The sequence below is a fragment of the Mercenaria mercenaria genome, chromosome 19, assembly GCF_021730395.1.
Source record: "Mercenaria mercenaria strain notata chromosome 19, MADL_Memer_1, whole genome shotgun sequence".
Classification (NCBI taxonomy): Eukaryota; Metazoa; Mollusca; class Bivalvia; order Venerida; family Veneridae; genus Mercenaria; species Mercenaria mercenaria.
In genome coordinates this window covers 40,847,818-40,963,246 of record NC_069379.1, presented here as the reverse complement: position 1 = coordinate 40,963,246, position 115,429 = coordinate 40,847,818, and the positions used below count along the sequence as shown (strand labels likewise).

Here is a 115,429-nt window from a genome sequence, read left to right as displayed (position 1 = left end):
ATTAAGAAACTGTTAAACTGAAAAAGGTATTTTATATCATGTTTCACATACGTGTACACTTATTTGTTTTCTGTTGAACTATTCTTTAATGTGACTCATTCACACCCTTTTAGACGTTTTCTTCTCTCAAAACTGTAGGTGCTGTGAAAGTGGCCATTGGTACAAAAGTTATTTACATACGATTTATTTGGCAAGATACCTTAATTAATTACCAAATATATTGTACGGAAAGGGGTAAACTGTTACAACGTTACTGATAAAAAGTTATGGAGGAAATAAACAGTTTTCTTGCTTTTTGACCAAATACATTTATTCACTTTATTTTCCAGTGTCATACATACATTCTATATGAACATTGGTGGAAATAAATATGTTGAAAAATATCACCACATTTATTTGCGGGTAGATTCAACGAAAAAAACATAACTAAGAATATTTGCATATCCAGTTGAAGACCTTTATCCCAAATGATGACTTCAAAGTTATCAAATGATCCACGCAAAGTATCTTACTGTACAATGGGTGTTTATACTTCCGTTGTACTGGCTATTTTCAATATTAAATGAATGGGTTGATGGTAACATAAAACGTATTTCTAATTGTTGAAAATATTTGTCTGGGATTGTACAGGAAATAATACTAACCTGTGCTCTAATCATTATGTTCCAGCAAAGTGAAGTATTTCATGTACTAGCTCCTCGTCAACCTTTTACCTTTTACCATTAAGTTAAGTCTGACCTAATTTTAATTTTCGTGCAATAACATCAGTTCAAATAAGGCCAAAACTTCAGAGATGGCGACAGTAACGAAACGCTGGGAATATACAGCGATGGCATAATTAATCCTGAGAAAATTAATATTAAAATTTGAATAAAACTCGTGCTTCATCCTCGCGATAAAATTTCTTTGCATCTTAACTCCAAAGAGCTATAAAAATAAATCGTGTATTTTATACTTCTTTACTTTAAACAATGATTTTATTCAACGGCAAATCACTATTTGAGGTATGCCATTTAAGAAATAATCTAAAGCAAAACCGTGTTTTAATACTATTTTGACACGGTGGGTGGTTACAATAATTTCAGGAGGGCGCAGCCCGAGTGAAATTATTTCGTACGACGTATAACCGCCCGAGTGTATAAATAGTGTTAAAACATGGTTTTGTCATAAACTATTCCGATTCTAATATATTCTATTGTAAAATGTTGACAAAATATGATAGAACTGTATTAGCGCATGCAGGTATAAATGGTATATGCTCATTTGTTTATACACGCCAGGACCGGAAATGGTAATACGTCTTTCGGAATAGTTGTATTGTTGCTCAAATGATGGCGAATTATTCTGCACAAACAGGTAAATAGTCTTCCCTATATATTCTATATAAAACTGACATTTTTTAAAGAGCTACCAAACATAGCTAGACCAATTTCAGAGAACAAATTCTTACCTCATTTTTTTTTGTTGGGTTTAACGTCGCACCGACACAATTATAGGTCATATGGCGACTTTACCTCATTTTAAAGAGTTATGATAAAACTGATATAAAATGAAGAGAAAAGTAGGGTCATGTATCTTCTAAAAGAGATTTCTCTGGTCACATTTGCTTACTGTAAAATCACATAACCAACTAAGTCAGTTTAATACAGTTATGCTAGATTCTATGTGACATTTCGTTTTAAACACGTTTTAGGTAAAATATTTTTTATTTTTTTAAAGCTTTTTTTCTCGATGCGTAGGCTACATGGCGCTAAAAGTACGTCGACGTGACGTCACCATTGTATCGTTGCTTCAATGTTGTTATATTTTCTGGTCATTTTGGGATCATGGAGTGTATCCGTTTTTACTATGATAAAATTCCGCTAGGAGTGTGAGGGGTGTTGCACATTTCACTACCTCTCGTGGACAGACACAATTAAACCAAGTATGCTATTATGTTGCTTGGTTGCGTTCTGTGCTTCCAAAGGATCTTTCCTCAGAACAAAGAAGTATAAAATACTTTTATTTTATAGGGACGAAAATCGGGATCGATCCCTTTACGGTAACATGCGATAGATCTATATACCAAATGAGAAACACTATCGAATAAAAAAAAATGTGGTCTTCCAGCACGTGCACAGAGCGTCTGACTTCGGATTTTTGGGAAGAATACGGTTCTCATAACTTGCGTCCACATAACATGTTCGAATCGCAAGGTCTTGCACATCAGTACAAGTATGGGCAGATTGTTTTTTATTCCAAAATCTAAATTGATACAAACGCATATTTCTGGGCAAGTATTCCTGATTGAGGCATTGCCTTATTCATATTAGCTCCGATTTTATTTCAATATCGCCAACTATTTTGTTTCACGCATGTATTCAGTACGGTATCACTAGCATTTGGACGGACTTTATCGAAGTTTCCGGTTCCGGTTTTGCGGGAAACGAAAATGTCAATAAATATTTTACATTTTTGTATTTTGCCCCTGTAATGAAATGAAATTGAACAGATACCATTACAAAGCAGCATCGATATGTTTTTTATTTGTTACTGTCGTTATATATGCCCTGCATAACTTATTCAACTGGGAGAGCGACCATGAAAACATAGAAAGATTGATTCCGCTTTTGAAAGCAGATTTGAAACGTACGACAGAGCATCCCGTGGTTGTTGCTTTCCAGGTATCTCGGTATTTTAGGTCTTTTGACTGCATTCTCCTCCATAAAAAGACATACAGTAATAATATGAATTAAGGTACCAGGGTTTTATCGTTGATTACGTCTCTCACCACACAGTGGTGTGAGAGACGTATTGATTTGGCAGTGGCTACGATTACAGTACAGTAATCCTAGCCTCCGGTTCTAGGATTACGGAAGTTCTGTATTCCTAGACAACCCTATGAGAATAGGCAAGGATTATGGAAGTATATAAGAGGTATCAAATATATGTTAGGACATGCATAAATGACATTGTTTACTTACTTACTTCACTTACCGTATTTTCCCATATTAACGCCCCCGGGGGCGCTACATTTTCCAAAGAGGGGGCGTTTATTTGAGGTAAAAAAATAAAAAATGAAAATTTTTACAAAACTTAAAAACATCGTTCAAACTAGCTGTAAAGTGTTTCTGTGTTGTTTAATCCCCCCAAAACATAATTATTTGGCATCCAATTTCATGCAGTGTGTCTTTTATGCATTTAAATACGGTACCTTGTGTATTCCGTGTCTGGCTTTTTGACACGCTAGCGACACTACACATTACGTCATGACCCAAACAGCTGTGTACTCCGATAACATTTTCCTTAGTACAAGCGGGTAGCTAATAGCGCAATACACAATGTCAATGGTTTGACACGCTGCGGTGCCTGCTTTTAAATTAAAAGTTCTTAAAACTGCCGAAGAAAAGGGTATATCGTAAACACATTGCTGCAAGTTAGTTTAAAGTCAGCAGGAAGCGTGTGCGTGAGTGGTGTAAAAACAAATCAAAAATGTATTTACCGTTTACAGGGTTTTCCCTCGGGATTTTTATTTGGGAGTCCATGGACTCCCATGGCTGCTAATTTAAGGGTCCCTAATAATTTTTGGGGGTCCACAAATTATTGATCTTGAAAATGGACATTATTACTAAAAAAAATGTATCCTAAAACCGAATGAACTTGTATCTTTTTAATTTAGATAGCAGCTGATTCAGTATTTCGGAATGGTATCTTTCAAAATGGCATGAGCTTCTCAATTCAGACCGAGAACAAAAGGTTTTTTGTTATGATCAAATAGCCAGTAATTACCGGCAATTAAGTGTCAACTCGTGTCAATTATGTTGTTCACAGTTTGATCTTAGTTAAAGATAATACTCGATCCTTAATTAGTATCATAATTTTTGTGATTTATTAATATTTTTTCATCAAAATACTTTAAATTTATATGAAATTAATTTTGTCTAATAGAAAAATTAACCATTCGATCTTTTACGGAACGTAACGGCAATCTTAGATTTAAGCGGTGTCAGTTAGCGCGGAGAGTAGTTTCCCTTTACCAAAATGGCGAACATCGGTAACAAAACTTGTTTTGAAGTTGGAAAATCGTCTATACCTGTGTATAATGAGCACCCACGATTCGGGGATGGTCCCGGTGGTAAAAAACTGTGCATTTTACATGGGTATCTGCGCAAAGGAAGCTTCAGTGCAAAGGAGTTTCGTGACCGATTTTGCGGGTCCAGTGGACGCAGAGGCACTACAAAATGCGAGTCCAAAGCAGTCAAAGCGCATCAGGGACGCAGAAAACCTGCGTCCGGGAAAACCCTGCCGTTTAATTTTCTGTTACGTACCATACTTAGTACAAATGTTTTGGACTTACGGTACATGGGCTGTTTAAAAGTGTTTTTTTCCCATTCTTGTTGACATTTTTTCCCTCCAAAATGGATGGGAGGGGGGGCGTTAATTAGAGGGGGGCCTTAATTCGGGAAAATACGGTAATTTCACTATTATTTCGCGCTATCGATCGGTCGTTTTGGGTTAGTATAATCTTAATGGCGGTGAGGGAAATATTATAGAATTATCTATGTTTCGTATATACCTGTAATTTTTTCATCAAGTCAACACAAATGGTCTTTAATAACATACAATATGCACTAACAAACTTTGCAGCGATTTTTTTCCTTCTTTAATAGGGTCCGTAAAACGGACCCTTTCCCAATTGAAAATAATGACCATTTTTCCCAATTTCAGACCAAATTATTCCCAAAAATGACCTACAAACATTATGAAACGGCTGCTGTCCCGACATCGTGAAATTCGCCGATTATAGAAAATATGTTCTGAATTTTAATCGAGTGTTCGCTATACTCGATTAAAATTCAGAACATGTTCTCTGTAATCACAAGCGCGAATTTAATCAATCGCACCATGCATTGTTTCCGGTAACCGGTTTCCACGATCTTTTTCTGTAGAACCAGGCCATAATTAAAAATTTGTTTGTTTGCAGTGCTCCGACCGACCCATCAAATTCGTCCCGACCCAAAAAATTTTTTAGGCAGTTCAGGGCGGCAATTTTTTTTTATAGATGTTTTGATAGTTTCTGATGCAAAATGCATTTTCAGCAGACGTTTTCCTTTTCGTATTTTGATATACAGCAGATCATTCAACGTTTAGTATACGCGACCATATTGCCGTCTTCGCACGTGTTTCGGAAGTCACAAGTTCCGATCCGAGTGAGAAAGTCACTCAGACATCTTTACTTAGTCTTTCTCACATGATTTTACGGTGACCGATGTATATTTGATAAACAATTTTCCAATAAACAAATGTTTCGTCCGTATATGACCTGTTTGTGTCTGTTCGCCGTCAATCCCTACTCATTCTTTTAATAAACAATGTAGTCTGACACAATGCCACGGACCTGACCAATGAGTCAGTCAACTAGGGCTGTCATCGATAGAAACGATATCGATGTATCAACGATATTTTTTGGTCGATCGATTATCGATTCCCATTTTTAAAAATCGATATTTTACACAGAGAAAAGAAACTATCCAGATAAACACTCAGACCCTCTAAAACAACTTTTCTGCCTGCAAAAATGCGCCCTAAGTAACGGAAGTTGTCAATAAAGGTCATGTCTAAACTTGTCCCGTAGCAGTCTTTTCCAACTAGTCGGCACTGCCTATATGGGGAAATACATAAATACAATTAAAACACACGAAAAGCATGCAATTAAACTAAAAATAACATTAACAAGAAGGTATATAGCATGTACATGAACAAATAGGTTGTTACACTAACTTAATAATTGATATATCGATGTATCGTCGATATCTGTCTTCGGATATATCAGTATCGTCGATATGACAAAGACCCAATCAATGACAGCCCTACAGTCAACATGACCACGGTCTAAAAAATTATTCTGATTTTCTGTTGATTAGTTTCAACATTTAAAAGTTTATAAATTAAACAGACATCTGAATTTTTGATCATGCACCAGAATAATCCGCAACTTGAATTATAACTATTCACATTTTTATGTATTAATTGAGACCTTGTTCGAACACGTAATAAAGCCACATACCTCGATTTTTTATTGTAAATCCTAATTTTCCTTTCCTTGCAAACATGATTTAATTTTTAAATCCAAGTTTTATCCGACACATTAGGTGACAAAATTGCATAAACATCTTGAAAAATACACTGGCACTTGTCGGCAAAGTTCAAAGGAAAGATGGGAATCGGCATTTGGCCTTTGATGTAAGATGAAAGGAAGCAGTTTGACAGCTGAATGTTGTGATGGGTGTGATGTAATTTGACCTAATTCTACAAGTACAATTTGTGTATTACCTATAAAAGGACTGAGATGATTTATGGATTTGCAATTTAAGTGCTGCGAACTTCGTTTCTTGTTCCTTACTTAAAGGAACTAAATCATAATTTGACATACTTCAGCTTGTGTTTAAAAGTTGAGCCTTTCAATTCTAAAGCCTTAATTTTCACTAAAATGGAGACTAACAATTAAGCACGAGAAGCTCCACAGCTGGTCACAATCACCCTCTTCTACACAGACCTGTATTCAAAGGGTTGGGGTTAAGGGGTTGGGAGGCCTATATGCTGCTCCCCTGCCCCAAGTTGCCCGAGAAGTTACCTTTATTTAACAAAGTTGAACATGTATCAGAACCCACCATTTCAAACTTGTATTTAAAAAATATTCTGGAATTCGATCTTCTATACCTACAGCCATATTTTGGACTGGAATGTGGATAATCATATGCAACAACACTTCCTGTGTCCAGATAAATAATATCAGTGCACGCAAAATTTAGACAAAAATGTAACAGTTGCCATCATTTCATTCCTAACAAAGATGAAACACAGGCCATCATTTCATTCCTATCAAAAGATGTAACAGATGCCACTATTATTTTCATTCCTACCAAAAGATGTAAACAGAGGGCACCATTTCATTTCTATCATCAAAAAAGGTAAAAAAGGCCACTATTTCATTAATAGAGGTAGCATAGGCCGCCCTTTCATTACTGTCAAAAGAAGTCATAGAGGCCACTATTTCATTCCTGTCAAAAACTGTAACTGAGGCCGCTATTTCTTCCTGTCAAGAGATGTAACAGAGGCCACAATTTCATTAATATTTTTAACATTTCCAGGGGGATGGCAGCAAACATTCTTCTTTGCCTACCTTCCACACCCCCATCTCACCAAAAACAGGTTGGACAGCTTAGGCCTACAGTGAGGTCATTATAAACCTTCTGTCTCTTTCTGTATCCAGATTGATGACATTTGAGTACTCAAAACTTAGACCAAAATGCAACAAAGACCATTATTTCATACACTAAGGGTCTGACAGCATCTGCATGAAGTCAGAACAACTGTCCTGTAAAAGGTTTTAAGGAATGAGGGTTCGGAGTGTCCAGATCGTTCGTTGCATTCTTGGTCTATATCCAAAGTACTGTCATTCAGTTTCAGTTTTGATTAATTATTATAAAATGAAAGATCTGGTTTAATAAATGTCTACATGCAAGTTTGTGCTCTGTGGAATTCCTTGTAGAATTTGTCTGCCATGTATGTTCTTACTCTCTGAAATTCATGAATATGTTTCAATGTCTGCTGAGAAAATTTGTGTACATTGACTTTACAAAAAAATCCCTACCTACCTACCCACTCCTGAAAATCTGGGTAGGAGCACTGCAAACAAACAGTTTTTAGCTCACCTGTCACAAAGTGACAAGGTGAGCTTTTGTGATCGCGCGGCGTCCGTCGTCCGTCCGTCCGTGCGTCCGTGCGTAAACTTTTGCTTGTGACCACTCTAGAGGTCACAATTTTCATGGGATCTTTATGAAAGTTGGTCAGAATGTTCACCTTGATGATATCTAGGTCAAGTTCGAAACTGGGTCACGTGCCTTCAAAAACTAGGTCAGTAGGTCTAAAAATAGAAAAACCTTGTGACCTCTCTATAGGCCATATATTTCACAAGATCTTCATGAAAATTGGTCAGAATGTTCACCTTGATGATATCTAGGTCAAGTTCGAAACTGGGTCATGTGCCAGCAAAAACTAGGTCAGTAGGTCTAAAAATAGAAAAACCTTGTGACCTCTCTAGAGGCCATATATTACACAAGATCTTCATGAAAATTGGTCAGAACGTTCAACTTGATGATATCTAGGTCAGGTTCGAAAGTGGGTCACGTGCCGTCAAAAACTAGGTCAGTAGGTCTAAAAATAGAAAAACCTTGTGACCTCTCTAGAGGCCATACTTTTCAATGGATCTTCATAAAAATTGGTCAGAATGTTCACCTTGATGATATCTAGGTCAAGTTCGATACTGGGTCATGTGCCTTCAAAAACTAGGTCAGTAGGTCAAAATAAAGAAAAACCTTGTGACCTCTCTAGAGGCCATATTTTTCATGGGATCTGTATGAAAGTTGGTCTGAATGTTCATCTTGATGATATCTAGGTCAAGTTCGAAACTGGGTCAACTGCGGTCAAAAACTAGGTCAGTAGGTCAAATAATAGAAAAACCTTGTGACCTCTCTAGAGGCCATATTTTTCATGGGATCTGTATGAAAGTTGGTTTGAATGTTCATCTTGATGATATCTAGGTCAAGTTCGAAACTGGGTCAACTGCGGTCTAAAACTAGGTCAGTAGGTCTAAAAATAGAAAAACCTTGTGACCTCTCTAGGTGCCGTACTTTTCAATGGATCTTCATGAAAATTGATCAGAATGTTCAGCTTGATGATATCTAGGTCAGGTTTGAAACTGGGTCACATGCTGTCAAAAACTAGGTCAGTAGATCAAATAATAGAAAAACCGTGTGACCTCTCTAGAGGCCATATTTTTGATTGGATCTGTATGAAAGTTGGTCAGAATGTTCATCTTGATGATATCTAGGTCAAGTTCGAAACTGGGTCAACTGCAGTCAAAAACTAGGTCAGTAGGTCTAAAAATAGAAAAACCTTGTGACCTCTCTAGAGGCCATATTTTTCAATGAATCTTCATGAAAATTGGTCAGAATGTTCATCTTGATGATATCTAGGTCAAGTTCGAAACTGGGTCACGTGTAATCATAAACTAGGTCAGTAGGTCAAATAATAAAAAAACCTTGTGACCTCTCTAGAGGCCATATTTCTCATGGGATCTGTATGAAAGTTGGTCTTAATATTCATCTTGATGATATCTAGGTCAAGTTCGAAACTGGGTCAACTGCAGTCAAAAACTAGGTCAGTAGGTCTAAAAATAGAAAAACCTTTTGACCACTTTAGAGGCCATATTTTTCAATGGATCTTCATGAAAATTTGTCTGAATGTTCACCTTGATGATATCTACATAAAATTTGAAACTGGGTCACGTATGGTCAAAACTAGGTCAGTAGGTATAAAAATAGAAAAACCTTGTGACCTCTCTAGAGGCCATACTCTTCATGAGATCTTCATGAAAATTGGTGAGAATGTTCACCTTGATAATATCTATGTCAAGTTCAAAACTGGGTCATGTGCCTTCAAAAACTAGGTCATTAGGTCAAATAAAAGAAAAACCTTGTGACCTCTCTAGAAGCCATATTTTTCAATGGATCTTCATGAAAATTGGGTCATGTGGAGAAGGTGAGCGATTCAGGACCATCATGGTCCTCTTGTTTAATTATGGCCCCAGTGATAAACTGTGCGAACAATGAGTCACAACAGCAAATATTATGTTAAATGGTTGACAAAATCCAAGCTTGCTGGCTGCAAAAGCCTTTTGGAGTTCAGATTCTCACGGGCATCTTCACAGCCTGTTCTGACTGAGGAAACATCCGTTGAATCGTTGACATCGGTGTCGTTTTCATGTTAGAGTCAGGAGAACTCTTGTGTAACTCCAGTTGAATTTGTGCCAGAGTGTGTGCAAATAATAGATAACTTTAAAAGAGCCAAGGACAGGGACATTGCTCTGTAATTTTTATACTGCATTGTCTCGAGAATAAAGCACTGTAATGATTATATTGTAATTTTGTATGTTACACAAAATTCCCAATTAGGATGAAAACGACGCTATTTTTCCCAAATCGTCCGGACACAGACGCTTTCCCAAAATGGCAAAAAAAATCGCTGCTTTGTGCTATTCCCGTATGCGACGACTGGATGTAAACAAAACATTCGTAATGAGCATGCCCAGCTGTCAAGTACCGCCCTTTTTGTTGTTGTTGTTCTAGTTAATCGAACGAATGTGTAATGTGCACTGTACATATACATGCATATGTTATAGTAGCTGTACACGAGTTTTACTGGAATATCTATGTTGGCATTGCGGGCGTAACTGTGTGTTAATATCAAGTTGATATTATAAGATTTAAGATTATTCGGCTTTACGGACGTAATTACGTAACTGTTTATATGTACTTGGTTTTTCAATTTAGTGATTTTATAAGGCTTTTGGAAGTATATTTTATTCAGAATGAAGATGTAGTTTTGATAATTCACCTTAGGTAAATAATTTATAAGTCTGATTATTTCCATCTCTTTTAGCACAGCAGCAGGGATCTTGTGAATATCCATGTTTGTCCGTCCACTCAGACTTCTTTATAAAATACCTTTGGTACTAGAAACTTCAAACTTTGCCGAAATACAGACATGGGCTTTTATTTGTGAATACAAAATAGTTTTAGAATTTCAATGCAACCCCTAGATCATAAGCTAACGAGTCAGCAAGGGCCGGGGTCAATATGAGAAGATTTGGTCAAGTAAGTGATAAAGAAAGTATGGCAAAATTACTGTTTTTGGATTTCTATCAATAAAAGTCAAAGGTCATATTTTTAATTACTAACTTTGACAAAATTCAATCAGAAGTATCCCTTTTAACAATCCGCATTATAACACCGTAGCGATATAATGATCTTTTTTCTGATTTTATTGAAATATGGTTGAAGCAGCCCCATAATGGAGAATTCTGCCATTTAAATCTAAATCTTCCACCAAAGGCAAATCTACAAGAAGAAAAAAGAATAGAACTCTACTTAATAAACTCGGATTATTTTCCTGCAGAAGGACACTGTTGTCTAAAACTTAATTCAAATGATAACGAGTCCATTGTAGGGGCACCGATCCGAGTTAACAGTCTGCGAGCGCTTGGTTTGATCAACACAGTTTTTGTATGGGGTGGATTAGATACTGATACATTTGACAATAGAAATGAACTTATCAAATTAGAATTCGTCAGAAACAAGTATCAGTGCACCATAGCCAGCCTGCTGGTAGAGGTGTACTGAGTAAAGACATCCAGAGGGGTGATATTCCGACTGGCAGAACCGGTCACACTATCACACAGTTTGGTGATAATATAGTAGTAATGCATGGCGGAGTATCATTACCCAGCAGACATACGACAGGCCTTGTCAGTCCCTTTACTCAAGTTTGCAATGATGGTTCTTTCTACGAGTTTGATTCATCCACACATTTATGGACAAGAATAAAAAGTATTCCAGATGTAAGACCGAGAGCCTATAACGAATTCTGTGACTTTGCCAGGCACAAAATGTGTGATTATAATAAGAAGATGTGTCGTTCAAAGGGAATGAATCTGTACCATTAGAAAGACTATCAATAAATGAACATTTCATTCTGAAACTGCATAACCTGACTGAAGATAGATACAGTTTAGACAAGATAACAGCTAAACTTCAAGTAGACATATTTATTTCGTACCATAGCATCGTTGCACTTAATAATAAACTGATTGGTGGGTATGCTCAAAAGGAACATGAGATGACTGATTTTCCTTTAACAAGTAAAATATATACTATAGATTTGCAATCTTTAAAACATAGTTAGACACATGGCACTGCACTACAGAAAATAAAAGTTTTGCTTTGTCAAATGACTGCATTTTGGTTGTTGGAGGATCGGCTGAAAATATTTTTGCATACACTACCAAACTACTGCGCCCAAGTTCGTGCGATTTAGATGATGAATGTTGTATTTTTGAATCTCCGGAAATTTCACCTATAGCATGGGTTCAGTGCGAAAGCAAATGCAAGCGTTGGTTACATCAGTACTGTGTGGGTCTCCTGGAAAACGGTGTTCCTAAAGGAAAATATACATGTAGAACATGCAGGGTTTCCACTGGCCTTAAATTTTTTTTCGCCACAAAAAATCGAAGTCGGTGACGCTTTTTTTTTTTTTGGGGGGGGGGGGGGGGGGGGGGGGGTGCATGCACTGTGCATGTTGCAAGAATTTGTCATTTTATAGTTTATTTCATTACTTAATTGTTAGAATATTTTATTTGGGAGAGGGTGTGGAGGGGGGGGGGGGGGTCAGGGGGCTTTCTCCCCTGGTAATTTCTGAAGTACAGACATGAAATAGTGGCCTCTGGTGCATTTTTAGGTCCAAAATTTTGAGGTAATGGAGGGGTTAATACTCTCTTGATAGTGGGGGGGGGGGGGGGTGTCAGGGGGCTTTCCCCCTTGAAAATTATGAAATACAGGTATGGAATGGTGGCCTCTGGTGCGTTTCTGGGTCTAAATTTTGAAAATATCATTCTTATTCCTTTGCCAAAATAGCAGGGTGCATCTTTGATGAGTATAAGCCATTTTTCAGCTAAGTCGTGGGGGGGGGGGGGGGGGGTCTGGAATTATATTTCAAATAAAAGGGCTTTATAAATCAAACAAACAGTATTTTGCATTTGACAAAATTTTATTTTAAATTAAAAATACAATTGCATAGGCAGGTCTTCCCTGAATTACCAAAATTAATTGGAAATTGGGGTCGCGAAAATGTGTGACAAACGAAAAAAAGGGCAATCTAGACTAGCATTAATTATAAAATGAAAATTTATAACTTATTTTTTATGACCAGAGTTAAGTTTTACTATTGATTTCTGCTTGTTTATCACAGTTTTTCATTGGAATTTGCCAAAATCAATCTACGATCAGGATTTAAAAATTATTGGAAATTATCGCGGATGTCCCGTCGTTCACACTTCTTTCGTGATTCCGCTAGTAAAAACATGTATAAATCAGATTTATAAGAAAAACATTGATTTGTGTTTTTCATTTAACACCTGCCATTGTCTTTTTATTCAGTAGATCTATAACAGTAAACCTCCTCACCAAATTACTTCAATCAACGATGACATATGTAAAGGCGGAGCTAAATAATTTTGCCGATAACATACGTCACGCATTGTACATCCAAAGCTGTTATTGGTTTATCACCTATCTAAATTAAAGTCAAAGATCCAGATGCACGTGGCAGCGGTGTGTAATGGATGCCGAATCGCTAATCCCTCGGTTGGTGACACGCTGTGTATTGTGTATAATGAACGGAAACGGCTGCGGGTAATATTGATTTTTAGGCTAGATAGAGAGAACTTTTTGCAAAGAAATACACATTATAAAAAAATACATGTGATTTTCATTTACACTGCCATTGTCTTTTTTTCATAGATTTAACGTAATCTCCCAATTGGCAATCAACTTGGAATTGTAAAGGCGAGTAAATAATCTTGCGAACATGTAGTCAAGGACGTAAAAGGAAAAAATAATGTCAGGAAAACAAGAACTTACAGTAAAATTTTTATTAAATGAAACATCACAAAATAAACCTTGACTTGTGTTGTTTGTTTTGCTGGTGGGTGTTCAGCCCTGAACAAATTAATGTCAACGATTCGACTTAATAATTCCGTGTGGCAATTTGTAATTCGTCTTGAATACATAGACTACACTTAAATAAGTAACGTCTTGGTATTATATTACAGTATTAGAACAATGTTTTCATACAGTTTGCTTTAAAATATTGTGAACTTCAAACAAGAATTAAATTTCAGACTGGTTTTCTGCTAAAAAAAACAAGGCAATCATAACACCCTTATACAGTCCATCTGAATATTATATAAATAATGGTTAACACTATACTTAAGGTCTATTTTTTCAAAACAGAAGACCATGTCTGGAAGTAAATAGCTACGTACAGTTGGTCAACTGTTACTGCTTTAGCTTAAAATAGCAATCAATACAGAAAGTCAAGGTTTAATAAAATCTGTAAAAAGATCCTTTGGAAGCAAAGAATGCAACCAATAATAATAATAACAGCAGACTCGGTTTGCTTGATGGTTAGCTTGAGTCTGTTCATGAGAGGTAATGAAATGTGCAACCGACTAAAGCCGAACTCTATTACACATATGTTGAATGGACTCCATTATCCCAAACGACAAGAAAATATAACAACACTGAATCCAAGTACGGGGAGATTTCTTACAGCTGCCACACGGCACTTAAAGACTGCTGTTGTGATAGTTAATAAAATCTCTAAAAAGATTCTTTTGAAGCAAAGAATACAACCAAGAATAATAATAGCGGACTCGGTTTGATTTAGTCTGTTCATGAGAGGTAATGAAGTTAAAAGTGTCAATTTTACATGTGGGAGTTGTAGGGGCTGGGGTAGGGGCTCAGTTTCAAACTGGAATCTGTCGGACCCCCCAAAAAAATGCAAATATGAGGGTCGCTTCCCGCTGGAATTGGTTATCCCCAATCATCTAAGGTATAAATGTAACCATAATTAATGCCTAAAAGGTGTGAAAAAGCAAGAAAATAATACGTGTAGACAAATAGTTTTTGGAGCTTGGTGAACAAATCCATCCTTGTGTTAATATAAACAATCTTCACCTCTGACCTCTCAGGCGGACTACAGCTGCATTCAAAATTTGACTAAAACATAACAAACATAACACTTAACTTTGTTGTGTAAAATTCATGTAGTGGCAATTTATTTTTGTTGCATGTTTTTGAAGATCGAACTTTATTTCATCAGACTACCTCAACTCTTCTTGAATTATATACATAATGTGGCCAGAGATGGCCTTGAAGTTTCATGTTTCATTGTTAATTTTAGAAGATAACGTTCGAAAATATTAGTTCTGGCCGATTTCGTTCTAAATACCTAAAACTGTTTAATATAACAGTATCAGCACGTCGCTGAATATGTGCAGCTTTTAGCGGTTAGCGGTCAACGTTATGTAAATAAACGACTTTATGTCCAAGACACTGAAAATGTGAGGTGGACACTACCCAAATGGACTCAAAACGTGAAGTATATTCACTGATGAATATGGAAAAAATTGTCTCTATTTTCAAAAAAATTTCTAACTTATATAAAATAAGCATCTTCTGGACAACTCATTGACTGTACCGATACCGTTCTTGCACTTACCTATGATTTATAATGTGTGTAGATAAAATACTTGTCTCAGAATTTAGAACTTTTAGTTCATTTTTGATGATCAATCATTATACTAATGAATTATACCGAGTTGCCAAGATTTGGACACTTCAGTTACCTGATATCGATCTGAAAACTTGAAAGGTAGTGTTACTTTCGATTTGGCATGCGGTGCGCTTGATTGACTTATGTTCTAATGTTTTTGACCGATATCCAATATGGCCGCTTCATTTGCATAATTTATTCATAAGCACAGAAGCAAGCGAGTTTGTTAGTGATATTGTTATAAATCATAAAATTCAAAGTATAGAATTTTTTTTTTTAATCTAACTTTGACACTCATATTTCTATGATATTTCCGCGCGCCGCCATTAAGATTATACTAACCTAAAACAGTGGACAGATAACACAAAATAATAGGCCTAAGGCGGGCATGAACAATCGCTATTTTAGTAAGTTATGCATTTCCTAACATGTATTTGATGCCTCTTAAATGCTTCCGTAATCCTAGCCTATCCTCACAGGGTTGTCTGGGATTACGGAACTTCCGTAATCTTAGAACCGGAGGCTAGGATTACGGTACCGTAATAGTAGCCACTGCCTATTGATTTACTCCAGTCTGTCTGTCTGTCACAAAGCTTGTCCGCACTCTAAGTCAAACATTTCTCATCTGATCTTCACTAAACTTGAACAAAATGAGTGACCATGAGACCTCGTCCAAGTTCGATAACTAGCCAGATCCGCCCAGGCACTTTCGAATTATGGCCCTTGAATTACTGATTGGATCCAGTCATCACAGCCATCGAGAGAAACTAGACATTTTCAAGCTTGTCCGCACTCTTAAGTCGAACATTTCTCATCTGATCTTCACCAAACTTGAACAAAATGTGTTTGACTATGAGAACTCGGCCAAGTTCGATAACTAGCCAAATCCGCCCAGGCACTTTTGAATTATGGCCCTTGAATTACTGATTGGATCCACTCATCACAGCCATCGAGAGAAACTAGACATTTTTCAATGGGGTCCATTCATCAAAGCCATTGGAGAAACTAGACATTTTTCAATGTTGCAGTTGTGGGAGACATGCGCTTTTCTCAAAAGCATCTCTAGTTAATATAGCCTATTACAAAGAATCTATTCACAACTCGAAAGAAAGTGAAAATTTGCAAGAACCTATTCACTTATAACAAATTTACATTGAGTGTCATCATACCTGTTAGAGCGAAAACCATACTTTGGAGAATTAACAAGAAGCCGGTGTAACGGTGACGTCGTTCACTTGACGGCCTTTAGTGTTTTAAGTCTTTAATACACTTCATTACTGTTTAACCTTTAGCCTGCTAAATTTCTATAATGGACTGGTCCATCATTCAGTTTTGGCAAAACCATTTATTAATCGAAGGATGTGCAGGCTGATCTTGGTCTGCACTGGTCGCATAGGCAGAATCAATTGCCGCCAGCAGGCTAAAGGTTAAAATATATTTTCAGTTGCATTACATTTTCAAATTGAAAAAAGAAATAAAAGAAACATGTGGGAACTGTTTACAAATATCTTACCACTGATTTGGAGTGCTCTGTTAGTCATGCAGACAACCAGTCTGCGGACTTCACATAAAACAGAACCGGAAGACATCGAAAAAATTGACTTGTAAAATACATACATACAACAAGGACAAATAACTATATATGCAGCATACCCATTCACACATTGCAGTACGTGAATCACGCACAAAATATCAAATGCACGCATAAAGTCACTTGTTGGTGGTACATTCACGCAGAGATTCGGAACTCCTATATCCAGCTGCCAAATCACTGTTTATTTCATCACGCACTTGACAATTGTTTGGTATGGTCTAAAATGCAGATCCAGTCTAGAAATGATAATTTCGTTTCCATCACCGAATTCTTCACAATAATTGTCAGCTGCATAGAGGGGTTTTGTAAGTGTTTTAGTCAGACATCACACAGGTTGTGTGCAAAAAAAGTATGGATACGAAATGCAAAAAAAGCATTTTAGCTTTCATGAACTCAGCAACAGGTTAGCAGTATGTTTTTTTTATATTTAACTGCAATTTTGATACACAATGCATATCTGTAATAGTTTGGGCATTTATTATTAATCGGCGATTTTTACCTGTCTTCAGTTGACTGTATGTTAATTCGGACAGATCGTGTTCCATTCACGAAATAGGGAATACATGGACCTTGCTGAAAACTTAATTATATTAAGTATAATATAGCGAGGGGTTGTTTGATTCAGAATTTCCTATCTTCACTTTGGAAAAACATTTAAAATTTTCTAAAATGATCTCATCTGTTATATCCCACCCACGAGAGATCTGCATTTATAAAAAAAAAACACACACCAAAAAAAAAACGTGTATATACAAATTTCAGTAGTTAAATAGAATAATTTCAGATCTGCCATGTAGTGTACCCCCAAATTTTGAAGTGTACCCCTATTTTGCTAAAGCAGGAGGTACATGTACCCTTAACTCTAAAAATGAGTGGGCATGCTGATATGGACTCTTACCGTCTCGGGTATTTTCTTCACCTATTATTAACAAATCTCATGGGTAAATTATGTGGCGATTCTGTAAGGGATGTGTCGCTAGTCACAATCTAAAATGTTCAAATGCGAAAAATGCATCCCAAAAAAATGGAAAAAAAATAAAAACATTAATATCATGTGATGCTACGTAACTGATGGTTTTGAGTGGATCTAATATTTGTATTTAGTTATACTTGTTAGTAATGGCTAGTGAAATGTGCTGGGTTGACAACCTTATATTAGCTGATGTTTTCATACTGTTCCATTGTGCCACAGTTTTTTAGCTAGCTGGGACTTTCAACAGGAATACCCTAATTACCTTAGAAATAATTTCATGAACGATGACAAGAGACAAGAAACACGTTCGTTCGCATTTTGTTACTAATTTATACCACATTACAATTATTCTTTAGCCAGCTAAAAAAATTTAATGGACTGATCCATCATTCAATTTGGGTAGTACCACTTATTATTCAAAGGGGTGTTCACTGAAAACTTACTGTCTGAACAGTGAACAATGCGGACCATGATCAACCTGCATGAATGTGCAGGCCGATCTTGGTTTGCACAGATCACATCTGTAGGCAGCATCACTTGCCAGGAGGCTAAAGGTTAAACAGATTCATTATGAATATTCAAATCAAGCCTATTTTTATGCCCCCGAAGGGAGGCATATAGTTTTTGAACCGTCTGTCGGTCTGTCAGTCTGTCCGCAATTTTCGTGTCCGGTCCATACCTTTGTCATCCATGGATGGATTTTCAAATAACTTGGCATGAATGTGTACCACAGTAAGACGACATGTCGCGCGCAAGACCCAGGTCCGTAGCTCAAAGGTCAAGGTCACACTTAGACGTTAAAGGTCATTTTTCATGATAGTGCATTTGTGTCCGGTCCATATCTTTGTCATCCATGGATGGATTTTCAAATAACTTGGCATGAATGTGTACCACAGTAAGACGACGTGTCGCGCGCAAGACCCATGTCCGTAGCTCAAAGGTCAAGGTCACACTTAGACGTTAAAGGTCATTTTTCATGATAGTGCATTCGTGTCCGGTCCATATCTTTGTCATCCATGGATGGATTTTCAGATAACTTGGCTGGAATGTGTACCACAGTAAGACGACGTGTCGCGCGCAAGACCCAGGTCCGTAGGTCAAAGGTCCTAAACTCTAACATCGGCCATAACTATTCATTCAAAGTGCCATCGGGGGCATGTGTCATCCTATGGAGACAGCTCTTGTTATGTCTGTGTTTTTCAGAAGAAAAACAGTGAGCAAGATGTTGGATTGACACTGATCAATTATGGGGAGATTTTTCTGAAACCTGACTATTTATATCCTGACATTGAGGAAATATTCTTCAGGTAAGACAGCTGGTGCAGCAATCTATTTTTGGGGGGAGATTGTTATAAGTATAATATACAGTTGTGTATAATTACAGTTGAAACTCAGTTTCTCCTATTCCAAGGGATCGAGCTAAATTTAAGAGGTAAGCGAAATTCGATTTAGAATATTTCGTGCATTTTTTTGGGACGGGACTTAAAAATATATTCAAGATAGTCGGACTTTGGAGACAGGCGAGTTCAAGATATCAAGTTTTAATTGTTTATGGTAAAGAAAACTGTCTCACTAAATTTCCGTTTGAAGGTTGCTGGCTTTGATTCACTTGCCTCTCACTGGCGTGGGTTTGAGCCTCACTCGTGGCGGTAATTTTTCTTGTGAGGAAGCTATCCAGAAGGTCCGTGGTTCTACCCAGGTGGCTGTCCGCAATGAAATAATGCATGGATGGGCACCTAGGGACTTCCTTCACCATCAAAGCTGGAAAGTTGCCATATGACCTATAATACTGTCGGTGCAACATTAAACACAACAAATCAAAAACATTTATGCATGGTAATTCGCCTCCTTGGAGCAACCAAGTGGGCGGACTGTGTGTGCGTTTTCAGGTTTAGCGTCTTTTTCAACAATTTTTTTTATTCATTTAAATGACGGTGCCTACTGGTAACAGTGAGCACAATGCTCGGCTTTATAGTGCAGCCTCACTGGAATATCAGACAGTAGACACGTGATATGATACCACACCCAGTAATGTTATACTGATACCAGTCCTAGAACTAACATATTAATTCTGAGCGCCAAGCGATGAAGCTACTCTAGTACCATTTTCATGTCTTTAGTAAGACGCCATCAGGGAGCAAACCCACAACCTTCGCACTAGAAGCTGGTGCTCTATAACTAGGCTATTGAGGTGGTGGTGCATGTGATTTTGAAATTTCTTTCCTGATGCAGTGCTTTTTTAATTGTTGTATGAAATACATGTGATTTAATGAAAGTATTGTACCTATTTTCAGGTACCTTGAAAAGAAGGATGTGATATGTGGTAATGATGTAAGGCTTGGCAGTCAGCACGATGGTGGGTGGAATGTATGTATGTCACCACCCTTCAGACTGAAGAAACCTTGCCTAGTGTACTCCTTTGGGTAAAATTTTTGACTTGATTATAGATGAAACAAACACTGTATTTTAAGCTCTGTTTTTTTGTGACAGGATTTTCACTGTCAAGGAAACAGTATTGTTAATGTACAAGCCCTTTTGTTTTAAGGTATTAGGCCCATAATAGAGTACCTTCTTTTTGAAGAGTATTCAATTCCTACCATGAACCTACTTTGACTGCAATTTTCAGGGGTGCGTAGGTTCAAACGCCACTGGGACCAAATTTTTTTTCCTTGTTTTCCATTTTTTAGTTCACCTGTCACAAAGTGACCAGGTGAGCTTTTGTGATCGCGCGGTGTCCGTCGTCCGTTCGTGCGTCCGTCTGTAAACTTTTGCTTGTGACTACTCTAGAGGTCACATTTTTCATGGGATTTTTATGAAAGTTGGTCAGAATGTTCATCTTGATGATATCTAGGTCAAGTTCGAAACTGGGTCACATGCCATCAAAAACTAGGTCAGTAGGTCTAAAAATAGAAAAACCTTGTGACCTCTCTAGAGGCCATATATTTCACAAGATCTTCATGAAAATTGGTCAGAATGTTCAGCTTGATGATATCTAGGTCAAGTTCGAAACTGGGTCACATGCCATCAAAAACTAGGTCAGTAGGTCTAAAAATAGAAAAACCTTGTGACCTCTCTAGAGGCCATATATTTCACAAGATCTTCATGAAAATTGGTCAGAATGTTCAGCTTGATGATATCTAGATCAAGTTCGCAACTGGGTCACGTGCCATCAAAAACTAGGTCAGTAGGTCTAAAAATAGAAAAACCTTGTGACCTCTCTAGAGGCCATATATTTCACAAGATCTTCATGAAAATTGGTCAGAATGTTCACCTTGATGATATCTAGGTCAAGTTCGAAACTAGGTCATGTGCCTTCAAAAACTAGGTCAGTAGGTCAAATAATAGAAAAACCTTGTGACCTCTCTTAAGGCCATATTTTTCATGGGATCTGTATGAAAGTTGGTCTGAATGTTCATCTTGATGATATCTAGGTCAAGTTCGAAACTGGGTCACGTGCGGTCAAAAACTAGGTCAGTAGGTCTAAAAATAGAAAAACCTTGTGACCTCTCTAGAGGCCATATATTTCATGAGATCTTCATGAAAATTGTTCAGAATGTTCACCTTGATGATATCTAGGTCAAGTTCGAAAGTGGGTCACATGCCATCAAAAACTAGGTCAATAGGTCAAATAATAGAAGAACCTTGTGACCTCTCTAGAGGCCATATTTTTCATGGGATCTGTATGAAAGTTGGTCTGAATGTTCATCTTGATGATATCTAGGTCAAGTTCGAAAGTGGGTCACGTGCCATCAAAAACTAGGTCAGTAGGTCAAATAATAGAAAAACCTTGTGACCTCTCTAAAGGCCATATTTTTCATGGGATCTGTATGAAAATTGGTCTGAATGTTCATCTTGATGATATTTAGGTCAAGTTCGAAACAGGGTCATGTGCGGTCAAAAACTAGGTCAGTAGGTCTAAAAATAGAAAAACATTGTGACCTCTATAGAGGCCATACTTGTGTATGGATCTCTATAAAAATTGGTCAGAATGTTCACCTTGATGATATCTAGGTCAAGTTTGAAACTGGGTCACGTGCCTTAAAAAACTAGGTCAGTAGGTCAAATAATAAAAAAACCTTTTGACCTCTCTAGAGGCCATACTTTTCATGGGATCTGTATGAAAGTTGGTCTGAATGTTCATCTTGATGATATCTAGGTCAAGTTCGAAAGTGGGTCACGTGCCATCAAAAACTAGGTCAGTAGGTCTAATAATAGAAAAACCTTGTGACCTCTCTAAAGGCCATATTTTTCATGGGATCTGTATGAAAATTGGTCTGAGTGTTCATCTTGATGATATCTAGGTCAAGTTCGAAACAGGGTCATGTGCGGTCAAAAACTAGGTCAGTAGATCTAAAAATAGAAAAACCTTGTGACCTCTCTAGAGGCCATACTTGTGTATGGATCTCTATAAAAATTGGTCAGAATGTTCACCTTGATGATATCTAGGCCAAGTTTGAATCTGGGTCACGTGCCTTAAAAAACTAGGTCAGTAGGTCAAATAATATAAAAACCTTTTGACCTTTCTAGAGGCCATACTTTTCATGGGATCTGTATGAAAGTTGGTCTGAATGTTCATCTTGATGATATCTAGGTCAGGTTTGAAACTGGGTCAACTGCAATCAAAAACTAGGTCAGTAGGTATAAAATTATTAAAATCTTTTGACCTCTCTAGAGGCCATATTTTTCATGGGATCTGTATGAAAATTGGTCTGAATGTTCATCTTGATGATATCTAGGCGAAGTTCGAAACTGGGTTACGTGCGGTCAAAAACTAGGCCAGTAGGTATAAAAATAGAAAAACCTTGTGACCTCTCTAGAGGCCATATTTTTCATGAGATTTTCATGAAAATTAGTGAGAATGTTCACCTTGATGATATATAGGTAGAGTTCAAAACAGGGTCACGTACCTTCGAAAACTAGGTCAATAGGTCAAATAATAGAAAAACCTTGTGACCTCTCTAGAGACCATATTTTTCAATGGATCTTCATGAAAATTGGTCAGAATTTTTATCTTGATAATATCTAGGTCAAGTTCAAAACTGGGTCACATGAGCTCAAAAACTAGGTCACAAATAATATAAAAAAACGACATCATACTCAAAACTGGGTCATGTGGGAAGAGGTGAGCGATTCAGGACCATCATGGTCCTCTTGTTTCTAGTAAGTTTTCACTTCTTTTAAGACTTGTTAATGATTTTTTGCATAAAAATGGGAAGAATCCATTTGATAAGCGATTTCTTGCTGTTCAAAGTGAATTTACCTCTGCAACAGAAGGGGTAGAGTTAGACATCTTTAAAAATACTGAGTTACATACGGTAAAAGTTCTTTATTTTGCCTTCAATCTTTAGATTACATATTGTGGAAGAAATGTAGGTAGGTTTTACTTCTGCCCGAAGGTTATTTTTGAATGAAGCGAGCATAATTCAAAACAGACTCACAGCATTCGACCTTAATTTTTCAATGTTGGAGTTAGAGTTCTGTCACATTAAACCCGTTTACTTGAGGCACCCAAAAAAGATGATATTGACCGTTTTATTTTAAGTTATGTTTACCAATAGTTTGATGTTTCTTTCATAAAAAATAATGGTAAAATGAATTCTCTGTAAACGTTTTAGATAAAGGTCATCACTTTGAAATTTGTCCCCACTTGAGCTTGAGGAAATACTATTAATTATACAAAATTTATAAAAACGGCACCGGGTAAAAGGTTTTAAAAATTTGCAACACAAGGTAAAGCACGATCAACTGTAAGAATATACAAACCAAATGCCATTTCTTAAACATTACTATTAGGGGCCTAATACATTAAAATCAAAATTCACATTGGATATTACATCAACTGATATAATAACGTTATATTTAATACTATGGACAGCACATGACATACATGTATCTTGACCAGTAGAAATGCTGGAAACTTATGAAAGACAATATAAGTTATAGTGTACTAAAGTCATGCTGGTGGAACACATATACTTCTTCCAATATACAGACTTAAAAAATATTTTGTTCTAATTAAGAAATAATACATGTATATCCCAAACAGTGATTTGTCGTTGAATAAAATCATTGTTTGGGGAATTATATCGTGAAGGCGCAGCCCGAGTGATAAAATAATGTGCATCTAAGCGACAATGATTTAATTCAGGAGCAAATCACTGAGATATATTATTTCATCAAGGGTTGTTATAAACGTCCTTGATAATCCATCAAATATTTGCCTGATTTCTGTTGACTTCTTTTCCAGCGCTCCACTATACCATCTAACGCTTATGACGTAATAATTGTGATGTCAGAAAAAATGAATTGTTGAATAAGAACTCACAGTTTTCAGCCTTCTTTGTTTAATAAGAAAACAATCGAGTTGTGTCAGAGTTTATGTTAAACTTTTCCCATAAAATTTGTTGAGAGCTGTAAACTTGACTATATTTATTTATCCCCCCACCAAAGGTGAAGGGGATATTAGAAATGCTCTCCGTCCGTGCGTCCGTCTGTCCGTCCGTCCGTCCGTCCGTCCGCAACGATCTTTGTCCGGACCATAACTCCAAAAGTACTTGAGGGATTTTCTTCAAACTTCATACACTGATAGAACACATTGGGAGGAAGTGCAGTGTGCAAGAACAATAACTGTACCTTGCCTATTTTTTGAGTTATTCCCCTTTATCTTATTTTCTTAAAAAATTTTGTCCGGAGCATAACTCCAAAAGTACTGGAGGGATTTTCTTCAAACTTCATACACTGATAGAACACATTGGGAGGAAGTGCAGTGTGCAAGAACAATAACTCTACCTTGCCTATTTTTTTAGTTATTCCCCTTTATCATATTTTCTTAAAACATTTTGTCCGGAGCATAACCCCAAAAGTACTGGAGGGATTTTCTTCAAACTTCATACACTGATAGAACACATTGGGAGGAAGTGCAGTGTGCAAGAACAATAACTCTACCTTGCCTATTTTTTGAGTTATTCCCCTTTATCATATTTTCTTAAAAAAATTTGTCCGGAGCATATCTTCTTCATGCATGGAGGGATTTTGATATGTCTTGACACAAATGTTTACCACCACGAGGCGGAGTGTCATACGCAGGAACCAGGTCCCTAGGTCTAAGGTCAAGGTCACACTTAGAGGTCAAAGGATACAAGAATAAAAACCTTGTCCGGAGCATTTCTTCTTCATGCTTTGAGGGATTTTGATATAACCTGGCACAAATGTTCACCACCACGAGACGGAGTGTCATGCGCAAGATCCAGGTCACTAGGCCTAAGGTCAAGGTCACACTTAGAGGCCAAAGGTCAGATACAAGAATGACTTTGTCCGAAGCATTTCTTCTTCATGCATAGAGGGATCTTGATGTAACTTGGCACAATTATACACCATCATGAGACGAAGTGTCATGCGCAGTTCCCTTCTTTAGAATTACTTCCCTTTGTTGTTACTTTAAATAGCTTTTATTGTAACTTTTTCATTACTAGTCGTAGGGAAAAATCGAGACCACTTTTCTGTAGTACAACAAACATGCTAAATCCAATTTTGAGGTGTATTTTGACCAGTCTCTTCCTGATAAAGATTTTTGTGTGGACTTGCAATTTTTTTTTTTTTTTTTTTTTTTTTTTTTTTTTTTTAACTTCCCTTAGTTGTTACTATAAATAACTTATATTGTAACATTTTTATAATTGACCCTAGGGAAAAAACAAGACCACTTTTCTGTGGTACAGCATAGATGTTACTCTCCAGTTTTAGGTGTATTTTATTAATTTTATTATATATAAGGTATCTCTACCTAGTAAGGAGTTTTTTTGTGGACTTTAAAAAACAAAAGACTTACAATGATTACTAAACAACCACAAAATTAACATTCCATTTGCAAATACAGCTGCCCGGTGGGGGGATTAGCCATGTCTGACATGGCTCTTGTTTTTATACTTTTTACACCCATTCCATAGCCAGAATCAAACTCCTATGCAGTGATCTCCATTCCTGCTACGCTCTCATTGATCACTGCCAACACAAATTTTTATCTAAAATTCAGCTAAGTGGACATTTTTATTTATGCATCAACAAAAGCTTGAAAATCTAAATTCGTTATAAAGTTTACCTACATTGTCTGGCTTTTTTTTCCACTTAAATTATAGTACCACTTTCTATCGCAAAAAACAGTTAAGGCGAACCCATTTCTTCGGAGTTTCATCCGCCATGTATACCGATCATCACGTGATGAGCAATGGTCACATGAATGTTGTGTTGGCAGTGATCAGTGACAGTGTAGCGGCAAGGGAGATCACTGCATAGCAATTTGACCAAGAATAATACACAGAGTAACACCTGGGTTAGTTTTCTTCTATCAAACCTAACAACTTCCTTTTTAATTTGAAATATGACAGTTTGACTATATACATAGAAAAATCATAGGGACTGAAAGGATAACACTTATAATTTAATTTTTTTATTTCAGTATCGGAAGTGACTGGCGTTTTGAAGATGATGTTTATGACTATTACAAATGTAGAGTTCTGGCCTTTGACCCAAGGTAATATTGCAGTACCTTTTTTCAAATCTGAAATCTGAAATAACTATTACTGATAACTATAGTATTGTATAGCACTGATAACGTACAGTGAATATTGCTATAATTTTGGTTATAATAATTATGTGGCAAGTTTGTTTAAGCAGGCATTTTTGACTGTTTGAATGCCACACAAAAAAGCTGCTCCAGGTTACTGTTTTACAGCTACAATAGGTGAATGTAATTTGTGTTGCAAGATTTAAGTTGTGATCAAATACCAAAGGCAGCTTTAATTTGATTAGTATAAATCAGATACTACATGCCCCTTATTAAGTTGTGATCAAATACCAAATGCCCTTTAAGTTTTATTTCAAATACAACATGGCTCTTTAAATTGTGATCAAGTACCACATGTCCCTGTTTATGTTGGGATCAAAATTTTTAATGCCACATGCTCTTAATATAAGTTGTGATCAAATACAACATTCCCCGTTAAGTTGTGATCAAGAACAACATTCGCCTTTATTTTAAGTTGTGATCAAGTACCACATGCCCCTTTAATTTAAGTTGAATGTGATCAGATATCACATGCACTTTTAATTTGACAATTCATTGAAACCTCTCGAGCCTGAACACCACTTGGAAGACTGAAACATGTTTGTTGTACAAATGTTGTTGTTCAGTCCAGAGAAATTGATTTACTGTGAAATCATTTTCATTCGCGTAGGACGAATTTTCACGTATTTCGCGCTAGGACCGATGCGCAAATTCAAGACCGTGCTATTAGTATCAGTTTATTCTATTTTTTCATTTCTAAAATTGAAAATGCGAAAATTAAAGTCTGCGTGAAACAGTCTTTTTTCACGTTTGCGCGAAATTTCATGCCAGCGAATTCAAATGATTTCATAGTATTAAGAATTTCCACTATCAGCAAAAAAAAATATTGGTCATGTTAGGGTGGTGTTTACTCCTCCGAGGTGATGTTAATATTGGAATTTTGGTAAATTTCATGTAAGCTATATTTAACAATTTCGTGGTCAGCAAACTTATTCTCAGTCAGTGTTAAGAATTCACAAATTTGGAGTGTTTTTGTTTAAGGAATAATATTTATGTGGAGATCAATGTTCGAGAGTGTGGGACCTTGCAGATATAGCAAGAATTAAACCCTCACAAACATTTCTGCTTTTACAGTAGTAACTATCCCAAGTGCCATCGTTTGATTTTCACAGGTCGATTCAGATATCGTGTTCTATTGTTTTTTTTTCAGTATTGGCAAGAAAGAACATAACAGAACGGATCTCATTCTGTTCAAACCGTACGGTTTAGGAGCGGTAACAGATCGTTTGTCTAATGGTTGGCGGATGAAGAGTTTCAGGCAACACATTACCGATGAAGGCCATTTAAAAGTACTGATCTCATGATTTATGTTTACATTTGATTGCATACAGGGATCGACAAATTCATTTGCGTGCTCGTAAATATGAATAGAAATCCGGCTCTGGGCAAGTGGAGCTTGCTGTAGTATTCGTCCTGCAGGATGAATGCAATTTTTGATTTGAGCGGTGCCATGAGAAAACCAACATAGTGGCTTTGCGACCAGCATGGATCCAGACCAGCCTGCGCATCTGCGCAGTCTGGTCAGGATCCATGCTGTTCACTTTTAAAGCCTACTGCAATTAAAATCCGTCCTGTACCATTGCGGTACTGCATGATACAATGTAATCACATTAGCTAGACACTGTACAGCCCAGAACAGAATTTTAGTAGTACCATTTTTAACAGACTTTTAAATAACTGTCTGGAAAAGTCGAATTTCAGGATGAGTACAAATTGTAGGCAGATTGTCTAGCAGGACAAATTGTTTTCAAAGAATTTGTTTAGCCCTAGTGAAGGTGAATTTTTTGCATCTAAAAAGTTGGAAAAACAAATAAAAACTGATATTTTCAAATACTTCTGTAAGTATGGAAACAAAAATGTAACTTAGATTTTAGCTGTCGGGGATAATTGAATGATAGGATGAGATCACATGTCAATAAGTGTTTATTTGAGTCATGCCATGAGAAAACCAACATAGTGGGTTTGCGACCAGCATGGATCCAGACCAGACTGCGCGGATGCTATTTGCTAACAATTTCTCTATTTGCTATAGGCTCTGAAAGCGAACAGCATGGATCCTGACCAGACTGCGTGGATGTGCAGGCTGGTTTGGATCCATGCTGGTCACAAACCCTCTATGTTGGCTTTCTCATGGCATGGCTCATTAATTTTTATTTTTTCAACATAGTAGCTATGTTTTAGCTCGATTTTTCGAAGAAAAAAGTAGAGCTATTACACTCATTGCCGTTGGTTAAAGTTTTTGATGAAGTTAAATATCTCTGTTACTGACAAAGCTTTTCACTTGAAACTTAAAATTATTATTCACTATTAAAGTCTACACCAGGAGAAACAAACCCCATAACTCTGGTTTGAGTTTTGACAGAGTGCATTCCCCTTAATATTAACTTAAAGTGTTTGATAATGTCAAATATCTTACGTTACTATCAAAACTTTTGACTTGAAACTTAAAAATAGTTATTTACTATCATAGTCTTCACCAGGAGAAACAATACCCACAACTGTGTTTGATTTTTAATCCCCCGCCGTGGCGGAGGGATTACAGGAATGGTCTGCGTCCGTCCTTCCGTCCGTAACAAAATCGTGTCCGGTCCATATTCCTAAACCCCTTGAAGGATTTTCATGAAACTTGGGTCAAATGATCACCTCATCAAGATGATGTGCAGAACCCATGAGTCAGCCTTGTCGGTTCAAGGTCAAGGTCACAACTCAAGGTCAAAGGTTTGAGCCTGCCATTTTGTGTCCGCTCTATATCTCCTAAACCCCTTGAAGGAATTTTATAAAACTTGGGCCAAATGATCACCTCATCAAGACGATGTGCAGAACCCATGAGTCAGCCATGCCGACTCAAGGTCAAGGTCACAACTTAGGGTCAAAGGTTTGAGCTTTCCATTTTGTGTCCACTCTATATCTCCTAAACCCCTTGAAGGATTTTCATCAAACTTGGGTCAAAGGATCCCCTCATCAAGGCGATGTGCAGAACTTATGAGTCAGCCGTGTCAGCTCAAGGTCAAGGTCACAACTAAAGGTCAAACGTTTGAGCCTTCCATTTCGTGTCTGCTCTATATCTCTAAACCCCTTGAAGGAATTTTATAAAACTTGGGTCAAATGATTACCTCATCAGAACGATGTGAAGAAATTATGAGTCAACCATGCCAGCTCAAGGTCAAGGTCACAACTAAGGGTCGAAGGTTTGAGCCTTCCATTTGGTGTCCACTCTGTATCTCCTTAACCCCTTGAAGGATTTTCATCAAACTTGGGTCAAATGATCACCTCATCAAGAACTCATGAGTCAGCCATGTCAACTCAAGGTCAAGGTCACAACTGAAGGTCAAAGGTTTCAGCTCTGTATCTCCTAAACCCCTTGAAGGATTTTCATGAAACTTTGGTCAAATGATCACCTCATCAAGACGTTGTGCAGAATTTATGAGTCAGCCATGTCAGTTTAAGGTCAAGGTCACAGCTAAAATCAAAGGTTTACCCTTTCACTATCCATAGCAGTGGAGGGGGATTTAGCTGTCTTTCAGACTGCCTTGTTGACAGAGTTATGCCCCTTTTAACTTAGAACTTTTTGTTTAAAAGTTTATGTAGTTTTTACTGGCAAAGCTCTAATTCAGAGTCAAGCACCGAGTAAAGTCGAGCATACTGTCTTACGGACAGCTCTTATTTATTTATTTTTCACCTGTACATTGTTTTTTATTTTAAAAAACAGAAACCCTGGAACTTTTTCATATAATTTAAGGGAGACAATGTTTTCAGTAGTTAACTTATGTGCTTAATCTTCAATTTCAGAAGGTAATCGACTACCTTAAATTTGATATAGAATATTTGGAGTGGGAAGTCATTAAAAGCCTGACTAAGGACAATATTCTACAGCATGTGAAACAACTTGCTTTCGAGATCCATCTACTTCCTGTTCCGATAACAAAAGAGAATGACCGAACTTTAACGAAAAAAGAATTTGTTGAAAAGTTTGAGATACTGAAAGCACTGGAGGGAATTGGATTCAAGAAATTCAACTACAGGTTAAACCCGTTTTGTGGTTATACGTCTACAATAACTGGAACGGTCCGTTCTAAGTGTTACGAGTTACATTACATGAATATGGATTTTGTCGATACGGAACATTTAGAGAAAAAAGATGCACCATCAGTGTCAAGATCCAAAAAATCGCTTTGATAATGAACAATTTAGACTTTCAAGGTCCCCAGAAAGTAGTGCCTTTCTGAAGAACATTAATTTATAGATTTATATCGAGATCTGAAAAAGCACTTTGAAAGACATTTTAGATGTTCAGTGTCCGAAAATGATGCTGAAGAACAACATATATTTTCAGGATTCTGAAAAAATGCTTTGATAAAGAGCATGTTAGATTTTCAAAGACCTCACCCTGCAAAAAATAAAAAAGCATCGATTAAGAACATAGAAAATCAATATACTAAAAAAGCAATTTGATAAAGAGCATTTTAGATTTTCAAGGTCCCAAGAAAGTGTGCTGAAAAAAACATTGTAGTACTAAAAAGCAATTTGATAAAGAGCATTTTAGATTTTCAAGGTCCTAAGAAAGTGCGCTGAAAAAAAAGACATTGTAGATTTTCAAAATCTTTAAAGGTGGCAAGCTTAGTTTGGAAAGAGATGTCTTTTTTTTAGCACAGTTGAAGCTTAATTTATATTCCGTGTTATTGTAAACCTTGCAGAGGACGCTTGGGCATGTCAGTTTTATAAGAGATAAATCTGTTAGTTAATACCATTTAACAAGTGTTCAAAGTATTTTATAGAATTACGTCTTCTCCAGGGATTCATGTAAATGAATTTAAATTAACGGCTTTAAAATTAGCAATTATGTACTTCGGATGGGAAATCAAAGGCATAAAATTCTGAATGGGTAGATAATTGATGACTAATTTTCGTGGATTTCGTGGCTGAGTCAATCCACGAAATTTAGTCCCAACGAACAAGTAAAATTCCAATTCATTTTATGTTAAAAAATTGAAGTCCACGAATTCATATCCCAACGAAATTTTCCTTTTGACCAAAACCACGAAATTGCATGCCCACGAAATTAAATGATTTTACAGTATCTTGATTACAAGAAACAGAAAGTTTTTTATCGCCAGTCCAAAATCTGACAGATTTTGAAAGAGTGAAGTATTTATTGTAGCCTTGCATTTTGAAATGATATATATGGGCATGATGAATTTTGTGGGGGAAAAAAAATGACAACATTTAATAGAACAAGCTTGCCACCTTAAAGGGGCTTTTAAATTTTCTATGACACTTGCTGTGGTCCCAAACAGGGCTCCGGAAATTTTGGTAACTCAATCGGTCCGAAACGAAAATCCTGACATCGGCGCTACCCCACCCACCGCATTCCCAATATTACATATTTTGTAAAACGTGATAGAGTAAAGAAATAAGCATGTCATTCATTAAAACTGAGTTACCGGTCACCGCGAGTTACCATACAATGAAGGCAGTTATTTAGTGTTATGTGTGATCGTTACTTTGTTTAAATTTCGATGTTTTTCCTGCAAGGATAAAATTGCCGGCATTGACATCGTGTACGTAACTAGTCTAAAAGCTAACGCACGTGACTTCGGTACCGTATACACGGCAGATACTTTGTGATGTTTCCTCATTCTTTGACGGAATTCTATAAAATACAATGCGTCAAAGTGAATTACACGACACATATTCTCTCCTAAACAGCCTCTGTATTTTAAGAATACTCTGCCGCGGACCGAATGTGTACGTTATGTGAACGCTGAGATCGAATTTCCCGCATGTATAGTACCAAAAGATCAGGCGGGTTGGCCACGGATATTTCATTTCACTTACGTTGTACTTCAATAAGCAGCTACATTTTATAAAGTTTTATGTTCTCTTCTGATGTAACAAAATTTCATTTTGAAACGTTTTTTTAAAAGACCAATTCGATAAACAGCGCCACTCCGGTTTTCTTTATCATTCATGTTTGCCGGTTCTTTTTTTTTTCTTTTTCTTTTTGTACAGTCGGGTTTCAAAGACGATTTTCTGCACTTGTTTCAACAGGAGCCCCAACAAATGAATCATGTAATTTTTTCAAATCAAGTAATTATAAAAAATATAATAAAATGCAGTGACCATTTGTTTTTTACCCGTGATCAGACATAATTAACCTTTTGAAATAAACCATCCGTCGGATTCTAAATAAAAGAAGTGGATCCTCGTCGAAATGATTTGGATCCAGTCAGAAACATTTGGAAACCAGTCAAAAATGTTTAATACATTGCAGTCGGCTGTCTGCAAACATTAAAGGATGTGCCGCGCGAGCGCTGATTGCGTCACGTGCTAATTACGGACCGATTATCAAGGTGACAATCAGACCGATTGACACGTTTATTGATTATCTGAGGGTGCGACCAACAATTTCCTGCTTGGCAGGTGGTCGTGTATTGAGATATCAGACCGAAATTTATACTTTTCTCCATTTTTACGGGACCGATGTTTTTCGTTTTTTCACTTCACGATTCGGTCTGAAAAGTCAAAAATCGGTCCAAAACCGACAAACCGGCAAATTTCCGAAGCCCTGGTCCCAAACTGTTCTGAGACAACTAAAAATGCGCTCATGTACATTGTATTAGAATAATTAGATCCATGATTGTCTTACTCTTGCATAATGGTAAGAGGCATCTTATAGGGTCTGAAAAATAGATTTTGCTTATCTTCGTGATTCAAGCAGGTATACTATAAAATCATTTAATTTCATGGGCATGAAATTTCATTGTTTTGGTCAAAACAGCAGTTTCGTAGATTTCGACTTCTGAGCATAAAATGAATGGGAATTTTACTTGTTTGTTGGGATGAAATTTCGTGGTTTGACTCAACCACGAAATCGACCAAAATTAGTCGCCCATGAATATTAATGATTTCACAGGAAAAGTTTTTATTCCGTTCATCATATTTTTATTGCAATATCAGCGAGATGTGAAACAAAAAATTACTGGTCCTGTTTTGTGATTTACAAGTTCTACTGTTTGTGCACCATAAAACCATTGTGAGCATTTTTCAGCATTAACTTCCTGTGTTAACGTGCAAGTGGCTTAGTTTCTAGTGTACATTTAACCTTTTTTATGAAATTTTCTACATTTAGACAGTTTTACTAGAACATATCATTTATATAATTGTTAATACAAATTTGTACATGTTTCCATTATAATCTAATATTATTTATTACTTCATCTCAAGATCATTCAGGGCTTTCCATCCTTATATAACAGAGGCCTATAAAAGGCCTCTTCCCAATCCAAAAATATACTATTTTTTCCCAACTGTGGCAGAGATATTTCCCAATTGCAAGGTAAGATTTCCCAAAATCATGCAACAGATGGTTAAGATTTTGTTTACATTTTAGTATTTCCAGAGGAAGCCTCTGTCTGGTATCAATTTTTTGTCACACAATAGCCGAACAGCCCACAGAACCAGTTGTAACACATTGCCAGTCTAATACGTTATAATCCATGGCCTGGATTTTAGTCCAAGTTTCAGGGGAGATAAATTTGCTTCGTCTTTCTATGTTAACTTCCGGTTGATAATTTTTCCCAAAATGGACAATTACCGCGCATAAATTTCCCAATTTGAAAGGCTAAGGCCTCTTCCCAATTTCCTGATGAAAAGCCCTGATCATGAAAGAATTTATTTTACTCAGTAATAAAATCATATCATGCTTTGCTGCAGATAGGTAAGATTGTGAAAATTTCCAGGTAAGATTGTTTGTGAAAATTTCCAGGTAAGATTCTGAAAATTTCCAGGTAAGATTGTTTGTGAAAATTTCCAGGTAAGGTTGTGAACATTCCAGGTAAGATTGTGAACATTTCCAGGTAAGATTGCATTTTCAGGTAAGGTTGTGAACATTCCAGGTAAGATTGTGAACATTCCATTACTAAGTTGTATGAACAATTTACATTCCAACTTTGCTCGAACTCATAGTCTAACACTTACCCTGCTAAATTTAAAACATACGTCCGCCCACAATTAGAATACTGTAACACCATATGGCATCCATGGCAGAAAAATTTAGCATATGAGATAGAGAAGGTGCAAAGAGCTGCAGCCAGGTATGTTATGAATGATTACTCATACCAAAGCAGTGTAACATCAATGCTTGAAATTCTTAAATGGCAGACATTAGAACAGAGAAGAATACATGCATCTTTAATTATGTTGTATAAAATATCACACAACCTCGTCTCTGTAGATCATAACCACCTGACAGCCTCTAGAAATTTAAACTTTATCATTCCATCTTCAAGAACACAATATCATATGAACTCCTTTTTCCCCCGCACGATCAGATACTGGAACGCCTTGCCTTATAACATCAAGGACATATGTACTAATGTCATCATCCTGTTTTTATTTTTAACAAAGCTGTACATATTACTGCTCTTACTCTCTTAACACATGAATATCATGTATCATGTAACATAGCAACATGTTTTTAATAAATGCCCCGACCTCCCAGTTATGATCAGAAATTGATTGTTGGGAGTATCCCCGTAGATGTAGATGTAGAAATTTCTATAATGGAGTAGTCCATCATTCAATTTGGGCAATACCATTTATTATCCAAAGGGGTATTCACTGAAAATTTACTGACTGAATAGACTTAGTGATCTTGGTCTGCACTGGTCCATCCATGCTGGCTGATCTTGGTCAGCACTGGTCGCAAAGGCAGAATCACTTGCCACCAGCAGGCTACAGGTTAAACACCACCGGTCGCTCATAGTCATCGTAAGGTCCTGACAAAATCCTTATATAATGTTTATTGTTTCACTGGCTCAAACTAATTTCTATAAAAGAGATCAGTGGGTATTTTTATGATTTTAAAAAAGTGGTCTGGTATCGATTTAATTGTTAATTTTGTAACAGTTATCATGTTGTTCAATGTTCTTTGTTGCATTTGACCGAATTTTAGACCAATGCAGGGTCGTAGCTGGTCCAAACCCAAAGTATCTGTGCTAATAACTGCAGAAAACACATTCTTGCAATTTCATTTAATTTAGTCTTTGTTAATAAATCAATGTCAGAGCAAAAGAAATTTAAGAATTTTAAAGTGCAAGTCTTAATTTAAGACTTGAAATGTGTTGGCAAATTTTGGCTCATATTTTTGTTTGGTTATACGGAATGCCTTATTTCTTCATCTCTTACACATATTCATATTATTTAAACCACTTTTAACAGGTTGTGATTGTTTTTAAAATTATATCTGTGTGAGAGTTTTACAACATATTTGTACTTATATACATAATATTTGTTCTTTTTTATACTTCCATTTATATTTTTCTTGTATTAAAAGTATTTCTGGTTGTTGACTTTGGAAATGTAAACTTTGTATGGAATATTAAATTAATTCGATTTCCATGGTTTAATGTTTTACAGGTCCTGTTAGTTTGGACTCGAAATATCCATAGATTGCGATTTAAGTGTGCAAATAGATTGCGTCTACAGTGATAGTAATGGTCCTATAACTACAGCTAAATTGTGTTTTAAAATATTAAATATCGTAAAAGTGCCATGACATTTTGTGGCGGCTGTAAAAAGTCTTTCCATACTTTTAGTGTTGCAATGTTGCAATATTGCTTGGGATCATAGCGTCCATTCAATAAACATATCTAATTGAATTCTGCTTAAGCCAGTGCTAAGGGCTACGAGAGGTGTTGTACATTCCATAACCTCTCGTGAACTGACTTACTCAAACCAAGCCTACTATTATTTGTTTGGGTTGCATGATATCATGCTTCTGAAGGATCTATTGAGAGGTTTTATTAATTAGTTTATACATAAGCACATTGAAACTGGATTTACAAAAGCTGTTTTGTCTTTCTACTGTACATAGCTTTTTTAATTGTTGCCTACAGAGACCAGAATGTTAATAGCTCTGTGTTCCTCATTTCCCAATGGGCTGCTTTTATGACACAAAATAAAACTGTAAATTATGCCTAGACCTGCAGAGCAAATGCAGTTATTACTCGGTCTTTACTTTAAAACCAGGGGTTTTTGAGTTAAGCCCACACTCCTCCAACTAGATACTGTGAAATCATTTTTATATTCGCGTAGGATGAATTTTCGCGTATTTCGCGCTAGGTCTGATGCACGAATTTAAGACCGCGCTATTATTATTATTTTATTCTATTTTTTATTTCTAAAATTGAAAATGCGCGAATTAAAGCCCGCGCGAAACAGTCCTTTTTCACATTTGCGCGAAATTTCATGCCAGCGAATTTAAATGATTTCACAGTAATCACTCGCATTGGGGTCAGAGTTCAGTGTATGGGTGCTTCACACTTGGGCACGCTAAAGAACAAGGTTAGTTGCTAGAATTGGAACACCTGCCAGCTTAGCTCAATAGGGAGAGCGCAGATCTACGGATCGTGAGGCCAAAAGTTCAATCCCTGGGCGAGGTGCATCTTCTTCAGGACGATTTGATAAAAGGCATTCGTCCCCCACCTGTGATTCCTGTGGAAAAGTTTGCAGTTACTTGTAGAGAACCGGTTTGTACTAGTACAGTATCCAGGTACACTGGTTAGGTTAACTGCCCGCCATTACATATTTGAAATCCTGTTGAACAACCAGCTGAACCCAAAACAAATTAACTGGAACAGCTGTTTCTTGCACAATCCTCTCTGTAGTCTAGTGGTTGTGGTATTACCAACAGGATCCTCATACAGACCAATCACTAATCTTTCTTTTTATGATTTGCATTATATTCTGTTACAGTAACATAATTCAATCCTCTCTAAATAAAAACAAAAATTCATTCTTTTAGTTTTTGGTCTGTTTTATTTTTTGTAAAAAGATGATTTTATGTACAATGTAATGTGGTATCACAGAAGTCTGTTCACTAAATAACTTCTTTCCAACAGTGAATACAAGATGTGTCAACATACTACCCAACAATTAGTTTTTCCGTTCACTACTGTATATTCTCAAACAGCCTTCCCCCCTAATAAATGCCCAAAAGTGCAGTAATTGTTCAATTCATTCATTATAAGGATTTATAGTTTATATTGTCTTAAAAATAATTTTTAAAAAACATTTAAGGCCTTATCAAAAACACCTCCCCCAACAATCCAAATGAGGACATTAAGGGAATATAATTATGGTATTTTTTAAATTATAAAAAAACAAGAGCTGCCACTAATGGTGACAAATGCGCCTGCAGCACTTGACCTTTGACCTGGTGATGAACCTTGACCTGGTGACCCCAATGTCAGTAGGGTCGTGTACTCGATAAGTACTATCAGCATGTGAAGTTTGAAGGTCCTGGGTGCAGTGGTTCGCGAGTAAAGTGCCTTCATGCAAAAAGTTAAAGTTGTGACGAACGAACTAACGGACAGACAGTTGAAAACTAATATGCCTCCCTTTGGGAGCATAAAAATTCAGTTTTGAATCTCTTGTTTTTAAGTTCTTAACAATTATAACCGGAACAAATTTGTTTCAAGGCGATATTTTAAGTAATAGATAATGAATCAGGTATGTGAATTTGAAATGTTAACACACAAATTTTTACCAAAGTGTTCCATAATAATTATTTCTTTTAATGGCATTTTACTTATTATTAAATCTACTTTAAAGCAGAACATTAATCCAACCACTGAAACACTGTGAATTCAGCACTGAACTTAAGCTACACCATAGCAAAAATGGTGATTTCACTCTTGTGTGATCTACATGAGAACTGAACCAGCAATTTTATGCCATCTTCAAGAAGCCCTTAAACGCAGCACAACTGCCTCACTGTGGAATATCATAAATATGCATTGCTTTGTCGTCAGATACAGACACTATTCTGGTACCAGCTTGATTGTACTTTGCCGCCCAAACCTGAAAACAAAGTTAAAAATACTTAGTTTAGTTTAGAAGCTTGATGTATGTTTTTGGCTGCCATTATTCTTTACAGTGACACTTGAGGAATCATTAATTTTTTTGAGTGGTTGTGTCATCCACAGAATTTAATCCCAACTAACCAGTAAAATTCCCACTAAAATTATGTTCAAAGAATTTATATCCCCCACCCACCCCAAAACAGCCCTTTCGAGCAAAACCATAAAATTTTGTGCCCAACAAATTAAAGCATCATAAAATTTCATTTTTACTGTTTAGTTTAAAACATTTTACATCGACCAACAATGTGTTGACAAAAGATGGCCGTAACGTAATTCAGTTGAAACTTGGTATCTTGCATTCCATGGGAACGAGCATTTTACTTTATAACCAAAATGAGACTTAAAATGATATTTTGTGCACATGTTTTAGGGATGGGACTTGAAAATGTCTTATTTTGATTTTCTTATACTTGTGGAAACCACTTATTTTTGTAGCAAGCCAACATAAACAAGAGCTCGTCGAACACGAAATGCCCCCCTTGATGCATTCAGTAATTGCACAAGAAACAGAAATTATTTGCTCACTGTAAACAAAAATTCCACTGTTCTGGTTCAATGTGACATTGACCTTTGACCTATTGACCTCAAAATCAACAGGGGTCATTTGCTGGTCATGATCAACCTCCCTATTAAGTTTAGTTATCCTAGGCCCAAGCGTTCTCAAGGTATCGTCTGGAAAGGGTTTAACTGTTCCGGGTCAATGTGACCTTGACCTAAAAATTTAGCCTACAGACCTCAAAATCTATAGGGGCCATCTACAGGTCATGACCAACCCCCCTATCACGTTTCATGACCCTAGGCCCAAGCATTCTCAAGTTATTGTTTGGAAACTGTTTAAATGTTCCGGGTCACTGTAACCTTGACCTTTGACCTACTGACCTTAAAATCAATAGGGGTCATCTGCTGGTCATGATGAACCTCTCTATCATCTTTCATGACCCTTGGCCCAAGCGTTCTCAAGTTATCGTCCAGAAACCGTTTAACTGTTCCTGGCCAATCTGACCTTGAACTTTGACCAAATGACCTCAAAATCAATAGGGGTCATCTGCTGGTCATGACCAATCTCCCTATCAATTTTCCTGATCCTAGGCCCAAGCGTTCTTGAGTTATCGCCCGGAAACCGTTTTACTGTTCCTGGTCACTGTGACCTTGACCTTTGACCTACTGACCTCAAAATCAATAGGGGTCATCTGCTGGTCATGACCAACCTCCCTATCAGTTTTCATGATCCTAGGCCCAAGCAATCTTGAGTTATCATCCGGAAACCGTTTTAACTGTTCCGGGTCACTGTGACCTTGAACTTTGACATACTGACCTCAAAATCAATAGGGGTCATCTGCTGGTCATGACCAACCTCCCTATCAACTTTCATGATCCTAGGCCCAAGCGTTCTTGAGTTATCATCCGGAAACCGTTTAACTGTTCCGGGTCACTGTGACCTTGACCTTTGACAAACAGATCGCAAAATCAATAGGGGTCATCTGCAGGTGACGACCAACCTTCCTATCAACTTTCATGATCCTAAGCCCAAGCGTTTCTGAGTTATCATCCAGAAACGGATTGGTCTACATACAGACCGGCCGACTGACAGACATCTGCAAAACAATATACCCCTCCTTCTTCGAAGCGGGGCATAAAAATATAAATATAAGAATTGATTGCTGTTTTTAGCTCACCTGTCACATAGTGACAAGGTGAGCTTTTGTGATCACCCTTCGTCCGTCGTCTGTGCGTCCGTCCGTCCGTGCGTGCGTGCGTCAACAATTTCTTGTCTGCACGATAGTGGTTTCATTTATGATTTTATTTTAACCAAACTTGCACACAACTTGTATCACCATAAGATCTCGGTTCCTTTCTTGAACCGGCCAGATCCCATTATGGGTTCCAGAGTTATGGCCCCTGAAAGGGCCAAATTTAGCTATTTTGACCTTGTCTGCACAATAGCAGCTTTATTTATTATTTGATTTTTACCAAACTTGCACACAACTTGTATCACCATAAGATCTTGGTTCCTTTCTTGAACCGGCCAGATTCCAGTATGGGTTCCAGAGTTATGGCCCCTGAAAGGGCCAAAATTAGCTATTTTGACCTTGTCTGCACAATAGCAGCTTCATTTATGATTTGATTTTTACCAAACTTGCACACAACTTGTACCAACATAAGATCTTGGTTCCTTTCTTAAACTGGCCAGATTCCAATATGGGTTCCAGAGTTATGGCCCCTGAAAGGGCCAGAATTAGCTATTTTGACCTTGTCTGCACAATAGCAGCTTCATTTATGATTTGAATTTAATCAAACTTGCACAAAACTTTTGTCACCATAAGATCTCAATTCCTTTCTTGAACCGGCTAGATCCCATAATGGGTTCCAGAGTTATGGCCCCTGAAAGGGCCAAAATTAGCTATTTTGACCTTGTCTGCACAATAGCAGCTTCATTTATGATTTGATTTTAACCAAACTTGCACACAACTTGTATCACCACAAGGTCTTGGCTCCTTTCTTGAACTGGCCAGATCCGATCATGGGTTCCAGAGTTATGGCCCCTTAAAGGTCCAAAATTGGCTATTTTGGCTTTTGCAGCCATATAGAGACTTCATTTATGGTTTTATTTGATATAAACTTCCAAAATATCTTCAACAACAATAAATCTTAGATTCCATGACAAATCAGATCCAATCGTAGGTTCCAGGGTTATTTTATATCTGATTACCTCCCCTGATTGTAATCAAAATGGATTTATATCAGTAAGTACTTATAGGACTTATTTGAAATTTCATAATTGTCATAAGTTGGACTGAGACAATCAGAGTAGATAACTATGGACTGATTTTATGTGAAATTACCTCCCTTTATTTCAAATTAAAATGGGTATATCTCCGTAACTAATGAAGATACTGATCTGAAATTTCATTTATGTCAACAGATTTATTTGGCAGAGCCTTCTTTTTTTCACTTACAATATTTTGTTTTTAATTACTTCCCTTTTACGTTACTATAAATAGCTTATTTTTAGGAACTTTTTTATTATTGGCCGTAGGGAAAAACCAAGACCACTTTTCTGTGGTACAACATGGATGGTACCTCCAATTTTTAGGTGCATTTTGACATATCTGTACCTTGTAAGAATTGTTTTTTTCTTTTTGGTTAAATTTCTTCCCTTTTTTGTTCCTGTCCTTTGGACTTAAATATTTTTACTGAGGACCTTCTTGTCTTCAAGTGCAATGATAACAGGTGAGCGATATAGGGCCATCATGGCCCTCTTGTTAGTTATTGTGAGGTCAAATCAAAGAAAAACATTGTGTATGTGATTGAAGCTGTATTTTTCAACTGATCTTCATAAAATTTGGTCAGAATAATTGCCTTGATGAAATCTAAGTCAAGTTTGAATATGGGTCATCTCGGTTTAAGAAGTAGGTCAAATCAAAGAAAAACCTTGTATATGTGATAGAGGCTGTATTTTTCAATTGATCTTCATGAAATTTGGTCAGAATGATTGCCTTGATGAAATCTAAGTCAAGTTTGAATCTGGGGTAAAAAACTAGGTCACTAGGTCATATCAAAGAAAATACTTGTTTAAACTCAAGAGACCCCATTTTTGGTCCAATCCTAATGAAATTGGCCAGAATATTTGTTTCCATGAAATCACTAGGTCAAACATGTTTACAGGGTTATGGTGTGTTTCTCAGGTGAGCGACCTAGGGCCATCTTGGCCCTCTTGTTTAATATAGCAGTGAACTCTTAATTAACTGTCATCTAGTGCCATTTATTTAAACTTTCAACCTTTCTTGTGGCATTACATATTTATACTGTATTTATTGTAGTATTTTCATTTTTAATAACACACGGTACTGTTATTCATACAAACCTTTTTTTCATTTTTTGTTTACACAGACACTATACAGTTGTTTGTATTTTCAAATATGAAATTTGGGCAGAAATTATCTTTAAATTTTGAAGCACAATGATATATACCTGATCTGTATGATCATAGAATGTATGCACACACTGTCTGGATCCTGCATCCCAAATCTTGACTGTTTTATCTGAGGAACTGTAGAAAAACAGAAGAATGGAATTTGCAATAACCTTCACACCTTTTAACAAAATTTTCAGAGGATGAAACAGTATATATGCAAGAACATGGTTCATACAGGACTTGGAAAAAAAAATTCAAGGACTTTTCAAGGACTTTTTATCGATTTTCAAGGACTATTTTAATCGCTTTAAATCTTAAATTACAAAACCATTTAGGCTCTTAATAAGGCATTATGATAGAAGAAAAGTCACAGAACAGTTTTATTTTCCATAAGCTACAATAGCATATCTTAACCTTTATGAGATCTTCAATGGGATTATCTTTTATGAGTTATATTTGCTTGTATACATACTTAGTACATGTTTCTTATAAGTCTTTCAAGCTCTCAAGACTAGTTTTCAATTTGTCCTCAAGGGACTTCACTTCTTGTTTTCGCGTGTGATTTCAACGCACTTTCTCCCATAGTTCCGACATCAATGAGTTTATCACATACACTTATGCTTGTCTGACTTAAACTCCTTTAACCACGATGAATAATCATTCTTTGTAAGCCATTTATTGGCGAAACTACATTTATTTTTTGGGCGAATCATTGTTGTTGTTGATAAGTCACGCTACAATGACCTTGCGCATAATATTTTAACGCTGTGAAAATCGCTATTCCGTATCTAACTTCCGTACCGAAACGGTGTTCAACTAGCGTTCCCTCCGTGGGTGTGCATGTATTTTTATTTTACACCGTTTTTTCACTCGTTTTGACTTATTTATTATTTATTTTTTGTATTTTTCCCCTACAATACGATTGCACCCCCGTTTTTAGCAAAATTTAAGGACTTTTCTACCTTTTTTTTCAAAATTCAAGTACTTTTTCAGGGGATTTTTTGGAAGAAAAAAATCAAGGACTTTTCAAGGACTTAGGATCAAATTCAAGGACTTTCAAGGACCTGTGCGAACCATGAAGAACGACAATGTCATGAAATGTGAACCATTTTACACTTTGTAAATTTTAAAATCAGATGACTAAGGTTAAAACTTTCTAAATGTACTAATAATCTAGAAATTTACATTGTAAATAGTCTTAGAACTTTGAGGTAAAAGTCACATGTAAAAATTTACCTTGAAACAAAATGTGTATTATCTGGTGAAAATGCTACACTAAGTACCCAGGAGGCATGTCCAGACAATGTTCCTGCTAAATTAGCATGTAACCTGAAAAAGTATAAAATGTAATGTCTGAAAATGTGCTATGTAACATTTAATAACACAAATTCTTAATATTTTTCAGTAATAACATATTCAAATACATGTCAAAAGGTAAAACAATACAAAACTTTTTTTTCCATCTTTATCACTAAACATTTCACAGGGTGTACTTTATTTGAAAAGAAACATAATCTGAAAGGGATCAGTCTGTTTTGACAGTGAAAGTTTTCATGTAAATCAGCTATGCAGTATTAATTACTGGGTTTGTCAATGACTCTCAATGGAAATATGTAGGATCAGTATGACAAATGAAGGGAGAGGGACAGAGATTAATAAATCCCAATATTTGTGATACTGACCTCATATATTCCGTGTAGGGTCACTTACAAACCCAATAACTGATTTGTTTTATTGATCACTAAGTTTTAGCCTTACCTGACATGAAAATCTACTGACCCTCAACAGAAATATAGGTGGTTGCCATGTGACCACTTTCTAACCACTGAAAATGCTAGAATCTTGATGGGAGGTAAAACAACTTTGTATACATGTGTCTACCCAAAACCTTGCCTCCTTGCCAGTGCTTGCAAACTTTCAGTTTATGACAACTTTAACACCTTTGCAGCAATAGAGCTGGACTATTAACACATTTTTTTTACCTGTCAGCATCCAAGTCATGTAAGAATTTTTTTTTTTATCTACCTGAGGATCAAAATGAGAAGGATTGGATTGGAATTCTGAACCTCTCAATTAGAAAAGAGCGGACCTTGTGTATGGGAAGTGCCATTACCTTGAAATAATTTCTTTGACGGGGACTTATTTCTGTGGATTATATTTTATGATTGCATTTATCAACAAAACAAAGACCCATTTAATTAATTAATGGGATTATCCCATTTGTTTTCTCTTTCAAATCTAAAATCAAAAATGTTTGTTCATACAATATAGCCAGATCCATAATTATGTATGACTAAGGATAGAAAACTTAATGGGCTGCGATGGTAAAGGATTAATTATGTTTGTTTGTTTTGTTGTGTTTAATGTCAACATCCGCACAATTATAGTCCATATGGCGACATTCCAGCTTTTATCGTGAAGGAAGACCTCACATGCTCCTCGGTGCATTATTTCATCATGGGCAGGCACATGGGTAGAACCAGGATTAATTATGGTATATAAATACAGCAAAATATGCTTACACGTCATATATCTTTATCTGGTTATCGTCTGAACCTGTCACTAACAGCTGAGAATCTGGTGAAAAGCAGAGAGATCTGATAGGCTTTGCATGACCTGAAATAAAACGATATCTATAGAAATGTTATTGAAAAGAATTGGAACAATGTAGAAATATTTCTGTCAGAAAAGAATCGGCTGAAATTGAGAAACTGTAGCTTTTCTCAGACCCTATTCCATCTGAATCAACGATACATTCCTCAGATTTTGAAGGGTTTCCTTGCACTATACTTTTCAGTATTAAATTAAGTTCAATGTTTTTCCTTTTTTTTTTGTTTATTTATTTTAATTGTGTTTGGTTTTAACTGTTTAACTTGAACTGACAAAATTATTATATATAATAAGACATATGGCAACTTTGCAGCTTTTGACAGTGGAGAATGACCACAACCCCTCAATCCATTATTTCAGGCAAGGAAGGGCATCTGGGTATAACCACAGACCTTCTAAAACCAGATGGATGGCTCACTCACATGGATGATTTCTATATGCCAAGCAAGGTTTCAAACCCATAGAGAGTGATTCGGATGGCAACCTTAACCATTTGGCAACCTTCATGGTTTTTCAACACCACATCGGATCACAATGCATGAAACTACAGCATATTACAGCTTAAAACTTTACCTTCCAGTGTGTGTATGAGTTTTCCAGTAGCAATATCAAACATATTTACAATTCCGTCAATGGCCCCGCATGCTATAAATTTTCCATCTGGGCTCTGCAACAAAAATGGAATCACATTTACAGTGTACTGGTCACTCAGGACGTATATATGAAATTGAACAAGAGAGTCATGATGACCCTAAATTGCTCACCTGAGTAATATGAGCCACATGTTTAAAATGGCTCACTGATGCTAAAATATTAGAAAGTAGGTCAGAAGGTCACATTCATGGTCACTGAAAGTCAGTTTTAAGATCGGTGTGCAAAATTGTACGTAATCCAAATTTCAAGGCTGTATCTTAAACAAGAGGGCCATGAAGGCCCTGTATCGCTCACCTGACCTATTGACCTAAAGATCATCAAGATTAACATTCTGACCAAGTTTCATTAAGATATGGTCATAAATGTGGCCTCTTAAGTGTTCACTAGCTTTTCCTTTGATTTGACCCGTTGACCTAGTTTTTGACCCCACATGACCCAGATTGGAACTTGACCTAAAGATCATCAAGATTAACATTCTGACTAAGTTTTATGAAGATACAGTCATAAATGCGACCTCTAGAGTGTTAACAAGCTTTTCCTTTGATTTGACCTAGTGACCTCGTTTTTGACCCCACCTGGCCCAGATTTGAATGTGACCTATAGATCATCAAGATTAACATTCTGACCAAGTTTCATTAAGATATGGTCATAAATGTGGCTTCTACAGTGTTAACTAGCTTTTGTTTTGATTTGACCTGGTGACCTAGTTTTTGAACCCAGATGACCCAAGTTCAAACTGGACCTTGAGATCATGAAGATTAACATTCTAACCAAGTTTCATGAAGATACAGTCAAAAATGTAGCCTTTACAGTGTTAACAAGCTTTTCCTTTGAGTTGACCTGGTGACCTAGTTTTTGACCCCAGATGACCCAATATCGAACTTGTCCAAGATTTTATTGAGGGATTCTGACCAAGTTTCATTAAGATTGGGCCAAAAATGTGACCTCTAGAGTGTTAACAAGCTTTTCCTTCGATTTGACCTGGTGACCTAGTTTTTGACTACAGATGACCCAATATCGAACTCATCCAAGATTTTCTTGAGAGTAACATTCTGACCAAGTTTCATTAAGATTGGGCCAAAATTGTGACCTCTAGAGTGTTAACAGTTAAATTGTTGACGCCGACGCTGACGGACACAGGGCAATCACAAAAGCTCACCTCTGAGCACTTTGTGCTCAGGTGAGCTAAAAACAAGAAAGTAGGTCAGTAGGTCAAGGTCACAGTCAAGTGACCCCTAATCAATTGGGGTCATCAGGTAATTATAATCAAACAATCTAGGAAATATGATCTGATAATTTAAATTGTGACCTTTAGAGTGTTAACAAGCTTTTCCTTTGATTTGACCTGGTGACCTAGTTTTTGACCCCAGATGACCCAATATCAAACTCGTCCAAGATTTCATTGAGGGTAACATTCTGACGAAGTTTCATTAAGACTGGGACAAAATTGTGACTTCTAGAGTGTTAACAAGCTTTTCCTTTGATTTAACCTGGTGACCTAGTTTTTGACCCCAAATGACCCAATATCGATCTCATCCAAGATTTTAGTGAGGATAACTTTCTGACCAAGTTTCATTAAGATTGGGCCAAAATTGTGACCTCTAAGAGTGTTAACAAGCTTTCCTTTTGATTTGACCTGGTGACCTAGTTTTTGACTACAGATGACCCAATATCGAACTCGTCCAAGATTTTATTGAGGGTAACATTCTGACCAAGTTTCATTAAGATTAGGCCAAAATTGTGAACTCTAGAGTCTTAACAGTCAAACTGTTGACGACGACGGATGACTGACCACGGACAAAGGGCGATCACAAAAGCTCACCTTGAGGACTTCATGCCCAAGTGAGCTAAAAATCTTTATAGAGAACCATTAGAGGATGTCACATGCCAAATATCAAGGCTCTACACCTTGCGGTTTTGGACAAAAATACTTTAAAGTATTTCCTTTCGGTTGCCATGGCAACCAGTGTTCTGCATGGAATTCAATTCTTTGAATAATTTTGAAAGTGGGCCACCCAGGGATCATTCCTGTGAAGTTTGGTGTAATTCTGCCCAGTGGTTTTCAAGAAGATTTTTTTTTAGAAATTGTTGACAGATGCACGACACACAACGGACATTGAGGGGTAAAAAAAGCTCACCACGAGCCTTTGGCTCAGGTGAGCTAAAAACTATAAATAATGTTTAAATTTGTAAATATATACTGTGAAACCATTAAAATTCGCTGACATGGAATTTCGCGCAAATGTGAAAAAGGACTGTTTCGCGCGGGCTTTAATTGCGCATTTTCAATATAAGTAATGAAAATTTATAATTAAAAAATAATAATAGCGCGGTCTTAAATTCGCGCATCGGTCCTGGCGCGAAATACGCGAAAATTCGTCCTACGCGAATAAAAATTATTTCACAGTATGAACTGATTAATCAACTAGAAAATGTTCACAGACTTCTAACATTACTCCTTATATACTGCACTTACATATGCTATACTAAGTGTTAATTTTCCTCTGGTATCTAATGAAGATTCCTTCCTCCCGGTGTCCACACCAAATAGATTGATTTTACCATGATGGCTCCCAGAGGCCAGGAACCGGGAATCTGGTGAAAATGCTACAGTCCATGCATCCACTGAAATGGAAAATGTTAAAAAAATTATCAACTGACAAACCAAATGGCCTACTGACCAACAAGACAGACAAACAATAAGCATGACACACTCTTCTTCAATGGAGGGCATAAAAGCCTTAGAATAGAGTCATCCAAGGAATATTTTTGATAAAATTATTACAACAAGAGGGTCATGATGACCCTGGATCGCTCACCAGAGTAATATGTTTCAAATGTCAAACTGATGATTTTTAGAAATTTTTTGGAAAATTTTCCGATGTACAATCAAGTAACCACTGGGGCGGGGCCAATTTTACCCCGGGGGTCATGATTTGAACAAAGTTTGTAGAAGTCGACTAGGCAATGTTACATATCGAATATCTAAGATCTAGGCCTTCTGGTTTATTTTAAGCAAATTTATGAAGATTTCCCTATGTACAATAAAGTAACCCCTGGGGCTGAGTCAATTTGACCCTGAGGGGGTCAATATTTGAACAAATTTTGTAGAGGTCCACTAAGCAATGCTACATGTTGAATATCTAAGCTCTAGGCCTTCTGGTTTATTTTTAGAAAATATTGAAGATTTTTCTATGTACAATCAAGTAACCCCATGGGGCGGGGCCAATTTGACCCCGGGGTCATGATTTGAAGAAATTTTGTAGAGGTCTACTAGGCAATACTACATGTCAAATATCTAAGACATAGGCCTTCTGGTTTACTTTTAGAAATTTTTTGAAGATTTTCCTATGTACAATCAAGTGACCCCTGGGGCGGGGTCAATTTTGACCCTGGGGTCATGATTTGAACAAATGTTGTAGAGGTCCACTATGCAATGCTACATGTGAAATATCTAAGCTCTAGGCCTTCTGGTTTATTTTAAGAAAATTTTTGAAGATTTTCATATGTAAAATCAAGCGACCCCTAGGGCGGGGTCAATTTTGACCCCGGGGGTCATGATTTGAACAACTTTAGTAGAGGTCCACTAGGCAATGCTACATGTCAAATATCTAAGCTCTAGAGCTTCTGCTTTTTGAGAAGAAGATTTTTTAAGGTTTTCCTATGTAAAATCAAGTGACCCCTTGGACGGGGTCAATTTTGACCCCGGGGGTCTGATTTGAATAAATTTTGTAGAGGTCCATTAGGCAATGCTACACGTGAAATATCTAAGACCTAGGCCTTCTGCTTTATTTTTAGAAATTTTTTGAAGATTTTTCCTATGTAAAATCAAGTGACCCCTGGGGCGGGGTCAATTTTGACCCTGGGTCATGATTTGAACAACTTTAGTAGAGGTCCATTAGGCAATGCTACATGTCAAATATCTAAGTCTAGGCTTCTGGTTTTCAAGAAGAAGATTTTTTAAGATTTTTCTATGTAAAATCAAGTGACCCCTGGGGCGGGGTCAATTTTGACCCCGGGGTCATGATTTGAACAAACTTGGTAGAGGTCCACTAGGCAATGCTTCACACCAAATATCTAAGCTCTAGGGCTTCTGGTTTTTGAGAAGAAGATTTTTAAAGTTTTTCCTTTCGGTTGCCATGGCAACCAGAGTTCTGCATGGAATTCAATTCTTTGAACAATTTTTAGAGAAGACCATCCAAGGAACATCCCTGTGAAGTTTCATCAAAATTGGCCTGTTGGTTTAGGAGGAGATGTTGTTTAAAGGAAAGTGTGGACGGACGGACGACAAACGGACGCCGGACGGACGCCGGACGGACGCCGGACGGTGAGCGATCACAATAGCTCACCCTGAGCACTTTGTGCTCTGGTGAGCTAAAAACTGCAATAGTTGCTATGACTTTGTTTTAAAGATTTTTCTATTTTTCGCTCTGGCAGTCCCTACCACAGGTGGCTTTGTTTGTTTTGTTTTGGGTTTAACGCCGTTTTTCAACAGTATTTCAGTCATGTAACGGCGGGCAGTTAACCTAACCAGTGTTCCTGGATTCTGTACCAGTACAAACCTGTTCTCCGCAAGTAACTGCCAACTTCCCCACATGAATCAGAGGTGGAGGACTAATGATATCAGACACAATGTCGTTTATCAAATAGTCACGGAGAACAGTAACGTACCTAGGATACAGTATGGGTTCATGAGCCATATACACTTAAATATATTACAATTATAATGTTTTCTTAGAAAAACTAGATGTGTGTCCACTGGACACAGGTGCCCCCCACTCCTGCCACTGTAACATGGTTTTATGACTCAGGTTAAATAATTTTTAAGATGTCTGCAACACAAACTTTTAAGAACCTTATGTGTATTTTTCACTTAGTTAGCCGTAACTCCGGCTTAGCTGAGTAAATTCCTAAAGAGAACACTTCACAGGCTATAAAACAATCCTCTAATGTTTTATGATTCTAGGTCAAGTACATTTTAACATACATGTTTCACAATCTTTTTTTTTTTGAGTAAGTCTGGACTTGTGTAATGAAAAACTTAAAAAACAAAATAAGTCAGGGGCCATAACTCACATGACTGAATGAATCCGGACACGAAACCCCAGGTGCACAACTGCACATGCTGACCAACATTCCTGTAAACTTTGGTGACTCTAGGTCAAATACTTTTGGAGCTACGCGCGACACAACATTAAAATGACCAATTGTTTACAAAGTCAGGGGCCATAACTCCTACATGACTGAATGAATCTGGATGCAAAACCCCAGGTGCACAACTACACATGCTGACCAACATTCCTGTAAAATTTTGTGACTCTACGTCAAATACTTTTGGAGCTAGGCGCGACACAACACTAAAATGACCAATTTTTACAAAGTCAGGGGCCATAACTCCTACATGAGTGAATGAATCCGGATGCAAAACCCCAGGTGCACAACTACACACGCTGACCAACATTCCTGTAAAGTTTTGTGACTCTATGTCAAATACTTTTGAAGCTAGGCACGACACAATATTCTCGGACGGAAGGACGGACAGACAAGAGCAAATCTATGTGTCCCCAACACTGGTGGGTGGTGGGCGGGGTGGGGGGGCACAAAAATGCCAAAAAATCATTTTGAAAATTTTTTGCCCCTGTGACAATGAGCCGTTTTTGGCATTTTTTTCCTAAGAAAACATTATAATTGTAATATATTTAAGTGTTTATGGCTCATGGACCCATACTGTATCCTAGGTACGTTACTGCCACCTGTGGTCCCAACATGCAACCAAGCTAATGTGAACAACTCTGATACAGGCACATCTATGCCAACTTCACCATATGCATCAGGAGATGCCGTTGGAAGAAGAGTTTTGACAATGGACAGACACCAGACAATCACAAAAGCTTGCCACTCTGTGCTCAGGTGATCTAATAACACTTTTACATCCTTGAAGAACACAAAATGGTCTTTTTGCATTCATTTACTGCCCCTAGATGTACTGGATGACATCTGATGTTGATGGTTGAGTCCACTGAACAAACATCAATCCTTCTAATATAGATGACTCCAGCCATTCATGTAGTCAGCCCCTATTTCCCTTACATTTAATCTTTACCCTACTAAATTTCTAAAATGGACTGGTGCATCATTCAATTTGGGCAATACCATTAAACATTCAAAGGGCTGTTCACTGAAAATTTATTGACTGAAGCCAGAGCAAACAGTGCAGACCATGATCAGCCTGCACGTCCGTGGTCTATTGGTCTGCACTGGTCGCAAAGACAAAATCACTTGCCGCCAGCAGGCTAAATGTTAATACCTTTAAATGACCGGACACCATTGAAACCTCAATTATTTTTGTTCATTTCCTGGTGACCTCAAGGAAACAGTGTTTTACTGCATTTTTCTGCCTCACACATAACAGTATAAAGGTAATGGACCCTTAAAGACAATCGGCTATTTCCATGGAATAACGTATCTTCCAAATGCAATTACCACATCCTTTGGACTTAACAGAAAGTCTTTTTTAAAAACAACTGAAGGATGCTGAAACCACATTCAGACAATGCATTTACAAACAAACGGAAATTGATGATTCTCAATACAGGTCTGCAACCTTAAACAGTAATTATTAATCTTTATACATTACCTGGACCAGCATCAATACTTTTAGCACATTTTCCTGTCTCGATATCCCACACTCTCACATGACTGTCTAAACTACTGGATGCCGCCACTGTTGATCAGTTAAGGTGTAGACAAATATTGAAATGGTAGTACTGTACAGTATATTGTGAAATAATTTAATTTTTATTGGGCATAAAATTTTCTGATTTTGCCAAAAACAATTATTTTGTAAGGGTATGAGTTTGTCCAGTTAAATTTGTAGATAAAATGAACAGAAAATTAAAACATTATGAAATCAATTAATTTCTAGTGGGCACAAAATTTTGTGGTTTAAGCAAGACTTATTTTAAGTGGATATGAACTTGATGATTTAAATTTATTGATAAAATCAACAGAAATTTTAGATATTGTGAAACCATTTAATTTTGTCACGGTTTCAACAAAGCAGCTAACTTTTTGGTACATAAATTTGTGGATTCTAAAAAATAAAGGAATTTTTTCATACTTCTGTTGAGATTTCGTGTAATGATTTTTGGCTCCTCACATAAAATAATTAGGTTTCACACCCATAGTAGTACATAGACAGGCAAGTGACTCAAGTAAGTATTCGAAGTTGGTAACCTTTACCTCTCAGCTGCAGAGACCTATATATCGAGGGCTTGGTGCAAAACTATTGTAACTACATATTTTACGGAAAATCACTTTTTTCATTTTATTGCACAATAACATGAAATACATCATCTCTAAAAAAATTAGGGATTTGTTCCATATAGTTACAAAAATATGTGAATATCTAAAAAATATTGTATCTGAAGAGGACACATATTTTATTGCAATAAATAAATAATAAATAAATAATAAATTATATGTAAGTTAAAGGATACAAGTTCCCTCTGCATTTATGTCTACAGAAACAACTCCAAGTTGATGTCCTTCCAACAGATGTCGCAGTTCTAGTTTCTCATCTATCCTGCAAAGTCATGCAAATCATGTTCATGTTTTAACCCATTTCTATAATGAACTTGTCCATCTTTTTTCAAGGGCAGATAATTCAAGATCTAGCACTGGTACCTGTGACTTTAAATACATATTTCGGTTTTAAACTTGATTCTCAGCCAGTACACAAAGTTTAAAGAAATTCTGTCTGTAGGAAAATGTTTGCCTATATACATATAGGAAACTGTCAGATGTATCTTTTAACAATAATACTGAAAAAAAAAAAACATCTTGTTTCAAAAGGAAATGGCTGCCATTCTTATGATGAGTAGAAATGTTCTGTCACTTTCTCATATTTAAGCCAATTTTGAATAAAACAAATCACTTCTTTGAATGAGTTAAACAGACCCCAATAGATAAATTGAATATAATCATGAACAATATTGCCTTTCCGTTTAAGCACTCGGCAAGTACCGTAAAAATAACCATGAAATCAGGACTGAATTTTCTAATAAGAATATATAGATTAACTTAATAGCAAAATTAAAAGTAAACTGAGCTACATGTATCACTGAAGGTCACGAATGTACCCCTTGCACGCACTGACACAGTACATTGCAATCTGCAGTAACTGGGAAAGAATTTTTGTCCATGGGACAATGGCCCGTCATACCCAATAAATTATGTGACATTTAAATTTTTTTATGTGACATTCAGAAATTTCTGTGGGACAGTTGCGACTTGTGTACTAGGAATTGGCACTGTAGTGTGTACATTTTTCAGATTAAAGAAGCTGTTAATTAAATACAACTATAGATAGTAACTAAAACTGTAACAGCATAACAGCTTTAATGTCAATAATATTCAAAGCAGTTTTCATTTGATACTGGGCAATTCAGAGTTAGTTTACTCTACTTTCCTGGTAGAACAGAACAACACTCCTTTTTATTATATACCTATATAAATTCTGTAAAAAATAGGCTTGTATTTCACAGTTTAATATGGACAGAAGAAAATTCCGTATTGTACCTTTTAAATTCTGTATTGTACCTTCCGTATTGTATGCTGCCGGACTATTTTCATTAATATGCATGACCCGACACATTTCTATAAATAGCGCACATAAAAACTTCACTTAGTTCCATTTAATATCGATAAACATTGAAGATTTCGTTCAAGAACAAAAACAAGAATCAAAATGGTAAAGGTATATAATAAAAGGGTCATTATAACAGTAGCTAGATCTAGGACTTTGTATTCGGCTCTCGTGGATTTTGCAAGGTCGGATCACACTCGGCGCTTGCGCGCCTCGTGAGATCCGATCTGGCAAAAACGACTCAAGCCGAATACTGCATCCCAGATCGAGCTACTGTTATAATAACCCTATTATACCACTGATAATAAATGTAAGTCTTCCGAACAATATTCTAACCATATCCTGGATAACATTCTTTAAAGAATTTTACAGCAGTGTACCTGTATGTGACAAAAGTAAGCTTTGTCTACATGAAGAAGCAGACTGATACTTCTGATAGTATGAACAATCATTAAAATTTAAACAAGAGCTCCGTCAAGCGGGGCGATATACGCCCGAAGGGTTACACCAGAGGATGGGAGCAAAATTTAAAGAACTTGACTGTTGAAGCCCAAAGGGCAGGAACAACAAAAAGAAGAAATTCAAAAAAAATTTTCTAAGTCCACAAAAAAATTCTTACCAGGTAAAGCTATGTCAAAATACATCTAAAAATTGGATGTACCATCCATGTTGTACCAGAGAAAAGTGGTCTCGGTTTTTCCCTACGGCCAATAATAAAAAAGTTTCAAAATATGCTATTTATAGTAACAAAGAAGGGAAGATATTATACAAAACAAGAGGGCCATGAAGGCCCTGTATCGCTCACCTGACCTATTGACCTAAAGATCATCAAGATCAACATTCTGACCAAGTTTCATTAAGATATGGTCATTAATGTAGCCTCTAAAGTGTTAACTAGCTTTTCCTTTGATTTGACCCGGTGACCTAGTTTTTGCCCCACATGACCCAGATTCGAACTTGACCTAAAGATCATCAAGATTAACATTCTGATTAAGTTTCATGAAGATACAGTCATAAATCTGGCCTCTAGAGTCTTAACAAGCTTTTCCTTTGATTTGACCTAGTGACCTAGTTTTTTAACACACCTGACCCAGATTTAAACTTGACCTATAGATCATCAAGATTAACATTCTGACCAAGTTTCATTAAGATATGGTCATAAATGTGGCCTCTAAAGTGTTAACTAACTATTCCTTTTATTTGACCCCCGTGACCTAGTTTTTGACCCGACATGACCCAGATTCGAACTTGACCTAAAGACCATCAAGTTTAACATTCTGACTAAGTTTCATGAAGATATAGTCAAAAATGTGGCCTCTAGAGTGTTAACAAGCTTTTCCTTTGATATGACCTAGTGACCTAGTTTTTGACTCCATCTGACCCAGATTTAAACTTGACCTAAAGATTATCAAGATTAACATTCTGACCAAGTTTCATTAAGATATGGTCATAAACGTGGCCTCTACAGTGTTAATGAGCTTTTCCTTCGATTTGACCCGGTGACCTAGTTTTTGACCCGACATGACCCAGATTCAAAATTGCCCTAAAGATCATCAAGTTTAACATTCTGACTAAGTTTCATGAAGATATAGTCATAAATGTGGCCTCTAGAGTGTTAACAAGCTTTTCCTTTGATATGACCTAGTGACCTAGTTTTTGACCCCACCTAACCCAGATTTGAACTTGAGCTATAGATCATCAAGATTTGACCAAGTTTCATTAAGGTATGGTCATAAATGTGGCCTCTAGTGTAAACTAGCTTTTCATTTGATTTGGCTTGGTGACCTAGTTTTTTATCCTACATGACCCAGATTCAAACTGGACCTTAAGATCATCAATATTAACAATCTGACCAAGTTTCATGAAGATACAGTCATAAATGCGGCTTCAACAGTGTTAACAAGCTTTTCCTTTGATTTGACCTGGTGACCTAGTTTATGATCCCAGATAACCAAATATCGAACTCGTCCAAGATTTTATTAAGGGTAACATTCTGACCAAGTTTCATTAAGATTGGGCCAAAAATGTGACCTCTATAGTGTTAACAAGCTTTTTCTTTGATTTGACCTGGTGACCTAGTTTTTGACCCCAGATGACCCAATATCGAACTCGTTCAAGATTTTATTGAGGGTAACATCCTGACCAAGTTTCATTAAGATTGGGCCAAAATTGTGACCTCTAGAGTGTTAACAAGCTTTTCCTATGATTTGACCTGATGACCTAGTTTTTGACCCCAGATGACTTAATATCGAAATCATCCAAGATTTTATTGAGGGTAACATTCTGACCAAGTTTCATTAAGATTGGGCCAAAAATGTGACCTCTAGAGTGTTAACAAGCTTTTCCTTTGATTTGACCTGATGACCTAGTTTTTGATCCCAGATGACCCAATATCGAACTCGTCCAAGATTTTATTGAGGGTAACATTCTGACCAAGTTTCATTAAGATTGGGTCAAAAATGTGACCTCTAGAGTGTTAACAGTCAAATTGTTGACGACGGACGGACGGACGGACGACGGACGACGACGGACGCCGGACACAGGGTGATCACTAAAGCTCACCTTTGAGCACTTCGTGCTCAGGTGAGCTAAAAAAAAAATATTGTAAGAGAACAAAAAAGGGATCTGCCAAATAAAAACAAGAGCACTGCCATGCAGAGCAATATACACAAAGCAAAGTCATATATATATGACCTTTGACCCCTAAGTGTGACCTTGACCTTGAAGCGAGTCATCCAAAACATGCGCTCTGCACGTCGCCTCAGTGTGGTGAACATTTGTGCCAAGTTTCTTTGAAATCCTTCAAGCAGTTCACGAGTTACAGAGTGGACACAGCAAAGTCATATATGACCCATGTGACACAGGGCTCATCAGCACATAAACTTATGTGACATTTTTTTATTTTTATGTGATTATGGTTCATGTCTCATGGGTTTCCCAGTCACTGAATCTGATGCACACAAGATTGCATAATTATGTGAAATTGTACCTATATAGGCCATATGTATATAATTATATTAACAAACAAGAGCTGTCGGAGGACAGCAACGCTCGACTATTTAACAGCCTTGTCGCTTGAATGAATAAGAAAGTCGAAAAAGGGGCATAATTTAGTAAAAAAGTAAAATAGGGTTATGGAACCTGCAAAGTGCTTATCAGCTCATGACAGTGGACAAGTGTATGAAGTTTCAATCCATTCCCATTAGTGGGTACTGAGATACCAGCTTACATATAAGAATTTAACCCAAAAACTCCTAAGTTGAAAAAGGGGCATAATTTTGTAAAATGCAAAGTTGAGTTATTGATCCTTTGCACTGCATGTCATATCATGACAGTGAACTAGTGTGTGAAGTTTCAATCCTTTCCCATCAGTGGATACTGAGATACCAGCTTACATACAAAAACTTAACCAAAAATTTCTATGTTGAAAAAGGGGCATAATTTTGTAAAAAAGCAAAATAAAGTTATGGGACCTGCTTTGTACATGTCAGATCATGACAGTGAACAAGTGTGTGAAGTTTCAATCCATTCCCATTAGTGAGTACTGAGATACCAGCTTACATACAAAACCTTAACCAAAAAATTCTAAGTCGAAAAAGGGGCATAATTTTGTAAAAAAGCAAAATAGAGTTATGGAACCTGTGCAATGTAAGTCAGTTTCAATCCATTCCCACAAGTGGTTACTGAGATACCAGCTTACATACAAAACCTTAACCAAAAATTTCTAAGTCAAAAAAGGGGCATAATTTTGTAAAAAAGCAAAACAGAGTTATGGAACCTGTGCAATGTAAGTCAGTTTATCACAGTGAATAAGTGTGTGAAGTTTCAATCCATTCCCACAAGTGGTTGCTGAGATACCAGCTTACATACAAAAACTTAACCAAATTGGGACGCGGACGCCGACGCATGGGCGAGTCCAATAGCTCTACTATTCTATGAATAGTCGAGCTAAAAATACAGTCCCAAAACTGTGCAGAATTTTTTTCTGAATTTCAGACAAGTTTAAAATGTTGCAAAGAGCCTTACCATTTCCAGATTCTAACTTTATCATCTATGCTGCCTGTGATGATGTTTTCTGTGTTGTCTTTGTTACTTCGTCCCCATGCACAACTCCATATACTGTCTTCATGTGCTGAAATTAATATGTAAATTCAGAGTGCAGTAGGATTGCTATTAAAGTGATTACCTGTATTGCATATGCTGCTAAATAGTGACAAATTCACACTGAATTTAAACGTATACATGAAAAGCATGTGCCCAATATCAGAGGTCATGTGAGCTGGTGTACCCAATAATGAATATTGATATATGGCATACTTCCAGCGATATCAAGCATGATACCGGTATATCAGCCATAAAATCAAAGACCCAAACCTTTTTCCTCATGTTTTGACCATAACACAACTCAACCAAGTTGACAAGAACAAAACGCCTGAAGGTTTTCAAATTTACACATTGTGCATCTAACTGTTGTTTTTTTTTTAATCCTTAAAGAGTCCCAGACAGAATTCAATGCTAAAATGTTTTACCTTGAGAAGTGACACTGATCAGTCAGGAGTTGCACTTGTTTTAAAATGTAGTATTCAGAACCTGTTAGTCACCTCTTCACCTTCTGCCTGCTAAATTTCTAAAATGGACTGGTCCATCATTCAATTTGGACAATACCATTATGGCATAAAGGTTATGATTATGAAAGAATAAGACATTGGTTCCTACTCTTTTTACACATGCACCAAAATAAAAGCCAAGTGTAGATTTCCTGGAAGCACAGAGGACCCTTAAGTTTAGTTTAATCATATCTTATAAGAATAAGACATTGGTTCCTACTCTTTTTACACATGCACCAAAATAAAAGCCAAGTGTAGATTTCCTGCAAGCACAGATGACCCTTAAGTTTAGTTTAATCATATCTTATAAAAATAAGACATTGGTTCCTACTCTTTTTACACACGCACCAAAATAAAAGCCAAGTGTAGATTTCCTGGAAGCACAGAGGACCCTAAGTTTAGTTTAATCATATCTTATTGTATATATATATTCACACATGTATAAATCACATTTAATACATCGCAAGTTGTCCAAGAACCACATGGAACAGTTACAATTATATACAATAGGGCTGGGACGATTTCAAAATTTTGAAACCGGGTAATCTTTTGTATGAAATCGAACTGAATCGGCTGCCATATCGAAAATGCTGTTTTCTTTTCTGACGAAGGTATCAAGGTACGTCCAGCAGCTGATTACACCAGGAACTTACGAACTTTATCTTTTGCAAACAATGTTATAATTAATAAGTCATATTTTGGTACATTTTATTTTACACATATCACGACAGATAAATCCACGTAACTGTTTACTATGTTTTATGTTTTAGCGGAAATATACTGCGGTTCTGTTTGCTAGTCAAAGAAATGTATAAAGATAGTGTAAAATTCATCATGTTTATTGTTTGAGCGCGATTAGTGGTTTTGCAAAATTGAAACCGATTTCACCTAGTAATCGAATCGGATCCGATTAACCGAGTAATCGTCCCAGTCCTAATATACAACATTCAAATTACCAAAAAATTATAATGTGATACTGACAAAATCCCCCCTTCTCAATTCAATCAAGGCAAACAAAATTTAAATTTCCACTCATATTTTACAATTACATACAAATTTTCACTTCATCCCATTTAAAGAATTATTCTTATTACATAATTATATAATTATGTATAATTATTATATATTAATGTATTTCTTAAAGCAGTATGCCTCTAGATTTGGGTAAAAAATAATTTTTCTTTCAACTGAAGTTTTGGTCATATTATGAACATCAGAATATGAATTTTTGTTTCTAAAATATTTTTAAAATTCTAAACCATGAAAAAAAGATGACCGCATCGGGAATCGAACCCCGGACTGCCGCGGCAATAAAGACATTTTCCAGTCATCGTAATAGCGCTATAGCTGAAGTAGTGAATAATGACTTCAAAATATAGATATTTATAATCGAGACAGTTTACCTGGAGTAAAAGCGTAACAAACGCTTTTCGATTTTCAGCGTAAAAAGTAGTAAAAACAGCTAATTCTCGTGTTTCCGTAACATAAAGTTTGTCAGTAATTAAGATTTAAAGCCTTCTTTTAAAAGAAATATAGCATTTATTTCAAGATATCTAAAAAAATAATTATTTTTGTTTTGGAACAACCTAGAGGCATGCCACTTTAAAATTTCTTATTATACTTTTTTAAATTTACTTTCTTATAATTTTAGATTTATATAAACTATATATTGAACAAAATAAAAGCGGGAATTCTGTTACCCCTGGTCAAACTAAGATGGCGGATTTGGCCAAGAGGGATTTTGTCCTCCATAATAAAAACAACATACATGTAAAAGCTTAATTCTTACCATTTTCTTGCTTGTTAATGATTGAATACTGAAAATAGAAAAAAATTGTGTATGTTATTTTTCAAGCATTTTAAATAAATCATATAAGTATATTTATTGCCCATACTACTTACAGTTTTAACAGACTGTCAATTACTAGTAGTGAGGTTTTAATTGACATCAATGAATTTTGGTCATAATTCCTAAGTTCTACCTGTCAAATAAATACATAGATATAGAGAATCCATAATTGGTCTTCGGTTAAGATCAGAAAATCCCAACCCGAGGGTGCACCGCTCAAGTCTTAAACGAGGCTGAGCCGAGTTTAAGACTTGAGTGGTGTGCCCGAGGGTTGGGATTTCTGATCTTCACCGAACACCAATTATGGATTCTATTTCTCACTTACCACAACAGAAACAATAAAAACAAGCATAAAAATATGAAACTACTTAAAACGCGGGAAATTGGCGTCCGTAAGCAGAAGTGACGTCGTAACATTTCAGTGACGCACAATAACAAAGCTCCGCTTTAGTTTTATCGTTTGTAGCATAACGGTATGTTCTTACCATAAAGTAATGAATTTTGAATCGAGAAATACACTATAAGGAACGGAGAGAAAAGATAAAGGTACCTGATTTTTGATTATTTTACATAAATAATATGTATATTTAGTGCATGAAGTAGTCCGTCACAGGAATGTGGGATAACCCATGTGAGATAAGATTTTCCAGCACTTCTAAAAATAGAGATTTTTCTGTCCGATAAGTGAGAAAATCATATTTTCTTTCCACAGAAGGGGGCCGTTTACAGAATGATGTCTTCCTTAACAAAAATATCATGCAGTTTGTCCCTAAAATCAAATTTACATCTGGATTTTTATTCTCCTTTGCCCAACTACGGAGCTATTGTTCACAAAATAAGATAGTGCATGCCCCTTCCCCTTTTGTGAATAAAAGTCTGACATAACAGCTTAACAATTACAAAATGTACACTTTCAGTTTAAAATGCCTAACATGCTATGTGCAAGATATAGTAGTGTGTATTCATCACAAGCCAGACCTACAGTTAGTAATAGTAAAATTATTACATGACTCCTTAAAATAAATAGTCAGTCTACAGTTTTGTTAAAATTAATATTGACCAGTCTATAGTTCAACACTGGTTTGCTGGGACAAATTCGTTCAGTCTGACAAAACCTGTGAAAGTGTAGTTGAGCCACGCAATGAGAAAACCAACATAGTGGATTTGCAACCAGCATGGATCCTGACCAGCCAGTGCAGTCTGGTCAGGATCCATGCTGTTGGCTAAAAGTTTCTCTAATTGCAGTAGGCTTTGAAAGCGAACAGCATGGATCCTGACCAGACTGCACAGGCTGGTCTGGATCCATGCTGGTCGCAAATGCACTATGTTGGTTTTCTCATGGTGTGGCTCATTTAAGATGTCATGTAATAAAATCCCTAACTGAATGGCATGCAGGTCAACAGTCAAAACTATATGCATTCAGACCTTTGGCTCTTTGGCAATAGTTATGACTACTGACTGGCATCATGTCATTCATTAACCCTTGCCCTGCTAAAGTTCTAAAATGAACTTGTCCATCCTTCAATTTGGACAGTACTACTAACTGTTTAAAGGGGTGCATACCAAAAAGATACTGAATGAATGTCGAACAGTGCAGGTCAAAATCAGACTGAACAAATGTGCAGGCTGACCCTGACCTGCACTTGTCACAAAGGCAGAATCAATCATTTCCAGCATGATAAGTGATAAGTAAATACTGCAACACGCTATGCTAGTGTGGTGTAGAAGAGATAAAAAAGCATCTTAATGCAGAATCACCAAATTCAAACAAATGACCAATAGAGGTAAAAACATAGGGTGTGGAAACTCAACTTCATAACAAACAGATGTACTGGTAAAGATTTAATAATATGATGCATGCTGTCAGTTTCAAATTTTCTGAAAATCTGAATTATGTGCAAAGAACAATACACCATTTAGCAACATTTCAATGTGCAAAATAATATACCAGTTTATCTCTTGAAGATACACTCTAAAATTAAGAATAAATCAGCAAAAATGCAAATACAAGTACATTTTTGTGTATTTTCTTTAAAAATTAAATAGGGGTGGGGTTGACCATGCAAAACATGGAAATGCCAGTAGCTCCCTTCCTTGGAAATATGCATCAGCACAATGGTCACAATCATGCTTATTGCTTTCCTTAATTAGAGATGCTTAATCAATGGATAATCAAATATAATCTGAGAGGGGATTTCGATTAATCATCGATTATTAATCAAATTGTTTTTATGACATGAGATCATCACAATTCATATACAGATACTACTTAATATGTGGCATCTGTATATGAGCCGCGCCATGAGAAAACCAACATAGTGGGATTGCGACCAGCATGGATCCAGACCAGCCTGCGCATCCACGCAGTCTGGTCAGGATCCATGCTGTTCGCTTTCAAAGCCTATTGGAATTGGAGAAACTGTTAGCGAACAGCATGGATCCTGACCAGACTGCGCGGATGCGCAGGCTGGTCTGGATCCATGCTGGTCGAAAACCCACTATGTTGGTTTTCTCATGGCACGGCTCAATTATGTTTATTAATTTATTGGTCTGTTTAGAAGTAAATGTTTAAGCATGTTTTGAACAGTCAGCTTATTTTATCAGTCAGGGGTGTAAATGTTTTAAGTTATGTAACCTATTTCAGTTATTTTTTCAAGCATTTTATAACCTGTATTAGTTATAAAATATAAGTTAACTCAAGTAAGTTATTCAAAAAAAGTCTTTTTGCTGTTCTCACAAAGTGACCTATCTAATCAAATTCTCTTTTAGCCTGATCATGACCTGATAAGCATAATGGGATGCTAAGAGTTCTATAGGTTTAAACCTTTCGCGTAAAACTTTATCAGCCTTGCGTAAAAATTTTTACTACATAGCTGGAAAGATAGGAGTTCAAGGATTCAGGAAATAATTGCATTAGTCACATTCAAAATGAGGAATTGACACAGGAGGGCTTTGTAATATTTTATGATAACTGAAACAAGTTATGAAAATATAAGCAATAACTCTAATGGGTTAAAACTGCAATAACTTGAAACAGTTACAGACTGTTTATTAATTAATCAAAGAAAATATAACACAAGAGCACCGCCTTGCGGGTGCTGGCGCTCATCTGATTTTTTTTGTATAATAGAAATATTGTCCTACCCATGATTTTCTAAGTCTAAAAAGGGCCATCACTCTTGCAAAAAGCAGGATAGAGTTATGTTTCTTGATGCACAGTGTCCACTTAGGATGGTGAAAGACTGTTGCAAGTTTTAAAGCAATAGCTTTGATAGTTTATGAGAAAAGTTGACTTAAACATAATATTCAACCAAGAAAATGATTTTTCTAAGTCCAAAAGGGGCAATAATTATTGCAAAAAGCAGGACGGAGTTATGTTGCTTGCTGTACAGGGTCAGCTTATGATGGTGAACAAGAGTTGCAAGTTTTAAAGCAATAGCTTTAATAGTCTAAGAGAAAAAGTTGACCTAAACATAAAACTTAACCAAGAAATCTGATATTTTCTAAGTCCAAAAGGGGCCATAAATCTTGCAAAAAGTAGGATGGAGTTATGTTTCTTGCTGTACAGGGTCAGCTTATGATGGTGAACAAGTGTTGCAAGTTTTAAAGGAATAGCTTTGATAGTTTAGGATAAAAGCTGACCTAAACATAAAAGTTAACCAAGAAAACTGATTTTGTAAGTCCAAAAGGGGCAATAATTCTTGCAAAAAGCAAGATGGAGTTAGGTTTCTTGATGTACAGGGTCTGCTTATGATGGTGAACAAGTATTCCAAGTTTCAAAGCAAAAGCTTTGATAGTTTAGGAGAAAAGTTGACCTAAACATAAAACTTAACCAAGAAATCTGATATTTTCTAAGTACAAAAGGGGCCATAAATCTTGCAAAAAGCAAGATGGAGTTATGTTTCTTGCTATACAGGGTCAGCTTATGATGGTGAACAAGTATTCCAAGTTTCAAAGCGATAGCTTTGATAGTTTAGGAGAAAAGCTGACCTAAACATAAAACTTAACCAGGCAACGCCGACGCCGACGCCGACAACCGCTCAAGTGATGACAATAACTCATCATTTTTTTTCAAAAAATCAGATGAGCTAATAAAATGATGAATCCTAACTTTGACACTTAAAAATACACGTTAAAATTAGATGTAATGAAATTATTCGAGGTAAGATACTTTTTGAATATTTATGTAATAAATCTCTACTGATTAGTTTTTACTAAACGAAGTTTCAAAGACGTAACCGCTTATCTGATTTAATTCTGAAGTAGGCTAGTAGTAGGATAGAGTGTAAGGGTGCACCAATATACTTCCTTGCTATTGAGCTAGCTTTTATAGCTAAGTGGTTGAGTGTCCGCCTTAGATGTGAAAGGTCCCGGGTTCGGAGCTTAAATTATGCCATCAAGTATTTTAGCTACAGGCCTACTTGAATTTTGCTTTGATGTTTAACTAGAGCCAAAGCGACTATTTCGCTCAAGTTTCCTTATATTTCCATACAAAAGACCGGGCATTGCCAAGATATGAAAATAGCACAACTGAAAGCATAAGTCATAGGCAGAGAAAAAATGTCAGAAAAGAAATTCGTGCTCTCTGAGTAGTAATACACTCATTTGAATGACAATCTGTGACTTAAAACCATAATCGCTTGTCGCAGACTTCTGACATTTTCGATCAATTTTCAATTATAATCGATCATCGGAGCATCGTCATCTTTAACTAGCTGACCCCGTCCCTAGATTTGCCACTATAATGCCACCCTTTTCAATGGTGGAGTATTTAGACAATTTTCCACCAAAATGCCACCTAAAATGCCACCAAAATGGTGAAAAAATAAAGAGGACAGGGGCAAACCCATTTTCCACTAAATTCCACCTCTTTCCACTTGTGTACACCTTTAGGTGGCAATAAGTGGAGTATTTAGACAGTTTTACACCATTATGCCACCATTATGGTGGAAAATTTGTTTGCCACTTAATTCCACCAATAGCCACCTTCACGGTGGCAGTAAGTGGAGTATTTAGACAAATTACCACTAAAATGCCACCATTATGGTGTAAAATCTATTTTCCACTAAACGCCACTTACTTCCACCCATCACCACCTAACAGGTGGCAGTAAGCGGACAAAATTTCACCAAAACGCCACTATGGTGGCAGTCATATTTGCCACTAAATGTCACCAAATAGCTGGCAATAGTAGGAAAATACGTGGCAACTAGTGGAAATCGGCTGCACTTGCTGAATCTGAAAAAACTCAGTAGTAAGCAAAAATCAAATTATATTAATACATTTTTTATTTTATGAAAAATCAAAGACTCTTCACAAGAAATCACAAAAGATCTGAACATGAGAATCAGGATGTTGTCAATGCAGTCTTATTTTGTCATATTCCAGGATGGCTTAATTAGATGGCGAATGACTCTCCAAATTTCACTCCTTTGGATGTAAGGCCATTTTTCCAGCTCACAATCTGTAACAGCAAACCATACATCTATTAATAGATATATTTTTCTAACATTCTGCATAATTTTGCTGAAAATTGTAAATTTCCTCTAGGAAATACATGAAATCGAAAGACTAAACTAACTCACTGACATAACAAAAAACTCTACAAACTTAATCTATGTCAAATACTGTGAAATCATTTAAATTCGCTGGCATGAAATTTCGAGCAAACGTAAAAAGGACTGTTTTGCGCGGGAACATTTTCAATTTATAAATGAAAAAAATAAATTAAAAAATAATAACAGCGCGGTCTTAAATTCACGCATTGGTTCTAGTGTGAAATACGCGAAAATTCGTTCTACGCAAATAAAAATGATTTCACATCTTTATTATAACTGTGAGAAGTTTCATCAAAATCGACACTGTATAAAAAGTTTTATCCACTCAAACAGTTACATTGTTTTGTGGAAATATATGCATCTTGAATCAATAACAAGAACTTGAGAATTGATGAAAGATGTGGAAGCACCATTGCTCTAAGGTGATTTTCACCTTGTGTCAAATTTCATGAATATTTATCAATGGATTACTTGTTATGTAGAAATTTATGGATTGAAAAACAATTAAAGGGCAATAACTTTGATTACTGAAGTTATCCTGATGGAAATTGCACATGCAATGCTGTCCTGTTGTGATCTACATTGTTGTAAAGTTTCATGAAGATCCATCAATAGATGCATGAAAAATCCCTATTTTTTACCAAATCAAGGGGAAATACTTCTTTTACTAGGTAAATAATTGAGCAGTGTTAATGAGCTTATGATAATTACATGAGGTTTAGTGACTCTATAGACAAAGCCATAAAAATATTTTTCCAATTACAAGCATTTTCAGTTAATCCGACGGACAGATAAAAAAGAAAGGACAACGCCAAAAATAATATCCCTCCACCTTTGGCAAAAGGTAATAATAGCACTTGGGTTTTTCATCACATTTATAATTAATATTTATCATATAATATGCCAGGAATTTTTATTAGTTGGTGTATTTCTTTAAAAATTAAGGGTTATTTAAACATTAGCTTTTATAAAAACATATAATATTTACCTGATTCAAAATTATCTTGATATGTTTCTTTTATGCAGTAATAAGCTGTATGCTGCTCAGGTATATACAGTCAGGCAGGCATATCATGTCACAAAGTTGCACTTTTTTCACAGAAGGTACCTGGTATGAACAGTTTAAAAGTACATATTGTATCCTAAGTGCTAATCAATAATGTAAATAATTACAAAATGATACAATTTTACAAGCAGTGTTATAAACATGATTGAGCTATATTCCAGAAAATATATCTGGGATTTATCCATCTGCCAAACTTCCTAAGACATAAAAGGAGATTTGTTGATTTTAATTTAAAGCAGTTTGGTAAATGTTGTTTCAAATTCAAGTATTTGTTGAGTAAGTAATTAAGACAATGTTAAAGACAGTAATAATTAAAAAAAAATAAACAGTATAATATTGTTACCTCTCACAATGTGTTTCCATTTTCTCCCAGGCTGACTCATCTATTGCCAGATTTCAAAATTTGGTATTACTACACAGATAAATTGATTCCACACATACAATTTCTTGGTCAGCTAAAGAAGGTGTCAAATCCTTAAGTTGAAAAGCTATTGTAAAAACATCCTTTTTATAAACACTTCTTTTTTTCAATTAATGAAGAGAAAAGGCAAGAACTATTTCTTTGCATCTGACCTGATGTTTGCCTGCATATATAAATCTTAACTGACCCAAATTCCACCTGGCGTTGTTTCTATACATTAGTGTGGGAGCTTGTAACTTGATCTATCATTAATCTTATCTTTAACCAACTTTCACCCATGCAGAAATAATACACTGCAGACACATTTAAAAATGATCTTTTCAGATTCAGCTGGTACAGCCAATTTCCACTAGTTGCCACCTATTTTCCACCTTTTTCTGTCTTTCATTGAATATAATGCAAAGATATAATAAGCAATAAATATTCTTTCTCACAAAAGAACGAAAATTCAAATTTTCTGTATACCACTCTGAATATTATTTTTGTCCAGCTAGAGTCAGCATAGACTTATTCTCATTTTAATGAAACCCTTTGAAGAAGGAGCCTGGGTATACTGTTTTGCAGATGTTGGTCAGTCTGTCAGTCATTTGGTATGTAGACCAATCGGTTTCCAGATGATAACTCAAGAACGCTTGGGCCTAAGATCATGAAACTTTATATGTAGGTTGGTCATGACCAGCAGTGACCCATATTGACTTGGAGGCCAGTAGGTCAAAAGTCAAAATCAAAGTGACCTGGAACAGTTAAACAGTTTCCAGATAAGGTTGAACATAGCTAGCAGATAAGTCCTATAGATTTTTAGTTCGGTAGGTCAAAGGTCAAGGTCACAGTGAGCTGGAACAGTTAAGCTGTTTCCGGATGTAAATTTGAGAACGCTTTGACCTAGGATCATGGAACTAAATAGGGAGGTTGATCATGACCGGCAGACGACCCCTACTGATTTTGAGGTCAGTCAATGGTCAAAGGTCTAGGTCACATTGACCCAGAACACTAGTTTTTTTTTGCCCAATAACTAGAGAATGCTTTGGTCTAAGATCACATTTGATACAGAAGTCACTTATGACTGGTAAATGACCCATAATTATTGATTTAAAGGTAGTACATCAAACGTCCAGTGCACAGTGACCAAATGATTTCTGTTTCTTGTACAGTTACTGAATGCATCAAGAGGGGTGAGCATTTGTGTTATACGAGCTGTTGTCAATGTGGAGTTTTAGCAAAGTCAGGTTCCGTGTCAATTAGGCCTGAAGTTTGAAGTTTAGTGTCCATTATACCTTGATTCCGACCTGAGTCCATGTGAAGATTTTTGTACAGGGTAATCCAATGTCTTACAGTTCTCTTTTAAATCAAACATCACAAAAATTTCTAAGTTTTTTTTCCACCTATTTGCCACCAAGAAAATTTTCTAAGTCCCTATTTTCCACTAAACGCCACTTGATTTCCACCATGAAAAAAAACTATGTTCTACTTTCCACCAATTTACACCTTTCTGCCACCGTAAAGAAAAACTATGTTCAAATTTACACCTAATGCCACCTAAATGCCACCAAAATAAAGTGGCTTTTGGTGGCAAATTTACCACTTAGGTGAAAAAAAGAGCTGAATTACACCAAAAGCCAACTAATGCCACCTATTTCCACCAAATGCCACCCTTTTTTCATGGAAATAAGTGGCAAGGAGTGGCATTAGGTGGCAAATCTAGGGACGGGTGTCCTTAATGATGTAAATTTTTTTTATTTCTTTTGAGTAATGAATAGTTTCTTCGTATTTTTTTTCTAAAATGTAAAATTTGGTTTCGAGCTAGCTTTATATAGCTATTTCAATGACATTTTATAAAACATACATTTCCTATTTTTCAAAATATTATTTCATTTCTTAAGGCAATATCTTTCTAAAAATGTTAAGAAATTTGTTGAATTTATTACAAAAAAAGATTCTGCTCCATACAAGTGTTTCTCCTACTTTTTCTCTCTTAATGCAAGAAAAAATTTAAACAAAAGGGAGACCACTACTTCCAACAAAGGGATAAGTTTCAGAATGCATAATTAGCAATGTTTTAGTTACTTCCCCTCCAGTGGTGATAGTTCATAAAAAATACAGAAAGTGAATAATTGCTTCTCCCTTAGAATTTCATAACTTCCGTTGCGCATGCGCAGTGAGCACTTTACAATTGGAAGTTTTGGAGGCAAATCGCTTGTAAATGCGAGTTGATAATGATTTTATTTCTGCAATAATAAAATACTTGCGAGGTAATCCATCATCTGTAGAAATTTCTTTTTGTTTGCTGGTGTATTTATGAAAACTGAAAATCATTTCCAACTTTCTATGTTACTAAATAAAAGCACAGTTTCACCGCTGAATTTGTTCTTAAAGACCATGTCTTTTCCACCTAAAAAATCATGAGTGTATTTATGAATTTTCAAGCTAGCGGCACTTTCTACTTTCAATTGGTGGGCGCCATATTTGTTTACATTAAAGGTCAAGGTAATTGAAATTCCTACATTTAAGCACAGGAGTCTGAAATTCTATCAATAAGACCATAGAAGTCTATCTTTACAAAAAATACCACCTATATATAAAATAAACACCAGGAATGAAACGTCAAAAACCCAGGGTCCCCTGAAAATACGCACGGAACACAGGGTGATCGCAATTTAGCGAGCGTAGTGAAGAAATAACACTAAAATACACCTACCGCACTCGACAGTATTCAAATGTGATACACTTTACGAGAGTAATCAGACATTTTCTGAGGTTTTCTGAGATTTTCAGCTGTCGCCGAAGCCATTCGCTGACGTCACAACAATAACAACAATTACAGCACCGGGATGAAAATAAGAAAGTAGCAATTCCCGTACTGTCTTACCTTCAAATTACATAACAGACATTTTCATATTACTCTATTCATATAAAAAAAGTCATTGTTCACCAAGTATCAAATTTTACTACTGAAATTTAGATATTCCGCTGCATCGAAAAATGGATTATCCCAAGAGTAACCTCCCTTTATGGGTTTTCCCAATCAAATTTTGTAAATTATCTTTTCATTGCAAAAGGAATCTAGGGGATATTATAGACCGATGTAAACATATTATAAATATTCTACTACTGATTTACTCGATGTACAAATTTTAAAGGATAAAATAATTATATTATCTTCATCTCGGCGCTGTAATTGTTGTTGTTATTGTTGTGACGTCAGCGAATGGCTTCGGCGACAGCTGAAAATCTCAGAAAACCTCAGAAAATGTCTGATTACTCTCGTAAAGTGTATCACATTTGAATACTGTCGAGTGCGGTAGGTGTATTTTAGTGTTATTTCTTCACTACGCTCGCTAAATTGCGATCACCCTGTGTTCCGTGCGTATTTTCAGGGGACCCTGGGTTTTTGACGTTTCATTCCTGGTGTTTATTTTATATATATAGGTGGTATTTTTTGTAAAGATAGACTTCTGTGGTCTTATTGATAAAATTTCAGACTCCTGTGATTTAAGCTTTGGTTGCACTTGTAAGATGATAAAAAAAAAAACTGGCTGTATCGTCACGCCACAACTGGAAATTTTTGCCTACACAGTTGTGCAAAGACTAAAAATAATCAGCTCGACTATCACGTAGATTTATAATGACAATAATCAGCACATCTGTTGTGCAAGATGGCCTTGGATCGGAACGAGAATAAAGAATTTATCAATGTGACAAATAAGACCCGGCATTATCCTGTTACTTGGTCCGCGGACCAAATAAATTCCACAACATTTAAATGATATGTTTAGCTTCGGCTTTCTAAAAAAATCATAGTGTATCCATCCGCCATTCTAAAAAAATCATTGTGTATCCTTCCGCCATTCACTGTTGAGGTCATGTAAGGTCGCGTAGGAATACACATAATAAATTATACATGTGCGGACCAAATACCAGGAGTATATATATAGAGACGAAAATGTTTTCCAATAGATTCATTCTAATGCCTTTTAAGGGGAAGTATCCCCGGGAAAGGGGTTTTCTTTGGGGGATCATATTTTCAGAAAAAGGGGTTTTGTAGTCTTTTGGGGTGACATTTTTAAAATAATTCGTTAATATAGAAGTTTTCAGATGCGGACCAAATACCAGGAGTATATATAGCGACGAAGAATTTATTTGGTCCGCGGACCAAATACCAGGAGTATATATAGCGACGAAGAATTTATCTGCTCCGCGCACCAAATACCAGGAGTATATATAGAGAGACGAAAATGTTTTCCAATAGATTCATTCTAATGCCTTTTAAGGGGAAGTATCCCCGGGAAAAGGGTTTTCTTTGGGGGATCATATTTTCAGAAGATGGGGCTTGGCAGTCTTTTGGGGGTGACATTCTCAAAATGATTCGTTAATATAGAAGTTTTCAGATGCGGACCAAATACCAGGAGTATATATAGCGACGAAGAATTTATTTGGTCCGCGGACCAAATACCAGGAGTATATATAGAGAGACGAAATTGTTTTCCAATAGATTCATTCTAATGCCTTTTAAGGGGAAGTATCCCCGGGAAAAGGGTTTTCTTTGGGGGATCATATTTTCAGAAAATGGGGCTTGGCAGTCTTTTGGGGGTGACATTCTCAAAATAATTCGTTAATATAGAAGTTTTCAGATGCGGACCAAATACCAGGAGTATATATAGCGACGAAGAATTTATTTGGTCCGCAGACCAAATACCAGGAGTATATATAGAGAGACGAAATTGTTTTCCAATAGATTCATTCTAATGCCTTTTAAGGGGAAGTATCCCCGGGAAAATGGTTTTCTTTGGGGGATAATATTTTCAAGAAATGGGGCTTGGCAGTCTTTTGGGGGTGACAATCTAAAAATAATTCGTTTATAAAGAAGTTTTCAGATGCGGACCAAATACCAGGAGTATATATAGCGACGAGGAATTTATTTGGTCCACGGACCAAATACCAGGAGTATATATATAGAGACGAAAATGTTTTCCAATATATTCATTCTAATGCCTTATAAGGGGAAGTATCCCCGGGAAAAGGGTTTTCTTTGGGGGAGCATATTTTCAGAAAATGGGGCGTGGTAGTCTTTTGGGGGGTGACATTCTTAAAATAATTCGTTAATATAGAAGTTTTCAGATGCGGACCAAATACCAGGAGTATATATAGCGACGAAGAATTTATTTGGTCCACGGACCAAATACCAGGAGTATATATAGTGAGGTCAGGCATTCTGCAGACAATGTTTACCCATAATTTTACGTTCAGATCAAAAGATAACCATGTACTTCGAATGAACCCATTAACATAGTTCACAGAGATGTTAATATGCCTTGATTTTGATTGCAAGTTTCAATTGACCGTTAGCTATGGAAGAAGAAAAATTTACACACAATGGATGATAATACAAGACATTATTGGAGATGCTAAAAAGTGGCCAAAGCTAATTAGATGACTGTTTTGGTAGATAGGTGTTAAACATTTTGATCGTTTATTATTAGCTGCATTCGTGTATGTCAATGAATTAAATCCAGATATATTTCTAAAGTGGGCTTAACTGACAAATTTGTGCAGGGATGAGAGTGGATATAAACATTTTCGCGATTTATTCCGTCTGTTTGACGAAAAGAAATACAATCTGTATGCATTTAATCATGTCACAAATAACCGATACGAGTATATTGATTTTTTGTGTGTGTACGTAAACAGTATCTCGGAATAAAGGCTTTACTAATTTTGTGTTGGAACTGTTCCTTTAAAACTTGTATATTTCGTTGTTCATTTGCTGGGAAGTAATTTTGGACTTCTAACTGACATGTAAGTAGTTTTCATATTCGGTTACTTTACGGAATAAATAGCATTAGTCTATTGATACAGACTATAGTCACCTGAGGTTAGGGACTATTTTTTTCAACACTGTACGGAATAAATAGCATTAGTCTTTTGATACAGACTATAGTCACCTGAGGAAGGGACTTTTTTGCAACACTATAGGAACTACTTTTTAGGATGGACTACTTTTTGACCCCAATACGGTGAGAAACACCGATATATAATTTCAAGAAAGTTACATTAATACAAGAAAATAAGACCGGAAAGTTTCTGGTCCGCGGACCAAATAACAGGATAATGCCTAAGACCCAGTAGAGCCATCATTAAATTCAATGTTTAAAAACATTTTTTTTTGTTATTGAATATTCAGTTCAAAAACATTCATTAAATGTGATTTTATTGCGTTTAGCAATTGCTAAAGTAAGTATCGGACATAGTTCAACTCTAAAACAAATAAGGGCTGGGAGCTGGCTTGAATAAAAGAAATTCACAACCCAGGATAAAGCTCAAAACAGGAAATTTATCAACTTTTCTTTCCTTACCAGAGCACTACCCGCCATACTTGTCAACGGAAGTAGATTTATAGACTGCTTTTGCGATTTTCTTTTAGACTGGTTCCAGAATCATTAATAATAAACTCAACGTTTTTTTATGTACTAAAAAGTGCCGGTGTTCGTAGAAAAAGTTACGGTTAAGAGCCTGTTGATCTGGTAATTTTATATACGAGGTAAGAGACCACCAATTGTTTTCCCATAGACTTACATTGTAACATTATGGCGTGTACGGCCTTCCATACATCGAAACATGTATATCTAATTACAGGTTTTTCAAGAACTATCTTAGTTCTAATACCAAAATATCGGACGAAAAACATATGAATAGTGATACTTTATTTAAGTAATTTTCGTGTGAATGAGATGACCCCCTGTTTACATCATTGACGTGGCGGGAGAAATTGATAAAACTTTTTTCAATACACATAAAATGTAGCAAATCTTGTCAAAATGTATAATAAAATACTGTAAATGCAGTGAAAAAATATCAATTTTGAAAAAATAATCACTTCCTAGGTTTGTTTACATGACTGACCAATCAGAACGCACAGACGTTACCTTATTCACAGGTATACACTTACCTCATTCCAAGAAAGTTCCCTGTACTTTTTTGAATTGGTTGTCTCTGACCATGATACTTTTTTTATCTTGAAGACTTAGGGAGACAACAACGAAGAATATCTTATATTGTTTATGTTCGTTATCTTATTTGTACGCTTTGCCTGATGTAAAAATGCTAATCGGGGGTATTTAGGAAGTTTGCCACATTTGCAAAGCACGTTTCCTTTTATTTCTGTCTTATGATTTAAAACTTTTTATCAATATCCCAAAAGTTGCTATCTAACTATATACTTTTATTTCCAAGTAGATGATTTAAAAATCTATACACTGCCGCTCTTATAATAATATCTCCAAAACCTGTAAACTTAAAAGCTGACTTTAAATACATTTCATTGTAACAACACGACCATAATAGTTCAGCAGCTGATTGTTGTAAGCTATTTAAAAGACAAGGAAGGCGATTCCTTAAACATGTCACTGGACCGTTTAAACTCGCCAAAAATCAATAATTTTCCAGTTAAACCTAAAAAATTTTGAACAAAAAATATCTGTCAGTGGTCTGAGAAAATAATATCTGGAAAATAAACAAATAAACAAATATCTCAAGTTTGTTTGTGAATAGTTCACATGTTATTTCTGCAGATTACTTCACTACATATATTATTTTGCACGTTATTTCGCAATTACAAATTAACATATCATAGATATTTCACTTCCTTTCAACTTCAATGAAAAACCACAGTAAAGGATTTATTATATCCATATTCTGTCACTAAGTCGGCCAAAAGATTGCATACTTTGTGACGTATTTTCATTCATAATAGCGAAATATGGGTATTATGAATGATAGAGTCGGTAGACTATGACGTGCAAAATACAAGGGTGATTTTGTTTCCTGAAATAAAAGTTACACGTTCAACAGGAAAACAAATCGGGTCATGTTAGCTTTCAAGATATTTATTTTAAACTTTAAATGTGTAATTTGGCAAGAGTAAGCAAGGTGTACCGGTGTATGTCATCAACCTCTTTATATCGCTAAACGTTCCCTCAGCTGTTACCGTTGCCGTTTCCGCTGCCATTGCCATTGACGGCAATATTAGTCCGCTTATTTATGAAGCATATATAGTCGCCGCTTCGCCCCTCCGTCCGTCCGATTGTCCGTCCGTCCCGCATTTCATGTCCGGAGTATTTCTCAGCAACAACTGCTTGGAATTTAGCGAAGCTTCACAGGAAGCTTTACTATTAAGAGGAGATGCGCATATTATCTTCGTGTTCTGGTCCATTCTATACATAGAGCGTGACGTCACTCATTCCGTCAGTGCGACAGCATGAAAGCGCAACCGTAGTGTACACAATGGTTCTGGTCGAAATATTTTTCAAAGAGTTATTGACCTTTGATTATTCAACAGCGGTATATTATAGTACTATTCTTGTCCGGAGTATTTCTCAGCACTCACTGGCTGCAATCATAGGAACCTTCACTATCAAGAGGAGATACGCAGATTTTCTTCGAGTTCCCGTCGGATGATTTTTTTACAGATTATTGCCCTTTGATTATTCAACACTAGTAGACTATAGTAAAATTTTTGCCCGGAGTATTTCTCAGCAACCACTGGTTGGAATTTAGTGAAACTTCATAGGAAGCTTTACTATCAAGAGGAGATGCGCATAAAATCTTCATGTTCCGGTTGCGTAATTTTTCATCGAGTTATTGCCCTTTATGTTCAATAATAGTTTACTTTAGTACCATTCTTGTCCAGAGTATTTCTCAGCAACCACAGGTTGGAATTTAGCCATACTTAAATTCATAGGAAGTTTAGTTTAAACATATTTTATTGCCAATATATACATATATAAACAGATAACTACGTCAATTGTACATATAATAGGAAAAGGGTCGACCCACAAGTTCTCGCAACATTAGTAACGGGTCTTCCCTAATGCAAATATTTACATATTTAATTTACAACAATGACAACTAATCAGGAACATGTGTGGTAAATAATAAATTTACAATATAATAGCTAAAAAAAAAAGGAAAGAAAAAAAGAGTTGAAATAAGTATGAGGTACAAGTACATGTGTACTTATAAAAGCAATCACATTTGTGACTAGTGGCAATGTATAGATAGATGTAAGAGTAAAAATTATGCAATTACTTTGCATTAACATGTACTATATTAGGGAAAAAACTTTAAAAAGGAGAAACGAGTACATGTGACTTATATAGACAAACATATTAGTGACTAGTCAGTGTACAAAAAGATGTAGGAAGCTTTACTATCAGGAGGAGAGGAGCATATTGCCTTCTTGTTTCGGCTGGGTGATTTTTCACTGATTTATTGCCCTTCAATTATTCAACATTAGTAAACTATAGCGCCATCAAGGTCAGGAGTATTTCTCAGAAACCACTGCCTTGAATTCCGCAAAATTTCACAGGACGCGAGGTGCGCATATTTTCTTTGTTATCCGCTGGAATGAGTTTTCAATGATATATTGCCCTTTGATCATTCAACATCAGTAAACTATATTTGCCCAGTCATTAAATTCCACTTTTATTCTTTTAATTAATATGCACATTTCGGGTGAGCATCCATCGGTTTTATTAAATAGATCACGATTTATAACGGTATCTTTGTTCCTGGGTAATGCTGATTTAATCGTACTTGACCTTTCATCATTATCACTGTCTTGTCCATTGTGCCTACTTTGATGGACAGAATCTGCAACCAGACCAACACACGGATGGCGGATTTGAATAGAAACCGTTCTAGGACAGAATGTACCAATGATTCGAATTGAATTCAGGACCAGGCGGCCAACGAATTCCGATAGACTCTGCATTAGGACAGGGTGAGCGATGGATTCTGATAGAAACCGCGTCATGTATGCGGATGATCCATATCAGGATTGCACACATGACAGATTCGGATAGAATACGCAGTAAGACAAGAGTCACGACGGATTCAGAAAGAATCCGCATCAAGACCGGGCGCACAATGAATTCGTATAGAATACGTTTTGTATCATCATGACCAACTTAAATTTCCAGAAAAAATCTTAACCGTAAATCAAAATTAAATGCGATTTTCTACGTCAGGTTTAAGACATTTCGGAAGGTATACGTGGAATATTGAATTATTTGAATTATTTTTGTCACTATTCTTAAATTACATCGTGATAAAAGACGCACGGATTTTCATATTAGCCGTTTCAAAGTTTCTTTATTCAAAAGGATAACATACAATGGCTATGAGAACCAGTTACATATGGGCCTTCAACATAATGATTCAACAAATCATCTAGTATAGTAACATTAGACATTGAATTGTGAAGATATAAATTGACAAATAAAAAACGTTTATGGACAATAGATCCTAGGTCGCCCTATACTGCTATCAATCCTTGATTTTCCCCCCTTTTTTGTGGGGATGGGGGTGTTTTTATTTATTTATTTATTTATTTATTTATTTCCTTTTCTTTCTTTCTTTCTTTCTTTCTTTCTTTCTTTCTTTCTCTCCTTCTTTCTTTCTAACCTTTTTTCTTTTATTTATTTATTTATTTCCTTTTCTTTTCTTTTATTGCATTTATTTCATTTATTTATTTATTTTTGATTTTCTGTAATGTTATTTTGTACATGATAATGAGAAACGTCTTCCAACTTTTGTACGTATTTACGGGGAAAGTTCAATTTTCTGAAGATGACTAGATGTAATTTATAGGCATTTTTATTCAATTTGTTATTTGAGCCGTGCCATGAGAAAACCAACATAGTGGGTATGCGACCAGCAAGGATCCAGACCAGCCTGCGCATCCGCGCAGTCTGGTCAGGATCCATGCTGTTCGCTTTCAGAGCCTATAGCAATTAGAGAAACTGTTAGCGAACAGCATGGATCCTGACCAGACTGCGCGGATGCGCAGGCTGGTCTGGATCCATGCTGGTCGCAAACCCACTATGTTGGTTTTCTCATGGCACGGCTCACATGGCTATAGCCAGTCTAACATATGGGCCTTCAACATAATCATGTAAAAAATCATCCTAAGTAAGTAACATAGACAGTGAAGTGGAAGACATAAATTGAAAAAAAAAAAAACGTATTATGGACAAATAAATCCTAGGTCGCCTAGGTTCCTTTTCTTTCTTTCTTTCTTTCTTTCTTTCTTTCTTTCTTTCTCTCCTTCTTTCTTTCTAACCTTTTTTCTTTTATTTATTTATTTATTTCCTTTTCTTTTCTTTTATTGCATTTATTTCATTTATTTATTTATTTTTGATTTTCTGTAATGTTATTTTGTACATGATAATGAGAAACGTCTTCCAACTTTTGTATACTGTATTTACGGGGAAAGTTCAATTTTCTGAAGATGACTAGATGTAATTTATAGGCATTTTTATTCAATTTGTTATTTGAGCCGTGCCATGAGAAAACCAACATAGTGGGTATGCGACCAGCAAGGATCCAGACCAGCTTGCGCATCCGCGCAGTCTGGTCAGGATCCATGCTGTTCGCTTTCAGAGCCTATAGCAATTACAGAAACTGTTAGTGAACAGCAAGGATCCTGACCAGACTGCGCGGATGCGCAGGCTGGTCTGGATCCTTGCTGGTCGCCAACCCACTATGTTTGTTTTCTCATGGCACGGCTCATTTATAATAATCATATTTGTAAGGATTTGCACGAATGCGCATTTTTATGTTTAAAATTAATGAACGCTTGATTCGGATTTTTCAGTTATTTAGGCCGGGCCTATAAACTAATCTAAGGTAAAGAAAATCAGTCCAAACTAACCATGTGAACTCAAGAACGGCGATGAGACAATTTCCCAACTACCATTTCATGCTGCAAAGATATACATCCGCTTTAGGCCAGTCACTAATATGTGGATAATTAGAGCTATTTGTTCCTTAAACTTGTACAGGTATTTAAACCATTTTCATAGTATAAACCACTAAAAATGCAGACTTAAAAAAACATGCCATAAAGAGATATGATATGCAAATATTAATTTGCTTTAATAAATAGTCATCTCTGACATTTCTCAAAACTATATTTTTTTCATGTTTTTTTTCTCGCACTAGTATTAACGCGCTTTTTTTGTAATATCCCAAACCCCCTAAGCGAGAGTCTATGATATAGTTTAATTCAAACTAGAAAAAAATAAATACGCGAGATCAGCTATTAACAAAGACATTTTTAAAGTCAGGTTAAATTATATATAAAGATGTATTATAAACCCATACTGTTAAGACTCTATAGATATAAATAAAGTATCAAAGCACAAAATTTATTATACAGCTAACTGTCACAATCATTTATCATTACAAATTATTATTTTGCTGTTAAAAAGTGTACGTTTTTTTGTATACCTTTTATAAAGAAGATTATTTAGTTCTTTATTGAAAGTTTGTATCCCAATATTTCGAGTGTACCTGTTATTGAACTGAAGTATATTTGCTTTAACTTAACAACTATACGCGTCTTTCAATTGTGCATTATTGAAGTGTCTTACTTTAAAAAAAGAAATATTTTAGATAGGAGTTATTCACACGAAATTTATGACCCACATGATGTTCAGGAATCCATTTCTTTCGGATAGCTTCGGACCGGACTATGAGTCTCCCATGTCACGCGGTTTTAATTTAAATGGAGCAGTTCTACACAATTCGCCAAGGCTTTTCAGGTAAATCATTTCTTACGGACATTTTTTTTGTGTTGTAGATAAACTCCCCAAGTCGCCATTTTAGTATCATTCACTGATATATAATTTGTTATTGAAAATGTAATCTTATTGTATAACCATGCTTACTGATGCAATACTGAAAAAAATTAGTCAGATATTTCTATGTATCACTCACAGTGCCGAACTTATTTTTCTTTTCAGGAAAAATATCTCCCTTCAAATTTATTCTTTTACTACCTCCCTTCGATGCCTTTGGAATTACTGGTACCCTATGGTTATCCTCATTTTCAAGCCATACTCGAGGCATATTCAGGCAGACAATCCTGAAAAGGATAAGCCAGCTATACCAAATTTTGAAATGCTCCAGAAATGTTACCTTGCTTCGCTGGTGCGGATGAATATAATAAGAATTGTATTACCTAAGTGAATGTGTCATTAAAAGTCACACGTTTTGTAATTAACAAATTTCCCAGTTGTTTCCTGTAAAACTATAGAGCTATATGATTAAACACCACCTATTTTGATATAAATGTATGTATTTTGTTCATGTTTCTTTCAAAGTATTCTTCAAAGGTATCTAACGAGCGTCACCCTTATTTTGTGTATCATGTTAAATAACTTGTTTTATTTTCTTCCCATGTTTAAGCCGCGGTGGTTCAAGCCTTCCGAGATGGTTAAACTTTAAGACAGCCAAGAATGGAACGTCACAAAATCTGAAAGCGGAAGCTCATGTTTCGACTAAAGTTGAAACGGTTGAGACCCAAGTTAAGGAAACGGTTGAGACACAAGTTAAGAAAATTCCAAGTTACGTGCGGAGCAATTCAAACAGGTACACTAGACCTATTGGTATATTTGTTATCAGTCATGATGCAGACAATGTTTAGATTTGATTCAAATTATACCGAGGTAATCAACTAGTAATCATAAATGTTTTATTCATAGCTTGTGCTTCACAGAAAACGAATTGGTATCTCCATGTACATGCATTTCAGTTTAGAATTGATTACTGGTACTATCAATGTTCAAACTCGCCTGTTGACGTTGGAAAATATATACAGAAAATATGTTGCAAACAATTTCCGATGATTTATTATTCGTTATCTTTCGCATTCAAATATAGTAAATTGTTCCGTACAACTGAGAAATAAAAATGTTATATGAGAAATAAACTGTTAATTTTGTTCAGATCTAAAACAATATTATTAATTAGTAGTTGTAAAATCACTGCAGCTCTCCATCGAGGAGGAAATAAAAGTACCTTAACTGATGCGGAAGCGCCACCACTTGTTAAAAATACCAACGTATTTCTTTTAAGGGAGCTTTAGGGAATTCTGAAATTTGCTTGTGTAGGTATCATACACATATAGGCTATTTGCATGTGCGATTATATTCTTATAATATGTATTGTATGGAAATGTAGTTGGAATACAGCGAGATCTGAATGTGCTAATGTGCGAAACAGAAATGCAATTGGTACCTACGTAACGAGATGACGATCATGCTGTAGTAAAAGTATAAAGTATTCTTACACGACACTTCATTCTCCGATTTCTGATACAAGTTCTATCACAAATTGTAAGTACTTACATTCTGAATCTGATGATAGCTGTACAGCGGAAATGACAACATTTTCTTATAACCACTTCTTGGTGGTGGAGCTAGGGTTTAAAAGACGTGTAATGGGAAGGCGATTGATTTTGGAATACATGCATATACATATTCTCACATTTCTCTCTTCGATGGTAGTCTAAAATCGCAATTCAAAAGCCGATACAGTTGGACATGTCTTTACAGTCACCTGTATTAAGTTACCACTTTCAATGAGCAACTCATTCAGTTGACTTCCAAAAAAAAATGACTTTTTTTAATCTAATTTTAACTTGTCTTAAGCAACCACCTGCCTTAATCAACCAGATTGTGTCGGTCCTATTGCTGATTGCTTAATACAGGTCTGAGTATTTAGTTATATCGAACATCTAAGCCCGCCCGCTTAGCTCAGTAGGGAGAGCGCAGGTCTACGGATCTCGGGGTTGTGAGTTCGAGCCCTGGGCGAGGCGTATTTGATAAAAGACATTGTGTCTGAAATCAGTCGTCCTCCACCCCTTATTCATGTGGGGAAGTTGGCAGTTGCTTGCGGAGAACAGGTTTGTACTGGTACAGAATCCAGGAACACTAGTTAGGTTAACTGCCTGCCGTTACATTACTGAAGTACTGTTGAAAAACGGCGCTAAACCCAACACAAACAAAACATATCGATCATCTATTTTCAGTTGTTTTTATTTCTGACAGATCAAGTAAATCTTCGACCTCTTCAAATAACTTACAAAGGAAAGTAGAAGAGCAGCAACTAAAAACGAAAACTGAAGAATGGAAGAAACAACGAACGTACGAAAGTGTACGGAAACGAAGACATTTGAGGACGAAACAGATGAACTGGAAGTTGCGGATAGTAAGACGCTTCTATGTGCCATCGGTGTTCTGTTTATTGATGGGAACTGTCGGTATTTTCTGTTCAACAGTCCGGAGCTTGGGTGAAGGCACAATGTTCTGGACTTATAAAGAACAGTTTAGAATAATTGGATTAATAGTAACTGTAGCTGGCGTGTTATTTTTACTAATTACTGTCGGTGTGGAAAGTCAGATTGCACAAAAAATGAAGAAAAAGGGAATTCGTGAAGCCGATCCTTTTATTCATCCCGATTTTCTGAAAGAGCCGAGTCACATAGAACGACAGATATCGAAACAGTCATCTTCATGTTCATTTGATATATAACGTTTCCTTTGTTAGACTTCAATCATCCAGACACAACATAGGTCACATTACGCATTTCCAGCATCGCATTGATCTTTCGGATGTTTTAACAAGCACACGCTGAAAAGCTTTCAAATTTCAGTGTGCTCATATCCTGTCAGTACCTTTAGTTTGCAACAACAAACTGATTAGTTCTAACGAGAGTTCGAAAGCTATCTAGTGAAATAGATATATCCGGGTTCTATACTATATTGAGGAAGTATTAAAGGGAGAAATCCAATCAAAGTGAATGAACCCCGAACAAGAGATAAAAGACTTAGTGTTTCTCTTTAAAAGCTGAACATGTTTGAGATTAACAGTACAACACACACATAAAATTATGTCTGTCAGAATTTTCTACAAAATATACTGTTATCTAAATAAAACAAAAATTGGCCGCAACGTTTATATCTTTAGCAGCGTTTTTATTATACATACATGTAATACCTATTATATTTTTGTGTGCTGATTTGGGAAAGGTTTCCTGATACTAGCTGTAGTTCCGATTCTTCATGAAATTTGAAAAAATCTAGACAGACCGAACAAAAATACCAACTTTTGCTAAAGATAGACTAAGTTTGGACAAAAAACAAGAATTTTGGATGTAAAGGCTAACATATAAGGTCTAAGCTCTTTGGAGCTCTATCTTTAGAACATTCAAAATGGCCGCCATTTAAAAAAATCGTCATTTCAGTAAAAGTTTCATCTTATTCTTGATACATATTCATGAAAAAAATAGATTCATACCTAGCCCTAGGGTCAGGTGATGCATTTGCATGCAGTGATGTCAATTCATATATTAGTCTGTCTGTACATCTGTCCGTCCGTACGTCAAAATGCCTTCTTTCTTTAAACAATATATTTGTGCGTATAACTATAATAGATGAATCCCGTAATGCGCAACTTGACTTTAATTCTGTATTAGTATCCAGGAAATGAATATGTCTGACTAACCTTTGGGGATATATTATTTTTTTCCGTCCGTCTGTCCGTTCTTTCGTGTAAACTAGAGATAGAGTTTTTTGTTAAGTTAATTTTTGTCATTTTCTTTTCTTTAAATTGTTAAATGCCTATTGTTATTTGTAATATTAAAGGTGCAAAATAAAGACAAATAAATAGACATTAATCTTAAAAAAACTACACATTTCGAAATATAGTACTAAACATTACGATAGCCGTGCAATATTCCCTTGAAATCAACACATGTACAGAGAAACAAATGATTGCTTCTGTATTTTCTTAGACTGACATGGGGGGTCATTTTGTCCTACTTTCGTGTTTATTGCTTTTCCGTAATCGGTCGGAAATTCTTCGGGATCACGTGATTTTAAAATTGTTTCAAACGAATATCCATTTAAGACGCGCAACAAAATAACTGTATTTCCATGATGGTAATTATGCACGACTTGCACGAAAAATATGAGATGTACAAAATTTAATTTAAAATTGACAGTGACATATATTAGGCCAAGACAATGTGTTTAATGTCTAAAATCTTATTAAATTAATGTAGCCATGTGTACATAAATAAGTGTATTTAGGTAAATTTCAATCATATTTTGTTTCTGCAGTGTAAGACAGTTACTCATTTATATTCTTAAAATTATACTGAAAAGAGATTAACTGAAAAAGTTTACAGACGAAGTTGTAAAAACACTTTTATTCGGGAATGGCCTGAATTGTCCTTATGAAAACTTGTAGTATAGCTGTATATTACCTGTATTATAAGAATGATTTTCATGAAGTTTTTGTGAGTTACAAAATTGTTGAATTCCATGTGCTAAGTTTGTAAAAATCACGTTATCGTTTGGGCATATGATATATTTTGCATCTATTTATAAATTATAGCCTCGTTTCGGAGGATTCTTCCGAAAAAGTCCGAAGATGCTCGACAGGTTCGTAAGCAGTCGGAAAGCATACTTTCGGTTTGACATAGGCAACATTTTTTGTTGAACATATTCATGACTATTTGGTCAGAACCGATGCACTGGGCCATATTTTCAGTAAATAGGAAGTCTCAGCTACAAACTCTGGTTTTCATATAATACTGGTTCGGGTTTTAGTAATGGACCTTTAATGTGCAGCTGTGATATAAAGTGACTGTTGCTGAAATACCCTGTTATTAATGCAAAAAATATGTATAAAACGATTTATTTTAAATGCTTAAAGAATCATAATGACATTTATAATATGGCAGCCGCATTTGTTGTTATGAATATCACTTTCTTGTTACGAGGAGTGTTCGAAAAGTATTGTGTATTGTGGTGACACGCCATTTCCACGAGAAATTTCACGTCGATGTTTATACAGCTGATGACCTCATGAATCTATTTAATATCTACACAATGGTATGTATCCATTCAATAACCGTTTTGCCGAGTGGTCGCTATTTCAGTTTGGGCAGTCGGTGACCACTGTAGCAAAAATGGTTGGAAAACGAATAACAAGTACTGACGAAATTCGGTCATATAAAAGTTCGTATTAAACTAGGTTGTTCTTTGAAAGAGCTTTTTGACGAAATAACCCGTGTTTATGGGTCTAGTTAGCAGGGTTGTTAATAATTACTTGCAAAAGTAATGCATTACATTAACATTACTTGGAAAAAAATGGCATTAAATTAGCATTAGCATTAGCATTACTCATTTTTATTAAAATAATGCATTAAATTAGCATTAGATAGGGTGCATTAGCATTAGCATTACTTTTGTGAATCAGTGCATGTTATTATCACATACACTCTTTGTTTTTCATTAAATCATTTTAGTTTACCTAGGTCATCTATATGTTTAATTAAATACATGTATGACTTTCTTGTTTTATATCTGTTGATTTTTTTACCATTACTTTAACTTTATCAAGAAAAACTTATGTTGAGGTACAGCGTGCATGAGCATTTCAATTGTAAGAGAGTCAAGTACCTGTTTAATGGCTCCCTAACAGCCTAATTTGACATGAATTCTTTTTAGTAAAAAATACGCACAAATTAAGACGTATGCCAGTTTTATTTGAACTAGTTTGAAAGTGTAGGAGCAGTTGAAAGCACAAGGTATGTATGCAGGTGTTTTATTGTTAAATGCAAACAAGATCACCGACTACGGGTGCAGTCGCTTGTCTGTAAGTCATTGTCAGTATGTAAGAAAATAGTTATATTTCAGAATTTCTTAAGTACAACAAAAACCCCCCAAAAAACCTAGGTGAAAAGGTCATGGTAAAGAATCCTCACGATAAGTACTGAAATATGTTAATAAAATATACAAATCTCTTTGCTGTAGCTTCAAAAACAAGAAAGTACGTCAGTAAGTCAGGGCTAAGAACAATTAAAGATGAGTATTGAAATCTTTATCAAAAGTTACTGACGTGGTTCAAATTTCTATGCTGTTATGATCGGTGTGCAAATCTGTACATGTCATCCAAATTTGGTCTGTAGGTCAAGGTGACAGTCAAGTGACCCCCAATTACTTGGGTTCATCAGGTAATTATAATTAAACAGCCTCTGAAGTATTTTTTCCTATATAACTCATATACAAGTGACCCCTGGGGCAGGGCCTCTTTTCATCCCAGGGGTATAATTTGAACTATCTTGTTAGAGAACCACTAGGCAATGCTACATACCAAATATCAAAGGCTCAAGCCTTGAACTTTCAGACAAGAAACTCTTTTTTCCTTATGTAAGTCTATGTAAAACTTGGGGCCCCGGGACAGGTCCTCTTTTCACCCAGGGGCATAATTTGAAAAAAATATGGTAGAGAACCATTAGGTAATGCAACATAACAAAATATCAAAAGCCTAGACTTTGCAGTTTCAGGCAAGAAGATTTAAAAAAAAATCCTATATATGTCTATGTAAAACTTGGGGCCCCCGGGGTGGGGCTCTTTCACCCCAGGGTTTTAATTTGAACAGTTTTGGTAGAGGACCATAGGGCAATGCTACATACAAAATATCAAAGGCTTAGGTTTTGTAGTTTCAGACAAGAAGATTTAAAAATAATCTATATAAGTGTATATAAAATTGAGACCCGCCCCGGGGCGGGGCCTTTTCTCACCCCAGGGAAATAATTTGAATAATCTTGGTAGAGAACCACCAGGCAATGCTACGTACCAAATATCAAAGGCATAGGTGTTGCGGTTTAAGATTTTTAAAGTGTTTTCCTATACAAGTCTATGTAAAACTCGAGTCTCCCGGGGCGGGCCCTCTTTTCACTCCAGAGGCATAATTCGAACAACCTTGGTAGAGGACCACTAGATGATGTCACCAACATAATATCAAAACTCAATGCCTTGTGGTTTTTGACAAGAAGATTTTCAAAGTGTTTTTCCTATATAAGTCTATATTAACCATGTGACCTCCGGGGCGTGGCCATATTTGCCCCTAGGGTGATAATTTGAACAATCTTGGTAGAGGACCACTAGATAATGTTACATACTTCATATCAAAGCCCTAGACACAGCGGTTTTGGACAAGAAGATTTTCAAAGATTTTCCTTATATAAATCTATGTAAACCATTTGACCCTAGGAGGATAATTTGAACAAACTTGGTAAAGGACCATGAGATGATGCCACATAACAAATATCAAAGCCCTAGCTACTGTGGTTTTGGACAAGAAGATTTTTAAAGTTTTTCCTTTTGGTTGCCATGGCAACCAGAGTTCTGTATGGAATTCATTTTTTGACTAATTTTCAATGAGGATTATGCAAGGAACATTCCTGTGAAGTTTCATCAAAATGTGACTAGTGGTTAAGGCTGGGAGGTGTTGACGGACGACGGACGACGGACAATCACTGACCACAAAAGCTCACCCTTGAGCATTCGTGCTCAGGTGAGCTAAAAGGGCAATTATTCTTACAAATATAGGTCAGAGTTACTCTTTGTCTAATAATTCAACTAATGATGAAAAACAAGTGTACAAAGTTTCAAAGTTGTAGCTCATAGTTTTTGAGAAAAGATGGACCTAAATAAAAAATTGAACCAGAAACACAAATTTTCTAAGTACAAAAGGGACATAATTCTCACAAAATACAGGTTAGAGTTGTGGTTCTTGGTCTACTAAGTCAACTTATAATTATAAACAAGTGTACAATGTTTCAAACGTGTAGTTCATAGTTTTGAAGAAAAGTCGGGCCTAAACAAAATTTTAATCAGAAACTCAAATTTTCTAAGTACGAAAGGGTAATAATTCTCACAAAATGCATGTCAGAGTTATGGTTCTTGGCTACACAATCACGTTATTATGACAAACAAGCGTGCACAGTATTAAAGCTGTAACTCTTCAGGTTTTTGAGAAAAGGCGGACATAAACAAAAAAATTAACCAACGCCGACACTACGCCAACACCGCCGCCGACGATCAACTGACGACAATTCCTCGTAGATGTTTTTTTTCAAAAATCAGACGAGCTAAGAAAGCATAACTCAAGAACAATAGCAGAACATGAAAGTCCCGACAATGTGTCCGTGTATTCTTTATATTGTTGATTTATACGAGGCTGTAACTCTTCAGGTTTTTGAGAAAAGGCGGACATAAACAAAAAATTTAACCAACGCCGACAATACGCCAACACCGCCGCCGACGATCAACTGACGACAGTTCCTCGTAGATTTTTTTTTCAAAAATCAGACGAGCTAAAATAGCATAACTCAAGAACAATAGCAGAACATGAAAGTCCCGAAAATGTGCCCGTGTATTCTTTATATTGTTGATTTATACGAGGCTTCATTTAGATTCGTACACAAGGTACTGACGTAGTGATATTGTTAAATCCGATATTTTTTATTCGAATAAATCTGTAGGAGGAGTTGAAAACACAAGAAAGCGTAAGAGATGGATGAAAAACAGACAGTTTAGACTCCACATGCCTTCCGGGCGAAAACTTTGAACTATTATGGTAGAGACTCAACTTGAAGATTCCTATATAAAAGCCTATAGCTAGTACAGGTCACACACGGGGGCGCGGCCATTTTTTATCCTAGGGCAATAATTTGAACAACTTTGGTAAAAATTCAGCCCTTATATCACATGACTGATATCAAAGCTCCAGCTTTTATGACATTTTGATTTTTTTTATACAAATGCATATTTCTGAAAACATATCTTAACCATAATGACCCACATGTTCAACGAACAGAAAGCATTTGAACAATTTTGAAAGAAGGCCATACAATGATCAATTGTATCAATTCTATGGTTTAGAAGAAGGTGTCGTTTAATGGAATTCTTGACGACGAACGAACGCGATGGACACAGCGTGATCACAATACCTCAACATCAGCTCTTCGTTCTCAGGTGAGCCAAAATTGGATCAACTCAAGTCATCTTTTAAGTTTCTAAAATATACATGTAGGGTAAAGTGACAATGTTCTCTGGCGGCCATGTTTTTTTGACGATTCAGAATAATTTGAAAATTATTTGTAGAAGGTTACTGATGGATATTTTGTGTAATATTATTTTAAAATCGGATAAGCAGTTTCAAACACGAATATTTACCTATGTAGATATAGGGTAAAGTGACCACGCACCTGGCAGTCATGCTTTTGATGAAACGGAATAAATTAAACAATCTTAGTAGAAGGTAAAATAAGAAGAATTTTCTATTTATAGTTCTGGTGGTCGCTATGTGTAATCAAGCGAAACAGATTGATTAACTTTGGTAGAGGACCACCAAAGAAACATCCAGGGGAAGTCTCATCAAAATCCATTGAGAGATTTTAGAGATTTCGTTTAAAGAAATTGTTGACAACGGACGCTCAACCGGACGAACGCACGCACGCAGACCGAACGACGGACACAGACATCACAATAACTCACCATGAGCTAAAATGACAAGGCAGTTCTCTTGCTATTTGTAACTGGACTGACAATAAGAGTTACATTTCCTTGATCACGAAATTGTATTTAATATGAAATATAAAGCGCTCTTAACTTTAGACTTCTGATTAACATATTGTCAATACAGATTTAAATATGGAAAGCAAAACATGAGGTCTTTAGAGCCAGGTGGTCTCTGTTTAGAGGTGGTCTTTAACACTGGTTTGACTGTATATCAATTTTTGAGAAATACATGGACATTTGCCTGTATTTCAAATCTTTTTAACTTCATACCTAAAAAATAAATAACACTGTGTCTACGACAAATATATATAACTTCATTATGTATTAAGTCAATTCTGGCCCATGTACATGCATCAATATAACTTATCACATAAGAAATCAACAATAACAATAAATATCAAGAACATATACATTGTTAGATGTCGTGATGATAGACCCAAAGCTTGAAGTACATGAAGTGTAACAGGAAGTAACAGGAAGTAAGATTTTCGTCACTTTAGTACAATATTTTTACTGAAATACAAACGTCTTTCTTTTGAAATGGCTTCTGAATATATAAATGAAAGTTTTACAGGAAATGACAGTATTATAGAAGAAGGTATTGTCAAAGAAACGGATATAAAAACTAATGTGTATGAATCGCTACAGAAAACTAAGGATTGCGAGGTATATCAGACTTTAGAAAAGAGTAAAACAAATCAGGAAGTTGGCGCCAAACGATGTAAAGTTATTTCATGGAAGAAAATAATATATATGTTTCTCATTTTCCTGTCGGCAACAGTCATTGGGACACTTATTGGGGTCATCATTCTTTTCGCTTCTACTACTAAAACAGGTATGTTCGTTAACATTTCAAGATAAGTGTTTTAAACGCCTTAATATCGCTTTAAATTACGAGGTAGCCATTTCCGATATGAAGATCTCGCTATAAATGAGGTGATGTTTTTGAAACGTATAATTCTTCATATTATATAAGGACACTTTTGCGGACAAGGCAAAAACCAACTAGTTTAAAAAACCAGTCTAATAAAAAGACGATCTTGTTTCTTTTCTCTATTTTGTTTCCGGAAGTATTAAAAAATGATAAAAAAACCTGAACGTTTTCGTAATTTATTCCATAGCCATTTTCTGCTTTTTATTATTTATTTATGTGAAATGCTAGAATAAGTAGCCAATGTGATCATCGTAGTCTCGTAAGATAAACGAATCTATACCTTATTAGAGCAAACAACCTTTAACCATCACCTAACATGGTAACTTTTATTTGATATTTATTTCACTGCTTCAAAGATGGGAGCTGGGAAAGCTGGCAGATGTGGAGTAACTGCAGTGCTGACTGCGGTGGTGGTTTCAGAACAAGGTCAAGGACTTGCTCAAATCCATCACCGTCTCCTTTTGGAAGATATTGCCAGGGGAACTCCATTGATATCGATTCGTGTGAAAACAAAACTTGTGGTAGGACATGTTTCATTTCAGTGACCTAGTCATAGAAAATGCTGAATGAATTGATGCGCGTCGATATCTTTCAAGCAAAAAAATCGTTACGTATCATTTTGGGCGCTAGTCTGCTTTTATGCGACGTAACGTGCACGTTTATATATATGTTTAGTGTCATTGCATGGTTTTGAATTGAGAAAAAACATTTTGTTTGAAAAACCTACTGAATCGATATTCTCGTAGTCGTGTGAAAACGAAAATTGTGGTAGGATATGATTTTATTCGAGTGACCTAGACATAGAAAATACCAAATTTGATTTTAATTGCATGCGTAGATTGTAAGAAAGAATATAAACGGATTTACAATGCAATTGATTGCCCTCATGTTTTACCGGATGTTTTGATTTTAATGCACATGCGCTCTTAACGTGTGGCTTAGAGACCGCTCAACAATAAGTAAAACTATATAAAACCATCATTATATTACGAATTGTTTTGCTAAAATAAAGAAGAATCTAAACATAAAATTTATCTACAATATGCATTGATTAAAGATAGATTTGTTATTAATCATATCATACCTGAGGAAGCGGCTTTATTCTTGTTTTCGTCAGAAAAGAACAAGCATTCCCAAGTCTAGATCCACTTAAATAAATATTAAAATTGTTCCTTACATTTGAAAATGCCATATTATTTCTTAAATGAAACTATATTTATAATTCAGTATTAAATTGATACAGATGTGTGTCAGTCTCGACCATGTCATGCCGGTATCTGCATATCAAAAGGGGACACTTTTGATTGCGTATGTCTGTCTGGATATAGAGGACGATTCTGCGAAAATAGTAAGTATTACTAAAATGTCATTTAAATGCAACTGGATTAATAATTCACGAATGCTCGTTTTTTTTAAGCGCAGTATGAATCATTTATTTAGGAAATATCTGAACTATCTCAAGGCTAAGAAATCTGCAGTGTCGTTCATGAATTTGAACACAACTGGGAACACGGTATATTCAGGGACAATTCAGCAGAAGTTACACAAGTATAATACACATTGATATAAGAACAATTTTATTTTCATTCAGTTATGACATTTGTCAATTTAATAGTTTTAGAATGCTCGTTCACAGCTTGGATGAAACATTAACACATTTTAATAGAGTATATATATATATATATATATATATATCTTACATTAACGACTTTTTAATTTTTGAAAAGTTTGAATGAACTCTAGGATAAATTTTTAAACGTCGTACGTAATTTGGCAATTAAGCAGTAATAATGCACAAAAAATGCAATCTTTACCTAAAAACGTTCCGCCTCAGCTAATGCTAATGGACACGAAGGGAATAAGGGACTTTATTGAGTTTTAAATTGTCTCCCTTATTGGATTATATCCAAGATAATAAAATTGTAAGAAAGTCCCATCATTTGGAATCCTCTGACTTGATCGCTGTTATGTCTAATGAGATATCTCAGTTCAAAGGTGTGAGATATCTTGCATATTTGTTAAATTAAATGTCTGGAATATCAAAAATTAAGACACTTGTGTGTTTATAGAATATGTAGCCGAAGGCATTAATAAATTAATAGTCATGATGACCAATATCTTACCTCCTTTTTACATCATATTGTTACAAATAACATTTCAATAACAACAGAGTAATCCAAATGAAAGGACCTTCTTACTTTTAGTGAGTATGAAAGCGAGATAACTGACAAAGTCTCCTATTGCTCATCATGAACATACTGAATCAAACCGAGTCTGCTTGTCATTCTTTTTGTCAGTATCTTAATCAACATTCTAATATTTTAGTAGTTACAAAAGATTGTCTTGACATTCTACGGTACGATGGAAATAGAGAAGACGGTGTCTATACAGTCAGAACAGGGAAAAGTCATCAGCTTATTCAAGTATATTGCGACATGACAACAGACGGAGGAGGTTGGACGGTATGTCAAACATTAGAATTAGATCTAGAGAAAAGCATACACTCCAAGCAAACGCTATCAACGAAATATCGATAAGGATATATATGTATTAAATATATGGGCCAGTCCGTAAAAACATATAATTGGCATGTATTGATATAATTATTGCATAATAAATAGTTTATAATACTGGAATATCATTGTTGTTATTATGTTCATGTAGAAACTAGAAACTAATCTATTACAATTTAGTTATCTAAGGCAAATCAAATTCTGTCATAATTTTCAAATACTGTCGTGTAAATTGCAATTCCAAAGCATTCATGCACCACGAGTATAAAGAGATTATAAAGATAATATAAAAGACATAAATACATAATCAAGTCAATTTTGAGTAAAGCCATTTAATCTGTTTCTAAACAGTCAAATATATGATGTTCAGTTAGTAATAAGCAAAATTTATCATAAAAATGACATTAAAGATAAACGCCATGCTCTATGATGTTACACTGCTTTCATGACGTTCTTTATGTAACGTCTCTAAATGCCTTCGGTGGTTTACTTAAAAGCATTGTAAGTCTTGAAATAGCGAAGAATTTCCTCAAATTTTCAGAGCTAAAAGGTCAATGAATGTTCTTTAAGGCCGGTTATATTACAAGAAGTAATGCCAGGACCTTAGTCTTTTCCAACATAAAGTTTCTTTTAATGATTTTATATCTTTAGTCCTCAATAGAAATCCAAGCAAAACTCCGAAAATAAGGTTATATGTAAGTGAATCTTCCTTTATATTTTAATTAAATGAAGTTCTGCAAATATATCCAAATTAAAATCAATTAAACGAAATAGTTGTATTATTTCTATATTCACATGCATGCATTACATAATCAAGCAGTTCAAAAAGCATTTTATAAATAATCGCAGTGACTGTTATGAATTTCGAATTTCGAGCAATTATTGAGGTTATTAAGTACCCTACCCATCTACAGTTACATTGTGAATACAGTTTTGTTTTACCCATCAAATATGACTGGTCTTTTTTTTGTTTCTGGCTTTGAGATACAAATTTTTCGTGTCAAGTCCATTTTCACTCCAAAGTCGACAAGTTTTTTTGTCGAGCCCGCTTGCGGATGCGAAGACATAGTTGTCCAAATGGCTGTTCGGTGCATGTGCGCGTGTGCGTGAGTGCGTGCGTGCGTTCGTAACTTTGACATGCATGGAGCAATCTTGTTTCTATTTGACATGAATGTTAACCTCAGTGAGACGGAGTGTCATGCGCAAACCCCAGGTTCCTATCTCAAAGGTCAAGGTCACAATTACAGGTCAAAGGTCAAATTCAAAAAATGACTTTTCCGGAGCATTTCTTCTTCATGCATGGAGGGATTTTGATGTAACTTAGCACAATTGTTCACCATCATGAGACGGAGTGTCATGCGCAAGAACCAGGTCCCTAGGTCTAAGGTCAAGGTCACACTTAGAGGTCAAAGGATACAAGAATGACAACTTTGTCCAGAGCATTTCTTCTTCATGCATAGAGAGATTTTGATGTCGCATGGCACAAATGTTCATTACCCTGAGATGGAGTGTCATGCGCAAGAACCAGGTCCCTAGGTCTAAGGTCAAGGTCACACTTAGAGGTCAAATGTCAGATATAAGAATGACTTTGTCTGGAGCATTTCTTTTTGATGCATGGAGGGATTTTGATGTAGCTTGGCACAACTGTTCATCACCATGAGACGGAGTGTCATGCTCAAGATCCTAGAATTACTTCCCTTTGTTGTTACTATAAATAGCTTATATTCGTAACTTTTTTATTACTGGTCGTAGGGAAAAATCAAGACCACTTTTCTGTAGTACAATATGCATGTTACATCCAATTTTCAAGTGAATTTTGACCTATCTCTACTGGTGAGGATTTTTGTGTGGACTTAGAATTTTTTTTTTAAGATTTACGTCCCTTTTGTTGTTACTTTAAATAACTTATATTGTAATTTTTTGCAATCTCTTTTTTTTATTTGGCATACATGTTTGCCCCAATAAGACAGGGAGTATCATGTGCAACTCTCTGTCCTTTTGACAGTTGGCACACTCGACATTTTGCCCGTGGGCATCTAGTTTAGAAATATGTATGTATAAATTTGGTTAGAAATTCTCTGTCCTAAAGTTTAACCTATACGTATCGTATGTTCTGAATTTTGACAACCCGATGCTTTTTGACAAAGATGGTAAAATTCTAATCATAGCCTACCAGCACTTGCTACAAATCTCAAAATATTTTTTTCTGATATTCGAAGCAAACATTTATGCTATAATACGAATTAGACATTATTTCAGAATTCCAGATGCAATATCTTAGAAATGTGCCATGATATTTTTGAGCACTTATTTTCTGTGCTTTCTTTCCTTTCATATTACTTATTTAAGCCAAAAAATTTATGTTTAACATCACCAGTTAAAAGGACCAGCCTACTTATCAATATTTTATTATCATAAACTTTTGTCACCAATTAAGATTTTATCATGGAATAGTCCGTAAAGAATACATTCCCTTTTCCACAAATAACAAACGACTTACTTCAATTCACCAATATTGAAACTGCACTCATCTTAATGATACTAACATTCATGTACTCATCGCTTGAACGTATAAATTTCCTTTCAATTAATTGAATGTTACAGTTGTAATACATTGTAAATTATCAATTATGTTGCGGTTATGTTTTATCTAGACCAAATATAAAGTCAGTTTTATTTTCTTCCTTTTCATTTAGGTGTTTCAGTACCGTTTTAATGGATCAGTGGATTTTTACAGAAATTTTTCTGAGTATGAGGAAGGATTTGGAAATTTGAAAACTGAATTTTGGCTGGGTAAGTCTTACTTTATGTGTAAGAAGTAGTTTTTATATTGCTTTATAGTTGATTATAACACGACCCGATATGTTTGCCTATTAAACAATGGAAATAGAAACTGTGTGCAACACATACATTTTATGCAACACATACACTGTTTGTTAGTCATAAGCATCATGTCATAACGTCAGTCGTTATAACAGCGCGCTGGAAAAGAAACACACATCAGGCAAATAGTGGTGAATATCTTCAAAGATGTTTATAATAACCTTTGATAATGTCGTAAAATCTAAATGATATGTCTCAAACAGTAATTATATAAATATATATAATTTGCGATTGAATAAAGTCATTGTCGTTCAATTGCGCCCTTGTGATATAATATTTCAAATAATGCTTTCGTTCAAAAAGAAATCAGTGTTTGGAATATATCATTTCTTAATTTAAAGAGGAACATTACTAGGTACTTCCCTTGAAAAGTTGTATGATAAAGCGCAAGGATAACCAAATGTAACATTGGTCCCTTTCAGTTGGATTCCCCTGACATTATCGTTATAACCTTTGTCCAAGATGTTGCGGTTGGTCAAAATAAATATGCTTTTCATGTGTAAGTTTCCAAAAAGAATGATAAATCAAACTTAAATTTACAGAGAGCCACTAAAAGAAAACCAGTCCTTAATAATTTTCCAATCCAATGAAATTTAGTATAGATATTGTTTTTGGCAATTACAAAGAAGTCAACGATAAAAACAGAGGAAGGACCAATCTACTTCTTGGACATAATCAGGGGAAGTAACTGACAAATGTTCCCTATTAAACGAGAAATCACTGTTTGGAATATATTATCTGATGATTATCAATAAAAATATTCATCAGAATATCATAGCACAAAAGCACATTTGTTTTCAGTACCTACAAAAATGTAATCATCTCACTGCAATCAGTTTTTCTTAATTGTTTTCTTTTCTCGCGCTATCAACGCCATACAATTAATGACATGAGATTTGAAATGGATTTTGATCTCGTTGAACGACTCCTAATAAAATATAAATAAGAATATTCATTAGAAGCATCAAAATAATAGCAATCAAAATAATTCGTTTTTTTAGTCTTTTCATGAGAGGTAATGAAAATGGAAACACCACTCACGCTTCCTAGCACCGGCTTAAGCGGCACACTATTACTGTAACATGAGTCTTAAATGAACTCCATGATCCCAAAGGACCAGAAAATATATGAACAATGAATCCAAGTACGGGAAGACTTTTTACGACAGCCACACTGCACTTACAGATAGATTGCTGTTGTGATAGTTGATAAAATCTATATGAAGGTCCATTAGAAGGCATAAAATGCAACCAAGCAAAACAATAGCAATCAAAATAATTCGGTTTTATTAAGTCTTTTCATGAGAGGTAATGAAAATGGAAATACGACTCATGCTTCCTGGCACCGGCTAAATCGGAACACTTTTACGCATGTTTTGAATGAATTCCATGATCCCAAAGGACCAGAAAATATAAGAACACTGAATCCAAGTACGGGAAGACTTTTTACGGCAGCCACACTGCACTTACAGATAGACTGCTGTTGTGATAGTTGATAAAATCTATATGAAGGTCCATTGGAAGCATAGAATGCAACCAAGCAAAATAATAGCTAAGAATTGTTTGATCTGAAACAAAATGCGGATACTTGTTCGCAATTGTTATACTTTCTTTAATATTTGCGGAAAATTATTTACTTACGGACCGATTTAGAATAAATCATTTCTTAATAACTCTGATCATCTATTAAAATATCGTCGATCACAATATCATAACAAGACAAGCATTATATGATACATGTGGAGTTTCAACTTTTTCTATTTCATTAAGTTTTCAGAATTTACAAAAATGTTATTACCTCACTACATACAGTTCTTGGCCATTCGTTATCTTTTCCTACGCTATTGCCGCCAAAGAAATAAAATAAATTGATGACTTGAGATCTCAATCTAGTTGAAAGACTCATAAGAATTGCTTGATACGAAACGCAATACGGGTATTGTTGGCGATAGAAGTAAGAATACCGGGGTATTTTTGGCGATCGAAGTAAGAATACCAAGATATTTATCAGAATCACTTTCTCCTCTTAACCAAATATTATATTTTGGACTGAAGATTTTTTAATTGCGTAAGAACGATAACTGGCCACGAGGCTGTCAGTTTTTCTATCAGCTTTTAAATTTTTTCCCAGTATATTTTCAAATTTGTACATATCGCATATAAACTAGGTTTGAGGTACATTGAAGAGTTGGCTAGTAAAGGACGTACTGATCTACGGATCGATTTAGAAGCACCAAATGGAACAACAGGATTTGAAACATTCGAAAATTTCTCCCTTTCCGCTGGACCGGCGTATACCCTGCATATTGGATCAACTATAGCTTCTTCCGGAAGTTAGTATTATATTTTATTATTAATTTTCCATTTTCAATAGCAATATGATTAGTAATCATAATACATTATTTTCATTTAATATATCAATATAATTAGTAACTACTTTTCATTTCTATGTTTCTAAAATCATGACAAGGTAAAATTTTGATATTATATCTTGTTATCTTGACATAAGTCATTTCTCATCAACTTCTGTTTAGCAGTGTGTCACTTACGCTTAGGGAAAATATGTATGTATTTAAAGCAACAAGCAAAGGATGACAAGGCAAGCTGAGTGCAGAGTATGCCTTAAGTGTTCGAAACAGATTTAAGCACCGAGAAAACAACAAAATCGGGGCCAATAATTAACGTCATCCTTTTTGGATAGAATACATAATTATGCGATATTTATTTATTGTTACATGTTATATGAATTTGCATATTAATATTAATCAGTGTATCAGGTCGCATCGGGTTCCACTTAGTAGCAACAATGCTAGACAGAAATCTGAAAAAAATGCATGTTGTTTCAAGAGTGAATTATACTGCCACAATGGTTAAGTGTGAAAGCAGCTCTACATAGTACATAGTTTATATATTTAACCAAATTATATATAGTTAATGATGATTTTATGCATTTCAAGTGGATATCTATTGATACAAAAATTTAGCGAAAGATGCTTAAAGAATATCATTAATTAAGTAAAGACAGAAATAATTTCTATATATCAGAAAACAAGGGCTAACATATTATAACCAGAATATAACTACAATTGTGTCCTGCCACTTTGAATTTATCAAAATCAATGAATAAAAAAAGAGAAGCTGTTCGGCATTTTATCGTTTTTGTAAAGTTTTAAAATACACATAAAATATAAAAAGATACTAATGAATTATTCGCCATTTAATTTGTTGTGTTAAGAGTAACACCGACACAATTTAGCTTATTTGGAGAATGTTCCAGTTTTTTTTATGGCAGAGGACGACCCCAGGTGTCCCCGCCCCACCTCTAGCACTGCTGTAGGCTTGCTTTGGGGCATCAGGGCAGAACCATCTACATTCTGTTTGCCAGCTTGATGGCATCCACACATGAAGAATTCCACACTAAAAGCGAGAATTCGAACCAATATCGGCGAGATAAATTTCAAATTGAGTCGTTGAGATATTTGTATATGTCAATATCTTAAAGAGAATACCGAAATAAATCATGCGTACTCAATGAAAGAATGTTATTTTGAAACAGAGTTTCAGGACTAAGAACCGATTCCTCGTTGCACAAACTCCATTATCAAATACCGTTGAGGATTTTCTTACGGTGATTGTGCAGGAAAAGGTATCTTGTATTGTTGCCCTGGAACCAAATTTGAACGGAAATAAAGTGAGTACATACTACAGTTTTAGTATTCTGTGTGTAATGAATTATCTGAAGTAAATTCGACTAAAAAATCCTTCACTATGTCATTGAAATTGAAATTGAATTTTCATTAATATTAGTTATAATGTAAGTAAAATTGATTATAATGTAAGTAAAGGTTGACTATTATGTAAGTAAAGATTAATGTGTGACTAATTATAAAACAAAGTACCTGAAATATAAATCAATGTTAACTTTTACATATAATGCCGTTGGATATAATTTCCGATAGACAGTCGGCACTTACTATCCTGATCACACTCAACCACTTAAAGTCGGATCCTGTACTGTTCAGTCTGAACAGGAAGAATGCACGGATCAGTATGTACAGAGGAAGCTAAAAATATTGCATCAAGGAAAAGTAAGTACTGTAACATGTATCTTTACACACTTAATAGTAGAGATGTATCTTTAATTAAAAATTTAGGATCCTTTATAGTGTAGATTAAGGAATAAAACTGTGGACCTCCCTTTTAGAAAGATATTTCTGTCCAACGATCTTCCAACGTCGTCAGTACATTTCTCAGTTATGCCAGTATTACACTTGGCCAGGGATGCCTAGAGGATAAAAAACTTGGTTTCGATTTATCATAATTTCCATTATATTTTTGCAGTCAAAATATTTCCAGAAAAGTCTAGAAAAGCTGATGGTTGTGCTGATAAGTGCATAATATGACCGGAAAATAAGTCATTGGTTTTATCACAGACATTAAACCACAATGCTACTTACTGGTTAATACCGTTAATAGTTGGTATATCATACACAATTATGTATTTATTCACATACCTTTATGTACAGTCAAGAATGCAAGAAGTTACAGTCACACATATTCAATTTACAAAATGGATTGAAAGGCAGAAAACTCCAGACGACCCAAAGATGTTCATGCGTTTTGTGAAAGATGTAGAAGAGAAGTGCGACGCAGATAACAAGGAAAGACCCATTTTGGTTCATTGTTTGTGAGTAAACATGTTGAACAAGACTGATTTTGCGAAGAATGTTTGAATTATCACTTATAATGGTGTTGATAATTATCCCAATTTTCATCTATTTATCGAAAGAAATTGTACACTGTAATATATTTCACTTTAAAAGTATCAAACATATATTCAAATAATATCTGTCTTTGACTTCAAACGTGAGTCATATTAACTCGAGATATGTAGAATTGCAGAAACGGAGCACATTTTGTATACGTAAAGGGTGAATAACTGTTAAACGACTGATGTTTTGTTGATTTTTCCCTTTCCATTTGTGCAAAGTATTTATCGTAGGAGGGCCTGTTTCAGTGACTGACCTGTTTCAGTGACCTTCTGAAAATCTACTGCCATTTCCAAGTGCAATATTTTAGGCAACTAATTATAGTAGGGTTGTTAACAGTAACATTTAAGCTTTTGATATGCTCAAAGAAAATGTTGCACTGACAATGATGAGACATTTTTCTTATTACTTTTTTATGCTCTCAAATTCTGATCAAGCTCTTTGGTTATAAGGAACATTTTGATTTATTTCCTGTTCTGATGGAAATATCATCTGCTTTCTGTCTGATTTTTTGTTTGGAGATAGAATATTCTAACAATTACTTTTAGGAAATATACAGCTTTGAAATCCATGATTGACTTAATTATATCTGCCAGAAATTGTAGCCAATCTGAAAAATGACAACTAACTTTCGCTTCTGATACTGTTGACATGAGGTGGCCAGTTTTTCCATATTTTAACAAATAAAATAAACAGCATCTTGTCGAATAATACAACACAGTATGTTTGAATATTACCAACACATGTGCATAATAATTTCCAGTCTTCGAACCCCAACCCCTTATAATTTATAGAATATTTATGCCGCATAACCAGTATATCTGTTTTGCTCTATTGTGGACGCATTGGTCGAGAGGGCTAAGACGCTTTTCTACGGAGGTAAAGGCCCCTGGTTCGAATCCCGGCTACTCCCATTGCGGTGTGTCCTTGGGCAAAGCACTTTATCACGATTGCCTCACTCGACCCAGCTGTCAATGGGTACCAGCACACTGTTCTTAATATAGGGTCGCAGAAAAGCTCTATAGAGCTTATGTTAATTGTTTCACCAAGCGACGGTAAATAAAACTTACCTTTGAACAAGGGCTAACATTGTTTTTACTTTGTTTCTTGATCAGTTCGTGAAAGTTCACATTGACAAAAGGCCAATTACAGCCTACCCTGGCTAGTTAAGAAATACGGTAGGGGTCACTGAAACATGTCCCACAGAAAATCTGTAAGGCAGATTAGGGTTGGTTGTGAAAAACAGTACCAAAAAGTTTTGCTGAAAGATTTTCCACTCTATTTTACATTATCTGAATTGGGGAAAGGCTACACTATAGTCATCCATAAATGAGACTAGTTCTTCTCAAAGAATTTATCAAATTCTTTCAGTGGTTTCTTAGGGTTACTGAAACTGGTACCTCGAGGATATATTATAAAAACAGCCTAAAATTTGCATTTTTATATACATTATATACTAACTGACTTGCAAATACTCATTAAAATTTTTGATATATAAAATTAGAAACACATTCTCCCGGATATCTTTTCAAGCAAAAATATGTGTTGAATAGAGTTCATTTTGCACAACATATGGCTCGGCTATTTTATATAAAAAATCTTAATAACATACATGTACTAAATACTAAAGATGCTTTTGTTATATTAGTAGCTTATGCAGAATTACAAGTTTATGCTAAATAATGTATCTTCTTCGAAGGACTGGTGCTGAGAAGAGTGGACTTTTCTGTGTTGTTTCCATACTTTTGGAGAAAATACAACTTGAGCAAGAAATAAGCGTGGTGAACACAGTGCGTCAAGTCAAGAACAGGCGGCACAAGTCTATACCTAATAAAGTAAGTTCAAAGATTAGGTACTGCGGCAATTAAATGTCAGTTGTGCGGAAATAGATATTATTATATTGTTATAAAACAATGTCAAGCCGAAAACTTTACTATGTATTTAGATTGTTATATCTTTGGTTCTGTATATTTTTGTTTCTATCAATGTAGGGGAATCTAAGGTCGTTTATTTCGGATCACTTGCCCATTACTGATGAGCACCCGAAATCTTGCTTGGGGGTAAAATTCTTCATGTCAGGATGCCATCCAGATGGCTTACGACAGGTCGATGATTCTACCCAGGTGACGGACCATGCCTGATATAATGCCCGGTAGAGCATCTGTAATATTTCGCCAGAAAGTCAACATATGACTCAAACTGAGTCGGTGTGACTGTTAGCAACAAAAATAAACATTTTCACAATATTGAGTCGGTGTGACTGTTAGCAACAAAAATAAACATTTTCACAATATTTCAACTAGTAGAACCACTGACATTATGAATGCATTTACGAATCTGCATTTTAACCCAACATTAATTCTAACACGATCTATTTCATTTTCCTATTAAAGAAGGCTGAAAACAGTGAATTATTATACAACAAGTCACTGTTCTGACGTCACAATTATTACGTCATAGCGCCAAACGGCATAGCGGCGCGCTGGAAAAGAAACCGATTGAACGGGGAAATATATAATGAATGTCGTCAAGCATGTACTTTTAAGTCCTTGGTAACGTGTTAGAATCGAAATAATATATCTCATTTAGTGATTTGCTCTTGAATAAAATCATTGTTTGTCGTTCAGATGCGTATTAGTATATCCTTCGCATCTGAACTCCAAACAATGAGGTATTCAGCGACAAATCACTTAATGAGATATATTATTTCTTAAGCATTTATTTGCTCTTTTCTGATGTCATATGCTTTATTTCAGGAGCAGTATATTTTCTGCCACCAGTGTTTAGACGAGTATCTACATACTTTTGATACATACGCAAATTTTTGCCTTGAGAGGTAGTGATTCTTCAGAATTGAACTCAGAGACGTGTATATAAAACACTGAAATATTGTAACACTTTTGTATATATGGACCGGCTTTGTTTAAGGACTTGAATCATATAGCGATAATGTAATGGTGATAATATGCTACATATAGAAGAGGGGCTACGAAAGAAAACCATAGAGAACAGGCGAATATATGCTAGATGTTTTCAAGAATGTACATAATATGTTTATATCTCGTGTTACAATCGAAGTGATGTATCTAAAACAATGACTTTCACTAGTGAATATAATCATGGTCTTTCACATGCATATTATTACATCACACGATCTGCGCACTTCGCATCTGAACTCCAAACAATAACTTTCTTTAGCTACAAAATTACGGTTTGGGATATTTTATTTCATAAATTACACATTTCATGCTGAAGAGGACCATATGTATAATTTTATGCTATACACACAAAAGGAGTCAATATTGGACAATTATGGAAAATAAGAGAGAAAGAGTAAACACAAACGACTTTTGTGATGTAATACACTTACTGATATCGTTAATGAAATGTAAATATGTTGAGTGAAAACAGTTGCTGTATTATAAATATATATTAATTCTGTCTGAGGTTTTGGTTTTGTATTTGTAGGAAAGTGACGTTGTAAATAGTAAAATGTATGTGTTTTAACATGTCATGTCATACATTTCGTACACATAATATTTGTCATAGTTATTTGCGTCGAAAACTGTATTTTGTGTACTTTATTTGGTGATGTTACTAAAACACTTTTTATATGCATATACAGGTATCTACCGTGCTCCTGTAGTTATATAGCATCATAGCTAGTAAGGTTAACTGTAATCAATTACCGACTGTCTGTGGGATTTTTATCGAAAAAAGTATTTTGGCTTCAACATATTGTAAAAAAAAAGAATCTGGCTCCCAATTCGCTGACAAAAACTTTTCCGGTTCTGGGTCAAAATGAAAAAGAACAATTCTATTACTGTGCTCGCCATTTTTCTTCGCTTTTAAACTGCTTTCAATAACTTATGACTGATTGTTTCCTTTTCGTTTACATGAGTATAAACAACATTATGACTTCCTTCAAATTGACGAGTCCCGCTGGCGATTTTTGAATGATTTGCATCCGTGTAAACGCGTAACATTCAGTTCTTATATTTACAATTCAATAGTCGCTTACTGCAAAGATATGAGGTTTCCTTAAAAAATGTGAAACAATCATGATAGATATTCTTCTATCGATTTTTATACAAGTAGCTCAAACAGCCAGAAAGATCCGTCTTCGTTAAATTGCATTTTTCCTCAGATAAAAAAAAATCAAGAATATGTTTATACCCAATCAAAAATAATTAAAAAAACTGGTTCAGATTTAATCTTTACCGTGAACTTTTGGTAACAACTAAATGTAATTTTTAATTTGTTATTGTCGATTTTCAAAACAATTTTGAACGACGCCACTTTGATTTGATCTCGCGAAAGGGTCACCCGTGACACTGTTGCACCAGTGTTGTTTTAAGAAAGAAAACCCTATTTTCATTATATTAAAATGCACAATAAACATACATGTAACTACATATCTTTACATAACACTATTTTTTCATTATTTATAAACACTGCAGAATAAGAGTGCAAGTTCGATTAGAAGTGTTAAAGTTATATTATATAATTTTGACTGCATTATGTTATATTGTTGTGTCAGTTTATGAACTATAACCTGTACAGTATACAGTGACGTTGGAGCGATGATTGTGGGTGTCCATTGCAAGCGGCATACTACTCCCAGTTAAAATTGGAGACTAAACTAGAAAAGAATGCGTGACGTGAATCTGCAGTTGTTCTTAGAGCTGTAGCTATGCAGGAAAGATATTCTAAAACTACCCTGAACTAGATTTGCTTAAATAAAACAATCTGTCGACAGAAAAATGCAATGGCAAATCATTTTTAAAAGTATAACCATACAATTATGATCTAAATATCATATGGAAACGTCACATTTCCATTGATTAATTCTTAAAGGTTAAATGCAGCAATCATAGTTCATTATAATTAAGCAAGTTGTGAATTTAGTGCAATTAGGTACTCTGTCCCGTTCTGAATTCAATTTGATGTCTCCGACAATAAGGTCAAATGGTTATACAGCAAGTCAAATGATACATGATAAATATATCCCGAAATGAATAGAATGTCAATGATAATATAACATTCTCAATCTATGCCCACAAAACACAAATGGGAGAAAATACAAAACTATGCTGTTTTATAAGACACCTCATATAAAGTTTCAACAATTTCTTCTAATCAGATAAAAGAAATCGACATTATTCTTTATTATAGGAAAATCTATTAGACGATCCTTAGAAAGGTAGAACGCCACCCAGCAAAGTAACATCAAACTCGGTTTGATTGAGTTCATAAAAATTGCAACACCTCTTATGCCTTCATTCCGCCAAGTACCTTCCCCGATACAGATACCTCTAGTATTCCAGGAAATGTACATTTTCCTATGGCAGCAGGAGATGTTCTTAGAGTTTATCTATTTCCTGGTACAAAAAATATTATCCTTATTTTTAATCGAGTCCTTGAGATACAAATGGTAACAAGGATCCAAAAGGCCTTGTTTCTAAGTAAGTAAGTCGGTGACTAAATATCAACTATTGTAAGCAGTTGTCACCAATTAGTCTTAAATATATCACATAACAAATAAAATGACATCATTAATGTAATTGCAGATACAAGCTCTGTATTGGAGTTTAAAACTTCAATTAACTCTAAAAATTTGTTTGTTTTTTTCTGTTTCATAAAATTCTATATCCTTTTTATCTATTTTCTGTTACTCCTGACCTTAAGTAGTCTTAAATTGTAGTGCAAAAAAGCTTTACAGTTTTGTACATACCACAATTTATGACAAGAGGATGATGTTAATTTTGAGCTTTAATCTACACATGCAAACAAACATTAGTACCGCATTTAACAAAAGATCTGATTTCTCTTCTCTAAATTATAGATCATCATTCTGGCTCTTTTAGATGTTATTATGTAGGGTCCGTTAGGAATAACTTTTCTTTTTTTCAGTCTTTATTCTGACAGAACTGCCGGGTGGAATTCAATCAGATGTGGCTAGAACATGTTCTAGCTCTAAGGATTCAAAATTGTAAAAAGCTATAAAGAATTTTAATATTTCGTTTGCATAACTATTCTTTCCATATTAACACATTGTGGCCTATTTCACGAATTCCTTCGTGTAAACCAGTGGAAATATAACGACAAATTTTACCTTGATAAAATCATTGTTTTGAAGTGCATATATTAATATTCAACTAATCCTAAATCATGAAACATTACAGCAATGTATGCATGTTTGTGTAAATGACTGACATGTATAAAAATGTACATATACAAAGTAGAAACAACGAGGATCAAATAAACGAACAAAGCAACATGAAACACTGCTTTTGAACGATCAGTGGCAGTACCTTGCGGAGTTTAAACTAGATAATACTGCACGTCAGAATCACTTTAAACTCATACTATATTCCAAATTTATCCCTGCCAGGCGAATCTGATAGCAGCATGTGGTAGACTTGAAGACTAGAATTTGTAAAGCTCATTGTAACTGAACCACTTTTATTCTTGACATGTCTTTTTGCCCAATCTGTCGTACTGTTTCCATTGTGTGCATACAAATAAACAGGAAACTTAGAATTTAAACAAACTCATCTAATGTGCGTCATAAATTACTTTACATCATCAAAAAGTTACCGTGTTTCCTGCATTCCAGTCAGGTCCTCGGCGGACGCGTACACCAACGTAAAACATTGATGGTTCTAAATCTGAAAGAAAGAAAATATACAAGATTTGTAAGTATTCACCAAGCTGTACAGTATCAAAGACATCAAGACTGTGTACGTAGCATAATCTGGCTACAAGCTGCAAGAAATATTATGGTAATTATTTTAAACATTTACAAACATTCTGGACGGACTTAGATTTTGTGTCAAAGCTAATATATTAACGGAACATTTTATTGCCAAACACATACTTATCATATTTCATGTCTCTTACTTTTTTATCTACGAAACATTAAGATGCTAACACAAAACAATTAATTATTACACAGTATGCATGACGTTATACAAAGCCCCCACAGCGCTTACCTATCAATGCTGCCACAAATACAACATGACCAACTTTGCAAAAGAACATAATTCATTATTTTTATTTTCTTTCCTGCATAAGATCTTAAATATTAGACACGCTTGCCTTATTCATATGGAAAATATACAAAACCATTTCAGTATCAAACGATGTAAATCGGATACATCAAAGTTTTGATTTGGAGTGGCAGACGTCTCTGTACTGTAAAGGGAGATCACTGCATATGAGATTTAAACGCATGGTGCAAATTTAATGGTTGTAGTGACCATCTAAACAATAAAACAGTGTAACTGTCTTGAACTGGGGGCTCGATGGCCGAGTGGTTTAGGTCGCTTACCTCATATCACTTTCCCCTCACAGATGTAGGTTCGAGCCTCGCTTGGGGTGTTGAATAGCCATCCATCTAGCCTACGGAAGGTCAGTCGTTCCACCCAGGTGCCCGTCCGTGATGAAGGAATGCACAGAGGGGCACCTGGGGTCTTCTTCCATCATCAAAGCTGGAAAGTTGCAATATGTCCTATGAATTTGCCGGTGCGACATTACACCAAAGAACTCAATCATTACTTACCGCATTTTCTCCATTTCTTACTGCAATAGCCGGAAGTCGTTTGTGAATCGCTTGTCCCTGAGTTTTGTTTTGGACTACATTTACCTAAGTGTCCAAATGTTGTTCAGAGGATGTGAGCTTTGTTTTCTTCTCATCAGCCTTGAATGTAAATTGTTCTATGAAGTTATTTGCTTTAGCACTGTCCAACGACTGCTCAGTGTTTTCAAGTTTAGGCTTGCAGTGAACCGAATTGATAAACAGTACAGTTTCACGATGTAGTTCTTCAGCCATGTCTTGTTGCATCGCTTTTATATCTGCTAGTACGGATTCAACACGTTCAGCAACATTTTTCATCCTTGTTTCGTTTTCGGAATGTATGCTTTTGGCATCTGATACTACTTTAGCTTCTGCTTTGTCTAGATAATCATTCATCAGATTCCGGAAGAGTCTAATCTCTTCAAGAGCTTTCTCTAACAAATTGCTGCTCTCTTTTCTTTGATCTTGTGTTAATTTTATCGTTTCATCATTTCATCGTTTGCTTCTTTTCCAAGTACATTCAGCTTCTTTTCCATGCCTTTAAATGATTTCTCATAGCGTAGATTGTTTGATAGTTCTTTAATATACTCTGGTTTGCATGCATTGTGTTCCAAAACCATACAATCACCACATCCTACTTCTGAATGCTTTCTACAGAAAAATTTCACCTTTTCGTTATCATGTTTAGTGCAAATTTCTACATTTATTTTAGCCGTTTACTTATTGTACTGGTTAATCTCAGTTAAGATATGATTTGAACAGAATTTGGCCTTCAAATGATGTCCGAAGCAAACCTTACCCTTATATTTCTCACATTCGGTACATCCATTTGCACTGACAGTTAGATTTTCTCAAAGGTTCACAAGATCTTTCCTTTTCCCTATGGTCTTCTTCCTCAGTTCTGCGACCATCAAACTCCATGTTTTAAATGTTATGTACACTATTTCATATAAATGTAAGTCAAGTTATGTTTAAAAGTTAATCTGTCACTAAGGTTTATCTTAATCAGTGTACTGTGTATGCGGCGTGGATAGATCAATATAGTATGCAGTTTAAGTCTAGAATTGCGGTACTGTAGTCATATCTGTTCCTGAGAGATATTAGTTCGCCATTAGTGCCTAAGGTATACATAAAATGTTGAAAGAGAATACAGTTTCAAAATATCGTACGTTTCTTTGTGTATATTCGAAAATAAACAAGAAAACAGAATATCAGTTGATTTGATATTTGATAGATCTTTTATTATAATAAAAAAATTAAGTTAAAATTAATTTTGCTTGAGAACGCTTTCCTAAATGTTCAAAAGACATTGCCAATATCTCTGCAAATATATAATAGAAGTATTGATTAAAGGAGCGCATTGCACGTTCTTCACGTTATTTAACATGGATTACTACATATGACGATTATTTCACAATACAGACAAAGAAAAAACATCATAACACATGGATAAAGCAAACTTATACTGATACTATCATATCTAAAACTAAAAATACGGTTGCTGTGTATATGCGAAGACTGATAAATGAGCGAAATGTTGTGGAATCATGAAGATTTCAAACTAAATAAGGAAGGTTGATTTCAAATCAATGAGTTATAGCTGGGACAATAGCCTTAAAATGTAATATTGCAACGATTTAAATATACAGTGAAAGCAGGTTTCGAATTTTAGGATGCGAGCGGATGATGAAAAATAAGTTTCCATGACTAAATTACTGTACTTTCAAAGTTACTATACCTGCGACTATCGTTATCGGTTTTGCATAATATCATTGACCAAATACTTTTGTTGATGAACTAGTTAATTTAAAAAACAAACGTTCATAGTTTGACAGCACTATAACATGAACTTGTTTGCAGGACGGGCCTCCGGGGCCGAGTGGTTAAGGTCGCTGACTTCAAATCACTTTGCACCTCATCGATGTGGGTTCGAGCCTCACTCGGGACGTTGAATGCTTCATGTGAGGAAGCCATACAGCTTGCTTACGGAAGGTCGGTGGTTCTACCTAGGTGCCCTCTCGTGATGAAATAATGCACGGAGGGGCACATGGGGTCTTCTTCCACCATCAAAACTGAACTGAAAAGTCGCCATATGATATATAATTGTGTCGATGCGACCTTAAACCTAACAAAATAAATAAATATTTGCAACACAGTTCATAATAATACCAAAATCTACCCTAATTTTGCAAAAATAAGTGCTTCCATCAAATACGGTAGTTGAAATACATGTATATCGTACAATTACATGAGAATGTTATGTTTCGATCAAGTGCACTACCTCATAAAATAAATGTACTCAAGCATGTATCGTACTTCCTTGAAAATTTCTTTCAGACGATTTAAAGTCTTCTCTGGAACTGTTCGATGGAATCTAATCATAATTTGCTATTCAATGTCAATTTTTTTCAGATGAATGCCCTTATCCGAAATGGTCGGACTTTTGATACGTGTAAGGGGTTGAGTTGTTTTGCACAAATTAAGACATGACTTTACGCACATAGCTTTTGTTTCTATATCAAAAGCTTTGTATTGGACAATCAAAACTGTTGATAGAAGTCTATCATATCAGTTACATGTTTATATTAAGACTTAATATATCCATATCAAACGAATAATACCAAAACAAAACCTTTGACTGGTAAAAACGTCCATATTAGGAAAGGGCATATATAACTTTGACATTTGACAATGGATATTTTGGTCATTATAGCAACTTCATCTATAGAGACAGTGTATTTTTTCTTCTAATTTTACCCTCTACTTGTAAAAAGACTGTCTGATGGACAATTAAGTATTATGAACAGACAAAATAACATTTGGTTCTTATTCTGTTTCGTTTCCCGTTTCATAAAAAATCGTTTGCACGTTTAAATATATGCGGAATTTACATTTAATAATATAGCAAAATACAAATAATTTTCAGAATACACTGTATTTCTGACCGACCGTTGGTGAGCTGTATGTGTGTGTGTATGTGGGTGGGGGCGGGGTGGGGGGTGGGAGGGCAAGTGGTGGTTCTTTCTTGGACACATATTTCGGTCCTAATAATGTTAAATAAATGCAAGTTTTAGACGTTTTAGCTTACAATGAAATGGATAACCTTGAACTTTAATTCTTGATTAAAATGTTGATTGTAAAGGATAACTCAAGTGCAATACTAGGGGAGTTTAAACATGTTACATTTATCAGAACATAAACATAATTTAGCATGTTTATATGTACCTTTAACAATGGGTGCAGTTCTTCCTGGTTCGGACTTTTAAAACAATACATTTATACAAAAGTTGCGCAAGATTTTTTGAAGTGTTTGAATGATGATCTAAATACTGAAATTAAAGCAAGCCAAATAGATGTAAAAATCATTTGATATCTAAAATGATTTATGTATTTTATCTGTTGAAAATATTACAACACGCGATCGATCAGCTATAAAGGTAACATCGAGGATATTTCAAGGTGACAAATAAAAGGTAAGAATAAATATCTAGATATCTTAAAAATAGTTTTTGATATACTGCAAATATACGTTCAGTATTAATAATTATATATGCTTTCATTAATGCACATCTACTCATTTTTGCATCAACTTACTACACAAGTTAGCACAAGTAAAGGTAGCTCATTGTTAATTAATTGAAAACGGCATGAAACTTAAATAAATAAACAGATGATTTAGGTATACAGTGCAACCTATGAAAAGCAACACCCTTTGGAAGATACAAATATTGATTGTTAATATGTAGAGGTTGATGATGTTGTTATAGAAAGATTTAAGCTTAAAGAGAATTCCTATAGTTTTTTTTCTTTCATAGAATTTTTTTAAATTCACATATATGATAGGAAAATTTGTGCTGAAAACAATGAACAAATAAAAACAATAGGTCACCAGGCTTGTTTTTGTGAAAAATTGTTTTGAACACACCCACTGTTGCTGAAACTGCTAGCGATTTTTCAACATTTTCATAATTTTCTGCTTTTTTATAAATACCAACCAAAATATACATCAAGACAGCACAATAACGTTTTTTCTTTTTACAGATTTTACATATACTTATTGATATCATAGTCATATTTGTATACTCTATCCTTACAATAATGGTACAAATGAACAAAAAATTTGTTACATATTTACTTTTGTGAACTTTTTTCAGTGAAAATACCATAGTGAAGAATATTTTTTTAAATTTTGAAAAAATTCTTTCATAGAATTTTTTTCTATTTTTCTTGTGTATAGATAATTTATTGTGAGCATAAAAATGGCTAAAATTGTATGGGTCACCAGCTAAATTTTATGTTAAGACCGCTAGAATAAACACTGTTTCGACGGAAAATGGCGCGAACCCTGGCCAAATTGATTACATGTATGTCTGCTAGAAGTTAAAAACAAGTTTTAAAATTCTTAATCCTTCTATAATTGAATACAAAATATCTGAAAGGTGATATTGTCTTATCAGTACAAGTCAATTATCTTACATTATAGAACAACTCTGTCTTTGTACCAAAATGCGATTGTAAAACACAACCACAAAAGTAGCAAGATACCTGTCAGGCATGATACTTGTCAATACAACATAAACCAGTATCAACATTTGTTTACTGATAAAACTTATCAAAAATGTTATTTCATTCAAGATTCCTCATATTTAAGATTGTCTGTAACATGTTTCAACAATGTTGACTTCAGTTCAGTTTTCCATAGAAAGTGTCGGCTGCGCAGAAAGATGCGCATAAAAAACTATCGGAATTCCCTTTAAGAGAAGGCCGATCTTGAGAGGTTCTGGAGAGGTTGTACTGTATATATCATATTGTGCCAGAGAAATAACAACAACACGATCATTGTATTGAACTGTCTCGAGTTTGTTCAAGTGTTCGCGCTTAACTGCACAGTAGACTTCCGGCATTGAAAAACAGCCTGTTTATGTTATGAACTATTTTATGAATATTAGCTATCTTGATAAGACGTTTACATCATACAAGTTGTTTAAATGGTTTCACTTCATGTCTTCTTCTTGTACAGGTAATATTTGATATAATCCTAGATGAAGGTTTTTTTTTTGTTAAACAAATGTGTTTCATCGAAACTATGCATAATGAAATATATTCAAGGTCAAAATGACCAGGCGAGTTAGAAACTTATGGTTATGATGACCCTTTTTATTTGTTGCCTATTGTATTAAATCGTTTGAGAAAACTATTAGCACTAAGGATTGTTTCACTCTGAATTCGAAATTTTTTTAACATAATGTAAGACTTACACTAAGCCCTGTTTACACAAAGGAAACAGTTTATTTCTAGATGAAACTGTTGAGTGAGCACCGGCAATCAATTTCAAGCCTGTCTATGTTATGTCAATGTAATGACAAATAAGCTGTCTATGTAAGCCCTGATATACACATAGCACAGTCATGCTTCTAACAGTCCTTAAATTTTTTATTTGATTTGTTTCATATTTCTAGATAATTTTCAATACATTGACGCATATATATGGGAAGCATTGGTTATACTCTTTCCAGCAATAACTTTCTCAACATATTTTACATTGTGAAATTCTGTGCGTCTGTTTGTTGACAAATTTTACGACAAAAATATCTCACTTTCCCAAGGACATTAAATGATTTAATCTTTATACATTCGTTTTACGAAGTCCTAACCATTGCAGTAATTATACATGTCTTTTTCCATACTTAAGGTAAACATTGCATTGTTTGCATGAGATACCATGTACATAGTCACCTCAGCATTTAATGAAGGTTAAGCTAAATTGTCTCCATTTTTCAAGCTGAAATAACATTTTTCAGAAATTGGCATTTTCAATATTTTTTTTCAGACTGTGTACATTGATGCAGTTAGCTTCACATATATCTAAAATAGGTAGAGCCTGCTAGAAGTTTGTATGTAGTTTCAATGCCTATAACGACATACATTCTAATTCTCTAGGTAGGGAGGTCTAATAACGAATACGTGTTTGTTTCCTATCCATCTGGTCCTAATTTAGAGGAACAAATGCTGGTTTTAGTGTATACAATTTTTTTGTTGAAATTGTTTACCGATAAACTGTAAAACATGTATACTACATAAAATAACTTCCCTGAGTTAACTTCCCTATCTTTTGAAAGCATTAACCATTGTGTTAAACGCAATGTATACAGTTCTTAACGTGGATGAAATATAAGGTTTTCTTGCTCGTGAAATAGATATTTCATCCTCATGATTATCTTTTTAAAAGAAAGTAACATTTTTGTCACCTAGTTCTGGTTACAGTTGTGACAAATGCAAAAATAAATAAAGAAGTAAATAAATAGATAAACAAATACATAAATACATAAATGAATGAAAAACAAATAAATAGATAAATAAGTCAACAGAAAATTGGTAAGAAGGAAGCATAAGTTAACTTTGATATAAATTTAAAATAGTGTTAAAACGATAATACTTATCACGCAAAACCCGTCTATAAAAAGCGTGCGATAGCCCATATTCTTCCGGGTCCAGATTTAACAAAGTTTTGAAATTGTAGTTGCGTAGACTTTGGATATTTTGATTTAGGAGTTATTGTGGTTGAGCTGATAAAAGCTCTAGACTTTGGCATTTTTATTGATTTGTTTTGGATGGAATAAATTACCATTTGTGTTGGCTCTTCAATACCATTTTATTATTGCACTCTTCATGAATATATACCGAGATTGTCAAAGGTAACTTTTTTATATATGTTATAATACTACTTAAGTTGGACTATAACATTCAAGACTGCAATGTATATTAAAACGTATACTAGAATTTGACGTTTTACAATACAAATGCTGTTAAAAATTAGTATATTTGGAATATTAGAAAAGTAAAAATGCATCAATGTAAGTATGACATCAAATAAAAATGTGTC

At 35.4% G+C, this 115,429-nt stretch overlaps 6 protein-coding genes and 1 long non-coding RNA gene across 9 annotated transcripts; 6 read left to right on the top strand and 1 right to left on the bottom strand.

Annotated features, from left to right (window-relative positions):
* The first annotated feature begins 2,396 nt into the window (after window positions 1-2,396).
* Window positions 2,397-31,602, top strand: LOC123541740 (probable methyltransferase-like protein 24). Its single transcript, XM_045327312.2, has 6 exons — window positions 2,397-2,663; window positions 18,984-19,087; window positions 20,075-20,203; window positions 26,233-26,307; window positions 27,551-27,689; window positions 30,190-31,602. Exons 1-6 carry the CDS (start codon window positions 2,478-2,480, stop codon window positions 30,574-30,576), a joined length of 1,020 nt encoding a protein of 339 aa, XP_045183247.2. The 5' UTR covers window positions 2,397-2,477; the 3' UTR covers window positions 30,577-31,602.
* An 812-nt stretch (window positions 31,603-32,414) lies between these two features.
* Window positions 32,415-36,366, top strand: LOC128550899 (uncharacterized). Its single transcript, XR_008368534.1, has 2 exons — window positions 32,415-34,218; window positions 34,262-36,366. It is a non-coding gene; the product is annotated as an uncharacterized LOC128550899 (long non-coding RNA).
* An 835-nt stretch (window positions 36,367-37,201) lies between these two features.
* On the bottom strand, window positions 37,202-74,122 carry LOC123541741 (SKI8 subunit of superkiller complex protein-like). 2 transcript variants are annotated; one of them, XM_045327313.2, is made up of 12 exons: window positions 74,003-74,049; window positions 62,556-62,579; window positions 60,548-60,575; window positions 58,178-58,283; window positions 53,004-53,089; window positions 52,142-52,228; window positions 47,981-48,129; window positions 45,424-45,517; window positions 44,763-44,856; window positions 43,477-43,569; window positions 42,297-42,375; window positions 37,202-38,262 (listed from the first exon to the last, which is right to left on the bottom strand). In XM_045327313.2, the coding sequence occupies exons 1-12, from the start codon at window positions 74,018-74,020 to the stop codon at window positions 38,173-38,175; spliced, it is 948 nt and encodes a 315-aa protein (XP_045183248.1). In that variant the 5' UTR covers window positions 74,021-74,049; the 3' UTR covers window positions 37,202-38,172. The 2 variants fall into 2 exon arrangements, with proteins under 2 accessions (XP_045183248.1, XP_045183249.1); XM_045327314.2 differs by lacking the exon at window positions 62,556-62,579 and having other exon boundaries at window positions 74,003-74,122.
* Window positions 74,123-79,222: 5,100 nt separating this feature from the next.
* Window positions 79,223-84,042, top strand: LOC123542413 (uncharacterized). Of its 2 annotated transcripts, XM_045328272.2 has the most exons (4): window positions 79,223-79,489; window positions 80,107-80,251; window positions 80,898-81,080; window positions 82,541-84,042. In XM_045328272.2, the coding sequence occupies exons 2-4, from the start codon at window positions 80,127-80,129 to the stop codon at window positions 83,022-83,024; spliced, it is 792 nt and encodes a 263-aa protein (XP_045184207.2). In that variant the 5' UTR covers window positions 79,223-79,489; window positions 80,107-80,126; the 3' UTR covers window positions 83,025-84,042. The 2 variants fall into 2 exon arrangements, with proteins under 2 accessions (XP_045184207.2, XP_045184208.2); XM_045328273.2 differs by having other exon boundaries at window positions 79,223-80,251.
* A 6,285-nt stretch (window positions 84,043-90,327) lies between these two features.
* Window positions 90,328-92,165, top strand: LOC123542496 (A disintegrin and metalloproteinase with thrombospondin motifs adt-1-like). The gene is made up of 3 exons (XM_053531319.1): window positions 90,328-90,704; window positions 91,160-91,324; window positions 92,047-92,165. Exons 1-3 carry the CDS (start codon window positions 90,410-90,412, stop codon window positions 92,163-92,165), a joined length of 579 nt encoding a protein of 192 aa, XP_053387294.1. The 5' UTR covers window positions 90,328-90,409.
* A 917-nt stretch (window positions 92,166-93,082) lies between these two features.
* Window positions 93,083-98,990, top strand: LOC128551155 (ficolin-1-like). The gene is made up of 3 exons (XM_053531633.1): window positions 93,083-93,265; window positions 96,013-96,109; window positions 98,367-98,990. Exons 1-3 carry the CDS (start codon window positions 93,239-93,241, stop codon window positions 98,534-98,536), a joined length of 294 nt encoding a protein of 97 aa, XP_053387608.1. The 5' UTR covers window positions 93,083-93,238; the 3' UTR covers window positions 98,537-98,990.
* Window positions 98,991-99,733: 743 nt separating this feature from the next.
* Window positions 99,734-105,474, top strand: LOC123542531 (receptor-type tyrosine-protein phosphatase alpha-like). Its single transcript, XM_053531694.1, has 5 exons — window positions 99,734-99,889; window positions 100,158-100,286; window positions 100,725-100,885; window positions 102,667-102,802; window positions 103,724-105,474. The coding sequence occupies exons 3-5, from the start codon at window positions 100,731-100,733 to the stop codon at window positions 103,805-103,807; spliced, it is 375 nt and encodes a 124-aa protein (XP_053387669.1). The 5' UTR covers window positions 99,734-99,889; window positions 100,158-100,286; window positions 100,725-100,730; the 3' UTR covers window positions 103,808-105,474.
* Window positions 105,475-115,429: the final 9,955 nt, after the last annotated feature.

Bases quoted from the DNA above. Each gene is read 5' to 3' on its own strand.
- LOC123542496 (XM_053531319.1), top strand. From the start codon at position 90,410: ATGGCTTCTGAATATATAAATGAAAGTTTTACAGGAAATGACAGTATT. The intron at 90,705-91,159 runs GTATGTTCGTTA...ACTGCTTCAAAG, and splicing joins CGCTTCTACTACTAAAACAG to ATGGGAGCTGGGAAAGCTGG. The intron at 91,325-92,046 runs GTAGGACATGTT...AAATTGATACAG, and splicing joins GTGTGAAAACAAAACTTGTG to ATGTGTGTCAGTCTCGACCA.
- LOC123541740 (XM_045327312.2), top strand. From the start codon at position 2,478: ATGAAATTGAACAGATACCATTACAAAGCAGCATCGATATGTTTTTTA. The intron at 2,664-18,983 runs GTATCTCGGTAT...TGTGTTTTTCAG, and splicing joins CCGTGGTTGTTGCTTTCCAG to AAGAAAAACAGTGAGCAAGA. The intron at 19,088-20,074 runs GTAAGACAGCTG...ACCTATTTTCAG, and splicing joins ATTGAGGAAATATTCTTCAG to GTACCTTGAAAAGAAGGATG.
- LOC128551155 (XM_053531633.1), top strand. From the start codon at position 93,239: ATGACAACAGACGGAGGAGGTTGGACG. The intron at 93,266-96,012 runs GTATGTCAAACA...CTTTTCATTTAG, and splicing joins CAGACGGAGGAGGTTGGACG to GTGTTTCAGTACCGTTTTAA. The intron at 96,110-98,366 runs GTAAGTCTTACT...CATATAAACTAG, and splicing joins GAAAACTGAATTTTGGCTGG to GTTTGAGGTACATTGAAGAG.
- LOC123542531 (XM_053531694.1), top strand. From the start codon at position 100,731: ATGCAAGAAGTTACAGTCACACATATTCAATTTACAAAATGGATTGAA. The intron at 100,886-102,666 runs GTGAGTAAACAT...TCTTCTTCGAAG, and splicing joins CCCATTTTGGTTCATTGTTT to GACTGGTGCTGAGAAGAGTG. The intron at 102,803-103,723 runs GTAAGTTCAAAG...GCTTTATTTCAG, and splicing joins ACAAGTCTATACCTAATAAA to GAGCAGTATATTTTCTGCCA.
- LOC123542413 (XM_045328272.2), top strand. From the start codon at position 80,127: ATGACCCACATGATGTTCAGGAATCCATTTCTTTCGGATAGCTTCGGA. The intron at 80,252-80,897 runs GTAAATCATTTC...CCCATGTTTAAG, and splicing joins AATTCGCCAAGGCTTTTCAG to CCGCGGTGGTTCAAGCCTTC. The intron at 81,081-82,540 runs GTACACTAGACC...TATTTCTGACAG, and splicing joins GTGCGGAGCAATTCAAACAG to ATCAAGTAAATCTTCGACCT.
- LOC123541741 (XM_045327313.2), bottom strand. The intron at 53,090-58,177 runs GTAAGGCTCTTT...ATGACTTTGCAG, and splicing joins AAAGTTAGAATCTGGAAATG to GATAGATGAGAAACTAGAAC. The intron at 45,518-47,980 runs GTAAGTGCAGTA...TTTTTGTTGCAG, and splicing joins TAACACTTAGTATAGCATAT to AGCCCAGATGGAAAATTTAT.